The sequence below is a fragment of the Vipera ursinii genome, assembly GCF_947247035.1.
Source record: "Vipera ursinii genome assembly, chromosome: 9".
In the NCBI taxonomy this organism is placed as follows: Eukaryota; Metazoa; Chordata; class Lepidosauria; order Squamata; family Viperidae; genus Vipera; species Vipera ursinii.
Genome location: NC_139523.1, coordinates 16,985,049 through 17,098,734, shown reverse-complemented (window position 1 = coordinate 17,098,734; position 113,686 = coordinate 16,985,049). Strand labels below are relative to the sequence as shown.

General features: G+C 42.0%; 5 protein-coding genes across 10 annotated transcripts; 4 read left to right on the top strand and 1 right to left on the bottom strand.

Annotated features, from left to right (window-relative positions):
* The first annotated feature begins 441 nt into the window (after nt 1-441).
* On the top strand, nt 442-12,887 carry FBL (fibrillarin). Its single transcript, XM_083369366.1, has 9 exons — nt 442-1,430; nt 1,588-1,650; nt 3,949-4,131; nt 8,331-8,425; nt 9,507-9,677; nt 10,608-10,740; nt 11,412-11,524; nt 11,709-11,854; nt 12,691-12,887. The coding sequence occupies exons 1-9, from the start codon at nt 1,421-1,423 to the stop codon at nt 12,722-12,724; spliced, it is 948 nt and encodes a 315-aa protein (XP_083225492.1). The 5' UTR covers nt 442-1,420; the 3' UTR covers nt 12,725-12,887.
* Nucleotides 12,888-14,713: 1,826 nt separating this feature from the next.
* Nucleotides 14,714-52,035, top strand: LOC310644402 (dual specificity tyrosine-phosphorylation-regulated kinase 1B-like). Of its 2 annotated transcripts, XR_014493295.1 has the most exons (13): nt 14,714-15,201; nt 35,260-35,405; nt 35,902-36,021; nt 36,298-36,486; nt 38,105-38,252; nt 38,967-39,253; nt 39,525-39,671; nt 39,983-40,123; nt 40,708-41,011; nt 41,168-41,274; nt 41,415-42,044; nt 48,481-48,553; nt 51,521-52,035. XR_014493295.1 is itself a non-coding variant. In XM_083369333.1 (11 exons), exons 1-11 carry the CDS (start codon nt 27,248-27,250, stop codon nt 41,808-41,810), a joined length of 2,073 nt encoding a protein of 690 aa, XP_083225459.1. In that variant the 5' UTR covers nt 26,645-27,247; the 3' UTR covers nt 41,811-45,250. The 2 variants fall into 2 exon arrangements, 1 of the variants encoding a protein (XP_083225459.1); XM_083369333.1 differs by lacking the exons at nt 14,714-15,201; nt 48,481-48,553; nt 51,521-52,035 and adding an exon at nt 26,645-27,335 and having other exon boundaries at nt 41,415-45,250.
* On the bottom strand, nt 49,568-73,612 carry LOC310644413 (beta-1,4-galactosyltransferase 3-like). Of its 5 annotated transcripts, none has more exons than XM_083369360.1 (7): nt 73,450-73,612; nt 57,269-57,615; nt 56,017-56,252; nt 54,132-54,319; nt 52,500-52,622; nt 52,051-52,155; nt 49,568-50,118 (listed from the first exon to the last, which is right to left on the bottom strand). In XM_083369360.1, exons 2-7 carry the CDS (start codon nt 57,528-57,530, stop codon nt 49,968-49,970), a joined length of 1,065 nt encoding a protein of 354 aa, XP_083225486.1. In that variant the 5' UTR covers nt 57,531-57,615; nt 73,450-73,612; the 3' UTR covers nt 49,568-49,967. The 5 variants fall into 5 exon arrangements, with proteins under 5 accessions (XP_083225486.1, XP_083225490.1, XP_083225489.1 ...); XM_083369364.1 differs by having other exon boundaries at nt 56,017-56,222; XM_083369363.1 differs by lacking the exon at nt 73,450-73,612 and adding an exon at nt 69,311-69,563.
* Nucleotides 73,613-81,927: 8,315 nt separating this feature from the next.
* Nucleotides 81,928-86,382, top strand: CTU1 (cytosolic thiouridylase subunit 1). The gene is made up of 2 exons (XM_083369365.1): nt 81,928-82,467; nt 84,492-86,382. The coding sequence occupies exons 1-2, from the start codon at nt 81,963-81,965 to the stop codon at nt 85,046-85,048; spliced, it is 1,062 nt and encodes a 353-aa protein (XP_083225491.1). The 5' UTR covers nt 81,928-81,962; the 3' UTR covers nt 85,049-86,382.
* A 1,843-nt stretch (nt 86,383-88,225) lies between these two features.
* On the top strand, nt 88,226-108,064 carry RLF (RLF zinc finger). The gene is made up of 8 exons (XM_083369330.1): nt 88,226-89,324; nt 97,215-97,369; nt 98,132-98,213; nt 98,817-98,949; nt 100,207-100,409; nt 100,893-101,029; nt 101,727-101,868; nt 102,985-108,064. The coding sequence occupies exons 1-8, from the start codon at nt 89,169-89,171 to the stop codon at nt 107,638-107,640; spliced, it is 5,664 nt and encodes a 1,887-aa protein (XP_083225456.1). The 5' UTR covers nt 88,226-89,168; the 3' UTR covers nt 107,641-108,064.
* The last annotated feature ends 5,622 nt before the right edge of the window (nt 108,065-113,686 follow it).

Below are 113,686 nucleotides of genomic sequence, written 5' to 3'. Positions count from 1 at the left end.
GTATAATGTTGGTTTTAATTCCATTACCAGGAAGCAAGTCTTAACTGAATAAAATTTATTAAGTACAGATATAAAAAACTGAAGTGGCAACATTTAAAGTGGTATTGTCACACCTTCACATGTCTGAAATCAGATAAACTTCAATATTATCTCAATACTCAGATTGCTTTCCTGTTAAAAGTCTCAACTGTTAATGATCAAAAATACTTTCTGGAAAATCTTTGATTCAGTAGTTAAAACATTTTCCTGATAATATTTTTCTTCCTAGCGAGAAAAAAATAATTCAGTGAAGCTCACTAAGGTGAATCTCTTATATGTTTAGACCTCAAGCAAGTACAATTCATATCTAAAATTATAGGAATACAGAGATATTCAAAACAGGGCTAGAGGCAGGTATGAGCTACATGTGTTTATTCAGGAATGAAACAAAGGCATTTTGCTCAGAGATAATATATACATGTTTCAGCCATAATGTTAAATTGATTGGCTGTTCATCTTTATTCCATTACAAATATTAATTAAAGATTACTTCCAGCCAACCATGCAAACATTTGTAACCTAAAATTACATTTTTAAGAATAAATATATTAAATCTTGTAGAATTTGCAGGTATATACTTCTAAGTAAATACACAGATTACATCGTGGGACAATTTGATTTGCTAAAAGTGTTTCTGGTTGAATTGAGAAGCCAGAAGCGCTGTACATCGCCCTTTAAAGCAAAAGATTATTACAAACTGCAGTTGACAAGCCCCATTCATTCCGTGCAACCGAAAAAAAACAAACCCCAACCATCTCTTCAAAGCAAAGCCAGCGGCAACATAAAAGCCCTTTTCTTTTTGCTTCGGAACCTTTTTTTCCCAAAATCTTCCAATACAAATTCTTGAAACGATTGACCAAATTTTATTGGATCAGGTGACAATCCTAATTGTGATCTCAGGTGTCTGGAAAGGCAATAAATTACATTTTTGTTCTCTTAATGCATTTCAACTGACAAGAGAAGGATGGTTTTCCTAGCCAGCCAGGACTTTAAGGTCGCCATTTCCTATTCCTCCTTCCGCAATAAAATGCCTTTAGCGCCATCTAAGTAGTTCCACAGGGATCAGCAGCTCCTCTCTTAATCCAGCCATCGCTGGGGGAGGGGGAAAGAAGGGGGGGGGGAAGAAATCGTTTTAAATCTAAAGGAAAGAAGCGATAGAGACCGCGAGCCAAAAAAAAAGAAAAGAAAAGAAAAAAATCACTGCAGCAAACTGCATTCCCCAGAAAGCCCGGGGCGCGCCCGCGCATGCGCGCAAAATCCTTGCGTAGTTCCTGTGCGACGCGCGGCGTATGACGCAGAAGACCTGCGCACTTGGATTTCCGGTCCTGGAATTTTAGGCGCGTGGGGTAGGAGGTGCCTGGCGTGCTCTCTCTCTCCAAACATGCGGCCCGGTAAGGCGCGTGTGAGGAAACCTTTTCGGCGCGGTCGAGTTTATTTGTGGCGCTTGTGTGTGGCGACTACAGGGCCCAGCTGGTGGGAACGGAGGGATTGGGGCACGTGGTTGCTGTGACCATTTCTGATTCGGATTCTCTGCCTCTCTGCCTGCAGGTTTTAACTCTCGCGGAGGACGTGGGGACCGTGGAGGACGTGGAGGCTTCCGAGGAGGCCGAGGTTGGTTACTCTTTTCCCCCTCTCTCCCCATCTCAGTATTGGCTTGGAATGGCGCCTTGCTATTCCACCGGCACCTGATCTCGATTGCAGGGAATGGGGGGTGGGTGATGTTGTCAACCTTTAAGATTTCTGACAGTGGAAGCTTCCAGTAAAAGTCTCTAAAATTCCGGTTGTGTTTCTTGGCGTGGACTATCTCGGAAAGCTAACATCAGTCTTGTAAGTCTGAAAGTAATAATAATAATAAAGTTGGAAGGGACCTTGGAGGTCATCTAGTCCAACCCCCTGCTCAGGCAGGAAACCCTATACCATTTCAGACAAATGGCTGGGCAGTCTCTTCTTAAAAACTTCCAGTGTTGGAGCATTCACCGCTTCTGGAGGCAGGTTGTTCCACTGGTTAATTGTTCTAACTGTCAGGAAATTTCTCCTTAGTTCTAGGTTGCTTCTCTCCTTGATTAGTTTCCATCCGTTGCTTCTTGTCCTGCCCTCAGATGCTTTGGAGAATAGCTTGACTCCCTCTTCTTTGGGGCAGCCCCTGAAATATTGGAACACTGCTATCATGTTCCCCCTCGCCCTTCTCTTTATTAAACTAGACATACCCAATTCCAGCAGCCGTTCCTTATATGTTTTAGTCTCCAGTCCCCTAATCATCTTTGTTGCTCCCCCATGTCCTCATTTTGCTCTCCTGAAAACGAGGGAGGGTCTTTTCTGTGATGCTTCCTCCATTCTTCCTCTTTCGGACTCGAGTTTCGTCTATCAGGCCATTATCTAAGCTGCGGCTCTCTCCTGTCTCCCAAAGTCGTTCCCACATACCATTAAAGTAGGGGACACCAAAGGAACTGGTAGATTTTATTTATCAAAATTATATACTCCCCCCCCATTTCACTAACATGACTTTTTGAGTGGCATACAGTAAAGCAAACAATTAAATCTAAAACAACCTTCAAAGCAAAATAGAAATAAGATCATAGGAGAAACTGCCAAAATCTCACATTCACTGCTTCATGGATTCCTCTTTATCATTGCCATTTTGGTGAGCTGAAGTCATAATAATTGTGTGTTTTTTTTAACTTCAAAATTACGCTTAGTTGCATTTTCTGTTAATAGTTTGGTCAATATGTGACTAATGTACATCTGATGTATTAACTTTTTCCTGAGATTACACCTTGGCCCTTGCTACTGTGGTGCCTGAACCACCATCACCACGATAAGATGTTGTGATGCCATTACCACATCAACAGATATAATTATGGTAGACATTTCTGTTACTTAGAGCATACTTTGCCTGCTCTGTTTTTGAATCTAATGTAGGTTTCTAAACTAGTCATCACTAATGGAGCAATATGCTGAAGAATTAATGGGTTATAAAATGACATTGATTACTAGATAGCTGTTGCAAATAGTTGTAACAATAATTGTATACAGATAGTCCTTGCTTAAAGATCATAATTGGGACCAGCAATAGTTATTTGAAACATAGGGTAACTAATACTTGATATTTTAGTCTACTGATTCTGCTTGTCAGAAGACAGCTATAAAACATACAATAGGACTCTGCAAAGGACATACATGCAAGGACGAGATTGTAAAGTTATGTTTTCAGCACCATTGTAACTTCAAAGAGTTGCTAGACAGGGGATCCATTAAGTGAGGATTATCTGTAGGCTTTTACCTATTATGTTGCTTGTCAAAATGAGTAAGGTTTATGGTTCTTACTTAAATTTGCTTTAAAGGTGTTAATAGAAAAGAGTATCTGTGGCTTGGGGTTGAACTGTGGACTTCTTAGTGCTCTCTGAGCTTGGTTGTTTGCTGCCAGATTAGTTTCCTTCTGACGTTACCTGGTTGGCTAATGAAACATCTGCAAGCAAACAGCGAAACTTGAAAGATGTTTCTCTGAAAATTGTTTTGTTTTGTTTTTAAAATTGTGGTCCTGCAGGCCCTGGTTCAAATCTGTATTTATCAGTGGAACAAATAAAGGTCCAAATCTTATTGGGTTATACTAAGTTTGGATCTTTTCTGTTTAGTTACCATGGGTTTCTTTTCAAGAGAAATGATAAGACATTGCTGAGCATGTAATCTTGATTTTTATGAGGAAAGCTAGGTTGGAAGTACACTGTGAAAAAAGTCTCCTTTTCACAGAACTTGTGTTCTGAGGGGAACACATTGGGGATAAGTGTTGAGCTAATATCATCAATCTCAAACTTTGGCTGTACAGGTTTTATCTTGCGGTCAATTTTTGGGATGTTGTTTAATACTGACCAGGTGCTGTTTATGCCATCTGTTCCCCCTCATTGTTCATAGGAGGTGGATTTAAACCACCTGGAGGTGGACGAGGAGGTGGTGGAGGATTCCGAGGTGGAAGAGGAGGAGGTGGTAGCTTCCGAGGTGGACGAGGAGGTGGTGGACGAGGTGGTGGTGGACGAGGAGGACGGGGTGGCTTCAAAGGAGGCAGAAAGGTGACTATAGAACCCCACAGGCACGAAGGTAAGACTTGCCGAATATATCATATGTTGGCTCAAATGTAAGGATATAATTTTATTTTTTTAGCTTTCTCTGCTAAAAGGTTGATGGAGGAATAATGCCATAGATGTAGAAAAGGCACAGGCAGCCTGGAGCTCCACAGAGAATGCAATTCCAGAAGCTCTTTTTCGGCAGCGTGAATAGCTGTTGAAAACTCTCAATACAATTTCTTGTTGATTTGAAGCGAGAAAAACTAGGAAACTGCCCTGTAAATTTTCACAATGTTGACTTATGTCCTTGATGCTTCTTGGTTATAGAGCAGACTTGTCAAACCCGCGACGTCGTGTGACGTCGCACAACGTATCAGGACGGTTTTGCCATTGCCGGCAATGGGGTGGGTGTGGCTTCTGCATGATGCATCTAACCTGCGGGCCGGCAGTTTGACACCCCTGTATGTGGTTTCATGGGACTGGGGGGAAAATGATTGGCATTAACAGATGTTAGCATTAATAGACCCCCCTCACCTTATTATGTGAGCCCTACATTAGTTACCAATTGGTTTCTAGGGGCACTTTGAAGTATGGTTTTGGCCTAAAACACTCTGTGGTTTGAAATCTATCTTCAGGACCACCTCTTCTATTTGAATTGGCCCTTCCAGTATGATTTTCCTGGAGGATAGCTAGTGTTAAACTTTACTTTCTCCAAATAAGGAAGATGATAAGCAGAAGGTACTATTTCTCAGTGGCGTCTCCAGCCTTCTGAAATAGTTGGTTAAAATCTATTTTAGTCAGCTTGGCATCATAGTTTATGTAATTAGAATTCTTCCATTCCTTCTAGCAGAGTGGGAGATACATATGATGGAACTCTGCTGAAAAACATATGGTGCATAATTTGTCTTTCTTTTTCTTTGAATACATTTATATTGATCAAATGGTTTGGTATTTCATTTTAATACTTGGTTTTGTTAATAGTGTTCATTTTTCATTATTGTTGTATTGCAAACTTGATTAGCAATTGGTTATTTTTAATTTGATTGGTACTTACTGTGGACATTTTAACCATGTATAGATGTTTTCTATTGACTATTTTGTAAACCACCGCGGGTCTGTATTGATTTGGCAGTATACAAGTAGGAAAAGAAATAAATCGTAAACCAGACTTAACAGTGTTTTTAAAAGAAAAAAATTTCCTTCCTCAAATCTAAGAATTACTCCCTTCAAAAATTCTGGCATCACCATTTTGCATCGTGAAATTATTTCCTGTAAAGCTCTGACTGCCTCAAATAACGTTAGATGTGCCCTTAATTGTCAAAATATTGGCTGTGTTTGAGTTATTTTCCTCTTGCTCTCTTTCGGGACATAGTAACAATGTTATGTCCAAAATATTCACATACGTAATTTTAAAGTACTACAAACCGCTTTGTGTTTTAAAGGGCAGCATACATTTTTGAACACAAGCAGACAACATTCAGCAAATTACACTGCTTTATACTCTCAATGGAGAGCTAGTTTGGTTTAATGGTTAAGGCAACAGGCTTAAAGCTGTGGAAAGCTGTGAATTCTAGTCCCACTTTAGGCAACTGGGTGACATTGAGTCAGACGTTCACTTTTAGCCCTAGTAATGGGGCAATGGCAAAACATTTCTGAAAGATCTTGCCAAGAAAGCTGCAGGGATTTGTCCAGGGTAGTCACCAGGTGTCAAGGCCAACTCAAAAAATACTCATATTAGCTTATACCTCTTAATAAAGAACTCTATACAACTCATGAAAGCTTATACAGGCAGTCTTCAACTTATGGCCATAATTGAACCCAACATTTATGTTGTTAAGTGAGACATCTATTAAGTGAGTTTTGCCCCATTTTATAACCTTTCTTGCCACAGTTGTTAAATGAACCGTTGCAGTTGGTAAGTTAGTAACTCGGTTGTTAAATGAATTGACTTTGCTTGTCCAAAGGTCGCAAAAGGGGATCACATGGCCTTGGAACACAGTAACGGTCGTACATATGAACCAATTGCCGAGCATCTGAATTTTGATCACATGAACCTGGGGATAGTGCAAAGGTCTTAACTTTGAAAAAAATGGTCATAAGTCACATTTTTCAGTGCCGTTGTAACTTTGAACAGTCACTAAATGAACTGTTGTAAGTTGAGGACTACCTGAATCTTTGAATAAAATGTGTTAATCAGAAAAGGTATTACTAATACCAGATTCAGATTCTGGATACACATACATACATACACACACACACACACACACACACACACACACACACACACACTTGGGGGGGCGCCATAGACTAACATGGCTCTTCTCCAGTAATACCTTGCTGGCTGTGACCGAAATTATGGCCAGAATAGATGGCTTTAGCTAGTTGATGAATAACAAGGTTGTGTCAATTGTAGCATATTGGTTTATGGATGGAAAGCTGTTTTGTTTTGAACCCAAAGGCCATTTGCTCACAGTAGTTTGCTAGAGTGTGCTGGTGGTGAGCAAGGCTGCCTCCGCTACACATCTCCTTTAAACCATTTTTTAAAAGACCATCTTCTGAACACTCATTTGTTTCCAAGGAAGGAAAGTCTTATGTTATTTCCCTAATAAATGCTTAGAATCTTTGCAAGTACATGATTTTGTAGAGTGCTGGAAAGCCTGAGTTTTTATTCTACACATAGTCCTTTGCTTATGACCACAGTTGAGCCCAAAATTTCTGGTTGCTAAATGAAATATTTGTTAAATGAATTTTGCCCAATTTAATGAACTTTCTTGCCACAGTTGTTAAGTGAATCACTGCAGTTGTTAAATTAGTAACATGGTTGTTAAGTAAATCTGGCTTCCCCATTACTTTGCTTATCAGAAGGTGGTGAAAGGTGATCACATGATCCTGGGACACCAACGTCATAAATATGTGTCAATTGCCAAGTTTCTGAATTTTGATCATGTGGCCATGGGGATGCTGTAACAATCATAAGTGTAAAAAACGGTCATATGACATTTTTTTCAGTGGCGTAATTCAAACAGTAAGTGAACTGTTGTACATCAACTACCTGTTTTTACATGGGAAAAATGCATATTTGTGAAATGTGTTTTTCAAATGCTAAGGCCTAATTCTAGCATCTCATTGTGCATTAATCCCTTGATTAGCTCCAACTAGATTGGGCTACTTGATTGAAAAGAAGTCACATGTCCAGATACAGCCTAATTTGACTCATATTTTCCTTATAGTGGTCTTTTAATAAAATAAAATGCTTTAACTTAGAACGTTCATTTTAATAACATTAAATATATCTATCAATCTATCATTCATATGTATGTATGTATGTATGTATGTATGTATGCATGCATGTATGCATGTATTTATTTATTTTGTCTTTCCTTCCCCACTGGAAAATAATACATCTAATAAGATCTTGAAAAGAACCTGCTAAATCTGGAAATATTCTAGTTGTCACTGTTGTAAATAAGCCCTTTAAAGTTATTCGCTCTGTCCCTCTCAATGTTGAGCACGAGAGACAGGGTTTCATCCAGTTTAGTTTTCGTGCCAAGTATTGAGGGGAGAGAATGCTCCCCCATTTCGCCTCTGCCAGCCGGCTCGTTTGCCTGTATAAAATTCCATGCATGTGCCTGTGTGTAATCCCTTGTTACCAATGGCTACTGCATGAGTGTTTAAATTCCAAGCTATAATAAGCTTAATGCGTTACTCGGAATACAAATAAACACAAGCTGCATAGTACGTATATTACGAATTCTTGGAAAGAGAGTTCACGAGCTGTTGACATAGACATGTTTTAAAGAGTTGGTTGTTTTTCCTATTCTGTTATTTGAAATTTCCATTTGGCTTCTTGACAAACTTAGAAAGTGGCAGCAGCAGGCTGAAATAGGCACAAGGTACCCTTGCTGTTTGTCTGATATGACAACTGTAGTCTTATGCTTGCTTTTCTGAGAATAAACCTAGTTGAACCGAATAAGAGTTGTTTCTGAATAACCAACTATTGGGGCTATGTTATGGATCCATGATTAGGGTTTTATTTGTATACCACTGGTCCTTTTTTTTGGAAGAAGAATTGCCTGTGAATAACTGAAGGATGGGGAAATAGCAACTATATTTCCTCCCTCTGTGTCATATTCTACAAACTGTGATCTTAGAATGTTGACTAGAAACCAAGGCCTGGAACATTTAAATATCTATGACTACTATATGAATGAATCTTTTGTATACCATACTTAGGTGTCTTCATCTGCAGAGGAAAAGAAGATGCATTAGTCACACTAAATCTGGTACCTGGAGAATCTGTATATGGAGAGAAGAGAATATCTGTAGAGGTGAGTATCAGGGAATTCTTTGGAAAATTACAAAACAATAGAACACCTACAAGAAAGAGGAAACATAGACTAAGAGAATTGGAAGTGACCTTGGGGAACGAGGCTGCATCTGCGCAACTCGCACGAGCGACAGATGGGCCCGCTGCTTGCACAAGTTGAGCTGCAAGCATGTGCACCAGTCCGTGGCCCAGTTGTGAATAGGTCACAGGGGTTGCGGACTCCTGTTGTAGTCCAACCCCCCTCTCCTCAAGCAGAAGACCCTATAACATTCCAGACAAGTAGCTGTCCAGTCTCTTCTTAAAAGCCTCCAGTGATGGATCACCCGCTACTTCTGAGGGCAAACCGTTCCACTGGTCGTTTTAATTGATACGAATTTTCTCCTTAGTTCCAGGTTGCTTCTCTCCTTGTTGAGTTTCCATCTGTTATTTCTTGTCTTACCTCCTGGTATTTTGGTAAATAGGTTGACCCCCTCTTTTTTGTGACAGCTCCTCAAATATTGAAACACTACTATCATGTCTCCCCTAGTCCTTTTCACTAGACTAGTTGTAGGATTGTCTGTAAGTGCATTTGGGAATGTATGTAGTCCTTGATTTACAACCATTTGTTTAGCGACAGAAGTTACAGTGGCACTGAGAAAAGTGATTTACAACTGGTCCTCGCACTTATGTCTGTTGCAGCATCCCTAAAGTCACGTGACCAAAATTATGATTGCTTGGTAACCAGCATGTATTTACAACAGTTGCAGCATCCCAAGATCATGTGATCATCATTTATGACCTTCCCAGCCAGCTTCCTTCCTTCTTTCCTTCCTTCCCAACCAGCAAGCAAAATAAATGATGGAAGCCAGATTTGTTTAACAGCTGCACAATTCCCTCAACAACTGTAGTGATTTGGTTAACTGGCAAAAAAGGATGTAAAATCAGACACAACTGCTTAATCACCTTGCCTTGTAATGGAAATTCTGCTCTCAGTTGTGATCATAAGTTGAGAACTACCATAGTTAAGCTAGAAGCGTGTTCCAAGGATTCTTTCATTTTATGAAGGCTTTCTCAATCCAGGATGCTTTGCTTTTCAACTCCAGGAGGGTGAAACAAAAGTGGAATACCGTGCCTGGAACCCCTTTCGTTCCAAGTTGGCTGCTGCCATCCTTGGAGGCATTGATCAGATTCATATCAAACCGGGAGCAAAAGTGTTATACTTGGGAGCAGCATCAGGAACAACGGTGTCTCATGTCTCTGATATAGTGGGATCGGTAAGAAACTGCTCAGAAGCCAAGATTGCGACTGTAACCTGAATAAATGCCTTATCCTTGCCATAAGCTGCTGCTGCTGCAACAACAACTGTATTGCAGTTAATTCCTATTGAATCATTAGGCAAAACAATTTATCTAAGCCTTATTGCATTTCCATGGATTTTGACTGGCCTCAGTGGCCAGTTGAAAGTTGCATTGGACCTCATTTTTAGATTTCTGGTTGAGGGGAGACAATCTCTTGCTCAGCTGCATATCAGAGGAAAGGGAAGAGGAGAAATGGTTCCCAATTGGGGATCCACCATGGAAGGCCAGTTTGGTGTAGTGCTTTAAGGCAGGGGTCACCAACCTAGGCAACTTTTAAGACTGGTGGACTTCAACTTCCAGAATTCCCCAGCCAGCATGGCTGGCTGGGGAATTCTGGGAGTTGAAGTCCACCAACCTTAAAGTTGCCACGGTTGGAGACCCTGCTTTAAGGTACTGATCTAGAAACCATGAAAGCTGGCTGGGTGACTTTGGGCCAGTCCCTCTCTCTTGATCCAATTCACCTCGTAAAGTTGTGGGGAAAATAGAGCGGGAATATTAGATATGTTTGCTGCCTTGAGTTACAAAGTAATGCTGTAAAGGCAGGATAAAAAACTATTAAATAAATATAATTGTGAGGTTGAGGCATGCCTCTCTATTACAATAATACCTAGCTAAAGAAAAATCAAGGGAAGCAACACAGGGAAGGATTACTCGCATGGGATTGATCATTACTCTTCCAAATAATTAATTTTTTAAATAGTTTCATTTAACAGCACTCCCCAAGATATGAATATTTTGTCTGTTGGCCTCCATATGTGTGTGTGTGTGTGTGTGTGTATGGATGTAGATGTAGATGTAGCGAAGCAAGGCACCGATTCTCCTTCCTTCCTGTTTCTGGTTAAATAGGAAGGGCTTGTGTATGCTGTGGAGTTTTCCCATCGCTCAGGTCGTGATCTCATCAATGTAGCAAAAAAACGGACCAACATCATTCCTGTCATTGAGGATGCACGACATCCACACAAATATCGCATGTTGATTGGTAAGAGATGTAAAGCTATGATTCCTGCCCAAAGAGACCCATGTGTGCTAATTTAAGAGCTTCTTAGAGGGGAGTCCCTGTCTTATTGCTTTCTTCCTCTATTCCGGGGTGGGGGTGGGGTGGGAAGATGGAGCAACTACGGAAACTGACCTGTGGATTCCAACTTCCAGAATTCCTGAGCCATCGTTCTGGGAGTTGAAGTCCACACGTCGTTAAACTATTTTAGTTGCCCACCCCTGCTCTATCTTACTCCTTGAACAAAGGATTAGCAGAATTTAAAGAATATAAGAAAGCAGTAGGAATCTTCAAGTCCTGTTTTTCCTTAGAATAAGGTGTTCCAGAATGTTAAGTGCCCAAGCTATGTTTTGCAGATAAATAAAATTCTGTCATTGGCATCCATTTAGCTTAAATTGCTTACACTTTTCAAGGTTGACCTACAATTTCCCCAACCTGCATGGGCGTGATCAGTTCTTCTAACCCTCAGTAGCATGCTGTCTTGGGAATTCTGAGAGTTGGAAGTTCTGAGATTGTAAAGTTGCCAAGGCTGAGAAATACTGAGCTAGATTAATTATAAGGTATATGATTACATATTAATCGTAATATAAATATAAATTAATTAAAGGCTTTGCATACAGTCAGTAGATGTTCCGATATACACTTTCTCTTTGCAGGCATGGTGGATGTCATTTTTGCAGATGTGGCTCAGCCTGATCAGTCACGTATTGTTGCCTTAAATGCACACAACTTTTTGAAGAACAGTGGTCATTTTGTTATCTCCATCAAAGTAAGGCTTTAATCTTGATTGTTGTATTTTCTGGCTGTATAATGTTGGGCCAAATAGGGGAATGGTATGATCATTGTTAATGATCACTGCTTTGTATTCCTGTATTAGATGGAAGTGGTAAAGTGTCCCCTAATCTAGTTGGAGTTGAGGATTTGTTATGCTTATACGTTCCCCTGTCTTCCAGGCCAACTGTATTGATTCAACAGCGGCCCCGGAGGCAGTCTTTGCATCAGAAGTAAAGAAAATGCAGCAGGAAAACATGAAACCCCAGGAACAACTGACTTTGGAGCCCTATGAGCGAGATCATGCTGTGGTGGTTGGCATATACAGGTATGGTATATACAGGTATAAAACCAGAGGCCGCTGATGGAATTCTGTGTGCTTCCTGAGATTTGGGACAGTAGTATTTAATCCTCAGTAAAATATGATCTTTTCTTCCATCATTATCCACCCTTCAGCAATAGCAGCTACAATGCCCTTGCTTATCCAGAATCATTCAAAATATCCATTATCTCATTTAACCTTCAAACCTGTAAGCCCTATATCAACCTTATCCCCAATAATAGCATTTCTTGTCCATCTAATCTAGTATCTAGTGTGGATTGAAGAAAAATATCTCTCCAAGTGCCTTTTTTCGTCAGTTGCATTTCTCCTTTTCATTGGATGATGTCAAAAAGGCTTAATCTGGGACTCGGCATAGAGTACATGCGGTTATTCTTGAACCTGCGACATTGGGTGAATCAGGGACATGTCCTGGCCTACTAATCATTCAAACTTGAGATAAGCTTGGGCATTTTTAAAAAATTTTTTGGGGGTGGGGCTCACTATCTCCTGGAAAACCAGCCTACTGTTGCCGTTATATCTCTTGAGTTTTTGTTTGCAGCTATAGCAAAGTCTGATGCTGAGATAGAGCCTTTCTTGTTGTTCAGAGATTACCTCTTGAGTCTGTATAAAACTTTGGAATGCAGATAGATATTTTTATGAATGAAGACTCTATTAAAAAGTTCTGTAGGCAAAGCCTGAAAATATTGAATTGTACATTGGATCGTTTTGGCATGTACAAAGGATTGAGGTGTCCCTGCTTATTTCCAATTCAGGTAGCAGATTCTCCCCTATTTTGTTTATAAATGTAAAAAATTAATAATCTAATCTTCCTTCTCTTACAGGCCGCCGCCTAAGCCGAAGAAGCAAAACACATAAATAGTTGGTGCCCGTTGCAATAGGGGCAAAAGGACTTTTCTTACTTCTTTTTATGTCAGGATTCTTGCTACTGCCTGGGACTCAGCAATCTAAGATGCTGTACTGCATCTATGTTCCGAGGCATTCTGAAATGTGTACATTTTTTATTAAAATAAGTAATACAGATTGTTTGTAGTCTTGAGGGTGAGGCAAGACTTGGAAAACTTAAATCAGACTTAATCAAGGAACTCTAGCCCAACTCTTTCATCCATTAACTGTGCTGACTGCCTAGTATCTGCACCATTTTAAAATAACTGTATACGTGAAGTATTAAAACACCTCCCGTCCTAAAACAATGTTAAAGTAGATTAAGTGAAATGTGTATACAGTGTTGCCTGTCAGATGTTAAGGTGATTTATTTCCATTTTGATTTTTGACCATTTTCAGATTTGTTTTATTTTTGCCTCCAAGTCTGTCTTAACTCTTGGCAGCTGCATGGGCAAATCCCAGTGGTTCTCTTGGCAACATAGTTTAGAAATGGCTTGTCATTGTCTTTTTCCTAAGATTGAGAAAGACTGACTGGCCCAAAATCACCCAAGCTGCTTCATGTCCGATGCAGAATAATTCATGATCTCTTGGTTTCTAGCTGGGTGCTTTTAACACCAAACTGACTCTCATCTCCAATTAAAGCCTTACAGGAAAAAAAATTCCCCTGTGCCTTGGATTCAGGAACAGTTCAGATTGACATTCAAATTGATAAAAGGTGGGGAGGAAAGCCAAATTGGAATGTTGGAGGAACTGTTATACTGTAAAAGCCTTATAAAAGTAGCTACTACTTTTTCAAAAAATGACTTATATAGAATCTTTCTGGAAAACCCCAGAGTTATGGGAATTACAAATCATATCTGTTGGTACTTGCTGATTATTGTTAACTCTAACAGATTTTCAGGGTTGGTGAGGTAGATACTGTACTGTATGTGATAGCTGTTTGACAATGTATAATTCAAAATGTTTTACTATCTTAAGAGGGAAAGAAACCTGGGCACGCAGCTTAATTTCAGGAATAAAGAATGGTGCGAAGAGGGAGCTGTAATGAAAAATGTTCACACAAATTTTGGGGTTTCTGTAATAAAACTAGCAAAGTGAAGAGCTAAGCCTCAGAAGTAGAATCCCAGTTCTTTGTAAGTAGCCAAAGAACTGTAAAAAGAATTGCTCTTTTTCACTTTTTTTTTAAAAAAAACAACATCCTCTGGTCCAGATGCACTAGTTATTTCCAAAGCTTCCCTGACACACGACTACTGCATGTTGCAGTGGCACCATCCATAGGTAACGCCACCAGATTCTATGCTCCAGCATCTTTATGCCATTAAGGTAAGGTTTAGTCCAAGATTTCAGACCGGCAGATTGCAATAGTGGTGAATGTTCTTAGCATTCTCTACCGATGGCATTCAACGCCTCTTTAAAGTTGTTCAGCAGTAGCGATGTTGAAGGCTTGTCTTTCTTTTCTTTTTTTTTTCCCTTCTCCAAATTGCTTTTATTAAATACTGTCCAGAAAGGGTTGGGGTTCCCGTGCATTATTTCACGTTCGCGTTATGAAACCTGGACGTGTCGGTTTTTTTTAAAAAAAACGGCTTAATCTTCAGCAGCAACTGAGGGGGGGGGGTGTGGGGGTGGGAAAAAGAATGTCCCCCGCGCTGCTCCTTTTCAGGGGTGATGCCAAGGAGAGGAGGGATCCGGAGCTTGCGAAACTGAAACGTGCTAATCCTGCCCCATCGATTTGCCGATATCGTTAGGGCAGCGAAGAGCGCGCTGTTAACTCCAGCCCCCTCCCCCAACCAAACCTTGAAAATCAGCTCAAGGAAAAATCTTTTCTCTCTCCGACGCGGCAATGGATCCCTTTCTCCCGTTTCCACCCACACCTGGAAGACCATTGAGAAACCTAAAGGGAGTTTTCCTTCCTTTCCACCCCCCCCCCCCGCTCGCTCTTCAATGGTGCAGCCCATAACGCTACCCTTTCCTTCTATGTCACGTAGAAAATGTTCTAGGCTTCGTCGATGCCATTCTGCAAATGGGGCGGGGGGGGGGAAATGCCGAGATTGCATATACGCCCAGCTGCACGGGCTGCAGACTCCGACGCATGCGCACCCTCGGCAGGGAACACGCACCTTGGTAGCGGGCGGGCGTCCATTTCTCTTTTTGCTTCTCTCTCTCTCCCCATTCCCCCCCCCGTCGTTTCTCTGCTTCTCCCGGCCCGCCGCCTCACGTGGCTACGCCGACGGGGCGCATGCGCTTAGCGGCGACAGCGGAGGCGGTTTGTTGTGGTCGCCATTTTTTGTTGCATTACTGGGAAATCCCGGCGCCGGAGCAGCCGCCGGAGAACGCCCCTTGCGCTGGGGGTGGGGGCGCAAGACGCCCGCCTGCCGCGCCCCGCCCCCAGCGCGCTTCTCCTCCTCAGCCCCAGCTTTGAAACACGCCGCGGGCCGCAGCCGCCTCCTCAGGTAAGAGACCCGCCCGGCTGTAGCTCCCTCGCCTCCCGCCCTCCCGTTCACCTTAGGGCCCTTCCCAGCGCGAAGAAGGGAGCGGGAGCGGGGCAGGCGGGAGAGCCTCCGGGTCGCCTCAGCGAGCTCCCGCCCGCCTTCCCTCCACCTCACAGCCGGGCTGCGGCGGGCAGCTTCGCCCAGCGAGCCGGGTTGCCTCGTCAGGCCCCGCCCCTGTCCGGCTCTCCGGCTTCGCCTCGGGCGGAACCCCGCTCGGCCTCCCGTCCGTCCCGCCCCGCCCTCGTCCCCTCCCCGCCGCCCGACCCCACCCTGATTCCCCCGCCGCCGCCGCCGCCTTTTTCTCCCAATTCCTGACCCCCAAACTTCTGCCCGCCGCAACCTCCCGGCTGCTGCCTTCAGAATAGGCCCGGCCCGCTGGATCGCATTCGCCGCCGCCGCCTCCTTTTTTTCTTGCGCGCTGCTGCTGCTGCTTCTCTGGTGGTGGTGCATGGACGGCCCATCTCTCTTCTCCCTCTTTTTCCTTGCCTTCGTGATAGTCAGTTTCAACCAGGCGCTCTCTGCCTCCTTTCCTTTCTCGCGCCCCCCCTCCCCCTTTTGGTACCTTTTCCAAAAGGAATGAGATCTGTTCTGGCATTCATCCATTTCTCTTTCGGAGCTTTTTTTTTTAATGCCATTATGATTGCTGATGCTGTTACAGTTGCTAGAGTCATTGCTGCTCAAGATCAGCGATGTGCTAGTAAAATTGAGGTTCCAGTCAATTCGGTAGCCTTTAAGATACCACACGATTTGGTGGTGTTCTCTCTCCCCCCCCTCCCACTTTTATTTTTTCAGAATTTGTGATGGATAAATATCTCTGGGTGAGCTGATTGCTCTGTACTGTGCTTAAAAACACTAGCACAGATTGTGTCTCTGGTATGTGTGTGTTTTATAATCTTGTATTACAATAAAATCCATTTGCAATCCTTTAACCATTATTTCAATGTTTGGTATTCAGGATACACGAAGAGATAGTTAGCTCTCCTAACTTTGGACAAGTTAGGATCTAAAGGCCCTTGTTTTTCCAAAAGTGTAAATTGTGCCTCAGTGTGCCCCATTATTTTTAGGAGACTGTTGGTTGAAGATTTAAGTTGGATAAATCTGAACCTTAAAATTAAGTGTTATTATTGATCTTAATGGGATGAATTGATTTCTTTAGGATTTATCTTTAGGGAAGCCAAATTATGTTTCCCTCACATCATTTAAATATTGTGACATGTAGTATATTTGCTTCTGTTTCTGTCACTCTTCTTGAAATACATGATCTTCAAATGCTTTCCTTGTCCTAATATATATTGTATTTTCGCCATTGCCCCCAATCAAATGAAATTTTAAAAACTCAGTATTACTTATTCTAGTGTGGCCTGTTCCTTATCTCCTGTCTGAGTTTATTATGTTAAATATAAATGCCACCATAATTAATGCTAGCAACTGTAATGATATAATTCAGAATAGTTATGAATTGTAGGAGCAGAGAATGGAAAAGTTCCTTGATGCCAATAACTTTGAGGAGAAATTCATGGTGAACCTATTAGTGCTTCTCAGAAATAAATACCATTGTGTTCAGTCAGGCAATGCAAAGCTGCAATCCATTTTTGCCTGGATATAAACCATAAAAATACAATGAAACTTATTTTTGACTAAACATTAATAAAATTATGCAATGTAGATAATTCACAATAAAGCTAGGGAAATAAATTGCACTACATATGTGCCAACAGTAAGTGATGGAATTAACTTAATTCTCTAATCTGGACAGGTACTGGCATATATAAACACATGCTTTTATGACAAAAATGTTACAAAAAGTAATAAATCAATATGGTTTTTGACTATTATAAAATAAGCATTTAGCAAGTAACTCAGCTGCTGAGTTCCAAAAAATGCTGTATTGGTTTGTCAAACTGTAGTAGCACAGAGTGATTTTGTTTGTTTGGAAATATTGTGGATGTTGATGGTAGATTGGATTCCTGGAATTCTCAGCTGTTCCTGAGTTGAATCTGATGTTCATTGAGGTTAGGATTGGCTTATGTGGTGTTGTATACAGCCTTCACATTTCTCTGTTAGTATCCAATTTGTGCAAAAACATATCATGAAACTCTTCCAAAAGCATAAATAATTATGGTTTCAGACTGTTGTGCTTCTTGTTTAGTCTAACTCTTGTATGGTTTGATTTGTGAGGATTTAGTTTGATTTTTGTGGAACCCTGTTCTTGATCACATTTTGACCTGGATCATTAAAAACCTGGAAGCCTTTGTGACCAAAAGCTCATGCCCAAAAAATTGGAGGAGCTTTTGGTCACAAAGATTCAAACCTGAGTGATTTTGTGTGTGTGTGTGTCTGTGTTTGTGTGTATACAACCCAGATTTAAATTTCTTGTGAATGCTGCTCTAAGATCATAATACCCTATATAATAATACCCTATACCACTATATACTAGTGGTATTGGGTAGTGGAAACAAGTAATATAATTGTCTGCTTGGTTATTGGGAGGCAAAATAAAGAGCATCACTGATAAGTGAATTCTGTTATGCAAAAGTGAATGTAAACCAGGAAAGCTCAGAAAATTTAATGGATATGAGGCAATGGAAATCATTGGCAAAGGACCATGGGATGATAGGTTATACAGTCCATGAACTTTAGCAGGTAGAATAGGGAGTTGAAATTTTGTTAGGAGAGAAAAGCAGCCTTGGAAGTTTAAAGAATACATTGTGGACTTGGTTACTTCTGAAGATGAGGATGAGGGGACGGATACTTCATCTTGAAAATCCAAGTAGATAATTTCTGTAGCTTACTCTGCTGTTCAGGTATGTTTTGCTTATTTTTTGTAGTTATAGAACCTTTCATATTTGGGCTAAAGTTCAGGGTACTTTCTGCACTGAAAGAAATGAAATTGCCCCAGGGAACATATAAAGGTTACCACATTGGAGGCATTTCCTGTTGTTGCAAACTGATACTATGACATTTGCTGATATGTTGATAAACATAATAAAGATAAGTTCCAGTTATTTCTGTGACAGAGCTGAATGTTTTCATAAATCTGTATATAATGAAAGGTAACATACTTGAGAGTCTGTAGCCCAATATAAATGATTTTGAATAACAAGCCACTGTTTCATTGCCCCAAAACAAGAATTTGGATTTTTCATTTGGATATTGAGAGGCTAATACTTTTACATGTTATTAATGAGAAATATCTCTAGTGTATAAGAGACATCATTTTTGACAATCACAGAGCTGAAGGAACAGAAAATTTAATTACTCTGTTACAAAAGGGTTAATTCACATGTCAATTTAAAGTTAATTCTTGAATCCACAGAAGTACAATAAACCAAGAATGGGCATACTATAAAAAAGGTTCTGTAAGAACATCTAATTTGGTAATTCAACAAGCAAGTCAAGATACATACTTCAAATTCATAATGATTACATTTTCCCTTAAAGTGAAATAGTTTGTTCCATGGTTCATATTCAAGAATCTAATTCACTGGATGTAGCTTTCCCACCCAAATTTATCACTTTTGCACTGGTTGTCTAGAAACCAGTTCATGGAGGATGCCAAATCATAATTTCCTATAGGCAACCAAGGTAAACTGCTGTAGAGACTAAAATACAAGTGTCCTACAAAGACATTTATGGAGTATGGCTGAATTGCAGTCACCTGTATGACTAACCTAGAGTATCACTGTGTTATGTAGAAATAGCTTGGATGAAGTCTTAAACTTGGATGGAACATGGAGTCATGTTAGCCAACATTTTTTATTTCTAAAGAGAAACTAAAATGCCATAGGATATGTAAAATGCAAACTAATATTAACCTATATTTTATCATCTTGACAAATTATTTTCTGTTAAATGTAAGCATGGACAAGAATGTTGTAACCTGAAAGTTATAATTGAATCCATGACTTTTAAAAAGTAGTTTCTGTTTCTGTAAATAGAGAGTTTTCATTACTAGTCTGGTAGGCTGCTTTAATTTTTCTGAATACTATGAAAACACAAAACTCTTAGCTGCTTGATTATTCTAATACTGTATAGTTTTAAGACTTGGCTCAACACTGTATGTTAATTTAATAGGAGTTATAGGAGTTTTAGAATTCGGGAAATGTGTAAGGTTTGCATATAATTGCTGATAACCTATTCTTTATTCATATTTCAGGCAAGAGGTTGGATGTTATGGCAAATCTTATTTTACTAGCCATAGTATAATAGTGCATATATTAGGATCAATGTTTGTCTTTAATAGAGAAAAACTACAACCGTATTAAACTTTGAAAGAGTATAGCTTGGGAAAATCATACAGGTATTGTTGGTTGTACTTCCAAACCAACAATTCACATAAAGCAACATGAGAATATGGAGCTAGTAACATATATAACTCCAATAAACATTGTACATTGACAATCTTAGACATTTCAGATGCAGTCGTATAGGCCATTCGTGTTTCATTACTATTTGTCTAAATTCTAGTCTAATTCATTTCTCCAGCAGTTTAAACCACTAAAACTTGCTCCTAACCTACATAGCCTTCACTTTAGTATATTCTGACAATTCATGCAAATGGATGTTTTGGGGGTTCCTTTAGCTCCAAATTGGTGACATAGATTCAGATCTGCTATAAAGAATTTAGCAGAGAAGAATTACTGTCTTCTCCAAAAATCTAAACCTATTACATTTAGAGGTTATGATAGACTCTCAAATGTTCTTTTTTTCTACAATGTAACTTCATTGACCAACATTCCTATGATCTGTTCCTTACATGCTTAATTTTGGGGCCATAAATTCTTTGATATGGATTTTTTACCTTCTTTTCTGATGCCTTTTAATGTCTATTTGCTGGTATTTTTTGTATTTGATGCCTTTTATAGCTTATTAATAATAGTACATTTAATGTGAGAAACTTGTTTTGGTTCAAGAGGTTCAAAACTTGCAGTTAGGTAGGAAAAAGAGAATTTTCGAAAGAAAAAAGGATTTAAAGTGCAGGTATTTTTAAGTCTTATGAGTCCAAAAGAATATTTATGATATAGTAATCATTCAAATTCTTGTAATTTAAAATTAATTTTGTAATATTTCAGATGTACAATAGAAGTAAGAAGTATGTATGACTTTAACTCCAAGTGCCTTATGATTTATTTTACAATTAAGATGCTAAGAGCAGGTCATTTCTGATATTCTAAAAGGAATAGGTAAATTCAGGTGTTTGGTTTTGGTTATCCTGAATGTAATTAGGAAAAAGTCCTGAAGGTTATTCCTATAAATGTCAATTTGAGATATCCTGTATCAGAAGAGAGAAAATAAAATTTGAACTTTAAACTTAGGTAGAAAAGAATCCCTAAAAATAAACTTTAACATGACTCATATATGTATTCACATATTTTTACTGCGAACAATCTTGGCTCACTCACATCTAAAAATGCGATCAGTTTATCCATTTCAATAAGTGCTAAAAATGTTAGAACCCTTTTCCCTGAAAGTGCTAACAACTTGATTAAAAAGGTAAATTTGGAGTTTTGTTCATATGATAAAACTTTCAGAAAAGCTCAGTTTTGATGTAGCACCTATCTGTTAAATTCTGTTACATGAAGTGGTTTTAAAAGATTCACCTATAAATTTATGGAAAAGTAAGTAAAGGGCTGATATTTTAGCATTTTGAGCTATTAAAATATATTGGCTACTTTCCCCCATCTTCGCTGTATTTTCTTTAGCACACTAAGTCCAACTTATGTGTATCTCCAGTATACCTGTCTTCCCTCCTTCCTATGAAGTTATCCAGAAGTGTTTTTATTCCATTTTTGAACATTAGAGGTTGAGTTTAGTCAGAACTCAATGTACTACTTAATTTTAACTATGATTCAATTTAAACAATTCCGTCTTCAACATTTGAGATAATGAAGCTGGCTTGTGATTTATTATGCCATCTGAATGATGTCTTGTTAACACTCAAATGTAATTACTGTTGGCAATGAGTTACTTGGCTGATAAACTTTCAGTTTATCCCAGAATGGCTTGTCTGTTCAAGGTTTCTGCACCGAGGCAGGATCTTTCACACCCAAACATGGCTTGTAGGTTAATCATGTCATCTATGTTACTGCCAAGTATGGTGCACACACTTTTCCCGCTATAACTAAGCTCCATTCACTCGCTATTTGAGCTTTCCCTGTACCTTATTCAGTAGGAAAGCTGGCAGCAATTCTAGGTACTGTATTTTCATTTACAGTTTGTTTTCTGCTGTATGATATCTTCATACATTTTTGTGATGCACTGAAAATATTCTTTGGGCTTCTGTAGATCTTGAAGCTTGTGATGTGTGTCACAGTGCCCTGAGTCATCTCTGTAGAGTCTACCTTTTACTCAGAAGTGTATCTCATAAGACTTCCCAGTAAGTGTGCTTACTGTTTCAAAACATGCTGCTATCTTAAGCACATTTGGAAGTAACTTCTGTTAAAATCCAAGAGGTGAATTCAGATTTACAAACCTTTTTTAAAAAAAGATTTTCCTTTACCTAATCATTCCTATTTTATTTTAGGTATTTATGATATTATTTTTGAGTTTCTGATAAGGACAGGTTTAGGAATGACTTCCTTATGTTATATTTGGGTTCCATGTAGTTTAATAATTATGCAATTGATTTTTTGATGCCCCCCCAATAATTTGTAAATGAGGCTGATATGTCTGCTTTATTGTTATGAGTTCAATTGAAGGTGAGTAATTCAGGTGCTTTCGGAAAAAAATACTGTGACATATAAACTTGGTTTAAATATTGCAAAGTAATTACATACACTTTTAATAAATTTTTATACGATTTCCTGTATAAAAGCAGTTTACAAACTATATGCTATGTCTTATTGACAGGTTTCAATATATTTGAAATTATTAAACAGTGGGGAGTGAAACAGTTGTGGAGCATGGAATGAACTTTTCCTTAAAGAAGGAGATATTTCTCATCATGTGTTGTTTAAAATAAAAGGAAATCTGAAACCTTTCAAGCTGGGAATGATCTGTGTACCTTTTTGACATAAATTATAATCCATAGCTAAAAAAAAAATCCCAAAAGACTGTTTGGCATCCTTCCTCATGAGATCATATGCCCTTAAAATGTTCTGCAAGGATTTTGCTTATTTTAATTTTTCAATGTGTTTCTGAAACGCACATTTAGGACTGCAATTGCATGACCTTTTGGGGCTTTTCCTCACCTCCAGTGGGTTGCAGTAGGTTCCCAGGTGCATAATTCTCTCGCCAGGAAATAACTACACTATGTCAGGGGGGAAAACTGCTCTTTCTGGCTAATTAGGGCAGTCCTAGAGTAGAAAGACGTGGCTTGATCCAGACCTTGATTTATCTAAGGGAAAGGTTCACAGCTTACTCCAGTGGCCTTTGGCTACAGTCTGAAGTCTGGAGAATATACAGTCCTTCTTTTAACTGCCCAATATTATAGCACAGCTGTTTCCTGTTCGTAGGGCCATTCATTTTGGCCACCTATCTTCCTTAACTATATAAAACTCACATAAGCGTCTGATCTGGCACTGAGCCTCTTCTGAGAAAGATACTGGATGCTTTGTGGTTGGCACAAAAGGACGCAGGACCTGCTAGGGCATTGTGGCCAAACCAAGAAGCCCTTTATGATGGAGTTGCTTGTTACGCTGAAGATGGAGAAAGATACGAAATGTGATTCAAGCACCACTTGGGTTTTTTTTGGGGGGGGGGGGTTGGAGGGCTTCTGACCCAGCTTGGCTGTAAGAGTCACCACGCAAGAGAGATCACGGCTGCAGTGAGTGGCTATGGCGTTCTGCCAACACTGTGAACCCTGTTGTTGCTGGGTCTCCCTTTGCAGGTTATTTCTAGCCCCTGTTCCTGGAAGGAGAGCCAGTTCTTCACCGAGGTATTTTTGGAGACTCTCGCCTTCTCTTTCTTGCTTTGTTTGGGCATAATCAGCCCATTGCATCCCGGAGAACCTAGCAACACCGCCTGGCTTCTCATTGGCTCCTCGGCAGCTCTGATTCTCCAATGAGAAGCTTGTTGCCATGGCAGAGATAGCATTGCACAGAAGCAAATGAAGAGGCGGGGATTGAATTTGCTGCCTGGTGGAAATCTGCAGGGCAGAATAGGGACCAGGCAGAGGGTTAATGCGTAGCCTGTGGCCTGGAAGCAGAGTGCAGGCATGGCCCAGTGCCAGTGACGTACAATGCCAGGGTGGGCTGACAGACTGAAACTCCCCTAGGTAACCCTGCATACATGGCAGTTTGGTTCCTTGGCTAACATTTCCTCTGCTGCAAAGTGCCTGTAACATGCTTCTTTTTCCTTACCCCTCCTCACTCTCCTTTTCGTGGAAGCTCTCCTCTCTTCCTCCCTTCCCTCCCCTCCTCCCCCCCATCTACTCTGAACAGCAAGAGTGTTCTGACAAGAGACATATGCAGCCTCAAAAAGCTTGTTGTGCATTCTCCTTGTGTAGGGGCCATGCAATTGCACTAGCTACACAGTTCCATCAGAAGCCATTGCAGCAGCAGAGCTGGCAACGTTGATATGTATAGAACTCACCGGCAGCCATGAAAGTCTAAAATTTTAAATTTTTACTGGTATGCAGTGCAGTTTTTCAGCTTGTGCTGGCATCAAATTCTTATCTCTTTAGATGTGATTTGTTTAATGCAGCTGTTTCTAAACCAATCACTTTTTTACACTAGTGTATCTTTGCTCATTGATAAATGGAACACAATCCAAAATTGCATCAGAAGAGTCAAATTAGTAAATCTAATTTGTTAATTATCAGGTTGCTTGCATCCACTTCCTTCTGGGATTATATGGTGGCCCTAGCATAGGTGTAATTTTTAATTACCACTAGTTAGTGTTGGGCTATAGAACAAGTCTTAGTCAGGAGTCAGGATCCTCATTAGAACTGCTCTGATAAACTGCATACCTTTCATGGATTCAAGGAACTCAAATGATAAGCAGCTAGAGAATAGATAAATTGCCAGCTAAAGAAGAAAGATGGAAAATGTTGTGTTTTTGTTTCCAGTTGAGGGTGCCATGTATTATCTGGGCAAAAATCCAAATGACCACTAGATGGCAACTGAGACTTTTCTGTATCATTCTTCTGCTATCCAGCGGTCATTTGGATGTAACTATGATGTAGTAACCTTACTTTTTGCAAGAAAAGTAATGTAATCTTCCAATTTAAAGGAAGGAGTTTTCCATTTTTTCTTCTGTCAGTAATTGACCAGATTACATTGAGAAAATGTACAAAAATAAGGCTTTTAAAAAATACATTTTGATGAACACATGTCCTTGGCTCTCCAAGTTTTTGCCCCCAATGCTTCAAAACTTGGTGGAGATCAACATATGAAAAGGTAGAAAGCAAATAGAGATCTCCAGAAATGACAACTCTACTCATTTTGATTACATGTTTGGAATTCAATAGGCAGCTGGGAAAATTGTGGTATTTGCATACAGCTTCAAGTTCTTAGTTGAGTTCATCATATTGCCAGCTCAAATTGTATAAAATGCAAGTTTGATCTAGAAAGCATCTCTGAAACCATTTAGATGGCAAAATAATGTTATTTCAAATAAACATGAGGTTCCATCCTAGTATCTTTCCTAAACGCTATTCCTTACTGTTCAGGTGGAGCTTTTACTGTGCAGTATATATATATATATATTATCTCAGTGATTCCAGATAGTACTTGTTTGTGGCTTAGAAACCATTCCTCCAATCACTAGCAGAAGATGTGGCAAGTATATACATGGGCACAGCAAAAGTATGGACGACACAATTTTGAAAGCTGTCAGGAAAAACATAGTACCTTCTCAAGACTTACAGAAATGCCTTAAGGGACCCAGAAGTTAAGGGAAAAATCCTGCAAAAAAGAAGCAGAAAAGTCTTCATTCCTTCCAGGAATGTAACTGGGACCTTTTTCATTGGAAGTTCTCTAGACTTCTGTTTTCCCGATAGGCGAACGTGCTTCAGATACTTAGAGTGGCATTGAGTATTAGCTATAGAAGTTATTTCATTTTTCTTTGGTCTCTTCAGAGAATATATCAACATGTACTTTAATTTACTTAGCACTGGTAAGACCTTATTTGAGGTTCTGCATGCTAGATTTTTTAAAATAAACATGTTAATATACTAGAAGGAATTAATCAGAGGATAGAGAGGCAATGATATGAGGGATAATCAGGTGTCATTGGGGTAGAAAAAACTGCAGGACTTTCTTTCAATATTCAGATGGGGGGGCACATAATTTACCCCATGCATTAATGGTTGGATAGAAAATAAATTGTATTTGGTTTAACAGGGTTAAAACAGCATCAGCATCATCCCATCTTTAATGCCCATTAATAATGATATAATTTTACTGGCTTATTCTTCATCAGATGTTTCTAAGAAAGAGGGTTAATGTGACCTGGTGTTGATGTTAAAATTGTAGCAGGTTGCCAGAGGCAAGAAACTAAATTTCAAGGAATCCCTTCCAGATTTAGAATTGGATGTTTTATTATCACCAATGTTAGATTTGAACTAAATTTCACATTCTAAGTCTTTCAGATGTATACACAATGCCTCTCTTGTGATACCAAAATATAAAGAAGGGGACATTTGCCTTCGCCCAATGAGCTCTGCTTGGTCTTTCTTTCTTAGAAATTTCTTAGGAAAGGCAGTGGTATTGGACTATAGTCCAGGGGTAGGCAACCTCGGCTCTTTTATGACTCATGGACTTCAACTCCCAGAATTCCTGAGTCAGCTGACTCAGGAATTCTGGGAGTTGAAGTCCATGAGTCATAAAAGAGCCGAGGTTGCCTACCCCTGGACTATAGGATGGGGCCAATTTATTGAAGAGCAGAAAAATGAGAGATCAGACAATTCCAGGAAGATAGTATAATTTGGCCTACAGCTCCATTCTTTTTTCTTTTTGCTATTTATAAAGTTTCTTTTCAGTTTTATCTCCCTTTAAGAAGGTCCTAAGACAGACTATGTTTGGGAATTGTGTTTCACCAATGCTGTGGCCAGCAAACTTTACTTTGGGAATTTTCAAGACACAGCCTCTGTCATTTCTATGTGCCAGACTGTTCTTCAGAAGTTAGGTTATACGTGAATTGGTAACAATAGTATGTCTATACCAAAACATATACATTACAGTTTAATAAGGCCTTACGTCTCTGCAGATATTTTACACTAATTGTTTGAATACTGTTTTTACTCATCAGTGAGTCAGTCATTAAAATTTAGCACTGGAGAAGTCGAACAGTTGCTTAAGAGCAGCATTTGTCTTTTCATGGATAGTAAAACTACCAGCCTTGTTTTTATGGGAGGCAAAAGATTGGATGTGACCAATCAGATTAAACTTGAAGTTGCTGGAAAACTTTTTGGGTTTTTGTCAAAGTTGCAAGGTTTGTGCATTTGGATGCATCAGTTTGCTGCAAAATAATCGTGCAAAAGTGAGTGTGCCACTAATGCTCACTGTCTTGTTTAACCATGGTTTATTGAATAAAACATAAGCTGAACTTGCTCAATACATTGTCAAAATACATTGAAACAGCATGCTTTATTTTGGCAGAAAATAAATATTTATATACGTCTCCTAAAATCTTGTGGCTCAGGCCTTTACCAACATGTGAATACCAGGGGCAAGTGGCAGCCTAGAGGAAGCATTTGTTAGAGGAGTTGAGAATTGGCACATTTCAGCCCTCTCCTTAGTGGCTTCTCTGGGCTGCATTTAGAAATCTTTTGTCAGCTGTTCCTCTGATCAGTTTCCACTTGGCCATGGCATGCAACCAGCTGTTTGCTTTGATCCAGGCAAAAGAGCATTCCAAGCCCACTGACCTTCCATAGCCTTTGCAATGACAGCTGTGTAGCACTGCTTTCTGGGTTAGCTCACTGTGGCTTTAAGACTCACTCAGGGGCACAACCTGGGTGAGTACTGTCCAAAAAGCCTGGCTGTCAACTCAGTGGATTGTATGTGGTTGAACAGAAGTGGCCTTTCCCTATGGTGATCCTCTCCATCGCCAAGATCCGTCTTGTACAATGCTGCTGACATTGCAGACACATTGGGCCCGGCAAGAGCCTTCCTGTTTTCTGCCTTCCACTTGCTACAACAGAAAAATGGTCACAGGTAAGATCTGTTTGTGGTAGCAGAAGGATTCTGCGTAGCCATTTAATAATATCCTTCTCCTAAGCGGTCAATATGGAGATGGAGGATGAGGTATACAGTTGTCTATGATCATAGGGCAAAAAGACAGTGGATTATTTAGAGAAGGAAAAGGCATTTTGTTTTACAGTTGAAGGAGATGGGAGAGGAAGTTGTAATGTGAAAATATTTTTTAAGCCGTATAAAAGAGCAATATGAGAAACTGGAAGCATTCTGAGGAGGAAAGTCTAGCTCAGGGGTGTCAAACTCGCAATGTCCTTTGATGTCATGCGATGTATCGTGACTTTTTTCCCATTGCCGGCAATGGGGTGGGTGCGATTTCGGCATGACACATCTGGCCCATGGGCCGGTAGTTTGACACACACACACACCACCACCCCCGTCTAGCTGAAGTGTTAGGATTTTTTATTTGATTTATATCCTGCCTTTCTACTCTGACAAGTACTCAAGATAGTTAAGAAAAGTTAAAAATATAGAGAGGAAGTTTAAAACATAGATTAAAATTAACAGTAAAATTGATATTAAAAATTATTTAACAGTTAAAATCTAGGTTAGGATGCCTTTTTACTCCTAAGATGAAGTGACCTAGTTTCTTGAAATGCAAGGAATAGATTGTCTTCAGTGTAATGAGAATGAAAATCTTATGAAACCATAGCAGTACATCTTTAGGGTTTACATGCCTAAGTTAAGAGTAACATGGCTGAGTTTGAATGAATTTCTAAGACTTGACATGATGAATTCTACACCAATGCATCATAAAGATCATGCTTATAATTATTGCTATAGCAGAGGAATATTCCATATATGGAAGTTTTTGAATCTTATCACAGTTGCAGAATTTTACTTAGACTGAATGAGCAGTGAACTTAATGGGAGTTGCATATTATATTGCTGGTTATCTTTGTCACTTATCTGATGGAAACACTGTTTGATCTGCTTAGTTAAGGTGGTTGCAGTATTTTCTTAAAAATGGTATTGTATGAATAATTTTTTGTGAGAGGAAAAGTGCTGTAAAGAAACAAAATCTTTGTTTAAATGCATGAGTTCACATCCTCCTTTCAAAATATGGAAAGATACTTTGTTTTACTAAAGGGAAACACCTTGAGTAACTTTTATTTTACAAACACAAAAAGCCCTTAAACCATTGTAGGGCTACGAGACATAGGCTTCAACATGCAAGATAATGCATGTGGAATATGAAACTCAAGAAACCATTTGCGGTTGCGTTTAATAGCAGAACATTTGTTGGCTGGACCTAAAAATAAAATACTTCTAGGTCTAAATTATACTTAGATTTATTAATTTCATATTCAAGCCCCGGTTTGCTAGATAGAATCCAAGATACAGAAGTCTTAATAAACAGTACAAGTGCATCCAGAATTGTGTTTCTGAGAATTCACTTGTGACTATCCTTTTTTTTTTAAAGTAAAATTAAAGTGTGAAAGGTGAAGGGAGTGAGGTATCAGTGGGGAGAAAACAAGAGTACGGTCCATAGAGGTGATGCAACTCATAACTGGTAGAGACAGTGCCTCCATAGGCTTTAAAGGTTTTGATCGTCAGTTATTTAAGTCATAGAATCTGTACTGTTTGCAATGCCATATTCCATAGTACTTAATAAAGCCAATCATGGATGGTCATATTTGTACCATGAATAGCAATTAATAATATATTCATCCTAGAGGATCAAAATATGATTTCCATTTTAGCTTATTGTTGGAAAAGACTTGCAATTAACCCTAGGATTGGACTGAATTATAAATGATTTTCTGCATTATGTTTAGTAAAGAGTGCGTTGTCACCTACTTAACTGTGCTTTTGGTTGAGAAAAGAAATTAGCTGTCTTAGTTAAGCAAACTCTTCTGAGTTGGAATTTGGCTTTCTCTGCCTGACCAGAATTGTGAACTCAAGTTGTCTGCACAGGGCACAAGCGCAGTACCAAAGCCCTGTTGTTAAGTATGCAGCTGTAGCTAGCATAACGTTATAGAGATACTGTCCTGCTAAGAATTGCAGGTAGCTGGGCTGAACTTGCCAAGACAGTACTGGATTTTGTGCTTCAGTGGAGCAGAGCTAGGAATAGAAACAGCTAGCTCTCTAACATGTTCGCTACTGTAACCCATTCCAGCCACTCTTAAAACATCCCTTCCACATCTAAGAATAGCACTTAGTACTTTGAGTGTTGCTGGGGCACCATCCTTAGTAATAATAAATTCTATTTATTATTTATTTATCAAAGTTAACTGGCCACCGATCTTACAAGGAGTGATTCTGAGTGGCGAACAGCAAAAAAAAAGTATAAAAAAATAAACACAAGAAACACATTTTAAACTTTTTTTTAAAAAAAATAGCACACACAAGAGATTTGACCAGTAACGGCCATCTCAAGATCAAACCTCATAAATTTGCATTTTATATGCAAAGTGAACAGTTGCGCGGATCTAAATTATCTCTGTTTTGAGGAAAAGCAAAAAAAAAAAATTCAATGGAAAGAAATCACAAACATAACTGAGAGATAGCCTATAACTTCAGTGCTAATTTTGAAGGCTCCCTTAATATTAATTTAGTGCTGAGTGGGTTCTGCTGTTCCCTTGGTATCATATTATGTTAATATGGCATCTTGAGAGACATGGGAGCATTTGATTCAAATCCTTGTCCAATTTATTTAAACAACTATACATTTAAATGCATTGATTTAAATATATTGTAATTAATTGCATTATAATTAATTCCCCCACAGTGTAGAACCTACATGCTGTGTAGACATAGCCAGCTCCAGCCCACTGTTTTGACTACTGACTAATATGACATGTCACTGGCTTATGTTATTTGTGGGTACTCTTAAGGCAAGGCTGCATTTTAAACTAAACAGACAGCCTTGCCTCCTTGAATTGCAGCAGATGGTCTAGCCGCATACTTTTCATGGTGAGGTCAAGTCGGTAAAGGCTCAAATCCATGGTTGGGACACCACCAGGATGAATATATGCAATACATTAAAAATCCTTCACAACTTATGTGACATCAAGGCATTGGAAGGACGGTACTTGACAGAGTCTAAAAGTGTTCATTGAGATCCTTGTTCCTGCAGCATTGCTCCATGGAATCCATTCTTGGGCTATCCTCACTTCAAAGTAGCAGAAATTAACCATTAGTTTGTAACACTATATATCATTTGCAGACTATGCCCTGGGTTCAGTCCTAGCATCTCTAATATAAGGTCTTTGATTATAGGTCTGAAGAAAACATCTCCTGAAAGCCCAAGAGAATTGCCTTTGAGTCAGTGTAGAGTAGACAATGCTGGCTTAGAAGTGTTACAAATCTAGCTCAGCTTCCAAACAAACACTGTTCACATGGTAGCTAAATTACTTCCTGCCCCTGATGTGTCCTTATTTAGCTAATTTCTTTCTTAGCTGTGTCCCATGTCTTCTTACAGTGGTCCCTTGGAATGTATTGTGAATCATTAAGAATCAAATTTGAGCCTAGATTTACCGTTTTAGTCTAGAAAAGTTTCTTGTGAAGAGGGCAGGTCTTACAGTAAAGCAGAACTAATATACTGTTATGCCTTCTAAGGTCATGTTAGATTATATTGCTAGGAATTTTTGAATTCTGATAATATACAAATGTGACAGATAAATAAAACTATTTTCACCAGTATTGTGCATATCAAGGCTGTATATATTCCATTATAACAGAGTAACATGAAGAAAATGAAGTCAAAATCAGATTTCCAGTAGATATAAAACTAGAATTCTGTGACCTGCACTACCACTTCTCACAACTAGCAGAGAATTTGTGTGTGTGTGTGTGTGTGTGTGTGTGTGTGTGAGAGAGAGAGAGAGAGAGAGAGAGAGAGAGAGAGAACTTGCATGCACAAAATTCCACTTCTCTTGGCATATAATTAGATTAATACCTTATATTAGTAAATCCTTCATGTTTTATTTTTTCATAATTAGTAATGCTGGGAAGAAAAAAAGGTATCCTGTAAAATAGTTCTTCTTTGGGAAAAAAAAGAATTGATAATAGTAATCTGGTCTGGTCCTGCAGACGTTTTTCATCTAGAAGTTAAAAATTAGAGAAGTCCATTTATATATACTTACAGATTATTAGAAAACACCATGATTTCCTTATTAATATAACATGCAAATGGATGTAAGTTATTTGAGCAAAATTTAAGTTATTTCAAGTTTTGGGATTATTTGAATACTTTGAAAAAAGTGCTGTGATTAGTGTAAAATTGCAAGTAATTGCTGAGGGGGGTGGGAATCAGAACTGGCCTTCCTCAGTCAAATAAGCAAAGTGCTAGAATTCTTGCTAGATCACATGGGCTGACCAAGAACTAGTTGAGTGAAATTATCTATAATGTCATGTGGAGCAGGTAGCTAGTTCAGAACGAAATATTTGCCTATATTCTTAGTGCTAGTTGTAACTTACAGTGATTCTGCACCTTATTGCCTTTGAGGCATGAACCATGTGAAGATGTCCAGATCTTTTAGACTGATCTAGTGAAAATAAATGGTCAATTCTATCCAAGTCCCCTCACCACTGTGATTGGGGCTGAGGCTGATAGCTAGAATAGCCAGTGGCGTAGCGTGGGGGGTGCAGGGGGGGACGGCCGCACCGGGCGCAACATCTGGGGGGGCGCGCTCGCACTGAGCTCAGGGAGCCCCAAGGGCTGCACAGAGTTGGCTTGGCTCCGCTCTCGAGCTGCTCTTTCTTGCAAAGCGAAATGAGTCCGGCAGGTGAGATGGGCGGCCACATAAACTGAATAAAATAAATAGAAGCGGCCAACTCTCCACCCAGGCTCAGGCCAACCGCAAGCACCCCGCAGGCGCCCAGGCAGGTTTGGCCGAGCGAAGACGGACCCGCTGGCTGGCCGGCCTAGCTTCGTGCGCATGCGTGGCTTTATTTAGCGGGGCTCACGTGTGAGCTTGAATGCAGTGGCTCTTGCAGGTCGGAGCCCCGCCCAGCCGCCCTCGAGAGGGACCCGGAAGCATCTCGCATGCGCGCGACTCTTCTTGGAAAGTCTACGCCGCTGCGGGGCGCGTCTTTTCAGCAGTGCCGTGACGTCACCGCCCGCCCGCCCCTCTATTTCCGCTTCCGGTTGCCTTGCCCCGGGTGCTGACAACCCACGCTACGCCACTGAGAATAGCTCTTCCAGCTGAGGGGAGACATTGCCTCTTTGCACAGGGAATATGGGTGGCTTACCAGATCATAAACATCCTGCAACAGCTTCAGAATGAGTCCTTGGCCTTCATCTTTATATCAGTGTAATGGGGAAAATGCATCTGGGACATAAGGCAGCATATATATCATATGAGACATAGATTGAAATTAGAAGCAAGAAGGATGGACACTTGGCACTTCCAGATTATTCAATGAATTCTTGTTCATTACTTTTCTAGTAAAACTTGCTTCTTAAAATCATATTATGTGTTTTATCAGGACCTTGTCTGGACTGTTTGTAATATTTGTGTATTAGGAAAAGTGATTTCCACACATTCACATTGATAATGTTCTTTCATTGACAGTAAAAAGTTATTTCTTGGAGAAGATCAATAAACGATAGTCCAGAACCTCAAGGCAGTGCCAGAAATAGTTAAAACACTGATTACTCCATATACTCTTGGGAACTCTTTTATCTAACTATGTTCAAAATGTGATCTTATTTGTAGGGTTTATATTGCTATATGATTTAGATTTAATGATGTTAATGTCTATTAATTTTATATAGTTATTTATACTTTATCAGTTTTTCTGTTATTATTACATATAGATCATTTTAAATATTTTAAGATATTTAGGGGTTTTTTTCTTCACTGTGTAATCACTACATAATACTGATTCTTCTTTTGTATTTCATTGTTTTAATAAATAAAACTAATGTTAAAATGTGTAGGGGTGCATAAAACAACCAGAAAATGATACAAACTCAAGATTTAGTATTTGAAGATGGCAGGATTTGATTTTCATGTAAGATTCAGGATTTAGAAGCAACAAGATTAAAACTTGGAATTAAAACTTTTAGCTACTTTATTTGCAGAGTGGGATGAAAATAGCTGTGGTGATAGATCTTTTAGAGGACACCAACCTGCAAAATTTTGTCTAGCTACCTTACAGGGTTTAATTGCAATATATTTTTGAACTATTCCCCCTTCGCTTCTTTTAAAACAGTCTGCAAGGGATGAGAAAACAGACTATAAAGAATTTTCCTGAATTGGTTTAGAAATAAAAACATCAAAAACCTGTTTTTAAAAATGTTATTATCAAAGATCAATGGGTTCACCACTCTCAGACCACCTGTTTTGCTGGGACGTTTGTTGGCATAGTTCACTACCCAGCTATTCATGTCACCATCAGGGAATCCAGTCGCTTCTACTACTTTGCTCCTCAGCTTTGTCATTTTATGGAAGGAAAAATATATTTAAAACTAAAAAAGCCAGAAGCTGCAAAGAATCTTTAGATCATCATCAAATCACTCCAAAGCTATCTGAAGACACCTCAGATCATAGGCTTGATTTGAAAGGGTATTCAATTGAATCTCATTTGAAATAAGTCACCACCTGAACATTTTGCATGGCCCTAAGCAATTTGGTTTGGCTGCATGAAAAAATGTTGCTTCTTGCCTAAGGCCCACCGAATCATCTGTTTCAATCTGTTTCAATCCCTGTGGTCCCAGCCTACCAGAAAATGTATCCCAGAAGAGGTATTCACCAAAAATTAATGTAAATACCTTCTTCTATGCCTTCTTCTCGTTTTCTACTTGTTGCCCCTCCTATACGTGTTTCAAACTTGGCCCCACCTTAGTTTCTCCTCCTGCTTTTCTTGTCTGCACCTATGATCCTCTAATCCTCCCTTTCCAAAATCCCATCACAGTAGTGATAGGATGTCCTCAGGAATGTATCTTTGATGCTAACAGGTAAAGAGAAACTCATTTTCGAGGCCTAGAATTGATTAAATTTCTATCCTGACCTTCCTCTAAGACAGGGGTCTTCAAACGTGGTACTTTTATGACTTGTGGACTTCAACTCCCAGATTTCCTGAGCCAGCCATGCTGGCTGAGGAATTCTGGGAGTTGAAGTCCACAAGTCATAAAAGGGCCATAGTTCCCATAGTTCCCCACTTCTGCTCTAGGAGGATTAACTAAGTGACAGTTATTGTTCTGAAGGTCACCCAGTAACCTTCAGGACTGAGCATGGAGTTTGAACCCAAATCTTAATGGATAGAGTCTTAACACCATACCTGCCAGGCTGTATTGCTTGATAGTTAAAAGCCATCTTTGTACTGAATGAGGTACGGTACTAAAAATGTTCTGGGAGGTACCCATCGTTTTCTTTCTCTTTTCCTTTTTCTGTGGTTTTAAATCTCGGTGCCAACATTTCATTCATCTCGTATTTGTCCCTCAGTTTCCCATTTGGTGCTGTTCAGTAGTTACTTCTAGAAGTCTGAAAAATAAAAGACATGTAATTTATTTCTTAATGCAATACCTTGAAGCCGCACAAATAAATTCTTTTTGTTTGGCAAATATAAAGAGAAGTCAAGGTAAATAAAGAAAATGCTAGGGAATAATGAGCATTAAAATAGTGAATTGTATGTGCTGGACCCTCACTTTGTGGTTTTCAGTATTACTAAAAATGTACTTAATAGATAACGATTTGATGTACTTCTATTGTCATTCTGGGCTATTTTAGGAAATTAGATCCATTGGCACCCCTCCTTCTTTCCTACAGAAAAGCTAGGAATAGAACCAAATATCTTCACTCTAAATTGTAATGGAGATAATCTGACTCTCTTCTTAAACTGTAGTTCATTTTGCGGTCAAGGCATAATGTTATTTTGGGGCAGTACAACCATGTTTTGCAATATTTTTCATCTAGGCTTTTTTTTTGTCCTCTAGGTGGCAGCAGCACCCCACAATGCCAGCTGCCTCCCTGCAGCCAGGTTGCCTCTCTGGGCCGCTCTCTTCCTACTGAGACAATCATGTCGAGCCAGCACAGCCATGCTCCCTTCTCCAGCATCCAGACCATGGCTGAGCATCAGCAGGTAGTTCCCTGGAAAATCCTTACTCTGCCTTCCTTAGACATCTCCCATTCAGCTTCTCGTCAGAAAGCATGCAGTTAAACTTAGTATTTTTCCTGCTTTCGACCTGTGGCTATTCCAACCAAAATCTGCATGCATATCTTGCAGTTTTGAAGCCCTGGTTTTTAGCACCTGCCATTATAATCCAGGCACTAGTTCAGTCTGTAAACCAAGGAACATGGATGGAAATTCCAGAGGAAGTAAATGGCTTCTATAGTATCAGCCATAACTTCCAACTGAAAGAAAAAAATTGGTCAAGCCCCTGGAAGAAGCTGAAATTTGGTGACAGGCTCTATATTCCAAAATCAAAATTCGGTCATCTTAACATCATTACTGCACACTCTTTCCCTTGTGAATCTTTTTTCTCCTAAGGAAACTGCATGGTAAGGGGTTGCAATTCCATTAGAATTATACCTACAGCATATCTAACTGTTGTCTTTTCATTATTTCTCTTCCATAGATCATGCCAGACCTGGCCATTCTGCAGAGAAGGATCCCACTTACATTTCGGGACTCTGCCACAGCCCCACTGCGCAAGCTCTCTGTGGACCTCATCAAAACATACAAGCATATCAATGAGGTAAGTTCTTTTGAGGACAGCTTTGCTTAATATATGAAATGAGGAAGAGCAGTAATGTCATAAATTCCAGACTCATTTTTCCTTCATGTTATACGTTGATGGTAACCGTTCCATGTTCTCTCAGTAGACAACCTGAGACCTTCAGTCATTGCCCTGAGAAAAAGTAACTTTCATCTTTTAAGAAGCACAGCGTACACATGCATACACACTTTTTCCTGTTTAATTGGGTGGTTGATTGGTTTTTAGTTACACCCTGATCTTTGCTATAATTGACAGGTCTATTATGCTAAGAAAAAACGCCGAGCCTTGCAGGTGGCACCTGAGGACACAAGTACCAAAAAGGAACGGAAAGTGCACAACGAAGGCTATGATGATGACAACTATGATTACATTGTCCGCAATGGCGAGCGCTGGCTAGAACGTTATGAGATAGACTCACTCATTGGCAAAGGATCATTTGGACAGGTCAGAGGATGTGGGCAGCAAAGAAAATAATTTTATATCTGAACTGTAACCCTATGTGGAGCTGTACTCATTTCCATTGTGAACAGGGGCTTGAAAACCCCCTTTGCTGCAGGTAGCGTCTTCCATCAGATTGAAGACAGTATAGAAATGGCAGCAAATTACCTTCAATCTGGCCAGAAAGAAAGAGCCACTGGCCAGTGGTAGAGCACGTGGTTTGAATGCTACGTAACGCCACTTTGCATTCCAAAGGAGGGTGTGTAGGCATTCTGCTTGAAATCCCACAGAATTTTTGCCTGTCACAAAACAGTATTATGTGGACTGGTTATTTGTCTCTGTAAGGCTGTAGATCCTGTCTCCTGTAAGTGACTAGGATTTGTACTTCCACCTCATCCTAAGCTATGCTTCCTTTTCCAATTCCCAAATTTGTTGTTGGAAAATTAAGAGTTAACTACTAACATGGTACATGGTGGAATTGTGGCTTTAGACCTTAGTGACAAGCTAGGGATATTCACACGGCATTAGACTCCCTGTCACCAGCTTTATTCCTACCTAAGTGTGTTGGTACTGGAATTTTAGTTTTCCTTCATTGGGAGATGGGGATGCAGCTTTTGAATTCATGACCACTATGACATTCATGGACTTGTTCAAGATTGTGGCCCTGATACATATGGGTGGCTACATGTTCAGATTTTTTATTTGATTTTTGGTTTTGAAGCAGCTAAGATGCAGCTTAGGGATAGAATCACTCTCTGGTTACTATGGAATTGTTTGGCTCCCCACACTTATTTGAGGAAAGACTTGTTTGACTGGCCCATCCCAAGTGCCTAATGGTTCTTGTTGGTTTCCAGTGGACAGCACTACTGAATATTTGCTAAACCCGGGGGAACAGAGTGCAGCTGCAAGGGTTGACAGAATTGCTTCTGAGTAAACTCACCTTAAGAGAGCTTATTGGAACTTTGAGAAGCTCTGGGAGATTATATGATTTAAGAGTCACATAGAGCAACTGTGGTGTAAAGCGAAAAACATGTGACTGAACCTAGGTAAAGTCTCAAGTTCCAGCCTACACTTGGATTGTAAGAGCAGTGAAGGATATTTTCCACTGTTACTGAATCCGTGAAACACCATACAGCAGTAGCCCTGTTAGGGGAAAAACCAAGCCAGGTTGTCTGCTGGGCTTCATGTAGCATTTAAAGGATCCAATCAGCCTACTTCACTCAGAGTTAGTGAAGTCTGGGCAGGGCCATCTGAGTTGATCGAGGCCTCATCTTGCAATACCGTATGAGTTAGGTTTGTGCCAGTGAATCCTAAGGAGTTTCAACAGGATGTGCACTCATGCTGGTTGCGGAATTCTGGGAGTTGAAGTCCACCCCTATTAAAATTTTTGAGGTTGAGAAATACTGCTCTAGGAGGAGCTTTTGGGGATCCCTGGAGATTTTGCGATCCAAATGATGACACTTCAAGGTCCTTTTCATTCTGATACTGATTGGTTGTGCTTTAATTTTACACTGTTATTTGTAAGCTACTTGGGGTCTTCAGAAATGGAGGCATATACCAAAGTAATAAAGAATAAGATTAAATGCAAGGTAATTTTATTATGGTTTTTTTTCTGCCCCTGCAGGTAGTGAAGGCCTACGATCAACAGGCTCAGGAATGGGTAGCCATCAAGATTATCAAGAACAAGAAAGCATTTCTAAGTCAGGCTCAGATTGAACTGCGGCTGCTGGAGCTCATGAACCAGCATGACACGGAGATGAAATACTACATTGGTGAGACTTTGTGGGAGAGAGATTCTGGAATTGGTTGAGAAACATTAAATAAGATGTAGCCGAGATTGGAGGTTGATGAGAAGTTTCCATGCATTGGAGGACTTAATTAAAAACAGGGTGGAGAGAAGTGGCCAACAGCATACCTTTTGATAAGAAGACAAGATTTCACTGACATGATCCTCTAGACTAGAGCAGGGATAGGCAACCTCGGCTCTTTTATGACTCGTGGACTTCAACTCCCAGAATTCCCGAGCCAGTGCTGGCTCAGGAATTCTGGGAGTTGAAGTCCATGAGTCATAAGAGAGCCAAGGTTGCCTACCCCTACTCTAGAGTAGCAGTGCCCAATCTTTTGGCCCCGGGAGCCAGTTTTGTGAAAGACAATTTTTCCAAGGACCGGAGGGAAGGAGAAGTGTGCAACCTAGATCCCTCGCATGCACAATTTACAGTATGGTTCGCGCTCCTATGAGACGGAGACGTCCTCGGACAAGCGCTGGCTCTTCGGCTTTGAAACGGAGATGAGCACCGGCCCCTAGAGTCGGAAACGACTAGGACGCATGTGCGGGGGAACCTTTACCTTTACCTTAGGGTACTTATTACTGAACACAGTATTTTATGAACTGGGTTCTTTCAGTGGGATCCCGTCAAAAGAATTAACCGAGAGTCGTAGCAGGCTAGCAGTATTGTCATACCAGTTTGCTCTCTTTACGTCCTCAGTGCACTTGAAGCGTCATTTCATGTTCCGGAGCCATTTGTGCCTGGTGTTTGAGTTGCTGTCCTACAACCTCTATGACCTGCTCCGTAACACCAACTTCCGTGGCGTCTCTCTCAATCTCACTCGCAAGTTTGCTCAGCAGCTATGTACTGCACTGCTCTTCCTGGCGACACCTGAACTCAGCATCATCCACTGTGATCTTAAGCCTGAAAACATCCTGCTCTGCAACCCCAAACGCAGCGCCATTAAAATCGTGGACTTTGGCAGCTCCTGTCAGCTGGGCCAGCGTGTAAGTGACTCTCGCGCTCTAACCTGCCCCCTGAAACTCTCTCCCGGGGCCTGATCCTACACACCTCTCTGTCGGCTCACCTTGGCCCTTTCTGAGCTCGAAGAGGCCCCCTGGTTCTCAGATCTTCAGCATTTTGGTCTTGCCCAGTTGGGAGTTCATTTGATTCGGCCACCGTTTGACAAGAGAACCACAGAGAGGAATCCCGTCTGCCTTGGCTTTCTGATACTCTCAGCACAGACGTTTGACCATCTCTTTATCTTTGGCCTTGCAGATCTATCAGTACATCCAGAGCCGCTTTTACCGCTCGCCCGAAGTGCTGCTAGGCATGCCTTACGACCTGGCAATCGACATGTGGTCCTTAGGCTGTATTCTAGTGGAGATGCATACAGGAGAGCCCCTCTTCAGTGGGGCCAATGAGGTAAAGTGGTCTTTACATTTCAAAGAACAACTCCCAGCCACCGGAATTGAAACTCTGTCGGGAGTCCTAGTCAGAGAGCTTGGCCAAGCGTGGCGAAACCTGGGTGGTTCTGAGTGGAAAATGGTGGGTGTGTCCGAGCGCCCTGACCAGTTTTCTCAGTCAGTAAGCCTATAGAATAGATGGATTCCAGAGGTCACTGAAGAAATAAGGACATCAGAAATGCATATCGGGGGAGAAGGTCTGCAAGGTTGTGGCTGTCATCGGCTGCCTCTGATCCTGTGACACCCCCCCCCCCCTTTCCTCTCTTGCAGGCGGATCAAATGAGCCGGATTGTGGAGGTGCTGGGACTGCCACCACCTCACATGTTGGAGCAGGCTCCCAAGGCTCGGAAATACTTTGAGAAGCTGCCCGAGGGGGGCTGGGTCCTCCGGCGGGGCAAAGATGGCAGGAAGGTAATAACTCTGCATGACTCTTGGCTCTTGGGGTTTCTTCTGATTCCTAGTTCTGCTGCCCTTCAAGAAAAAGTAGACAACTGTGCTAAAGGTCTACCTGCTGTATTATATCCGTGCCCGAAAATGCATCTGAAGTGAGGAGGAGGAGGAGAATATTTGTAAGGCTGCTCTAATACACCCTCTTAAAGGTGGACACTGGAAGAAAATGGGTTTTCATGATGAAATTCTTCATTCTAGCATGTTTCCTGTGGAGTACTTTGTTAAAGTAATGAGATGAAAATACACGGACAGTTAGTTGCTGATTAAATCCTCTTTTCTCTTTCTGCTCATATTCTGGTCTTTTTTTTCCCCCCTTCAGACTTCTTGCCTGCAAAAGTGGGTGTGGGAAACAACTTCAAACAGCCATCCTGCTGTTCTTTGGGTTGGCTTTTAGGGTCACATTAAGCCTTTTGCTTGAAGGAGACGAGGGCATTATTTCTGGTGGAACTTACAATAAAAGAAAACATTTTGATTCTGTACAGTAGTGAATAACGCACATTCTCTCCAACCTCCATTTAATTTTCCTGCTTCTTGATGTTTTTTAGGACTACAAGGTTCCAGGGACACGGCGGCTGCATGAAGTATTAGGGGTAGAGAGTGGGGGCCCAGGTGGACGCCGTGCAGGAGAGCAGGGCCATTCGCCTTCCGACTACCTGAAGTTCAAGGATTTAGTGCTGCGCATGCTGGACTATGAACCCCGTAGCCGCATCACTCCCTTCTATGCCCTGCAGCATAACTTTTTCAAGAAAACTGCTGATGAGGGCACCAATACGAGTGCCAGCACCTCGCCAAGCCTGGGAACAGAACATAGCCACTCCACCAGCACCACCAGTTCTGTGTCCAGTTCGGGTATGTATCCCTCATTCCCTTCCCCTCCCCTTCTTTCTAGCTCTCCCTCCCCTCCTTACGTTCCCAGCAGTCCGGTTCCCAGCATCTTCAGCTCGGAGAGTTCATACTACTCCATCTGACGAGTATTCTTTTCTCCTCTCTTCTGTCTTCCCACAGGTGGTTCCAGTGGTTCTTCCAATGACAACCGTGGTTACCGCTACAGCAATCGTTACTACAGCAACATGGGCACAGTGCATGCTGACTGTGAGATGCAGAGTCCCCAGGTATGTTTAGATATCAAGCCCCAGCCATTTAGGGTTGCGGGTCTTCTCTGAAACCCTAGCCCTAAAAGTAACGACGCTACCCCCTTCCTGTGTCTCCATCCATTCTGTAATTATCCCTGTTTTCTCTTGTTTTCCTGTAGGCGCTTCCTCAGCAGCAGATGCGTCTCTGGGCCAGCGGTGACAACGAGGGTATTCCTCACATCTTACCTCATAAGCCCACACCTAGTCAGGCCATGCCATGTTTCCCCCCGAGCGGGCATCCTCCATACCAGCGCCCTCCTCTCCCGCTATCTCCTCCACTCCCGGAGGCCATGGAGGTGTCTCTGGGCCCTCGCCATCTGGACTGCAACCCCACCGGGCTGGGCTCCTCCGGCTTGCACTTGGGCGCCTCGGCCTTCCGGACTAGGACTGCTGGCGGCTCACGCCCTGAGGGACTTGGCCTCAACTACCCACTTCGTGGCCGTGGGCACCGAGACACTGACGAGACTGCACTGATGGGCGTCTGTGTGCCCCAGGGCACCGCTGCCAGCTCCTGATGATGGACTGGCCCGGCAGGCTAGGAGCCGGTGCCCAGCGAGAGCACTCCTTTGTTGCACCAGAGCCTGGACGGGCCGGGACTAACTGTAGGGCAGGGAACTAGTGCCCATAGAGCACTTCTCCACATGCGAGAATCTGAGTGGGCCAGGACTTGGGGTGGGATGGGTCGGTTGCCTGGCTATGGCCAGCCTGGAGACCAGGTCCTGCTACTACCCAGGACTCTGCTGCCAGTGGTAAGCATAACTGGGTGGGAACAAGGGAGGGAGGGGGGGGTTGAGAGGGGGAAGCATGTGGAGCCAGCATCCTGCCGCCCTTGCAAACTGGATGCTGCCTTCCCCCTTTTCAGTCAGTGCTTTCTCTGACATGCGGTCCTTCCTGGCCACAGCCCCTCTTGATTCACTCAGCGACATGTGGCCTGCCAGCCATTCCCTTCCCTGGTGCGAGAGATTTCAACATTCTGTGCTTGGACGGACAGACAGACTCCTGTGCACTACATGGACTGATGGGCTTGGTGGCCTGTGTGGTCCCATGGGAATTGCTGCTAAAACTCCCTCCCTGCTTGGAAATAAAAGGGTTGCCCCAACCAGCGAATGTTTATGCTGACTCATGCACAGCCATCTTGGACCTGCCTCTTGTTATGTGTATGCCAGGGGATAGTGCCTAGGTCTGTGCTCTGACATCCTTGGGTGGAACCACACGTGCCAGGCTACCTTAGGAAAGGTGGCAAAGTGGGACCTGAGCTGGACCATGGCTGTGAACTGTTAACTCTGCCTTACTTGAGCTCTTGCATCTTTGCACAGTCGTCTGATTCTGCTTTCTTGAATAGGAAGTTTGGAAGCTGTGCAGAGAATGAGGGATGTGACCCGATATCACTATTCATTGTCACTTGAGATTGGTCCTTAACCTTAGCACCCAAGCATGCACCAATATATTAACTTCATATGGGTATTCCCCCCTCCCCCTCCCATTCCCTCCCTTTCCCTGTTGGATAGGCAAGAAACCGATGCACCAAGGCCAAAGGTCTCTTGGAGAACATATCTCCACTTTCCACTTGCTTCTTGTTACTCACCAGGTGCTTAGTGCTATCATACTATGCAGTCAAGAAAAGTGCTAGTGTCTGACCAGAGTTAGAGATGTTTTGTGTTAGTATTGTAGCACCAGCAGATTGCTCTGGAACGAGATGTTCTCTTTGTTCTCTAGTGCAGGACACGTAGTTCCAGGCCTGGCTAAAGTCAGACCAAAGGTGATGCCTCAGTGGAAATATCAAGTGGTTGAATGTGGCTTTTGTCTATGGCGCACAGCCTTTTTTAGTCTAGAAACTCATTCCAGTGGATCAGGGTTAAGAAACTTGTGACGTTCCCATCCCGTGGGCTTCAGCCATTATGTCCAGAGATAATGACAGTTCTAATTTAGCAATATCCGGAGAGCTACAGGTTTCACACACTGTGTTAATATTAGCCTTGCGCTTAGCTGTCATTACACATACACACAGGTACGTTGTAGCTTGACATTTGATATTAGGATCCAGTTTCCTGAAAATCCGCCATAAAGGCTAGCTTTGGAAGTGCAAACAGACCTGGTGAAGTGAGGAGAGGCAGCTCATTAGATTTTAGATGGTTGGAATGAGGACACTGCAGTTTTTCTCTAGTGTCCATTGCCACCTAGAGAAAGCTGAAATAAAGCATACTTCACAGCCTACGCAGGTTTATGGTATTTTACGTTTTCTCACTGGTAAGGCTTTGTTGTGTTATTTACAACAAGGTATGTACCTTGCACAGGTTGCTGCTACTTAAAGAAATTTGAAAGACGTGTTACCGCAGAGAAGGAGTGGCGTAGATACCCAGTTAGGGAGGAGAACTATGGAGACATCAATAGCTATAGGCAGTCTAACTGGAAAGAAAGTCGCAACCGTACTCAAGAACAATTCCACAATGGATTAAAAAAATTAAATTGTCACTCATTGATACTTGTACGAAGAACTTTCTATTGGAAACGGAACCCTCAGGCACTGCCACTCAGCAACAAGCATCACAAAAGTTGCACGCCCTGCAGTTTTGGGTGCTGATTCTGAGCTGAAGTTAGTTAGAATTAATCTAAACTTGGGAATGTATTGTTAGCTAGCAAGCCCGCCCTCCTTAAACGATAAATGTTTAGAAATGAGCATCAAAGGATTCTGTGTTCTTGCTTGCCTACCTGTTGTCTCTCCCTCCCCACCATGGAGTTCACATTTTCACGCCTTGTCATTCATCCCTCTATATTCTTCAGAATGAATTCACACAATTCACAAAGGAAGGAACTAGTTTTCATCTTCGGCAACTTGCCTCATGTGTGATTATCTTGGTACCAATGAATTGAAATGCTAGTTACCACAGGATAGCTGTAACTGCAAACACAGCTCTTGCTGTGTTTTAACGAATATTTTACAAGCTTGAAATGAGGAACCACAATAGTATGTAGTCCGTGCAGGTGCACAAGGGAAGGAAATGATTTCTCAGTTCTGTAGAATTTTAACTTTCTTGAATTTTAACTTGCCCCACCCAAGGAAAGGTTGTCATTGCAAAGAGTCACTGTTAATTTCCGTTAGATACAGATCTAAGAAAAAGTGTGGAAACTAAAGGAAACGTTGACTTTCCTGTTTCAGTGGTTCATTTGCAAATTACCTGGATTAGGCCTGAGTGTTTATGCCCGAGTTTTAATTGGGGGGACTTTAAAAATGACCATGGAGATTGGTTTTAAACAAGTTCAAATTAGAGTGGTGGGGGATAAAAGCTGCTGTAAATACAATCCCTAACACTATAAAGTTAATTTGGGTAAGCAAGAAGACTTGTAGCATAAACTTGACATGGGTATTTAAAAACCATTTGGATTTAAAAAGCGATAGGGCTGTTTCTTCTCCTGGGCTGATGTGGTTAAAGGCAAGGACTTACTAAAAGCATAGGAGAGGTTCACACATTGTACTAAGTCATAATTTGATTTGTTTAGATTTGGATTAAGGGTAGCATGTTGGGTTAACCAGTTATACACCATCTACCTGTCAGTCTTTCACTGTAGATCCCCACTGGGTTTATGCCATGAGACCTGTATTTTTGCTTTGGTGGATAGGAAACAAAAACAATAGCGTATTTTTGGTTCTTGAGGAGAGCTATTTTACCATCTTGTACCTCAAAGTGACAAATAGGGAAGAAAATGGAAATTTGCAATTTGCCTAGCTTGTACAAATCATAGCCTATATATAGGGTTGCTGAGGATATTAATGTCTAATCTGCTCAAGTCCCTTCATTTTTAATTCACCATTTTGACTAATGGGTGACATCCCCGGTGTTTCAGGGTGTGTGTTTGAGATAATTACTGTTTTGATTGGGTTAGCTTGATTTTCTCTTTCCAACTTCTAGTCTTGTCTGATTATATACAGTGAAAATACAGAATTCCACATGTTGGACTCCGCTATCGTTACTCTTGATGTATTGCTGTGGTCGCTAATGTAATGGTTCTTTTCATTGCGAGGATATTACATGAAAATGTAATTAGTTTAATCACAAACAGGTTTTTCATGGCAAAAACAGAAGCTACACGCACGCACACACACACACACACAAACACACACATCCCAATGTTTTTGACCATATTCCTTTTCCAGTTAATAATTCCTACACAATATGTGCTACATTTTTCTAGTTCAATCTAATGTCTTGACAATAGGTCCATAAGAACAACTGTCACATATCCTTATAGGCCAGGAGTAGGCAACCTTGGCTCTTTTATGACTCGTGGACTTCAACTCCCAGAATTGCTCAGGAATTCTGGGAGTTGAAGTCCACAAGTCATAAAAGAGCCAAGGTTGCCCACCCCTGTTATAGGTTCACCCTGATGTGCGATACCGCTTCCTCTCACCTTTCCCTCCTTTTAAGTAAGTTCATTAAGCTCAGCCATGAACTCTACAATTTGTTTCCTGAGCCAAATCAGCTCAAATGTGGTAATCTTTAATATATATTTCACACCAGTTCTACCTGTACATCTGGAGGTTGAGAAAATGGATTATGTACATTACTAAAGGAACACAGAAAAAATATCTGAATAGTTAATAATGAGCTAGCTGGATTAATAACCTCAATGTAGCCTAACGGCTATTAATTTATCCAGCTCAATACAGCATAGCCATAGCTCGGACAGTTTGGAAGGCTGTGTTCCCAGTTGACACTCCATCATCGCCCAGTTTCTTCTGCAAGTCAGTGGAAAAGCCAACACACATTGCTAGGTGAGGGAAATCTGACTTGCCAAATGACTTTCCTTCACACACACCCCTTATCAGTTTTTAGCAGAGATCAATCCCTGCTGCCAAATTAATGGTGCTATTTAACGGAGGGAGAACTCCCTTCAAATCAATTTCTTTCCCTTCCCCTATTCTGGTGATAGTAGGGTGGATTGGGCTTGCTTGGGATAGGGAGATGGCTTTTCTTGGTGGGATATGAACGAAAATAGTCAAGGTTGCCCCTAATGGGGACACCCGATTTGTATAGACACAAAGCAGCCTAACAGATCCTTGTGATAACTTCCTTGTTCTTTAAATGTGTGTCATTTCTGGCCCTTTTTCAGTTTCTTCTCCAATACATAGACACTATTTTTATCTGACGTACTCACAACAACACAGAGATCTTTGATTAATCAACAGTGAAGTTACAAGTTGATGTGCAAGTAGTCCTTGACTTACAACCACAAACTGGTCACCTTAGCGAATTTCTGTCGCTAAGTGAGGCGTGCCTGATTTTACAACCATTTTTGCCAGGGTGGGGAAAAAACAACAACTGCAGTCGTTAAACGAATTGTGGTAATTAAGCTTACCTGGCTTCACACCCTTTATTTTGCTTGTTGAAAGCTGGCTGGGAAGGTTACAAATGGATGATCCCGTGACCTCTGCGATGCTGCAAGCTGGTTGCCAAGTGCCTGAATTTTGATCACACGACTGTCGGGATGCTACGATGGTTTTTAAGTGCAAGGATCCCCAAGTCACTTTTTTCAATGTTGCTGTAACTTTTGGAACGGTTGCTAAATGAATGGTTGTAAGTCGAGGATTACGTGTACATATGTATTGGGAATGATGCATTGGTATGAAAAAACAGCACAGCAGGAGTTTTAAGTGGCATGGCTACCTCATCCCTCTGATTTCAAACTTTGCAATGTGTTACCCGAACAGTGACAGTTGCAGGTTTCCCTTGTTTATTTCTGCTGCTGCTTGTAAACACCTTAGGAGCGCCATCATTTTGTCCCAGGAGCAGCATTTCCACAGGAGCTTTAAATCTTCTGAACCACATGCTTGTTTCATATGCTCAAAATATTTCGAGGCAAAAACAATAGCAAGGGATAAACTGTCTTTGCAGAATTGACAATATTTAGCAAAACTTCTCATGTTAATTTCAACATGCCATTTCCTATTTAAGGAATCATTGGTAAACCGTTGGTTACGTTCCAATTTCCATCTGCAATAACTGATAATAGCAGCAGCAGCAGCAGCAGCACAAATATTTAGGCTCGATGTTTTGTTTTGTTAAAGATCAGTACATATTAACACATCTCTACCTTTATTTAGGGATGCGGTGGCTCAGTGGGTTAGGAAGCTGAGCTTGTCGATCAGAAGGTCGGCAGTTTGGTGGGTCGAATCCCGAGTGCCGCGTAACAGAGTGAGCGCCTGTTACTCGTCCCAGCTTCTGCCAACCTAGCAGTTCGAAAGCACGTAAAAATACAAGTAGAAAAATAGGGACCACTACGGTGGGAAGGTAACAGCGTTCCGTGCGCCTTTGGCGTCTAGTCATGCCGGCCACATGACCACGGAGACATCCTCAGACAAGTGCTGGCTCTTCAGCTTTGAAACGGAGATGAGCACCGGCCCCTAGAGTTGGAAACGACTAGGACGCATGTGCGGGGGAACCTTTACCTTGACCTTTATTTAGCTCCTATTTTTGAAACTCCATCTTGAAAAGGCCTAATGAGAAACGGGTGTTTTACAGTGGTTTTTAACAGCGAAAAGAGTTGAGGAATTCTGTTCCTCGACAGCCTGTCTAGCTTGCCATTTAGAAGCCTAACTGAATCTCTGGCTATATTTTTAAAGGACATTTGTAAACACACATAATAGGTGTGTTTATAAAACCCTCTAAACCAAAGCAAAGCATTTGGCTCAGTCCAGGATTCAAACCATAATTTCCTGTTACATCTTTATGCTGGCAATATTCACCAGAGATTTTCCCCATTTCCCTAGCCACCAAATTTACATTTCTTGCACCAGATTATTCCCTCCTTCCCTCAATTGGAGTCATACTGTTTTCTCGGAAGTTTTTCTTAAGTTTTATTGCTTCCTTGATGAGCTTATTAATCACACTGGTATCCTTTCAAACTTCCCTATTTTGAAGTACAGATTATATCCAAGTTTCTATTTTGATTTCCTGACTTGTTCAGCTTCCTTTTAAGCTGTCTGTTCATTTTAAAAAAAACCTTTCCTTTTTGAAAATAAATATGTGAACATCACGAAAATCACTTAGCAGGATAGCGAAGTTGCTGCTGTTATGCTATAGAGCTGACAGAATTCAGACCGCTTCTCCAGTCACAACTACTCTGCTGCTTCAACTACGACAGGAAAAAAACATGCCTTTGTCTTCGCTCTCTCTGTATTTACATCAGGACCTGGATGCTATATAGTCCTTGCGCCTCGGCTGATGTATCTGCTGGTTTTAATCCATCTTTGGTCTTCTGAGTAAGTACAAGCTCCTCTTGTCAAAACTGGCCTGCAGAGTTTTTGCATAACTGAAAAATGCTAAAAATACAAACTATTCATAAAGGTCACTGCTATATTCATTGCAAGACAGTTTTTTTTTTTGGGGGGGGAAAGGAAAAACCCGTAATCTCTGGGCAGCAGAAGAGAGAAAAAATTAAAGGTGGCTACAAAATGGTAACAGATGGAAGTCTGTAGTGCAAGATTATCGCCGCCCACTCCCTCGGGAAGTGCAAACTGGCCTATTAGCTCGTTTTCAAGGGTGACAGAACAAACTGAGTTAACTCATAAATGACAAAAGCTAGAAATTGATTTTTTTAAAAAAAAAATAGCCGGGTATCCATTTGCAGTTAGGAACTGTAGATATCCTGCATGTTTGATCAGACCTAGTGTGATGGTGGGAATCACCTGGCATTTATGTGTACTTAGAACTGGCCAGATTCCTTTGAAAGTTAGTCTGAAATGGGCAAAAAACCGCCAAACCAGAGTGCCATGTGCAACACAGGTAACAGATGAATGAAAAATGGAGGTATTTGCTGAACCACAGAGTTTGCAACAAAAAAAACCAAGAAGCTGAAGCTGGTGTAATTTTTGTCATGCTCACCTAGGCTAGTATTTTTCAACCTTAGCCATTTTAAAAATGGGTGGACCTCAACTCCCAGAATTCCCCAGCCAGCATGGCTGGCTGGGGAATTCTGGAAATTGAGGCCCACATAAAGTTGCCGAGGTTGAGAAACACTCATCTAGACCCTACTGAAGATACACAAGCAAACCTACTCTTCCTAGAGCACCACTTAGCCCTCGCTTCAGCAGAACCTACGCCTACGTTAACGTGTCGACTTGCATCCGCTCCACAAATTGAGCCACTAGCGCTGCCTCTCATCCAGAAACGCAGCCCAGCTTCTCTCCTTGCTCCCAACCATTTCCTTCTAAAACCAGACTCGCGGAGGGGGGGGGAGATGGGAGGGGGGAAAAAAACTGCCACTTGGCCACACCTTTAAAATAAATTGCACTTTAATAAGAAAAAAAAGAAGAAGCCAAATCTGGCAGAACAGCTCTGAAAGTTCAGATTGCTAACGGGAGCCCCACGTGATGCTCCTCCAGCCAAGGTTCAAAAGGCATCCCAGGAAAAGTCAGAACCCACCTCAATCCCCAGGGTGAAAAGGCCCAAAACTGGGGTAAAAGGTTATGTTGGGTTGGGTTGGCTGTGTAAAATCCTCATCCGGTCACTGCAATGCTGTTGCACACAGCAGCCTGACTGGACTCTGCAGGCAGAATATGATACAGCCAGCCAACTCTGGGCAAGATAATCCCTCGGTGGAATCTTTGGTTTCGTTCATCCAGAAGCAGTGGCAGGGTGGGGCTCCTGTCCCCGTGCCACTCCGTAGGATATGCATCATGTGGTGTGCTGCATGCCCTTCTCAGTCCCAATGAACACAGTGATGTTGGTGTAGAGAGGGTGGAGTTCCTTGGAGAGCAGCTGATACTCCAGGGTGTTCATACCGTCTTGTTTCCATGTCCTCCTCGTCTTGGCCAGCAAGTTAAATCTGCAGGAGACATGGGGAAGAAGTGATGCCTTAGCTTCTCCTTCTCTCTCCTCTTCCCTCCCCAAGAAGGCTTGACGTAAGGTCTCCCGTCTTGAGCAGAGGGTTGGACTAGAAGACCTCCAAGGTCCCTTCCAGCCTAGGATTCTATGACTTGTAAGATCACCAGCATCCCGTATTTACAAATCAAGAGAAGCTTTACGCACCCTCTTAATCACAAATTTCGAATGCCTTTTTAACAGTTTGCAACAAAATTCATTTTAAGCAATAAATCCAGAAACAGTCATCTTAGTATTCCCCCCCCCCCAAAGACAACTGCTTGGGATCTGAAAAAAGATTGCAACTGAAGTTCAGGAACAAGTCATGGAAGGAGTGAGGGATACAGGAATCAATGGGTAGGAAACGAGAGAATTGGTACAGGTAGTCACTTGTTAAGTGACCATAATTGGGACTGGGAACTCAGTCATTAACTGAAACCATGACTGTGTTATCTTCCTTCAGCTTTGCTTTTTTTTTTAGACCCACAAAGATTGTAAATGTGAAGATTAGCCATAAAGTTACTATTTTCTTACCAGTATTACTATGTCATTGTGTTATCACTGAGCTGCGAAGACGCAGTGGTTAGAATACAGTATTGCAAGCTAACTCTGCATTCCACAGCCAGGAATCAGGTCAAGGTTGACTCAGCCTTCCATCCTTCCGAGGTCGGTAAAATGGAGACTCAAGATCAGGGGTCTTCAAACTCGGCCCTTTTATGACTCATGGACTTCAACTCCCAGAATTCCTCAGCCAGGCATACTGGCTGAGGAATTCTGGGAGTTGAAGTCCATGAGTCATAAAAGGGCTGAGTTTGAAGACCACTGCTCAAGATTGATGGGGGCAATAGGCTGACTATGTAAACTACTTAGAGAGGGCTGTAAAGCACTGCGGAGAAGGGTATGTAAGTCGTGAGTGCTATTGCTATATTGCTATAACTGAACAATCACTAGACAAGGTAGTCACTAAACAAGGACCACCTGTACTGATAAAAGACACAAGAATTGAAGGGGGAAAGAAACTGGGCTGAAACAACAAGCTAGACCTATAGATAGAGGGGATTATGCCATATTGCAAAAAAAGCAGAAAGATGGCTATACGGTTACTGCTTTTAGAACCTGACAGATGATTATTACCAATTATGGCTTCTATTACTATAGACAAAACAGACAAGGGAGGACAAAGTTTAAAATTTGCTTAATTTGCTGTTCTAATGACTATAGGTTTCTAGTCCATATTATTTTGCACAAGAAACTATTCTGACAAGATCTGCTGTGCAAGGAATATATTAACAATCAAGGGAGACTGAAAAAACTCTGTCTGTCCGTCTGACTACACTCTGCTTTCTTGTCCTTCCATTTTTCTGCAGATCTTTTCGTGGTGTCAGTTTATCCTTATGCAATATTTCAATCCTCGACAAACTGACAACTTTCTATCAGAGAGTACGGACTTAAGATAAATATTCGGTGCTACCTGACCGAACTGCTGCATCTACACCAGAGGTCCCCAACCTTTTACGCACCAGGGACCGGTTCTGTAGAAAGAGGTTTTTCCGCAGACCAGAGACTGTGTGGTTTTGTGTGCTGCCTGCATCCCATGGATGGGGCTTTGCTTGTTTGTGCGGACCAGTTGCTGGCATGCCGCGGCCCGGTACTGGTCCGCAGACCGGGAGGTTGGGGACCCCTGATCTACACAACAAAATTGTTATTCACGGTGGTACCTATTGTGGGTCTATACCCAGGCCCAGAGAATTCTGCAAATGTCATGGCTTTTATGAACAGAAGAATTACAGAAAAAGAAGAAAGAGAAGGAATTGTACTGAACGGGTGAACTGCAGTTGATCTTAGGTGGGAGCAGTTTCTGTCTACAAATTCTTCTTAAATATTTCTTTCTACTCACCTCTTGGGATTCTGTTCATTGCCCTTGTCATGTCCATGTTTGATCATGCGGTAACGGCCATACTGAATAGACGGGCGAGAGATTACCATCCCACTTAGGGCTACCCTACAGGAGAGGAATGATCAGCATTAGCAGAAGCCAACGAGTGATCGCAACTGAGTCAAAGAGTTACCCAGGCATTGCCCCACTACCCCACCCCAGATGGAAACGGGCTTGTTAATCTCCTGCATAGGAAGAGAGGGAGCAAACAGACAAAACATTTGCTGCCTTAACTGCCTACGTGAAAGGGTTATCACACGAAAGCAGGACCCCCGCTGGAATACACCTCTTATTAAACGTTTACTGACTTCTTAATACAGACAGTTAAATTAATAGCTTTGGGGTTTCTCCTTCCTTGGGCTAACTGCTTCCAGCCCAGATTGCAACAGCCCTGTCAGTAAGAGTCTTACCTGACAGCAATGTCATCATCTTCACCACCCCAGCCCCAGTAGCTGTTAGGAAATCCATTCATCTTCATATATTGCTCTGGACTAAGTGCTGAAACTCCTCCAAAATATGTCTTGTAGGGAAGCCTGCCAGAAGAACATGAAGGATGTTGTGTCAACGTTCATCCAGACTAGTATTTCTCAACCTTAGCCATTTTAAAATGGGTGGACTTCAACTCCCAGAATTCCCCAGCCAGCGTGGCTGGCTGGGGAATTCTGGGAATTGAGGTCCACACAACGAGAACATTGGCTTACAAGAGGCAGCGTCTGTGCAGCAAGGAGGACCTTTATGAAATCTTAAAACCGGCACAGAAACCTATGGGCTGACATTCCTACCCCCAACTCACAAGTGTTAAAAGTTTCACTGACAGCTGATTCCCACCAAACGCATAAAAGGAAAGGCCTTGCATTTGTACCCCGGGCTCTTTCAAGGCAGCCTCATCATAACACTGCCAATCCTAGGCACCACCTGCTTACAACTGTCTCCCCGTCTTGAGATGGATCGTAAAATGGGACAGTCTTGACATTCATAGTCCAGGATATCTAAAAGTCCCTCCTCCCACTCGTTTGACGGAAAGCATCGGCCTTTCCTCTCTGCTAGTCAGACAAGCCAATAGAGCCAGTAAGATTTTTCCCATCTAACGAGGCATCGTTTTGTTAATCAGTTTTCCTCTAAGAGTTCAAGGCTATGCTGATGGTTCCTATGCCACCAATTTTAACAATCCAGAAACTGCGGCTGGTTCAAAATATGGTAGCGTAGGCAGCCTCCGCGTGTCACACCTCTGCTCTGCAAGCTGCACTGGTCGCTGGTATTTTTCTGGGTGCGACGGGAGGAGTTGCGGGTGTGAGACTGCCTGTCAAAGAGGCCCTTTGCAGATCCAGCAGTTAAGGAATATGATCTGGCGGGACCAGGAGAGGAGACTTTGCTGCTGCTGTACCTGCCCTGTGGAACATCCTCCTTGTGGGGATCAGCTTGACCTTAACTCAGGCATGTCAAACTGCCGGCCCGTGGGCCGGATGTGTCACGTCGAAATCGCGCCCACCCCATTGCGGGCAACGGGGGAGGGAAAAAGTCGCGATACGTCGTGAGTTTGACATGCCTGCCCTAAGTCTACTGGTGTTTTTGCAAGGCCCCGAGTTCATGGCCGTGTTCCTGGATTTGGGGGCTGGACTGCCAGATTCCATCTACGTGGGAATCCATATAAAGTAAAAAGAATAAAGAAATAACAAATAAGCTGGGAAACAGCCAGCAAGTAAATTTTATGGTTGAGCAAGGATTTAAACCCAGGGTTTCCTGATCTTAGTCACTCAAATTGCACCCTATTTCCAAGGCAGAGACTGAAAGATTTTTTTTAAAAAAAGAAAGAAGCTGAGGAACAATGAATTCCAGCCACTAAGTTCTATGGCTGAGGAAGGAATTAAACCCAGAATTTCCTGGTCTTAATCTTTCAAATTGCACCTTATTTCTAGATAGGAGTTGAAAGAAAGCTCCCTTCCTGAATATGGTTTTGTTTCCGAAAAGAGTATTAGAATAGGGAAGGGGAAGCAATTACATATTTAAAAAAGAAATACCACTACCCTTAACCTTAAACTTACTTGTAGCCAAACTTATCCATGGCAACAGCCACATGTTTAGGAAATTGATCGCACGTATAAATATTTCGATCATCCTCTGGAATGAGATCCACGTCATGGAAGAATATGCAGTCCCAATCCTCATCTTTCATAGCTTCCTTGAAGCCCACGTTCAAAAGCTTGGCCCGATTAAAAGTATAACTTTCCGTCTGAGAAAGAAATGACGACAAAATAATTTACATGGACAAGCCATTGATATTAACGGGGTTTCCTTACGAGTGGTTTAATCTGGCATCTAGTCCAAAAGCCATTAGGCATTGCATCAGATCAGTCACATACCCATCGGCCGTATTTCCACAAGAACCAGGCCATTTTAGATCAACTGCACGTTTACAGTATTCCACTTTACAGCCTGACTCTATTGTCTGTAGCCAAGATTATCTGGTTCATCTCTCCCTACTTCAAGGTAACTACAGTGGCACCTGGGTGCTCAACTGCTTTGAAACTCATCGAATTTGGTACTCAACACATTCTGATGTGAACAGTTTGTGCCAGTACTCACTGTTTGGTACGGTACTCAACGCACAAGCTAGAACTTGTCGTTGTCAATTGCCTTGTGACTCACTTATGGGAAAATTTGTTCGGAACTCATTGTGCCTCCCGGAACCAATGAACATTGAGTACCGAGGTCCCATCGTACTAGATACTGGTCAAATCTTTATTTTCAGCTCCTGGTCCCAGTCCTCCTCTATTTAAAATTTGGATGTGTAATCTTAATTCTGATTCTTGGTTTCCCTTGGAGTCCTTGCTTAGACAAATGGCTGTCCAGTCTCTTCTTAAAAACCTCCAGTGTTGGAGCATTCACCACCTCTGGAGGCAGGTTGTTCCACTGCTTAATTGTTCTGTCAGGAAATTTCTCCTTAGTTCTAGGTTGCTTCTCTCCTTGACTAGTTTCCATCCGTTGCTTCTTGTCCTGCCTTCAGGTGCTTTGGAGAAGAGCTTGACTACCTCTTCTTTGGGGCAGCCCCTGAGATACTGGAACACTGCTATCATGTCACCCCGCCCCCCTCGTCCCTCTCTTCATTAGACTAGATATACTCAATTCCAGCAACCGTTCCTTGTTAAGTTTTAGCCTCCAGTCCCCTGATCATCTTTGTTGCTCTTCTCTGTGCTCTTTCTAGAGTCTCAACTTTCTTTAACAACTAAGTTATTAAAGTTCTGCACAGCAGCAAAGCAGGACTCGCTTTGGGGTTTGAGGAGTTAACTCCTGCAATTTTCTGCTATTACCTCTCATTGCGGCCTAATTTTGGCAGCAGCTTTGTGTGAATGCTTCTTTCCAACTGTCAAGTCCTTGAAGGCTGAAAACTCAGGAAACAGTTGGATTTCTAGAACAATCTTTATGGTTAGTAGGAGGGAAAGCCTGCCAAAGCAATTTTCCAGATCAACTTATACCTAGCACGGTGTTTCTCAACCGCGGCAGCTTTAAGATGTATGTATGGACTTCAACTCCCAGAATTCCCCAGCTAACTTTTTAAAGCTGCCAACGTTGAGAAACACTGACCTAGCAAAATTAAGGGTCAGTTGCGAATCCCCTTTTCACACTTCCTCTCTGCCCAGCACGAAGGAATCTTCTTGGGAATGGTCTGCCTCCTCCTTATTACCTGGTGGACATTCCATCAGAACAGCCTCCTTCCCATTGACTGAGACACAGAATCTTGGGCCACAGGGGTAGACTACACATCCAACTGGAGATTGAGACTGCCAATTTTCCACAATGGGAAAAATGGGGAGGAAGGACCCAGTCTCCTGCAACCCTGCCCTCCACTTCCTTGCTTTCATCCCAAGCACCTTTCAAAGAAATGTAGGAGAGTTTGTTCCCAGCTTCACCACTGAATCAATGCCGTACCTGATGGATGATATAGATGCCATAACTTAGCTGCTGTCGTTGCAGGAAGGGGTGCAAATAGTACAGCAAGTACTTAAGGTGTTGCTCCCGATTCCGGTGGGGAATGATGACAGCTGTTTTGTGAATGGCGTCACAGTCGGGGGGACGGTAACGCCCCCCTTTGGTCACATAGGGATTCCTCCGTAAGACGTCTTCCAGCGTCAGTCCTAAGGGAAGTGTGACTCGAATGGGCCCTCCTGCACACGAGCAGAGATGTTATTAGTCCATTTCTTTCCTGCTACCCCACAGATCAGCGAATTAGAGCAGGGTTTTCCGAGCTCGGCAACTTTAAAGATGTGTGGACTTCAACTCCAAGAATTCCTACCCAACACATCAAGGAAGGAAATGGGTCAGGCTGCAGGAGTTTGAGGCTTGCCTATCCTCTTTTTGAACCAGCAGATTCATTGCGTGGCCAAGCCTCAACGTATCAATCTCTGGGCATTTTTTTTCTTCTAAGTAAGGCTTTCCAATATTCTATCCTGTGTCTAAAAAATGACCTGGGTTCCAGGCAGACCGCATAGAGGGGTAGGGGAATCTGTTTATGCAGACCTTGGTAAGAGTAACTCCAGCAAGGCATTTCCTGGGCAGGCTTCTCTTATTGGTTGTAATGCCTGCCTCTCCCTCTCCCATCGCCCGGTTTGCTTCCACAGAGTCCGCCTCCTCAGGGTGCCGTTGGCCAGGCAATGCCGGCTGGCAACCCCCAGGGGGAGAGCCTTCTCTGTGGGCGCACCGACCCTCTGGAACGAACCGCCCCCAGAGCTGCGGACGGCCCCTGACCTTCGGTCCTTCCGCCGTGACCTGAAGACCTGGTTGTTCTAACAAGCGGGCCTGGACTGACTACGTTTTTTAATTAGGCTTTTTACCTGGTTAAATTGTCTCGTCATTTTCCATTTATTATTTAATTCTTTTTTAAAAAAAATATTCTATGTTTTTTAAAAATTTTATTGTTGTGAGCCGCCCTGAGTCCTCAGGGAGAAGGGCGGCATATAAATTTAATAAAAGCAAATCAATCAAATCAAATCTTCCCCAACCCCACCACACCTGCCCTTTCGACGTTTAAATTTAGCCGCCCATGAGTCTAGTCAGGAGCTATGGCTTATTTTCAAGAAAGCTGGCCTTCTCCCTTTTGCCACGCACCCCAGCCTTGAAACAAAACTCAAATTCTATGTCGAAAGGAATGAGAACGGATTATCAAGAGTTCTGCTTCACTTACCGAGGAAAGGCGAGACTTCAGGGCAATAGGGAAGTTCCTCGGGGGGCAGAGGAGGCCGAGCGATCAGGCTGAGGTTGGCGTAGACATCCCCTGGCAGTGACGCGTTGGGGAAGCCACCCAGCATAGTCAATGTGCCCCCTTTGCAAAAAATGCCTAAGAAATAAGCAACCCGCTTCCGGTAGCCCTCGCGGTACAGCAGGGCCATCACCACCAGCTGCACCCCCAGGAAGAGCAGCAGGTAGCGGCCACGCATCTGTAGCATGGCGGCGCAGAGCCAAGATCATCTGTCCATGGTGTCCCTGGGCTGAAATGGCCGGCAGCAATTAGGAGGGTGGAAGAAAACCAACCTGTTGGGAGTTGAAAAGAGTGAATTAGAGAGCTCGCCTTCAGACTCGCCCATTAAAAATGCAACCCTTGAAAGAAACTAAAGGTTGGTCCCTACTGAAGCCCTCTCAGTCTCTCTCTCTCTCTCTCTCTCTCTCTATGTCTATATATAAATCTGTCTGTGTTTATCTACATCTGTCTGTCTATCAATCTATCTACATCTATCTATATATCTATATATACCTGTCTTTCTGTCTCTATCTACATCTGTCTATATATCTATATATGTCTGTCTGTCTATATATATCTATATACCTGTCTGTCTATCTACATCTGTCTATATATCTATATATGTCTGTCTGTCTCTCTATCTATCTACATCTGTCTGTCTGTCTCTCTCCCTATCTACATCTGTCTATATATATGTCTGTCTGTCTGTCTTTATCTATCTATCTATCTATCTATCTATCTATCTATCTATCTATCTATCTATTTATCTATCTCTATCTATCTTGTAATTCTTCTCTCAGGGCTTTGATGAGGCAAAGGGGCTTGTGTGGGTAAATGAGGCATTCAGCAAGCTAAGCATAATTTTCAAGAACAATGTTCCCCCCCCCCCCATGCCTAAAGAGAAAAGTTTTCAATCAGCATGTGCTACCTGCTCTAACCTATGCCGGAGAAAAATGGACACCAACCTCACAACTGACACAAAAGCTACGAGTGCCACAAAGAGCCATGGAAAAATACATGCTTGGCATCACAAGATAGAAAGACCTCCACGTGGATTAGAGAACAAACCAAAGTATACGACATCATCAAGAGATTAAAAGAATGGAAATGGAAACAGGCTGGTCACGAAGCAAGAAGAACTGAGGGCGGGTAGACCAAGGCAGCAATGGAATGGATCCCACTTCGAAAGAGACCTCAAACAAGACGGATCAACGACATGAGCAAGTATGGCGGGCCCAATTGGCAAAAGAAAGCTCAGGACTCTATCGGTTGGAAACATGCAGAAGAGACCTTCATCCTGCAGTGGAGAGACCGTGGCTAAAATGATGATGATGATGATGACATACTGTAACTAAACCTCTGTTATGAGAGGCATCCTCTCCTCGAAGAATGGAAAGCCTCAGTCAGAAGGTACGACAGCAGCACATGCTCGCATCACACAAAAACAGATTCCCTCCTCTGACTTATAAATTAATTTTTCTTAGGAGAAAATTTAGGGAGATTTGATCGTTTCATTGTCTTCTTTAAATCGGCCCTAGTTAAAGTGCTGGATTCGTATCAGATAACTACTCCAGTTTGGACTTCAACAATAAAATGTGCTTCATTCTGAGGTTCCTATCCTTGGGGTTCATGCTGCAATATTAGTCCATTCTTAGAACAGCAGTAGTATGTTACTGGCGAAATCTCCTGAGAGAGACAGCTCAAGGGAAGAAGCGGGCGCATGGCTGAAGTGTCTTCCTGCTTTGTCAAAGGCAAAATGCCCAAAGGAAAAAGAGAGGAGTGTGAAAATGGGTACGCAAACGCGTGATTGCAAATATGTGCACCAAGAGGGGAAAGGATGCTAAACGGCAGATGAACAGAAAACAACTGGGTCTTTTTTTTTGGGGGGGGGGGTGTTGTCATATTTCCTGGCACCTCATTTTATGCATTCTAAACTGCTTTGCTTCTGGATTGTCCCAGGTTGCAGTTCGGGTTCTTTAGGATGAACGGCTTCCACCCGAAACTCTTCCCTTTCAATCCTTGCTGACCCAGTAGGTCAGGGACACCAGGAGAAGGCTTCTGCTCAAAGGACTGGATTGCAACACAGAAGGAGGGCAAATTCCTTGGCTGCAAGCAAGCATCGGTGTTACTTCCCTGTTCAGCTCGAAGAGACCCACTAGGATTGCATGGGTACACCTACCCTACTGAACACAATAGGTGTCTTGACATCATGCCAGTTTGCAACAACTAAGGAGGAACAAGGAAATGGCAGGAAAGATTTCTGAGTTAAGACGTCACCGGCTTATTTTGGGGGGAGTGGGGGGCGAGAGGAATGAGTATGTCTAAAGGGCTTCTTCCCCCAGGACAGGGGTAGGCAACCTCGGCTGTTTTATGACTCATGGACTTCAACTCCCAGAATTCCATGGCTGGCTCAGGAATTCTGGGAGTTGAAGTCCATGAGTCATAAAAGAGCCAAGGTTGCCTACCCCTGCCCCTGGAGAATATTATATTTGGAAAGAGTTTGCTATAGAAAAGTTGTCAGCTGTTTTGAAATCTCTCACACAATGCCCGACTCTCTACCTCTATTAAGAAGGCAGCTGTGTTCCAAAACTTAGGAAGGGACTCTTAGTATACTAAGAAGCTTCTTTAATTCCAGTGAGATCCTTTTTCATCTTCAAAAATTGCTATGCTATCCTAAGCTAGACTTTTATAGAATGTTTCTTTTGTCTGCTTTCAGGTTTTGTTGTTGTTTTTTTAAATAAAAAAATAATAATGTTCCGGCATTAATATGCAAATACATGATTTGCTTCATAACCGTCAAAAAAAGCATAAACTGATTTTACAGTTGGCACGCAAAGACGGAAAACAATTTGCTTCTATTTAAGGACATGTGTTGTGTGTGTATTACATAACAGCTTTTCAGCTTATTTCCTATTAGGAAACAATAGCGTTTCATTCATTAGCTATTTATCAACTCTCTAGATAAGCTTTAGCCTTCTTGCGTCATGTATGTCAAGTCATTTGGAACATGAATGCCAAATAAATTCCACTTTGACAGACATCCTTTTTGGAAACTGCCACTCCGCTATCTGAAGTGGTGGAGTTAATGAGTAATTTTTGGAGCCTAAACGCTGTCAAGTATGTTGGGAATTACTTAGCTGGAAAAGAACACAATTGATCCTGAAGGGATGTGGATCTCTCTCTCTCGCTCTCTTCTCTCTCTCTTTCTTCTACAAATAATCTTGCTTCATGCCCCACAAAAAGGAATGGTGGGGTTGTAGCTGTGTACTGAAATGCAAAATGTTGAGCATCCAGGATTTTTGCGCACACCATGCAACTTTGCAATGTGCCCTGACATAGCTTCCTGCCTACAGCAGAGTGAAATCCCCAGTTCACACTTTCAAGGCAAAGAGAGGAAAAGAAAAGCATGCAAGGAAGGGTAGAGCTGATCAGCAAAGCCAGTAAAGAAGAGATGAAAAATCAAATAATGCTATCTTGCTGCTTCTAATACAGCTCCGGGCTGCTAAAAAAGAAGAGATAAAAGCTGTTCTTGAGTCAATTAAAACTGATCAATGTTCGATAGAGATGATCTCGGCGCTATTGCTGAAATAAACACACCTCAGAGAAAGCCTGAGATTCAGAAAAAGAGACACGGGAGAAACCCTCCAAGTTTGGAAAAAGCATCTTCTTCCCCTTTCAGAACAGAACGAAAAATTTTGATTTTGAAGATTTTGTCCCTTTGGCTTATGGAGGCAATGAACTGCATTCCCTTCCTTCCCCTGGAGGGATAAAATCCAATACTTGTGGCATTTAGTTCCTCAATTATGCCAAGCTCCCTGCAAATTCCTCGGTCCTATAATATCACACCCTAAACCAATTAGTGTCTTTTATTAGGCATTTATTGCAAGCTCGTGTTGGACTTTGGTGTGAAGTTTACAGTGTCATTATACGGTAAAATTGAGGAAACGTGTTGATGCTTCTGAAATAAAACTGATCAATTCGTGCAATAGAACAAGATGTAGACAGCTCATTAGCTGGTAATAAAGTCCCAACGGGCTGCTGCCCAAGTTAAGACCAAGGCGTGAGAAAATACTGTTTATGTCTAACTTCCTGATCTGCATTTATCTCAACCTTCCTCCTCTGCCCTCCAAAGATGCAGCCACCAGATAGAACTGTTGCAACATCTTCTAAAGCTCCTTGAAAATCCCCAAAGCCACCCACCCCCCTTTTCGCTTTCTATTGCTCCTCTTCCTCTCCTTCACCATACTTTGCCAGCTTCCTCCACAAGCACATCAATCCAAGCAGCACCCAAAGAGTGTCCAGAACATTGGCCAGCCATGTTAAAGAGACCTTATTCCTTGAACTTACATTCTGAGTCTCCAAGTTGAGGTAATATTGGACAAAGACGTGTGTGTGTGTGTGTGTGTGTGTGTGTGTGTGTGTGTGTGTGTGTGTGTGTCTTCAAGGTTAAATTTCCCCTCTAGGGAAAGAACAGTGATTGCCCAACCCTGACAGCCTTCTTCAATCAGTGACTAAGAAAGAATTGCACTCAAAAGTGTAAAACCAAAACTATTTGGCAAATAGTCCTTCCCAGCTCTTTCATATTTCTTCATCTCAAACACATCATCACTGAGGAATGCAAAGGGCATAACAAGAGATTTTTCACTTGCTGGGTCAACGCCTGATCCATCCCCTTTCCACCTCCAGCGAAAAACAGTTTCGAAGGACCCAGCTCCCAAAGACTGGGCCAAGACCACCCTTCTTACAATTTTCTTAATGATCATGTTTCATTGACAGTATGCAGTTCGATCGGATTCTTATGGAAAAAGCCGGTTCTGCTTGGGATTTGGCTAATCCCCCACAGGAATGTTTGAAGGTTACTCTTTCACTACGAAAGGCCTTTATTTCTGTTTGGCAACGCTTCCTGAAGCATTGGGAGCAGGAGAAGGCCGGGACATCAACTAAGTGTGATGTGTGGTAGCTGGGAAGTAACCTATACATATACACCTCAGGGTTTGTATGTGGATCATATCTCCAGCAGCTTTGTAGGGGCACATAGACGTTTTGACTATGGTAGTCAAAAACCAGAAGGAATCTTGTGGCAGCTTTTCAAATTACTGTAATAGAGTTTATTAAAAGGAATAAGCTTTTGTGAGCTTATTTGTGGGTGCGCCTGCCCTATGGAACCAACTACCCACAGAACTTAGGACTGCCCCCGACCTTCACTCATTTCGCTGGGACCTGAAAACTTGGCTCTTCAATCTGTTTGGTCCAGACTGTGTGGTTTTAGATTTACTCTTGGGGCTTGAATTTAATTTGTTTTATTTGTTTTTAATTTTTTGTATTCATGGTTTTAACTGCCCTGTAAACCACCCTGAGTCCCACGGGAATAGGGCGGTATACAAATCCAATAAAATAAATAAAAAATAAATAAATACTGTTCCATGGCCACTCCCTAAAACTTATGAAGTGAGCTGTAGTTTACAAACCAGTATGGCTTTTAATAAAAACTTCTTAACTCTGAAAAGATGGAGGCCAGACTCCTTCTGATTTCTGTATAAGCTGATGTATATTAATAGCTGGTTCACTCTTTACCCACTGGATGCCAGTTTGAGTTGGCTGGTCATACAACTCTGGTTTTATAAAAAAAAATACTGATAATGCTAACTGCCAACAAAGTTGCAACAATGGTCAGTTGGAACCTCTGCATGAAATAACAACTGTCTACTTTAGAATTGAAACAGATAGGCACCTGCCACTTAAGACCCCAGACTTAATAACTGTTGATCAGAAAGGCAAAAATGTCTGAATAGTGGTGTGACAGCACCCGGAGACAGCAGAACAGAAGAGAACATCACAAAATTCAAAGACCTGCAAACAGAAGTAGAATGACTGTGGCAAAAGACAGCAAAGATAATACCAATAGTGATACATGACTTGGGTGCAGTCCTTAAAACATCTGGCGCACCACTTGAATACCTTTGGCATTGATAAAATCATCAGTCAATTGCAAAAGGCAATTTTACTTGGAACAGCTTACATCCTGCAATGACCCCTTTTACCACCATCAAACAATATCTCCCTATCTCTGATCTTTGGAAAGGACTTGATAAGGTGGTCCCAAAGGGTTTCGGAAAGAATGCAAACAACCAGACTGCAACGAATATAAATCCTTCCATTCCCCACCATTCACTCAGAACCGAAGAAGCTTTGCAAAACATCTTCAAGGAAAAACAAAGTCCAGTTGCCTCTTGGAAAAAATCACCTTTGGAGCAACCATGACTTGGACTGAGAATCTCCATAGACTTGACTTGATAGGTAGATAAAAATGCCAAGTCCAGTCTGAACATTTGGCTGTCTATGCAACTAGCAATAATAATGCTTTTGCAAAGCCGAATGCTGCCCTCCAGTTCTTAAACAACATATTCTCTAAAGCAGGGGCCCCCAACCTGTGGGCTGTGGCCAAGTAATGGGCCATGGCCTACTGGCCACTGGGCCATGGGACAGGCTGGCCAATGCGCGTACGTGTGTGCGCAACCCCCCCCACTCATTTTAGTGCCACAACTGCGCGGTGCAAAAACGGGATGCCACCATGCCTTGGCGTGCAAAAACAGGCTGACACCGTGCCTCAGGGCACCAAAACAGGACACTGCCCTGCCCTTGCCAAGGAGCCACTTCATACATCCAGCAGGAGAGAATGAAACCATTCAATCTGCCAAGAAACAAGAAAGCGAAAGACAGGAAGCATTGTATAAATGTGCCTTAAATCCATATATAAACATATGGGAAATAACAACATGCCAGAGTTGTAATAAGAAAATGTAAAGATGTGTAAATAATGTTTTTGTTTAATCAACCCGTCCACCTCTGTTTACAAATAACGGAGAGGAATAAAAAGCATATAATTAATCCCTTGGAAAGTAGGTACATCAATATCTGCACAATTTGTAAGAATAACAGCTATACTGGCGGATGCCTTCATCTACTGTAGGTGAATTTTTCATCTGCAATGAAGAAAACGGCTTCTACAAATAAAGAGCAACGTAGCTACTTTTAAGAGATGGGCAAATTATCCCTGAAATCTTAGTAAAAATTATGGGGGATTACCAAAGACCTGACCACCTGGGTTTTCATTGAGCTAGATACTGGACAGCTATTTCTATCAATCCTTTCACGTAATGCTATTTATCTAGTAAAGCATTTCCTTCAGAACATGCAGAAATATCCATATATCTACGTACTTCTTCAACTTAAATAGCTTCCATATTTTGTAAAGGAGGTACAAATATCATCAACAATATAAAGGAGGAAATCTAGGAATGCAAAGAACCCATCCGAATTGTCTGATGAATGCTCAAAATATGAAAAAATCATGAGGTAAGAGGGTTTTTTTAACACCATATCCTCCAATGCCAACAGAATAACAGACCTGGAAGCGACTTTGGAGGTCTTCTAGTCCAAACCTCTGCTCAAGCAGGAAGCTCAAATGGTTGTCCAATCTCTTCTTTAAAAAGCCCACTGTTGGAGCATTCACAACTTCTGAAGGCAAGCTGTTCCACTGATTGTTCTCACTGTCAGGAAATTCCTCTTTAGTTCCAGGTTGCTTCTCTCCTTGATTAGTTCCCATCTGTTGCTTCTTCTTCTGCCTTGTGCTTTGGAGAATAGGTTGGCCCGCTCTTCTCTGATTTTTAAGGTCAGAAGACAAAACTATACATAGACCCAAAATGTACTCTAAGCCAGGGGTCTCCAACCTTGGCAACTTTAAGACTTGTGGACTTCAACTCCCAGAATTCCTCAGCCAGCTTAAAGTTGCCAAGGTTGGGGACCTCTGCTCTAAGCAGTCCCCATTTCACAGCTGAGTTGACTCCCAAGGAAACTCTCTGCATTGATAAGACTGAGGTCCCCCCCCACCTCTAACAATTAATATGCACCACAAGCTGCCTTACTCATCATCATTGGACAAAAATCAACCTGGCCTTTTTTTAGCCAACCTTATCAGCTGCATCCCAGCTAAAGGTTGCAAAACCTGAAAGTTGTACCCTTGGGGCTCCTTACTGCTGAATCAGAAGGGTCCAATTCTTAACTTACAGCTCTGCATTCGTGTTGAAAATTATGTACCTTCTGTGACACAGAGCAAAACTTCCTGGAGTCCATACCGGGCAGAGACACAGTCATGAATCAACCTTTCTGTTCACATCTGAAGAAGCAGCCTGGCTCTTTAATCTGGGGACAGCACTTTTCCAAGTCTTCCATCAGCTCATTCAGAAATAAGAAGTGCTTCATATTAAGGATAAAGCAGTACTGTACCCAAAAAAAAACCCCTGAAACTGCTGCTCTTCAGAGAGAAATGGAGGCTATCCAGCTTGTCAACTCCTTAGCTACATGGCCATCTGACAAATCTTTTAAAAAATACTGTGCCAACATACATTAAAAATTTTTTTTATTAAGCACATGTATATCGCCACCCAACTCACATTAAGGTAGCTTTGTTTATTCAGCAGAAATATGTTAAATCCTTGCTTCCTGGAGTGCAGGATTTGCCTGATTCCAATTTCAATAGAATTTCTGCAATGAATCAGACACTAAAAAGATGTGATAACTTAGAACCGGGGCACGCAGCCAGGCCAACCAGCCCTAAGGCAGACGAGCAAAACCTGGCATTTACTCAGAGTAATATATATAGTCATTTCGAGCCAATAGCATTCAGCCAATTTAAACAGGAAGTGGAAAGCTGCTGGTGCAAAGCAAAATCAGGAAACTGGAGGGGGTGGGTGGAGGGGTGGGGGTAATAGGTCCAGAATGTGTAGTGCATTCAGAACAAGGACAGAACTTAGTCGATACCAGATGTCACTTCTTCAACAGACAACAGCTCTCTGAACTAGCTCGTGTCATTTGCTAAACATTCCCAATTTTTTTTTCTCAAGATGAGCCCAGCATTCGCCATAATGGAATGGATGGAATGATACAATAATTCCAATTCAAACAACAAAACAAGAGAATCCTTCTCAAGAATCAAACCATTACTTGGGTGTTTTTCCCCGTACCTCCGGCCTAGACTATTTTCTTGGCTGCCTATTTTACTTATTATTCTCTAGGGGAAGCCACACCAGAGTTAAGCCATGGTACATTAACTCCAATCCTCAGAGCAGACTTTGCATTCTGTTGCTCAGACAACGATAGGTTACCAAGACTTCACCCTTGGATCTAGTCTTTCTTAAAGGGCTATCTGATCTAGAAGAAGGCTGCGTTGTTGTTGTTGTTGTTTAAAAGAAACGAGCCCCAGCTTGCACACAATATCCAATCCATTTTGACAACTTACGTTCAAGGGCACGAGTAATGCACTTTTTTTTTCTGAAGTCCACAGATCTTGATTTTAATGCATTCAAAACATAATCCAGTGGGTTTATCTCAATCCATGAATTTTTCTAGGAACTTTTTCAGGACTCTCAGAGATGAGTAAGCAGCATGTGCAACTCTAAAAGCCTTCAGCGCGATTCCTACTCTCTAAAAGTTGCTGCTGTGTAATTTTTCATTTGCCTGTTGTTGTTTTTTCATATAAAAGTTTTACAGAAGAGCTATAAACTATAACATGAAAAAAAATGGCAAAGAGAATTTTACAAGGCAAATATACGGGAGGTAAATATACAGGAGACTTAAAAACCTGTGATTATAATTTTTCCGTACATTTATTAATTATGAATAATTGGATAGGTTACATTAAGGAACCCCAAAAAATCAAAACTTCAAGCTAGGATAAACAAGAACTATAGTCAACACAGTATAAATCACCAAATCATTTGCTGAGACACACTGGACTGTAATTTTTCATGTAACAGGAGAAAGTATAAAAATATGATTACAGAGTAAATAACGGATTTGCTGCAATTTCAACCAAAATAAATTAAATCCAGGCTTTTTCTCGTTTCATCCACTCCTTTTTAGGATGCAGCCCCCACCCAACACAGCCCTCAAAAGGCATGTACTATACCCATAGAAAGTGACCCTAAATTCTAAATATAATCTAGAAAAGGCTGCTCCAAAGCCCCTTTGAGTTTTCCAGAGACCGTTTTTAAAGTCATCCAATCCTTAAAATCTACATGGTCAGTAGGAGTCAAAAAGGACTTGATGGGACAACGCTCAATAACCAATCTTTACAAGCAAGGGTGACACCACCCTCAGGAGATTACTTCTTACAATTATTTCTGAACAGGCTAACTCAAGACAACATTGCTTGTGGGCCATTCATTCAAAATAGGAAGTTGCCATAGTAAATATGGACAATATGCAACAGAGTCTTACCGGTCACATTTTCTTCTTATTTGTATTTGATTTGACCATAAGTGTTGAATCCTACCACTTCAAACACCACATGCCCTCAAGTACACTCTATTCGTTCTCTTAAAACAGTCACGGTGGCAATATTGGGTACATTTAATATTTATTGTACAACATAATTCATTTCACCTTTCATTCTGCCAAGCTGTTTAGATCACCAATAAGAAGATATCTTAGAGGTCATCTAATCTAGCCTCCATTTTAATGCAGGAACTGAATGCAGTGGTGTTCCAGCTTTTATTTAAATAGCTCTAAATAAAGGAACATCCCTGCCAAATTTTCAGAGATAATCTCATGTCAACCATTCCTGTTAGGTTTTTTCCCCCCCTTAAAATTGTTAAAAAATGCTTTCCTTCAATTTCTGTCTCCTGGGCTCTAGTAGTCTTAAGGAGCGAAATACAAGCACTAATGAGACACAGTCTTGTTTGTGTACCTGGAGGAAGAATGGCTGCAACCTGAACAGGACAGAAAAAAAACATAAATCTGAGCTAGCTATTAAAAGGTCTATGTGTGGACCTGCACATACTCACAAGAACAAAGGGGCTTCGCAAGAGAACCCAAATTTTGTCTATCCTGGTTCAGAGATGGGAAGCCACCGAGAAAATGATTAACCAACCTGATCCAAGCGTTGAAATATATTTTATATGGGGGACACTTAAAACATTTCTTTTAAAAAAAGGAATAAGATAGTGGCTTACAAAAACTACGGTATTCATCATTGGAGGCAGTTAGAGAGAACCTCTTGTTACTTCAATAACCATTCAGAATCACCCAATGAAAGTGGTCGATTATAGCTGCAAATCAAACTACAAATTTATTTCTTTGTGTAATGCAAAAGCTATCCAACGCAATTTGCTACCATCAGGAGTGGCAACGGCCCCGCACTTAGGTAACTTCAAAAGGTAATCAGACAAATGAACAGAAGAAAGACTGAAATTAATGGAGCAAAACTCATCTGCTGCCATGGACACCATCAAGTTTATGTTCGGGGTTTATTTTTTTTAATTAATTACTGAATTTACACCCTGCTTTTCTGCTCAAAATAAACCTTAAGGCAGTTTGCCGTCATTAAAAACATGCAGAGAATAAAACTATTCCAATAAAATCAGTCATTCAAATACAACCGTTGGGAGAAAACAACAGGAGAAAAAACAACATGGGCGTCTTGCTTCTGAACTCCAGAATAGCGAACTTGTAAGCCTTAGCTTTTGAAAAGTTAAAGCATAATAGTTCTTAAACCTTCATGGACCCCCTGTGACAACACTGCGCCCTCCCCAGGGTCCGCAGACCAGAGCTTCAGTGGGTTAGGACACTGAACTTGTAGATCAGAAGGTCGGCAGTTTGGCAGGTCGAATCCCGAGTGCTGCGTAACAGAGTGAGCGCCTGTTGCTCATCCCAGCTTCTGCCAACCTAGCAGTTCGAAAGCACGTAAAAATGCAAGTAGAAAAATAGGGACCACTACGGTGGGAAGGTAACAGCGTTCCCTGCGCCTTTGGCGTCTAGTCATGTCAGCCACATGACCACGGAGACGTCCTCAGACAAGCGCTGGCTCTTCGGCTTTGAAACGGAGATGAGCACCGGCCCCTAGAGTTGGAAACGACTAGCACTCATGTGCGGGGGAACCTTTACCTTTACCTGAAGTAATCAATTAAGCCCAATTCATAAAAAGTTTACCTTTTTCTGGATTTGAGGTCACTCTTAACAGGATACTTTAGATAGAAAGAAAGCAGGGAAATTACTTCCAAGAGAAGATAAGAAAAAAAGAATATTATTCCCTCCCCACCTCCGACATTTTATTTTTGCTGGTTTTTTCATCACTTTTTTATCACTCTAGCTGGGTTGAAGGTTAGGAAGCCTGATGGATCAGACAAAAAAGTCTACCAAGCCCAACAGCTGAAGCCATCACCCTATTTTATTTATAAAGCATCTAAAATTATGAGGTGCTGAACAGTAAAATGGAGAGTGATAGTTCTCTGCCCACAGACTCAAGTCTAAAATTAGCCAACATTTTTCCTTCTTACAATGAAACAAATCTGGGAGGAAAATGTAGAGAAACAAAAGAAAAGACTGAACAATCTTTGCAAAGACAGCCTCTTTTCTCACTTCTAGAAAAGTCCATTTCTCGATACCCATAAACTGTTCACTGGGATATAAGTATTTTTTGACCTAGGGTCACAACTGAGACCAGAAAATTCATCGGTAAGCATTGAGGTTGTTAAGCAAGGCATCAAAATGACTGGACCCAATTTTAACAATATTTTTTTGCTCTGTTCATTATGCAAGATATCACAGGATAGCAATTTACGACCTTCCCTGCCCAGTTTCCCCTTCCAACTTTAGCAGCCGACTAGGAGGGTCACAAATGGCAATCACGTGATCCCAGGATGCTGCAATTGTCACGAATGGGACCATTTGCCAAGTGCCTGGATTGCAATCAAATTACTTCAGGGACTCTTGTAAGTGGGAAGACTGGTCATACGTCACAACGTTTTTCAGCACCGCTGTAATTTCGAAAGGTTTAGCTGCTAAGTGAATGGTCGTAAGTCACAGATTATCTGTATTTACAAACATCAGCATGACAACAAACAATTTATCTGCAAGAGTAACTCGCAGCTGACATGGAAGCCCTACTCCAGCACATACACACTTCCAGTTAGAATTATAAAATAAACTGCTATAGTGCAAAGCATGATCCAATGGGAATATCACTGCCTTTGGGATGTTGGATCTATATGGTTTGTGTTAGGTGAGAGTCCTAGGCAGGGACTGCACTCGTGGTAGACAAAAATTAGTCAGGTCTCTGAGAAATTACTGTGTATGTTGTTCAGAAAAGCTACGTCCAAAAGCCAATATTTAGAATTGGCAGACAAAAAGAAGATAACTGAGCATTATAGGATGCATGTAAATAAGGGTGTACCTTGCAAACCACCAACTGTTAGGACTGCAGAAAAAACAACTGCAACCAGCCTGCCTCGCACTGAGGACTTATGCACTGCATGAGCCAAAAGAGGGCTGAGAAAATGTTTACAGACCCCTCACATCCTGAACATAAACCATTTCAACTCCTCCCCCACCAGGATGCTGCTACAGGGCAAAGCATGTCAAAAACAAACAGACACACAGTTTTTCCCCTATGCCATCACTCTGATTTCCCACAGTAGTCTCATGCCTAAGGATATTTACCCATGTAGTAAGGCTGTAATCCTATTCTCATCTTTCTTATTACCTTCTCCTATTGGTATCTTATGATTATATTACTTTATTGTTTGTATATACTCTGAGAGCTTATCTACCAGAGATAAATTCCGTGTGTGTCCAATTATACTTGGTCAATAAAGAATTATGTTCTTATTCTTATTAGCCATGATGATGCAGTGGTTAGAATGCAATATTGCAGGCCAAGTCTGCCGACTGCTAGCAGTTCAGTCCTGACCAGCTTAATATAGCCTTCCATCCTTCTGAGGTCAGTAAAACGAGGACCCAGATTGTTGGGCGCAATAGGCTGACTCTGTAAACTGCTTAGAGTGCTATGATGCATTATATAAATCTAAGTGCTATTCTATTCTATTCTGTTCTGTTCTGTTCTGTTCCATTCCGTTCTCAAATAATATACAAATGAAAGCTCAAAGGGGAAAAAATCTATTTTCTTTTACCTTAGAGCACAGGATTTCCGTCTTGAAAAGTACTAAATGTTCAAGTTAGAAACATACTGTAAGAAAAAATCAAGGCTGTCTTTGTTGAGAACTCCAAGATAAAACAAGAAAAAGATACATTCATCTAAGGAGGATTTGAATGAGCCAAAAAAGCTCTTCAATTATGAAAAACATTTATATAATCTGGAAACCTTGGATGCTTAGGTAGAAAATAAAAGGTTACAATCTATCCTATATTGAGAATTCCCAACAAGGCGCAGAAACTGGATGTCTCATTATGCAGTTTTGTGAATTACCTATAATTGTGGAATAAGCAACAATTGGCTTGATTATCAAACACATAAAATCCAAAACTAGCAACCCATATTATGATTCTGCATGATATATAAATGCTTCCAAACTTGCCAGACTTGCCAACCTAGAGGGGCTTCAATTTCCATAGCCAACAGCCAGTAAGGAAAGGCTGTTCTGTCTGATGTGGTTTCAGAACTACCTGTCCACAGCAAACATACTTCCAGTGGATGGAAGAGGTACCCTGAAAGATGAGTCCCATCCATGGAATAGATAAGATGCAAGCATTGCATAATATTTGAGGTAAGAGCCACTGATTTCCCTTGAATGGAGAGGGAAATCCAGATCTTAGAGATCCCCAGATCCAGCTTTCAGGTTTATAAACTGGTTGGATTCACAAGTTAAAATATGACTTGTCAGTTTGTGGCATGTATTAATGCTGCCAGCAAATACAGTTTAGTATCTGTTTAATATGTAATTTAATACTTTTAAAAAATTCTTAAATAAATCTTGCATACATCTAGTCACTTAAGTTAAATCAATAGGGTGGTCTTCTACTACCTGGGAAGCCTTCAAATATATGGCATTAATTAATTAGATTAGCCTGCCTTTATTACTTTACCTTCTTCTTCCTATTTTCCCCCAGGACAATCCTGGGAGGTGGGCCGGACCAAGAGTGACTGGACCAATATCACTAAACCAGACTTCATGCTTAAGACAGGACTAGAACTCACCATCTCCTGGTTTCTAGGCCAGCATTTTAAGCACAACACCAATCTGGCTTTCTTTTTAATTCCCCGTCCATCACAACCACAGCAAAAAAATTCTGAGCGATGAAATCTATACAACGAAAAGGCGCCAGGTGTAGGGAAAGCTGGGCGAATATATTGTGTGAATGCAGATTATTAACCCCCAAAGGAAGATCACACCACTCTCTTCTCTTCTTTCCTATCCGTGCCATTTTATCAAAGGTGTCAAATTGTGCCTTCCCTTTTTATTTTCTCTAAATTTACAAGTAGAGAAGAAGAAAGGACAAGGCCACCACTGCTACCCACCCACCCCCCTCCACTGTACAGGAATTTTCAGGCTTCCCCATCCCCATATAAACAAGAGAGAAACTTGCCAAGTTTGACCAGGCTTCCAATTTCTTCCTCTTAGCATTGCCAGCAACATTTTTTCTTCATTATTTTTCCTCTACTGGTACCAATTTTGTCTTTCATTTTAAAAAGGAAGTGGAGAACTCACATGTCCCCACAACCCTAGATATCCCCATTCTACATTTTTTTGTATTATTTCTCTCTCTTCCTTAAACTGGGAAAATAGCATTTCTTCCTCTGGCCGAAACATCTGATATACGTTTGCTTAAGGGAGAAGGTCGGGAAGAAAGAGGGCAGGAAACGAATACTTGCGAGGGGGGGTCAACCCCACCCTTCGATTCCCATTACCAAAGAGGCGGAGAGGTTCCTCTCCCTTCTCCCCTGACCTCCGGGTTGGGAGACGGAGGGCGCCCGGACGTACAACTCTTCGGGGGACGCGGGTTGAGGAAGGCGGAGAGAAGCCGAAAGGAACCAAACACGCAGGCTGGCGGGTTCTCACAACACGCCAAGCCGACACGCGGTCTGGAGCTGCTGCTGCTGCTCGTGGGAACCCAGCGCCGAGACGGGCGGGCTGCGACTTCTCTCCAGCCTGTTGCACCGGCGCGGCCAATCGGGGGTGAAAATCCCGAGGTTGGAGGCGGCGAGGAAAGTCGCCGCCGCCGCCGCTACCCAGCCATCGCCTTCCGAAGATTCGGCGCCGCGGCCGCCCCAGCGGACAGACCAGCCCCTTCCGACGCCCCGGGGGTTTCCTTGCGAGGAAGCCCGCACTTACTGCCGCGGCGCTGCCTCCCCTCGGGAAGATCCGGCGCTCGCTGCCGCCTCCTCCTCCTCCTGCTCCCCGCGCGCCTCCGCGTCGTCGCTCCCCGCCGGCCGCCCCGCGATCGTCGACGGACCCGAGGGACGCCCTGCCGAGAACGGTCCGAGGCGACGCGCCGAAGCCAAGAGAAGGCGAGGCGGCGCTGGAGCAACGGCGCGCCTCACGCCCCGCCCCCCCGAGCGCCGCCGGGGCCAGAGTCGAAGGCCTCGGCCAATCGCCTTCCGAGGCGAGCGAAAGGGGCGGGCCAGGCGAGAGAGGGGCGGAGGCGCGCCAAGGCCGGCCAATCGGGGCCCGATCGCTCTCGACGTCGTTGGGCGCAGAGCGGTGGCAAATTCACAAAAACCCGGGAAAGAGGGCGGGGCCGCGGGCTTAGGGGCCGGCAAAGCCTCACCGCTTTTGTGGCTGCGGGAGCCAAAGCGGCTCGGTGGCTGCCTCCGTCGCTCCGCCGCGGTGAGTTTAACTATGGTTTATTGACCGAGCCGCGGGCCGAAGGAAATCGAGCCTCACGCTTTTGCCAGAAATCTTGGTTTACCAACTTCAGCCAATGACTTCGTCCGTCTCTTCAAACGGGCAGCGTGGAGTCCCGGGTTCTCGTCGAGGTTTGTTGTTTGTTTGCAGACTTTTCCTTCCCTGGCTAGGTGACCTCACTGATGCTCCCTCGCAAAGGTGCTTCTTCACGAAGCAACTGGACTTTCTTGTTTTTCTTGGAAGACGTTTCGCTTCTCATCCAAGGAGAAGCTTCTTCGGGGATGACTTATGACCTGGATGAGTGAGAATTTCCAAAGACATTTAGGTGTCACTGATGCTGTTACCTAGACTGGTAATAAAAGGTCTGTAACCTTTTACAGACACCAAGCGCTCTGCAGTTCAATCCTGAGTAGTGTATATTCTTTTTTTTATTAGTCTGCACATTCTCTGAACAAACCCAGCAGGAAGTTAGTTTATGGCTTAGCATGTTGCTCAAACCCAGGAAAATAGATTAATAGACCAAACAGTGGTTAACATGTGTGAGTATGTTGTGCCATGGCAGCCTATGTATGAGTTGGGGGCTCTCAAGATTCCAATATTAATCAAAGCAGTTTCTGCACCAGCTGGAAATTTTTTACACCGATCTAAAGGAAAAGCAATACAGGTAGTCCTCCACTTATGAACACAGTTGAGCCCAAAATTTCTGTTGTCCAGTGAGACATTTGTTAAGTGAATTTTGCCCCATTTTACGATGAATTTGGCTTCCCTATTGACTTTGCTTGTCAGGTCACAGAAGGTGATCACGTAACCCTGGGACACTGCAACTATACACACTGGGAATGTAAGAAATGGATAATTGTAGGTAAATTGCTTCAAATGTTAGGGGAATTCATTGGCTGCTTCTGAATTTATTTTTATCCCACTTTTATTACTTTTTATAAATAACACAAGGTGGCAAACATACCTAATATGCCTTCCTCTTCCTATTTTTTCCCACAACAAAAATCCTGTGCGTTGGGCAGGGCTGAGAGAAAGGGACTGGCCCAAAGTCACACAGCTGACTTTCATTTAATCTTTATTTGTTTGAGAAAGAGAGCTTATCCCAATTCTAACCCACTTATTAAACTAAACAATCAATGCATAACATTTCCCAAGATATCAACATCTTTTGCCTTTTGGTTTCTTAACTATCGGCAGATGCCACAGCAGAAAAATGACTCTTGCTATCGGTTTGGCTTTGGATCTGAATAACAGATGCTTCCTACTTTTTTTGCTGAAGCCAAGTTTGCCCACAAAGATCACTTGGAATGGGGAGTGACAGAAGCCCCCAGAACACCTTAAGAGGTCATTTAAGATGGCACATTGAATGCAGAATCATTTTATTTAGTTAATCCCATTATTTCTCTGGGGGAGGGGGACCTAGAACTCATTATCTCCTAGTTTCTGGGCCAGCACCTTCACCATTTCACCAAACTGCCTTAAGCTTCATTAAAACTCAACCTACCAAATTAGGGAGACAAGGTATGTTATGGGTCTCTCCGTCTAGTCTAGTCCATCTTACTGGCTCAAGAATTCTGGGACTTGAAGTCCACAAGCCATAAGGGGGCCATGGTTCCCCACCTCTGATCTAGTGGGAGCAAGAAGAAGCACCTTTTCTGTCATGGCTCCCTCCCTGTGGAACATCAACCCTGTGGAGATAAGATTGGCCTCTACATTGCTGGTCTTCCAAAAGGTCATGAAGACATGGTTTTGCCAGCAGGCCTGGGGGATCCCAGGCAGTGGTGGGATTCAGCCAATTCGCACCACTTCGACAGAACCGGTAGCTAATTTTTTGTTGCCCAGGCCCAGAATGGACTTCCGGAAGTGGCATCCACACAGAGAACCGGTTGTTCACATATTTGAATCACGCCACTGATCCCAGGTGGATATGGAGCCCATCAAATGGTTTGTTTGAATGTTTGAATTTTCTAGTGGTTCAAGTTTGAAGAAAGATTTTTTTTTCAGGGGCAGAGCACACACTTGTAGTACAAAATGTATTATTCACACACAAACTTGGGTGTGGGTGCCTCCCCCGGTAGATCCTGAGAAGTTATTATAGCCTAGAAAGTGCTCAAATATAAACAGGAAATATTTATTTTATTTTATTTTATTTTGCTTCAAGTGACGTGTGATCAGGATGTGACAAGGCAAACCTTTATAAAACCTAATTTGTACTTTTAACAGTTGGATTGGTGCAAACAGTCTTCGATATTACCAAGATTTATTTCTGTGTAAACATTTTTATGTTTGCACCATAAAAGGTGAGGTGAAACTTGACAATGGACTTGATTAAACTGGAATGTTCCTTTCTGCACTATTTAATGTTTAATTAGAGATCCGGGATTACCTTGAAGTTGAGTCACTTAAGGTCACTTTTTCCACTACTATAATTCCAGATGAGCCATATCAACCATAAGAAGCATGAGAGATTGCACACAGCATTCAAAGCAATAGGGCTGAATTCACATAACACATTTAACCCGCTTGCAGAATAACCAAGCACAGAACTAACCAATGTTAAGGTAGCAAATCACAGATTTGTAGCTGATCAGGTTAAACATATCAAGATATGCTGCAAAGTGCATACTTCATAGTTGTAAAATTGTAATTTGCATAGTTTTACTATGGTAATTATTTTTCATTTTATCTTTTATCTGTAAGTTACCCAGAGTCACCTTAAAGGAGAGATGGGTGGCATAAAAATTTAATAACTAAATAAAACCCTCAAATTGTATTTTGAATTCTAAGATATAGTTCAGTTTATTATAGGTGCTAGAAATCATACTGTCCTCCTTCATCTATGCCAAAAAACTCAACCTCACCTTGAAAGAAGGAAAATAAAAGCATTATATCAAGACTTCCCATCATCATGTGATCAAAGGAATGTTGCGAAACTAGGTGTACAACTTTTAAGAACATTGCCACAAAACTGCTGATCTGGAAGGCATGTAGCTCAGTATAATGAACTAATGAACTAAAACAAACCCACAGCATTAGTGACAACAAAACTCGTGAAATCATTTGGGGGAAAATGCTGTATTAAGAAAGAGCATATCAGATACTGAGATATAGGAACCTTGAATAAGCCAAGATAGTGATTGTTCCCTGGTTGGACGGTTGTTAATTTAGCCCAGTGTTGTCTGTTGAATTTCTGCTACATAACTCTTCCATCAGAGGACCTCAGAGCTTTTAATTCTCAGATATTCTTAAGGACTGCATAGGTTTGGGATAGTATGTTCATAACTGCCTTCCGGAACTGGAAAAGAGAATTTGAAGAATTTTAAAGGGTGTATATTTTAGAACAGAACAGAATAGAGCTGGAAGGGATCTTGGAGGTCTTCTAGTCCAGCCCCCTGCTTAAGCAGGAGAACCTATACCATCTCAGACAAATGACTAAGAATAGGCTACTATTCTTAAAAATCTCCAGGGATGGAGAGTCCACAGTTTCTGGAGGCAAGCTGTTAGGAAGTTTCTCCTTAATTCCAGGTTGCTTCTCTCTCTGATCAGTTTCCTTCCATTGTTTCTTGTCCTGCCCTCTGGTGCTTTGGAGAATAATTTGACCCCCTCTTCTTTGTGGCAGCCTCTCAAATACTGGAATACTGCTATCATGTCGCCCCCGTTTCTTCTTTTCTTTAGTCTAGCGGCTAGCTAGCCAAACCCTGCAGCTGTTCTTCGTATGTTTTAGTCCCCAGGTATAGGTAGACCTCAATTTACAACCATTCATTTAATGACCATTCAAAGTTGCAACAGCACTAAAAAAGTGACTTAGGAACATTTTTCATACTTATGACCATTGCAGCATCCCCATGGTTATCTGATCAAAATTTGGATGCTTGGCAACTGGTTCATACTTAATGTTGGTTGAAATGTCCCGGGATTATGTGATCACCTTTTGGGAACTTCTGACAAGTAAAGTCAATAGGGAAGCGAGGTTTACTTAACAAACGTGTTACAACTGCGGCAAGAAAGGTTGTTAAGTGATTCACTTAACAACTGCCTTGCTTAGGGGTCAACTGGTCATAAGTTGAGGACTATCTGCAGTGGCAGGGTTATTATGCTTATGTACGATGCTTAAAGAATAGATTTCCTTTTTAAGATTCCCCAGAATGCATCCTTTCCCAAATTCTGCGGAAGCTCTGGAAAACAATTTTGTTGTTGTTGTTGTTTCCTTCATTCAGAGTCAAAGCCACGGGAACTTTTCCTGAAGTATCTAAAGCACAATGATTGTTAGAGGTGAAAAGCTCTCCTGAAGTTAGAATATGAGACATATTTCCCAGGCCAGAAACCCAGAGGAAATGGAATAAGAAATCAGTATAAGGAAAGATTAGAATCAAAATTTTATTTTACTTAAGGGACTGTACAAACACTTAACAGACTTATGCCAAATTTGGAGGGTACTTGCAGTACCTGTCATTTTAAATTTTAAAATTGATAAAATAAAAACAGGAAATATGCTATATATATATATATATATAATCAGCCCAGGTTCGAATCTCAGATAAAGGGTATGACTAACTGATGAGAACATAAAGAGTTCAAAATGATCATCTTAGCCTCCCAAATTCTTTATTAGCAATTTGAATAATTTGCACAAATAATGAGCTGTCATAAGTTGACTATGTCCTGTGGATAAGCCCTGAGTCGGGCCAAAACAGGAATGAAAGAGTTAATTAGCAAGGTCCACTCAAAAAGCCTTGACAAATACTTAAACATTATATATATATATATATATATATATATATATATATATATATATATATATATATATATGAGAGTTATGTTCATGTGACACCTTCTGTACAATGCTGACTATTGCAGAACATCGGAGAGAGGGAAATGCTCATGTTTTACCAACAAGGATCTATTGTCCACCAGATTATCCTGAACTGAAACACCAGGCAAACATGGCTAATGCCAGGAGCGTTAGTTAAGCAATATCATATCTATATGTTGTCAGCAGCAAGAATGCTTTATGCACAAAAATGGAAAGATATTTTAATTCCCACAATGGATGAAAAACTGATGGAATCAGCAGAGATAGTTAAATTGACTGCTTTAATCAAAGACAAGAACACATCCAATTTTGTTTCTGCTTGGCAACTTTGTACTTGAGATGGAAAAAAATGAAGCTTGACTTTGGTTTTTGGCTGATTAGATAAACTTGTTGAAATGGTTAGTATATATTAGTATGTAAAAGTAAAAAGTTGAGGCTGCAATGTTAACTATCTTAATGAAATTAACCATCTTAATTATTTTCTCTAGCTTTGTTTCTACATGGAAACCGTTTTTGGACTTTTTGCTCGACACCGAAAAAAATTCTATATTAATTTTGGGATCTGATGATTAGAATTGTTTGATTATAGAAATACTGTACAATACTGAATTTTAAATCAAAAGATTGTTTTATATCGGTAACTGTTTTGAAGAAAGTTGGAAGTTACCTTTTTTCTACTTTTTTTCTTATCCCTTTGTATTTTCCCCCTCCCATTTATTCCTTATTAATTCTGTTTCCTTGTTTTATTATATTTTAACTTTTCCAGAAATTGAATAAACTATATTTTAAAAATTATCTTTGCTCTGATCTATAGCTCTCCTTTTCCAATACCATAGTACTTGAAAAAAATAGAAAAGTTATTTTGATCAAAAACTTTCTCCCTGGGCCTCTTCCGGAATGCAGTTGCAGAGAAGACAGGAAATTAAATTCTTTTCATCCCAGGCAAAGAATGATGGAAAAATAACAGGAAGCAGCTTTTGGAGCAGAGCCCTTCTAACTTTCATACATAATGCATTTCTATAAGTTAGGCGAAGCTGAACCATGACTGGGCAAGTTGTTGAGTGCAAAATAGAGCATAACATAGGGTGTCACAGGGGTCCCTGGAACTTGCCCACTATCACCCAATATGTTGTTGGGTCATCAGAGTCATGCAGTGTTCAGGAAAGGTTAAGAGGACCTAGGATCTTCTGAAAAGTGGTCCATGCTCCAGAAGATGCTTAAGATGACGTTGCCCCCTAGTGGCAGTGTCTTACTCTTCATCCGAATGAAACATTCAGTGGGCAAGAGATTTTGGCTGAGATTCAGAATCTAATGTTATCACTCAGTTTATTTTATTTATACTTATCTAGCTTTCATTTTAACCAATAATTCAAGGTGGGCAAATGTATCTTAATATTCCTTCATCCTATTTTTCCCCACAATAACAATCCTGCAAGGTGAATTGGGCTGAAAGAAATTGACAGCCGGCTTTCATCCTTAAGGCGGGACTAGAACTCACAGTCTCCTAGCTTCTAGCCTGGTGCCTTAACTACTAGACCAAACTGACACTTTTCCTTTTGATGATCCTTGTCTTCCTTACTGTTAAATCACGACAATACTGTAGTTAAGCAGTGCTGTGAGAGTCCAGAAATCACTAGGGAGGAAATTAGAAGCATTTTACAATTTGCTTTTAAGAACAAAAGTCATAACTCTACCATAATTATTGCAGAAGCCACCACAAGTAGCTGAATGAGCTGTTTTCAGGGTGCAGTTTTCCAAAAAAACAGAGTCCCATGTGCTTCAGAAATCTTTTAAGACTGTTTCCTGGTCTGGGGTTATTGTTTACGGAGCTCCTGTCAACTCTTGTAATATTGTCTTGTTTTTTTATTATGTTCCTAACCATGTTTTTAAATGATGTGTAGCGTTACCCCCTCAAGGGCCACCAAAGCCCAGGGCTCCCTACCCCCTCCCCCTTCGGTCTCGCTCCCAAACGTTGGCAACAACGTCCATTTGGTGGGAGCTCACGGGGAGTGATGACCAGCCCCCAACCATAGCAGTCAGTGCACGACGGGACTTAGCATCCCAGGACAGTCGTGGCAATAATAGTCAGTAGTATATAGTAGCCGTTTGGGATGCAAAAGGGGTGGGGGATCCTCCGGCTCCAGGCAGCAGCGGGGACGGTCAGCGCTCCGCAGAGGCAGCTCCCACAGCGTCTACACTTACACCGGTGATAATAAGCAAAGAAGTGGTTTGCTCTTGCCTTCCTAGGACCGAGACAGGGTGCCTGGTCCAAAGTTACCCAGCTGGCTTTATGCCTAAGGCAGTTTTAGAACTCACAGCCTCCTGGTTTATAACCAACTGCCGGTGGAGCTCCGGATGGCATCAGACCTCCGAACTTTCCGTCGTGGCCTGAAGACCCATTTATTTGAATTAGCTGGTCTGGCCTGACGGGGGAGTTGGGTTTTAAATTGTTGTTTTAGAATAGTATTATTGTTTTTAACTGGGCACTGATTTCATCTTTTTTTTAACTTTTGTATTGTATTGTATTGTTATTTATATGCCCTGTGAACCGCCCTGAGTCCCTAGGGAGAAGGGCGGTATACAAATTAAATAAAACGTAAACGTAAACCCGATGCCTTTTAGCTGCTACACCAAACTGGTTCTTATATTAACTTTACACCTCGAACTACACTTTAATTAACCTACTCTAATGCAGCGTTTCCCAACCTTAGGAACTTGAAGATGCGTGGACTTCAACTCCCAGAATTCCCCAGCCAGCATAGCTGGCTGGGGAATTCTGGGAGTTGAAGTCCACGCATCTTCAAGTTCCTAAGGTTGGGAAACGCTGCTCTAATGGACCAGCGGTTCCTAGGAGGCAGGTAGTGCTCGGTTTACCATTCCACTAAACCCCGATCGATTTATCCCTGGTTTATGAGAAAAACAACAACCCCACAGCGACCCGGCTTGCCAGCCACGAGGCCAGCCCCCCACAATCATGCTGCACGAACGGCAGCAGCCGGGACGGCGCAACAATTCAGCCACCCAACGCTGTGCGGCGTGCGGAACTCAGCGCCGAGCGCCGCGCAGCTCGGGTGCCGCGAAAGGAAAGGGCACCGAGCCAAAGCGGAGCATGCCGGGAATCGTAGTCCTTCCTGCCTCGCGGGCGTCACCAGCTGGGGCGGCCGGAGCCATTCTCCCGGCTTGCGGGATGCCGCCGGCGCCCGTGCTTTGCGCGAGCTGCGGGACTCAGCGCGCCGCACTCCGGCGCCCCAAGACCGGCCAAGCGCTGTGCCGGAGCTGCTTCGCGGCCGCCTTCGAGGCGGAGGTGCACGACACCGTCGTGACGGCGCGGCTTTTCCAGCCGGGCGAGACGGTGGCCATCGGGGCGTCGGGCGGGAAGGATTCCACGGTGCTGGCGCACGTGCTGCGCCTGCTGAACGAGCGCCACGGCTACGGCCTGCGCCTCTTGCTGCTCTCCGTGGACGAGGGCATCGCGGGCTACCGGGACGACTCGCTAGCCGCCGTCCAGCGCAACCGGGGCCGCCTGGGCCTGCCCCTGCACGTGGTCTCCTACCAGGAGCTTTACGGCTGGAGCATGGACCGCATCGTCCAGCACACCGGCTCCAGGAACAATTGCACCTTCTGCGGCGTCTTCCGGAGGCAGGCGCTGGACCGGGGCGCCGTCTTGTTAGGGGCGGACAAGATCGCCACAGGTAAATTTTTATCTTAATTTCTGTACTTATTATGTGTTTTGTTGTTAGTCGCCCTGAGTCCTTCGGGAGATAGGGCGGGATATAAATCCCATCAATCAATCAATAATAGATAGATAGATAGAATAGATAGATAGATAGATAGATAGATAGATAGATAGATAGATAGATAGATAGATAGATAGATAGATAGATAGATAGATAGATAGATAGATAGATAGATTGATTAGATAGATAGATAGATAGATAGATAGATAGATAGATAGATAGATAGGCAGGCTGCGCCCGGGGATGGGATGGTGGAAAGGGTGCGAAATGCCTGTATAAATCAGTATGTCTTGGAGCAGGAGTCTTCAAACTCGGCCCTTTTATGACTCATGGACTTCAACTCCCAGAATTCCTCAGCCAGCATGCCTGGCTGAGGAATTCTGGGAGTTGAAGTCCATGAGTCATAAAAAGGCCGAGTTTGAAGACCCCTGTCTTGGAGCGTGTGCAGAACGCCGGGGTGGGGGTGGGGAGAGGGAGAGAAAAGACCAGCCCGTTCACCAATCGGACGATGCAATTCATAAATTGATTACTGGTATGTTTGATTCAATAGAACAGAATATATGTAACTCGTATGTTGAACTGTGGAGTCCTTCGTGCTCTTTGAGGGCTGTAATTTACTTGCAGCAGCTTCATTATTGAACTAGGCCAGGGGTTGGCAACCTTGGCTCTTTTATGACTGGTAGACTTCAACTCCCAGAATTCTGGGAGTTGAAGTCCGTGAGTCATAAAAGAGCCAAGGTTACCTACCCCTGAACTAGGCGCACTGATCTTGTTCCCTAGTTGGGTAATGAAATGTCTGCAAGCAAATGACCAAGGACTCCACCTATCTGGTTATTGGAAAGGCCGCCGAGATTTTAGGGAAGGGTGCCAATGTTCAACCCGTTTTGAGTTTCTGCTTACTTTTCAACAGAAGTAAGTCCTCTTGGTTTTAACATAACAACAACAACTTTATTGATTAGCCCTTGGGCCATATCAAAGTACAAAGTTCCAGCAACAAACCGTCCCTCTTGGTTTTACTGCTCCCAAGTAAGAGAATGCAATACGTGCATATGTTTCATACTTCAACCCCCATAAGCTGCAGCCAAAATGGCCAATGGCGGGGATTGTGGGAGCTGTATTCAGAACATCTGGAAGGCACCGGGGTTGCTTCAATTAGTAGATGTAATGCTGGGTTTGGACAATGTGCTAACTATATTGTGATATGAGTTTACTTTGGGCTTACTTCATTGTGTGAGCCCAGCCATTTATGATTTATTAAATCATAGTTAAACAAATGGGGGTTAGTATGTTGTTTGTAATTATAAGATTAACTCCTTTAAAACGTAGTAATGTCCTAAAGCTTTTGGAATAATGGGGAACATTAACTTTGTTAGCATGATGGATAAGTACAGACATCACATTGAGTAGTAGGGCAGTGTTTCTTAAGCTCAGCAATTTTAGGATGTGTGGATTTCAACTCCCAGAATTCCCTAGCAGGCCTGCTGGCTGAGGAATTTTGGGAGTTGAAGTCCACCCACCTTAGAAAAGCTGAGGTTGAGAAATACTGTAGTAAAGTATCTAGTTTGGTTTGGATTGAGCATATTATGCGAATGGACCTTGATGTCTAGCTGAGGAGTTTGTGAGCCTGACCAATTGTATCTCAGTGAACAAAGTGTGATGCCGAGCACTTGTAGAGTCAGGATTTTTATTTTATTTTCAGCTTCAGAACCATGCCGAGCTTGCTTATTAAAAGACTTGGAGTTCCTTCTTTCTCAGTGTTGCGCCTTAATTTTGAAAATCTTCTAAAAGTCTTTGAGTTGCTAAAATTACTGCTCCCGTGTGTATTATTGATCCGTCAAGGATTTGCTAGTAAACCCAGACCAACTTTCTGGCAGCTTCAGAGGAAGAGGGTTGAGTTTCCAGCTGACTCCTGTAAAAGAAAACCCAAAAGCCTTTTGGTCCATTTCACCCACCCTGTCTCACTTCTCTTTGCTTCCTAGGCCATAATGCCGATGACGTGGCCGAGACAATCCTGATGAATTTCCTGCGGGGTGACGTTGGCCGGCTTCAACGCTGCGCTGAAATCCTGACGGGCGGCGAGGGAACCCTGCCTCGCTGCAAGCCGCTGAAGCACGCTTATGAAAAAGAGATTGTGCTTTATGCCTACTTCCAGGGCTTGGACTACTTCAGCACCGAGTGCGTGTACGCCCCAAATGCCTACCGGGGCCACGTCCGTGCCCTGCTGAAAGACTTGGAAGCTATCCGACCCAGCTCAGTGGCTGACCTGGTGCACTCGGGGGAGTGTCTGGCTGTCCGCAAGGACATTCGCTTGCCCGTCCAGGGCACCTGCCGGCGGTGCGGCTACTTCTCCAGCCAGCCCCTTTGCAAAGCTTGTGTGCTGCTGGAAGGGCTCAACCGGGGACTCCCTAAGCTGGCCATTGGCAAAACCAACCGCCTGCAGAAGGCTTTGTTGGAGGGGGAAAAGCCAGAGGCTGGTTTAGAAACAGAGGAGAACTCAAGGAAAGCAAACCGAATGGGAAGGACAATAGATTTCTGAATGCCCTTTTTTAATGCCCTCATTTCCTGGTTAGGTTTGCTAAGGTGGGATGGGATTTTTTTTTGAAAAAAAGATTCTTAACAATTAATTGCATAGATCAGGGAGTATGTTTCTACTGCACTTTGGCAAATGCAGTTGTCCTTATCAAGGTTCAAACGGCTGTGTGGTCTTTAAAATAGCAGAGTTTTTTTGGCTTCCTTAAAAAAATTGCTTTGAATATAAATTGTCACGAATTTGCTGCATCTCCCTTTTGAGCCACCTGGCTACTGGCTATCTTGCACACCTAGAAATACCCAGCCAATCGCTCGCTCGGTGTCACAATTCTCCCATTTGCAATTTTGGATGGCAGTTATTGAACAGTAGCCATATCTGACAGGCTGTGTCTCCGTGATTGTGAAGTAGTGAAAACCACAGAAAATGGATTTGTTGCTTTTTGTAGACATTTGAACGAGGTTTGTCCTCCTCCTGGCTATTAGATACCTTAATTTCTCACCCTCAGCCTATGGCCAGGTTCTCCTTAGAGATGAACTACCAAATATTATTACATCCTGTTGTACTATCATTTCTACTTGAAACTTCAGCCCCTTATAAAGGAATTCCTAGGAAGAGACATCCACAGGAAACTACCATGACTGTGGTTTTAGGACATCTGGGGATCCTCCAAGACCATTTGAGAGGTTTGCAAAATCAAAATTATTTGCCAGATATTGAAGATATTTAGGAAAATTTAAAACAATGTCACTCTTCTCATTATTTTTCATTTGCTAAAAAATACTATTTTTCCCCCGTGAACAATATTTTATTTACACTAATATCTAGTAAAGGGGTATTCAACCTTGACAACTTTAAGACTTTGGACTTCACTCCCAGAATTTCCATAAATATAATCATACAAAAGCTCATCCATCATTTTTAAGTGAGAAGGAAGTCTGACGGTAAAAAATGTAAACACTTTTAGCAGAAAAGACCACTCTCACCCATAATGTAGCCGTATTTTGTCTTGCTGCTACAAGAATGAGGCCGTAAGCATCATCTAATAAAATTGTGTTTCTATGACATTTTAAATTTCCTATTCATTTCCTTTTCTTCTTTAAACCCTAAATGGCTACTTTTTCCATGTAGAATGTTTATATACATGTATAAATATATACACTGGCCAAGGACTGCAATAAAGTTTATAGGGCTACCATAGCACACACAGATTTTGCACAGCAGTGTGTAAAATCCATCGGATTTTGACAGCTCAAGTACCTTCTATATATTATGTAACTCTAGCTATCACATTTTATGTAATTTTAGGTAGTGGCTCAGTGGGTTAGGACACTGAGCTTGTCTATCAGAAAGTCGGCAGTTTGGCGGGTTGAATCCCGAGTGCCGCGTAACAGAGTGAGCGCCTGTTACTCGTCCCAGCTTCTGCCAACCTAGCAGTTCAAAAGCACATAAAAATACAAGTAGAAAAATAGGGACCACTATGGTGGGAAGGTAACAGCGCTCCGTGCACCTTTGGCGTCTAGTCATGCCGGCCACATGACCACAGAGATGTCCTCGGACAAGCGCTGGCTCTTCGGCTTTGAAATGGAGATGAGCACCGGCCCCTAGAGTTGAAAACGACTAGCACGCATGTACGGGGGAACCTTTACTTTTACCTTACCTCTTATAGCCAGGCATAGTACACTTACGGGTCCAAGTCCGGCTGTTTTACAGATGCATTTTAATTTGGTTTTAATTTTTTATTTAATGGTTTCTTCAGCTAGACCATTTTATAGGTGTTTACAGATCACTTACTATTACGTTTCCTGCATTGGTCTGAGATTACAATAAAACGACTGACATACACCTGTACCAATGTTAGCTACAGCATCCTTTCCTGTGGAGGTCAGGAACAAGACTGCATTCAGGAACTGTTCCATGATAACATGGCAAGCAAATCAACAAGGGAAATTTAATGTAATGCCAACTGCTATAGTTTGAAGTGCATAGTTAACAAAGGAATGAATACCTCTTTATATTCACTATCCTGAACCTAAAGCTTTCAATTTTCCTGTTGGTTTTCATTGAACCAATAGTACAAGGCCTGGGTGTAAAGCAAGCACTTTAGTGAGTCAGAATGTAAGAGTGGATTGATTGGGCGGGGTCCTGGATTCAGAATAAAAATATGGGAATGGAATACACAGTTTAAGAGATTGCTTCAAGAGTAGCTTGGAATCAGCCTGGAGTCTGTCTTCTCATTTTACACACCATGTTGAATCTGCATAAGTAGGAAAAAATGGGGAAATTATCATAAATAAGGTCACAGCAAAATTGTACCTGGAGAAATTCACTCTTTGCCTCCCCCTCCAGGCTGTTGCATTTAGGAAAAGGATTCTGATAAGAGAGATCCTCTCGTTGCATGAATCAGCTTCAGGATCTCAACACAGGAAGTGTTAGCCCTTCAATCTGGCTTTAATTGAGATAATTATGATTTCTTCTGCCTTAATGGAGATACTATCAGCATTATTTTTTTAAAAAAAAATCCTACAAATTTGATAAAAAATTCATTTATGGTCACCTCTGTCCACAAGATTTTCAGTAGTTGATTCATACAATAAGCTAAAGCTATCACCCAAGTTAACAAACATCCTATGTTCCCTCCCTCCTGCAATAAAATAAATATCATGGCTTAACATATGCTTCTAGACTTGCTGCCAAAAATAAATTCCAGAACTATGAAATGAACATGTATATTTTTAATTTGTTCAGGAATACTATGTAGGAATAGTTTAATTTTGAATATTGGTTTAATAATAGTTTTGCTAGTGTTTGTTATGCACTATTAATGTGGAATCATCTCCCTTCTGAAATTTGAAAGGTGTTTGCTATAGAATTTTTTAGTCACCTGTTAAAAATTCAAGTCTTCCTGTTATAAATATTTTAAGACCATTTGCCTTTATTAAAACACGGTGTTTTAAATATTTAATTTGCTAAATTTTGTTTCATATCATTTTAATGTAGTTTATTTTACTGTTTTAATTGTAAATCATTATGAAATAGGAAGCACCATATAAATACATTAAATACATTTGATATTTTATTTTCTCCTTAAGGTTAGCATTTTGAAAAGATTTTATAATTACTTTTGCTTCTGTTACCTAGAATAATATAGTAGCAGGATAGTTTAGTGGTTACAGCGCCTTTCTTTGATGTAAGAGATTAGGGCTCCAATTCTGGCTGGTACCTACTCCAACAGACCTATAGAAATCTTGTCATGGTTCCGATAGATGAAACCAAACCAATTAAAAGAACTTCAAGGCAAAAAAATTTTTTTTCTAATCAGTGAGTAACAAAGATTTTCAGAAATCAGCAAAAAAAGTCTTTTCTCCTGAAAACTTAAAATAAACAATACAATTAGTAGTAGAAAAAGGGAAAAATTAAGGCCATAGTAGTCAGGGAAATAAATCAATAATTCCCTATCAGAGGGCGATGAACCGTGGTTCATTTGACACATGGTAAACATCAGGTAAAAATAAAGAAACCCGAGGTACTTAAAAAACAAACACTTAAAAAAAACGCAGTGACAGTAGCTAAAGCCTGCAGTCAGTTAAACATTTAAAATATTTTAATTGAAAAGGAAAATATTCTCGTATAGCTCCAATAAGAAATATATACGCAATTATTTCCAATCAGTCCAGATCAGAAATCACAGCCTAGCTAACCTATTCAAAACGGTTAAAAAAATAAAAAAAAACCTCACAAACATTTTTTTAAAAAAAAAAAAGATAAAATGGGGGGATCGCATTAGAGCTTTCCGCTGCAGCACCACGGCCCAGGCTTCCCGAGCCATCGCCCTGAAGCGGGAGCTCCGCCCCCTCCGCCCCATTGGCTCGCTCGGGGGGAAGAGGGCGCCCGGCGCGAGGTGTTTGCGTCACGGTTCCGAGAGAGAGAGCAGCGGCCAATGGGACCTACCCGCTCGCGGGTTACCCCCCGACGGGCGGGCAGCATGCGCAGGAGGAGAAAGTGGGCGGGGCCTCCCCCCCGAGGAGGGCGGGGCCGGCAAAGTCACGTGACGCGTCCCCGGCCGATGTGGTCAGCGACGGCTGGGGTCACGTGACTCGTTGCCTACGCGCAGCGGGGCCGGGTGCAGATGGCGGACGCCGAGGCTGACGCGGCCCTGCCGCCGGAGATGCAGCGGCTGGCCGCTGGCCTCCGCTCCCGGCTGGGGCAGATGCAGGCGGAGCTGCGCGAGCAGGGGGCGGCGGAGGCGGCCTCTTCCAGCGCCTATTGCCGAGAGTTCTGTCAAGTAAGCGGGCGGGGGGGGGAGGGGAGGGGAGAGGGACGTCCCGGGGCGGGCCTGGGGTGGAGCGGCTTTGGGCGGACGAGAACGAGGAGATCGGACCGGACCTGGCTGCCTCTCGGCCCGGGAACGGCAGGGCCTGGCGGGGCTGCGCGGAGGGGCGAAAGGTGGCCGCGAGCCGTTGCCTGGCGCTGGGAGGCGGGGCTGGGATAGCGCGCAGAGATCGCCGCCGACGCTTCCCTCTGCCCGTGGCCCTTCGCAGGCTGGGCTGGGAATCCCCTCCTCTGCCCGCCTCTTATTTATTTATTTATTTTATTTATTTATTTTAATTCCATTTATTTCCCGCCCTTCTCCGAAGACTCAGGGCGGCTTACAAGCTTAGCAGTAGCCTTCATTCTATGTATATGCCTGCTTATTAGGGCTTTCACACACACACCCCAAGCGGCATTATTACAAAGTCAGCTTATTGCCCCCAACAATCTGGGTCCTCATTTTACCTACCTGGGAAGGATGGAAGGCTGAGTCAACCTTGAGCCTGGTGGGACTCGAACCTGCACTAATTGCAGGCAGCTGGGGTTACTTAAGGAGGCATCAGCCCACTGCTCCACCAAGGCTCTTATTCGGGGGGGGGGGGTTCCCCTTCGTGTCCCACCCCCGCCCCGCTTTCCCAAGGCAGCCGCGGGTCCAGGGCTCTGCTTTCGGTGGGGGTCCGTCCCCGATCCGCCGCCGCCGCCTCCTTTAATCGCGGGGCGGGAGCGGTCCTGATTTCTTGGAAGAAAGCTCCGACGTTTGTGATGGGATCCGGCTCTCGCACCCCCGGGGAAAGGGGGTCTCCCTCCCACCCCCGGCTGGCACCCATTCCTGCCCCCGCAGCCGCTGCTCTCCCAAAGCCGACCCTAGCGGGGACCGATTTGTAGCGCCCCGCGTGCAGGTTGGCGCAACCGCCCGTTTGAACTGCCCCGCGTGTCTCTCGCGGGTTGGCCTCCGAGAAGCGGGAGGTCCTGAGAAGCCAGCGGGGTTGGAGGGGGGGCGGGCTGGGGGCTCAGAAGCTTCTGTCATTCCTGCCCTCGATTCGGCTGCAGCGTCGCTGCTCTTGTAGGGCTCGATGGGGACTTCTTGGAGGCAGGAAGATGAATATTTTTTTTCTTTTTTGGGGGGGGGGTGTCTCAAGAGAAAATAATGTAAGCCAGTTCACAGTTCAGCTGTCTTTGATGTTGTCCCAGCCTTGCAGACGTTTCATTACCCAGCTGAGTTACAACATCATTGACAATGAACACTTTACACCAGGGGTCTTCAAACTTGGCCCTTTTATGACTTGTGGACTTCAATTCCCAGAATTCCTCAGCCAGCTTTGCTGGCTGAGGAATTCTGGGAGTTGAAGTCCACAAGTCATAAAAGGGCCAAGTTTGAAGACCCCTGCTTTACACGAATAGGTAATGAAAGCGTCTTGCAAGCAAACAACCAGGGCTTTTTTTCTCATAGAACGCTCAGAACGGAGTTCCGGCACCTTTTTTGGATGGAACCTTGTAGGGTAGGCAAGGCGGGTTGTATGACATGTGTGAGTTCCGGCACCTTGTTTCTTTTACAAAAAAAAGTACTGCAAACAACCAAGCTCACAGAGAACCCGGGACTTCCAAATGTAGTCTGTTAAGTTTGGGCAGCTTTTTGCTCAGGAAGGATGAAAGGACTAGGTTGGGTGATTCGCATCACGACCTTTCTTGCCACAGTTGTTAAAGGGAATCAATGCAGTTGTTGTTGAGTGAATCTGGCTTCCCTATTGACTTTGCTTGTAAGGTCACCAAGGGTGGTCACATGACCCCAGGACACTGCGACTGTCGTAAATATGAATCAGTTGCCAGGTGTGTGAACTTCAATCATAGGGATGCTGCAACGGTAATAAGTGAAAAATGGTCATGGGTCACATTTTTCAGTGCCAGTGTAACTTCAGAGAGTCGCTAAATGAACTCTTGTAAGTCGTGACTCGTATTTTTGACAGTCGCAGTGTCCCAGGATCATGTGACCACCTTTTGTGATGTTACATGCAAACTCAGTAGGGAAGCCAGATTCACTTAACGGCTGTATTATTACTTAACAACTGTCCTGCTTAGCAACATAAATTTTGGGCTCCATTGTGGTCATAAGTCAAGGACGACCTGTTTGGGTAGTGTTTCAGCTTTGCTTCTGAGGTCTGTGTCCTCACCTTGATGGCCACCACCTTAGAGATCTTTTCCAATTCTTTAATTGAGTAAAAGGGGAAAATGTATCTTGAAGGATGCTTGAATCCAATCTCCATGTAAGGAAATCTGTGATTTATTTTCTTTCTCTATTTCATATGAAGCAAAATATCTATTGATTTTGGGCCGCTTTAGGAGCTATCTGAAGTCTCTCCAGAACTGAATAAGTATGCTGGAATCTTGCCTTTGGGGTTAGATAGATGCTTGTTTGTGGTAGTTCCTTAACTGGGATATCTTCTTAAAAGCATATTTACTGGATAATTACTTTGCGTTCCTTTCAATTTCACATGGCTGCCGTGCATTTTTAAAATGAATGTTGTAGGTGTATTAGAGAGCAGTTGGCTTAATTTGTGTTTGTTATAGATGCTTTGTATTTTAATCAGGGCTTTTTATGATTTGAGTTGTGTTTTTATGCTTTGGAAACTTTGTTGACTAGAAGCTGGCACTTATAAGAAAAAAAACTAGTGGAACGATAATGGAATCTGGGTTCAATTATATGTTTGTCAATGATTTGGAAACTAATCTTTGTGTGGTATTCTTCTGGAGAATATAATTTTTTTTTAATAAGAAAAAATGGGTTTGCCATTCTTTCTCTTCATGCTAATTTTGGTAGTCTATGTATGATCTGAAAGGGACGCGGTGGCTCAGTGGGTTAGGACGCTGAGCTTGTCGATCAGAAGGTCGGCAGTTTGGCGGGTTGAATCCCGAGTGCCGCGTAACAGAGTGAGCACCTGTTACTCGTCCCAGCTTCTGCTAACCTAGCAGTTCGAAAGCACGTAAAAATGCAAGTAGAAAAATAGGGACCACTCCGGTGGGAAGGTAACAGCGTTCTGTGCGCCTCTGGCGTCTAGTCATGCCGGCCACATGACCACGGAGATGTCCTTGGACAAGCGCTGGCTCTTCTGCTTTGAAACGACTAGCACGTATGTGCGGGGGAACCTTTACCTTATGTATGATCTATGTGCCTTACAAAAAATAGTTTGATGCAGGAAATGGGAACAGTTTATGTATGCAAAAATACAAACAAATGTTTCTTTGTTGCCAAATAATTTCAAAGTTAATATTCCAATGGATCCTACAAGTGCAACCCCAAAATTTGGCTGCTTATTTGTAAAATTTACTGACAATCCATATCATGCATGCAAATTCATTGGAGAAGTCAGTGATGCTAAGAATGGTTAGTGGATCAAGATTAAAAGGGGCAGCAAAGAACTTGCTGGCATCACAGCTGATAGAAAGATCAGATCCAGCAACTGAAAGATCCAGCAACTGAAAAAAGCTGTGCTTGATCAGGTAACATGTAGAGCACTTGCATATAAAGTTACTAGGAGTCAGACAAGGCTGAATGGTTAAAACTACTATATTTGTAAAATTATCTGCTAAAAGGAGAGAAACCTAAACTTCTGGATGTTTAGGAACAGGTAGTAGCAATTAAATTAAAAGTTGTGAAATACAGCTCCCAATGGTAATGCTGACACACTATACCAAGCCAATCAATTATAAACTAATTGCTTTTAAATGGCATTCTGATTTATTTTAATATTGGTGAAACATGAACTTAATCCCTTCCATTAGATTCTGATTCAAAATATTGTCCAAGTAGTTGACTCAGCTAGGTTAAGCAGCTGAATTCTTCACATTTGCAATTTTGACAAGTACTTTGAATAACTTTCATATTTATTTTATTAACAGATCACCTGCTTATTATTTATATACCAGCTTATTATTATTTATATATCTATTCCAAAGAGATTAGTCTTAAAGTGGATGTAAGGAAGGAAGTGAAAGATAACCAAGAGAAGAATTTATAACTACGGTAATCATCTTCATAATAGGAAGGGACCATGGAGGTCTTTTAGTCCAACCCCTTGCTGAGGCAGGAAACCCTGTACAATTTCAAATAAATGGTTGTCCAGTCTCTTTCTGGAGGCAGGTTGTTCCACTGATTAATTGCTCTGTCAGGAAATTTCTTACTTACGCCTATTTACTTTTTTGTAGAGGTTATTTATTCTAAAGGCTTTAGTACTTGGCATATGACTCATTCCAGTTGTAATTAATTAGGCTGGCTTCATATTTAATAATAATAATAATAATAATAAGAAGAAGAAGAAGAAGAAGAAGAAGAAGAAGAAGAAGAAGAAGAAGAAGAAGAAGAAGAAGAAGAAGTAGTTCTAAGGGACCTTGGAGGTCATCTAGTCCAACCCCCTGCTCAGGCAGGAAACCCTATACCATTTCAGGCAAATGGCTGTCCAGTCTCTTCTTAAAAACTTCCAGTGTTGGAGCATTCACAGCTTCTGGAGGCAGGTTGTTCCACTGGTTAATTGCTCTGTCAGGAAGTTTCTCCTTAGTTCTAGGTTGCTTCTCTCTTTGGTTAGTTTCCGTGCATTGCTTCTTGTCCTGCCTTCAGGTGCTTTGGAGAATAGCTTGACTCCCTCTTCCTTGTGGCAGCCCCTGGGATATTGGAAGACTGCTATCATGTCACCCCCTCATCCTTCTCTTCATTAGACTAGACTAGACATTCCCAATTCCAGCAACCGCTCTTTATGTGTTTTGGCCTCCAGTCCCCTGATCATCTTTGTTCCTCTTTGTACTCTTTCTAGAGTCTCAGCATCTTTTTTTTTTTTTTACATTGTGGTGACCATAACTCTTTGCGTGGATCCTGCATGGTCACTATGCTTGCCCAGTCTCTTTCCTAAATCTCCTTTGTGTCCAGGAAAAGCCAGAACACAGTCAATAAGTTGATGGTGCTTCTAGGTTTGGGGTTGACCATTAGCTGTTCACTAGAGCTGTAATTTAAAGCTACAAGCTAGGAGTCTGCTAAATTGAACTCAGACTCTGGTTTATTCCTTCTCCAGTTCTGCAGGAGGAGGAGAGAGAGAAGGAAAGCTAGAAGATTCCTTTCTACATATGTATAGGCAGATTGTGTGGTGGGAGTAGATGTAATTTGCTTTACCAAACCTGTGAGACTCTGGCATTACCCACAAGGTCTATAGGGAGGCTAGGCAAAGTGCACACTGCAAGGGTGAAGAGCTTTAGAACAGATCTCTTCAAGCTTATATTTGATTTTGTATGTTGACAGGGCTTTAGTAAGTAATTTCTGGACAAATGTTGTAAAATGGACCTCTGTTTTCACTAGCTTCCTATTTGGGGAAGACATTGACCTTCAAAGCATCCTAGCATATTTACAATAAATAAAATAAATTTCTAGATTAAAAAAATGTGATTGAATTGGGTTGGCTTACAGAAGTGTTGGTGTTGTGTCCGAGATTCAGCAGACAAACTCTTTTGACTGTCTTTGGAGTGCAGATTAGATATATCATTCTCCTTGTGCGATTAAGTGTTGTACAACTTTTAAAACATAATTTTAGATTTTTGCCTCTTACACAATACCTATTAGATTTACAGATGAGGGTATCATAGGTGCCTCGTATAGTCAGATTCTCTGTTCTCAATTAACATTAACTCTCAAATGGCTTGGTGAAGTTAGAGCTTTCTTTTATGGAGCATGCTATTTCTCTGGATTCAACATAATTTGGTATTTAAACCATGAGATTGAGTTTCTTCAGCCATTATATTACTTGCATTTTATGCACCTCAGCTATTTCTGCGTATTCAGGCTTTGACATTTGAGGATTTGTGGAAAAGTGCTTTGGTTTAAAAAGGCAAGAAAAGGGCAAACGTGAGCACCTCTCTTTACTTAAGCTTCATTTAACTTACCCTTCCAGCTAATCAAGCAAAGAATACAACTTTTAAATTAAGTATCCATAAGAAATTGCAGTAACTTCTATAATCTGTGATGCTCATTGTGGTGAAAGGCACTATATTATGTGTAGCTTCAGTTTTCTTAGATGGCTTGACATACCTGGAAATTCCTGAATTTTCCAAGCTCATTACATCATAGTCCTTGGGCAAATATAATCACTCTTGGGTCCATGATCTGAAGTAACTACTTCAAGTGAATTTCAGGTGTCTGCACTTTGGGGTTTTTGATCACAGATTCTCGCATTCTTAATAACATTGCGACTGTTTTTCACCTCTGACTGCTTTACTGTTTGGCACAAGTCACTTGAGGAAAAAGAAGTCCCAGATCCCTTTAGCTACGGCAAACTGGCATTTTTAAGAATACATATATTCCCAGTGCAGGGTACAATATATAAAGCATGCCATTTAAATTCTGTTTACAGAACATGCTTACTAAGAACAACTGAGTGGTATTGCTTTCCAAAGTTTGATGGATTCATGTAGTGTGTGTCAAATATACCGATGTATCTTGCAGAGTAATGTAAGAGTTAGCAGGAGAACATAAGTAGGACAGGTTGAGCACTCAAAGCAATGTAGAAAGGCTGATTAATGTTTTCCATTCATAAGGCAGCTGTAATTTGGTGTGCAATTCCACCACCTGTCTTTGCATTGAATTCGCAGTCTTATTCCTCCTCATAGGCAGACTGAGGCAATGATATATGTCATGAGAGGTAGCAGAACTTGTATTCTTGTTGGGAAGGTCCTCCAAAACATGATCTTTGTAGGTGATACAATCTGAAATGGAAATGGAAACCCAACCAATTGATATTTTCCCCCTTCCTACCCAGATATGTTATTGGGAAAACAGCTCCCATGAATAGGTCAAGGCAAGGTCCTTAAACATTGGCATCTTCAGGTGGTTGTTTGGTTGTGGAAGTTTCCAACATAATCATGACTTTGATTAAAGTTTGAGTAAAAGGACTAAAGTTGGGTTTTGAGCAAGCTGTAGAGGTCTGCTTTGCACAAAATACTAAACCATGATGAATGAATTCACACATTGTACAAAGCCAAAACCAAGCTATTTAGCATGATATGAAAACAAGCCCTAGATGAGATGATTTAAAACATTTAAAACAGTTTCTTGATATGATATACCGGTATGTTGGTAAAAAGCAACCATGTTACTGAGAAGGATTTGGACTAAGGTTTCTCTATATATTCTATATTGCTTTCACTATCGTTCTAGCCTAGTGATTATGTTAGAGTGAGATATGGATTATTTTTAAGCAAGGAAAAAAACTTCAGGAAATTTGATCTTGGATTTCTCATATTTAGATTAAACGTTTAGATTACAAATTCAAGTTCACGCATCTCATTGATGTGTACTGTGGTTTGTCTGTTTTTGGCATATTGTGATTTGTGAAATCTAGCCATCACAGCTTGTTCCGTAAGCTGTAGATAAGAGAAACCATTGTTTTGTATGGTTTGTGACATGGACTAGTATGTTGGGAAGAAATATTGTTTATTTTGTGTCAGCAGATGTGACTGTACATGTGAAATATATATATTAAGCAAGCTAATACCATTTCTGAAAATACAGTTGTAATGTTATAGTCATATTACTTCACATTATCATATGGATTCAGAAAGCAGATCCTATTATTCCAGTAGGCTACAAAGATTTTCTAGTTCATAAGCTGCTTCTGCTTCCACTCTTTCAAGAGTTACATTTTCAAAAGATAAACAACAACAACTACAAGTTTTAGGAGTGCAGCAGAAAGAAATGCCATCTCCTTTTTTCCCTTTTAAAACAACTTAAAATGTCTAATTCCCTCAGTGTGTTACTATAGAATCCAGTATTGCTTGGCAGCCAATTTCCAACTGATAACCAAAAAAATTTTGATCTTGTTTTTGTTTTCAGACCCTGCTACAATATGCTGGCAATCAGGGTACATCGGAGCAAGTTTTGCCTTTTTTGGAAGTTTATCGAGTAGCCATTCAGAGTTTTGCCAGTGCCCGACCTTACTTGACTACAGAATGTGAAGATGTTCTTCTGGTACTTGGCAGGCTAGTATTGTACGTTTGGTTTCAGGAATTCTGTTTTAATTGAATTTTTGCGCTCTGGTAAAATCCTTCTCTCATATATATAGATATAGATATAGATATATAGATATACCTGTGGTCTATTTTATTTCTAGACAGTCTGGCACCCTCCAACTTTTCGGGCCCCAGCTAGGTGTCTGTTGTAGGAATTGTAGTCCAAAACATCTGAAAGGCACCAAGTTACATATCCTATGTGGAATAAAAAACTATGCATGGTGTCCGTGTACAGGGATTCTAAAAACCATAGGAGGAGGACTTGTGGAAAGTCATAATCAGGAGAACCCTACATTGATGCTAATATATAAGAATAGTTACCAAGAATCTGTTGATATGGTGTGTTTCTGTGTATTAATAGATGTTATGCTGAAACCTCAACTTAATGAAGCTCAGCATTGTGGACCTTTCATGCAACAGGCCATATTTCCACAGTGATTTACACCATGCAATAATGCCATCGCCCAAATGATATTGTTCACAAACGTAGTAGATTGTGCAGCGTCATTCTTTACTATTGAATAGGCATTTTTGAAGAAAGAACATGCCTCTCCACAATTATAGTCTATTAAAACAAAGTTTCAGTGTGTCTGATTATATTTTCACTAAGTGAAAAGTCCTCAGATTCTTAGCTTGCTTGTATATCCTTCTGGCTTGGAATGACCAGAAGACAAAAGTATAAAATGAGTCGACAACAACAGTCGCTGCTTTTCTGCCTTTCTAATAACCTGCTTATTTCAGGAGCTGTTTTGAACAATTGCTGTCTGTGCCTGAAAGTGAAGAGCTGTCTGAACCATTTTTAAGATTGTGTCAGTCCATACAGGCAAGTTTATTGACTTATTTTATCTACAAAGAGCATTGTTTCAACCTCCATCATTTATAATCAAACAGTCTTAGGTCTGTGTGTGATTATTTGAATAATATCCAGGCCTGATTGGCATATTTGCAGGAAACCACAATGTTTAATCCTCAGTAGTTAAATGAACAGGGTAGGTAAGGTCTGTAGAATTCCCTGAGCTATGAACTGTGCTTTTAGAAAGTAAACTGGAAACATCCACCTGTTAAACCAAAACCAAGCTGACCACATTATGCTAAGCAAAACATGTCAATCTAGCCTAAGTATATAATCTTTGTGTCTTATTAATTCAGAGATGAAATCCAAGGACACATTTTTGTGCTGTATTTATTTGCCTCTGTCCTGCAGTGTTCTCTGTCTTTGGATCAGTTGATAAAAGAAACAGAGGATAGGTGGATACGGATTTGAAGATAGCAGCGTGCAGCCTTGAAAAACATACAGATGTGTAGTGTAAAATGCATGCGACGTGTTTATACATTTTGCCCTTTTAAAATTCAGATTGAGTTGCCACAATCAGCAATGATTCCAAGTTAAACATAACAATTTAAAAGGGGTTTTTTTTTCTTGTAGGATTCCCATAATGCTTTGCTTGAGTTTGGAGATAATAGCCTTGAAATTCTAGCTGATATCTCAAAAGAAGGTGTGTGGAAGAATCCAGTTCTTTTGAAGATCCTTTCACAGCAGCCAGTGGAAACAGAAGAAAGTAAGCCATTAAGTTTACACCCCAGTGTAAACCAAATCTACCTTTTCACTCTGGATTTTATTTTATTTTGCCTCTGAGGAACCAAGCAAGAAGATAGGTGTTAAAAAACTGCTGTGTGTAATAGCACAGTGGTTCTCAACATTTTCTTCACCACAGACCCCTTTTGTGGCCACAGACCCTGAAGACTTAAGATTTAAATCATGCCATTTCTTCAAGCCTTCGTGGACCCCCTGTGTTGACATTGCAGCCCCCCAGGGGTCCGCAAACCACAGGTTGAGATCCACTACAATAACAAACTTGCATTTATAGCTGAGCTCTCATTTTAAGTCTTTTAACTCACTTTATTCACCATTTTTATTTAGATTGACACCTTCCACTATCGTAGTAAAAGAAGTCTCCTTTTAAAAAAGTTCTGCTGGTGATCTTTTCACCTTTCCAGAGCATTTTTAAACAGTCTGCAAAATGTCAAGTATTAGTCCTTGAGCATCTACAATAATCTGATCATTTTTCTGTTTATGGTTATTGCAAATTAGCCACCGCCTTTATTTACTTTTTAATCTACTGTTAAAATACGGTAAGTTATACTGGAAATAGATGTTCCATACTGTCTTGCATTTCATTTGCTTGTGGTGGCAGAGACAGATTAAATCCCATGGGGTAGTTTGTTTTGCAACTTTCCAGAAAAATCACTGTGGAGATGATCAACCATTATGCCCCAATGTAGGGCTACTCTAGATATGTGAATTTTGACTTTTCAAAAACAAAACAAAACACAGGAATGGGGGAATGGGGAAGTCATCTGAAAGACCCCCAAGAAGACTCAGGGAGACTAATGTGGCCCCAGTGCATTAATCATACATATGGTCATTGCAAAGCCATGGGACTTGGGTAATGTAACTTTAAAACACATGGCATTATGGTCTATGCTCAAAGATAGCTCAGTTGAAAGAAAGCGTTATCAGTCTTCCGTATCACAAGACGTATGAGCAAATTTGTAGAAGAGATTTGGTGGATCATGCAGTCTCACTCCAGTGCCACAAATATTTAAGTTGCATTTGTCTAGTTGTAGCAAGGAAGGGCCTGCTGTGCGCCATTTTTCTAGCGAATTTCAAAATACACTGAAACTTCTGTGTGTAACATTCAGGAATTCTTGGAAGCGGTCACTGTCAAAGATCTTTCCCTTCATCTTCTAAGCTTTCATAATAAAACTAGTACTTAATACTAGTACTTAATAACATTTTATTGCCTTTTTTCTAGTGAATCAATTGATTAAACGTGAAGGGCTGACATTTCTGCAAATGAGAATAAAACATTTGATGAAGACAAACCGCCTCCCTCAAGCCGCTTCCTTGTCCAAATTGTGTAAAGAGTCTACAGAAGTCCCAGATGTCTCTCCTTTTCTTCAGGCCTATATCACGTGCTTGTGCTCCATGCCTCCAAATGAAGAATCTATCAAGGAGGTGAATGGCCAATCACTATGGCTTGTTACTGTTAAGACAACTTATACTAATTTTTAGTATCTGAATTAACGGAATCAAATTTGGGAGGGGATGGGAGAATTGGCTCCCATCTCAGCAATGGCTAAACCCTCTTTCTACGCTTCAGAAGGTTTGAGGAGACAAGACGATTCCATTGTGTGAGATAATCCTGTGCTATTTCTCTTTGTCCTTATCAGAAATAAAATTAAATGTACCTTCTTGTTTGGCATCAGAAATCTCAACTTTTGCAGTATTTTTTAAGCTACTGCATGTAGGAATCCACATTAAATTATTCTTAATTGGGATTATCCCCAATGGACTTTAAACAAGTTACTAAATGATCTCTCGGTATTTAGAACAGAATGCAGAGGTTCTCCTGGGGCATAGCTTATTTTGTTTTGCAAGGAAAGAGGTTTTGTCTTAAACTACTTATGATGTATTTTTTCCCCTCTCTTTTTCAAAAAGATTGCAAAAGTGGACTGCAAAGAGGTCCTAGATATGATATGCAATTTGGAAGCTGAAGGCCAGGACAGCACTGCTTTTATTCTCTGTACAACGTATTTCACTCAGCAGCTTCAAACAGCAAGCGTGTACTGCTCCTGGTAAGTGGCATGTCCAAAAACCGGCTTTCAGAATTTCCCATCCTGACCAAAACAGCTTCTAAAAGTTTCTAATTCACAAAAATACGCTATGGTGCATTCTGGTTTGTTGATGAGAAGCATTAAAATAAAAGAGAAAGCAAGTATTTAAAAAAGTTAAAGCCTGCTATATTTGCTGCTACATTTCAAGGAGTGAAAAGGGTATTGATAACAAAAGCCCTGTCCTACTCCACATGGTAAAATTAGCTATATGCAACAGGTGTGCAGGTCCCTTTCTTGCAACTTTGTGAGCCCCCTTACTCCACCTGCATCATTAAAATTCAAGAACAAATTTCTAGGTTGTTTTAAGTATAAATAAGTGGATGAAATGTGTTAAATCCTTGATAGCTGTATCATTTTCGGTTTTTTACTTAAACATAAAGGAGACCGCATGTTTTGGGGTAACATCATTACATGAACTTTTAGTTTATTCTAAAATAATCTGTGGGTGGCATTAAAAGGAAGTGAAATGGACTTAGATGGTAAAATTGACTCGGATATTTCCCTAGATCCTATTTTCCAAGTTTGGCACTACATAAATGCATTGGGCTATATTTTCTCAGCAAGTTTGTCTTGGGTTGCTTGGCAGTTGTGGAAGTTGTGAGAATTGTCTTGCGTTCCCTCTTGATTTCTTGTTTTCTTTCCCAAACCTCTCATGCAGGGAACTAACTCTGTTTTGGAGCAAATTACAAAGAAGAATCGACCCATCCTTAGATTCCTTTCTGGAGCGATGTCGGCAATTTGGCATCATTGCTAGAACATTGCAACACTTGTTCTTCCTCATACGAGTCATACAAGCTGAAGTACGTATCCATTTGCGTTTTACTAACATTTGCTGTTTGATTATGTGAAAATGTATCACATAATGGAAACTCTAGAGATTATGAAATATATATGTATGTAAGGAACTTGGAGGTGCGTTCTTTCCTTGGCTTCAGAAAGCAGGGTGATTGATTGATTGCACTATGGTGTGGCTAGATTCCATAGATTGAAGATTCCACTGAGAATTTGTATATTTATACATAACACATCAAAGTTTACATGTATTTTTGCCACTTCAAATTATAGCTTGCTGCCTTCTAGTTTGCACACTTTTCCTTTCTATTCTCGTTCAACCTGGGACTCTAAAGTTTTCTTTACTCTTGCTAGCCCTGTGCTTCAGGCTGCCTTTCAGACAGTTCTTGCACGGTGGAATTTCCTATCTTTCAAGGCCTCTTTATCCTAGTCTACAAATGACAGTGGAGCACAATAAATTTTAGCCTAGTTCCTGCAGCCTTCTGCTCTGGTTATGTTGCTCTTCTGCTGATTTTGCACAGTGTCTCTGTCTGAAAAGATAAAGAGAAACAATTCAACAGCATAAAGGTCTGGAGCTGAAGCAGGAAGTGATAAGGAATTTGCAGAGAAATTGAGAGACTTTTCTTGTCTTGCATCAGAAGAGAATCTAGCATTAGATGCCCGGCCACTAACATCTTTGGCCATTTTCAAACTTTCAAATGAATCCTCTACAAATGTAAGCGTCCTTTACTAAGTATACTTAATCCATGAGAAAGCTAAAATCCCCCCAAAAAATTAGCTTTAGCTTAATAAGTGATGCTTTGACTTGCAACTTTTCAGACCGCTTTCAGTTTGGGAGAATGTTCTTGCTTGTTTCAAAGGCAGAATAAATTTAGAACACCCTATTAATTTTTCCTCTTAGCTTTTGATTTACTTTTCATCCACAACCTCTCACTCTGGATCAGGTTTTATTTATTTCTCATGGTACAGTAAGAATGGCTTTATTGTTGGAGACTGAATGTTGCAGTTTGAGAAAAGTATAGATTTAGCTTTCTCCCAACTTGTTGGCCCTCCAGAGTTTTTCAGAGAAAATTCAGAGAAAAACAGTGTCATTGATTTGTCTCCTTTTTTTTTCATTTTACTAGGCAGAAGAAGCTGGTCTTGCTGTATCCGTCTTGCTGTGTGTGAGAGCGTTGCAGCTCCGGTCCAATGAAAAGGACGATATGAAAAGCTCTGTTTGCAAAACAATTGCATGCCTGCTGCCAGAAGACCTTGAGGTCAGAAGAGCTTGCCAGCTGACCGAATACTTGCTGGAGCCAAGTGAAGAGGGATACAACCTCCTGGAAGAACTGTACCTACAACCAGATCAGAAATTTGATGAGGAAAATGCACCAGTTCCAAATTCACTCCGTTGTGAGCTTCTGCTAGCTTTGAAAGCATACTGGCCCTTTGATCCAGAATTTTGGGACTGGAAAACCTTGAAGCGGCATTGTCTCAAATTGTTGGGGAAAGAAGTGTCCGAGTCTGAGGACGACCTGAGTTGCAATGAGATGTCCCTCAATGAAACGGAGCTGTTAGATAGTCTCCCCAGCGACTGTGAAGAAAGCAGGGAAGAGAATCATTTTGAAAGACATTATTTAAACCAGCCCAAAGAGAGAGCGAGAGTCAAAAAGCCCATTGGCTCCTCGGAGAGATACCAGCGGTGGCTTCAGTACAAGTTCTTCTGTGTCATTTGCAAGCGGGAGTGTATCGAGGCACGAATCCTCCACCATTCTAAGATGCACATGGAGGATGGCATTTTTACCTGCCCGGTGTGTACCAAAAAGTTTAAAAGGAAGGACATCTTTGTGACCCACGTGATGGAACATGTGAAGATGCCCCCCAGTAGAAAATGCCGGGCAGAGAAGAAGTTGCTGCTGAAGAAGCAGAGGCTGGCCCGGAGAAACATCTCGGGCATTGCTTCTGTAGCCCTTGATGAAAATCACCCTCTCGAAATCATGGGTTGTGAAAAGCCCCAAAGTGACCCACAGGACTATGTAACGTTTAGCAAGCTAGAAAACTGTCACCTGCAAGACAGAGACCTCTACCCTTGCCCGGGCACGGATTGCTCCAGAGTATTCAAGCAGTTCAAGTACTTAAGCGTTCACCTCAAAGCCGAACACCAGAACAATGATGAGAACGCCATGCATTACTTGGACATGAAAAACCGCCGTGAGAAGTGCGCCTACTGCCGGCGGCATTTCATGTCTGCCTTCCACCTGCAGGAGCACGAGCAGGTCCACAACGGCCCTCAGCCTTACATGTGTGTCTCTGTGGGCTGCTACGCTCGGTTTGGCTCGGTGAACGAGCTGCTGCATCACAAACAGGGGCACGACGATCTGCGTTACAAGTGTGAGCTGAACGGCTGCAACATAGTTTTCAGCGACTTGGGGCAGCTCTACCATCACGAAGCCCAGCATTTTCGAGACGCTTCTTACACCTGTAATTTCCGCGGTTGTAAGAAGTTCTACTACTCCAAAACAGAGTTAACAAATCATCTTTCTGTGCATCTGTCGAACGGCGAAATGAAGGAGGTGCCCGTGAAGCAAGAAGGTCCCGTGTCTCAGGACGGGCTTGCCTGCCTTTCGGATTCAGGGTTGTTAGAAAGCAAAGCGTCTTCTGACCAGCAGGAAAATCTTAGCTTGCCTTCTGGATCCATCAAGAGAGAAGAAATGTTGGACGTGAAACAAGAACCCCTTTCTGATGGAGAAGAGGGTGGCAAAAACAATGGCAGCTTGGAAAGCCATACTTCATCCCTGGCCAATGAGAATCAGATGACCTCAGGGACTGAGACTGTGGATCAGGGCCAGGCCTTTTCAGGGGCTGCGCTACCTCAGGAGAAAGCCCGCCTGCCTTCCAATTTGAAAGAGCGCTACTCTAACGTGGCTGTCTATTTTGATGGGAAAAAGTTTACCTGTGGTTTTGAAGGCTGTGGATCAACGTACAAAAATTCAAAGGGGATGCAGAAACATCTGCGAAGGGCCCATCCCTACCATTTCAAGCCCAGAAGGAAAGAGAAAGAGATCGGTCAGCTTGAAGGCCCTGCGGGAGAGATTAGCTCAGACTCCCAGGACGTTGAGGATTTTAGTGATGTCTATAAAAGCAAAAACTATTTTAAGGAAGAACTGTACCCTTCTTCCCCAGACAGCTCGTTCTATGTACATTCAAAAATGTCAAATACCGAAAACAACATGTTAGAACTTCTCCTGGGCTTGAAACACTTAAGTTTAAAGAATTCTAGTGGTCATACTTCTTCCAGGTTGCTGCAGTCCTGTTCCTCCAATTGCCCCAACTCTGAAGACGAATCTACCTCTGACCATTTTACCGAAGAACAGAGGGGCAAGCTTCCAACCCAATATCTTACCCAGTTGGCTGCCAAGCCATTTTTCTGCGAGCGTCAAGGCTGCACGTGTGAATTTGTGACCAGGGAGGCGTTGCTGACACATTATGTTAGAAAGCATAACTATTCAAAAGAGATGGTGCTTCAGCTGAACATGTTCCAACATCGGTATTCACCTTTCAAATGTCACATTTGCCAAAGATCCTTTACAAGAAAAACACATCTAAGGGTTCATTACAGGAACAAGCATAAGCTTGGCAGTGTTTCAGTTGCCCAGAAACTATTTGCAAATGAAAGCTTTGAGGATATGAATGAATGTGCTGAGGACAGGCTGAACAGCACAGAAGATTCAATGTCTGCTTTCTACGCCAGCACAGATGGAGAACTTGACAGCAAAATGAAGCTCGCTGTGGATCAGCACCGTCATTCCAAAAAGGAGGACTTCAGTTCTGAAACCGATTTGGAATCGAGCGAAGAGGCAGAAAGCTGCATCACTGGAAAGCAGGCTAAATTATCATCGCTGGACAGCCATCGGAAGGAATTGGAAGCCAATGAAGGGAGAGGAAGTAAAAGAACTGTGGCCAAAGGAAACCTGTGCTACATTTTGCATAAGTACCACAAACCGTTCCATTGCATCCACAAGAACTGCAATTCCGCATTCACCAATCAGAAAGGGTTGATCCGCCACTACAGAACTGTGCATCGCTATAACAAAGAGCAGCTCTGCCTTGAAAAAGACAAAGAAAGAACCAAGAGGGAACTTGCCAAATGTAAAAAGCTCTTTGTTTGCAAACACAAGGCCTGCAGCAAGCGTTTCCTGTGTTCCAAGTCGCTCGCTAAGCATTGCATTGATTCCCACACCTTTGATCACGAAGACGATTCCAAAGTGCTTTCTGAAACAATGAGGTTTCCTTGCCATCACCCTCACTGTCCGGCTGCGTTTTATTCTTTCCACAAGTTAAATCACCACCTGATGGAAGAGCATGACAAGGAGGAGGACCTGAACAAAGACATTGTGATCCGTTGTGATCTGAATGGCTGCAATAGAGTGTTCACAACTTACAGCAGCTATTCCCAGCACGTGTATTTCCGGCACAGTGATTACGATGGTGTCTTGCAAGGAGCCAAAGACAAGGGGAACGATCTTAAAGACCAAGCGGAGCAAAGGTGCTTAAAATATCGGTGTCTCAGGCAAGATGGGAGTGAGAAGAAGAGGCAGAACAGCGAAAAAGGTGAAAGGGGTAGCAGCCGAAATAAAGGAAAGCAATTATATGCCTTCAGAACAAAGGTGGAAGCCCTGCAGATGTGCAGAGACAATTGCAACCAGACGCAGTACCCTTGTATGATTCGGGGATGTCCCTCGGTGGTCAAACTGGAAAGCAGCATTGTGAGACACTATAAGCGCACCCATCAGATGGCGGGTGCTTATATCGAGCAGCAGTATGACGAGCTTGTTCTGTGTGTCGACTGTGGCACAGCACTGAATGACCTCTGCGTGGAAGCAAATTTGGAGCCAGAGAGCAACTCTGACTTCAGTCAAGACGTTACAGGGCACCCTGCAAGCGAGCACAAAAGGGAGAGGCCTCTTCCGAACTCCAATTGCGGTGAGAAAGGCAGCCAACAGGAGCGGTATTCTGATGGGGAGGAATCCCGGGAGGCTGACGTCCTTGTGTATTCAGGCACTTTAAAACATATTCATCATCCCAAAACCAGATGTTCAGAAGATTGTAATCTAGTAGGGTCTCCTGAACAGTCTGAGGCAGGGAATATCCTGAGAAGTCATGGACAAGAGAATGCCTCTTACTGTGCGAAATCAAACCCGCCGTTATCGAGAGAAAAAGATGCTAGTGACTGGCAGTCCTCCTCGCAGGAGACGAGGAAGCTTCCGTTTCCTGCTCCAAAAGAGAAAGCTCAGAAGCCCTTTGATCTAAAGTCTTTCAAGCCCATGGGCTTTGAATCTTCATTTTTGAAGTTCATTCAGGAAAGCCGGGAGCGAGAAGACGACGATGATGATGATGATGATGACGACCTGCTTGGGAATGAGTGGCAGCCAGCTGGACCCTATGGAATGGGTGGTGGGCTAGAGAAGGCGAAAGACTCCAAACGGGATGTGTCGCAGGGCAGGGGCTTGTATGCGAATGTCCCCCCTGCAGCCATGCCCAAGAAGAACAGTGGCACCAAAGCTCATGGGCAGCTGAGAGGAATGCAGCCCCTTCTATCCACGGACCCTTCTTCCCTCCCATCTGTGGAGAACCTGAGGGCCATTTTGGGCAAGGCATTAACAGACTGTGGGGACCACGCCTTAAAACAACTTCATTACTTGCGGCCGGTGGTGGTTCTCGAAAGATCTAAATTTTCCCCCTCCCTCATAGACTTTTTTCCCACAAAAAAAACAGATCACCTTTGTGTGGGAAGTTCATAAATAGTTGTGTTTATTTAAAAAGAAAAAAAAAGGAAGGAAGGAAGGAAGAAGGATGAAAGAAGAGACTTGGGGAAATGGTAAAATTGATTCCGTGCACATGTTGTTGAGGTTAGATCATTAGACTGTTCAGTTCCATGAATGTATGACATCTGTCTACAGTATTGGCTAATACAGCTCCCCGACTAAATTAAGAGAGGAGAGATAACTGATATTTTGGTGCTAATTGACAGAATATCAAACGGGGGGGGGGCTTCCTCTTGCAAATTTAATGTGCATGATTGTATATGGAACAAGTACTTGGGGGGTACCAAGGTGGGGTGGGAGAGGGTGGGGAGATGGTGATCTTACTTGACTTGAATGTGCACCTCAGGGTGCTTTGTGTAACATATTGTACACTACAGCATCTTATATTTTTTGAGTTATGAGTTTCAATAAAAGGAATTTTTTCACCCACTTTGGTTGACTACAGCCAGCTGTTGGCAGCATAAAAACCTTTGAATTGAGTGTAGTGTGCAGCAATTCTGGACAATGTGTTTTATGTCTTAATAGCGATTGGAGGAAACTCAGATCAAGGTGGGATAACACGTGGAGAAAAAACATGCTGGGGAACTGTGGTGAATTTAAATGTAAGGAGGTTTTTATAAGGTATGTCGAGAACTGAGCAGTTCACTAAAGATACGGACATTACCATGACAGAACTGGAAGCCAACTCCACTCTAGGGAGCCTTGTCCATAAGAAAACCCAAATATAAATAAAAATCAAGATTGTTCCTGGAAGTAAAATTTGCACTTCAGGTGGAAAAAAATGAAACTGATTTAAGAAGTTTAATTGGCAGAATGTATTCTGAGCATTCGTTCTCCCCCTTTCACTTTTTAAAAAAACATTAAGGAATTTTTTTCCAGTAAAGCCAGAATATAGTTTTCTTTACTGAAACTATCAAATTAAGTCGATAAGTTACTAGTACTATATGAGTACAGTAGCATAAAGGGGATACATTTCATTTATAAACCCTAAACCTACTCTGATAAGTAAACTAATTTTTATAACTTATATTTTCTAACTCAAATGGCTGTTCTCAAATGTTCTGTATTGTAAAATTTCAGGGTTTTGGCAAACGCTCCCCCCTGTCCCCTTTCTAGTTTTCCCTGTCCCCTTTCTAGTTTTATTTTTGTTGTTAATCACTAAATGCAGTATGTGTGAAATAGGTGACAAGAATTGCTTTCTAGAATCAGACCAAACAGCTTTCACATCCTTTGTGAACAGCTGCAAGCAGATACCCACAGTTACCTAACTCTGAAGAAGGAACTTGAAAAGCTGCCAGTGTATATTTGCCCTAGCTGGTAGTAGCCAATCATAACTTTTGAAGACAAATATTGACTCTTCTTCAGGGAATTCTAATGACTAAACTGCTTTCTTAATCCAAATCTGTTCATCGTATTTCTCAAATTCTATGGAGTTTCCAGGTCCAATCCATTCATCAGGATTTACCAGCTTTAGTGTTGGGTCACCATTAGTTAATATTTGGGCAACATTCTGCTTTAAAGAGGGACACGGTGGCTCAGTGGGTTAGGACACTGAGCTTGTCGATCAGAAGATTGGCAGTTTGGCAGGTCGAATCCCAAGTGCCGCATAACAGAGTGAGTGCCTGTTACTTATCCCAGCTTCTGCCAACCTAGCAGTTCGAAAGCACGTAAAAATGCAAGTAGAAAAATAGGGACCACTACGGTGGGAAGGTTCCGTGCGCCTTTGGCGTCTAGTCATGCCGGCCACATGACCACGGAGACGTCCTCAGACAAGCGCTGGCTCTTCGGCTTTGAAATGGAGATGAGCACTGGCCCCTAGAGTTGGAAACGACTAGCACGCATATGCGGGAGAACCTTTACCTTTACCTATCTGCTTTAAAAATTATATTTTACTTAATGTTTGTACATAATACTTTTCTTTTACGAAATACTCCTCTCTACCAAATTATAGGTCATAAGACTGAAAAATGATCTTTTGATCATTTTGCCCCCACCCCTTATGAAAAACTAGTGCCCAGAATTGTCGCTGGGAATGTCATTTTGTGGTGCTTTGATTCTATAGAGCTGATGGGACAGTGGGCTGACCACTTTTACTTTAAAATATTAAAATCCCTATGCCAGTCATTCACCACACAATTCAAGATACCAACTAAGATAATAGTTACCAGCAACTGGACTAGCAAAATAAGTAGGCCAGTAATTATTTTCTCTTGGTCTTGTTTCCTTAAACTTGCTGCTTTGACTTATAAAAATGGTTCTATGCTTGTGGCTTATTTGGTATATATTTTCATACTGATGTACCAAGGTTGGAAGAAGGATATTCTATGGCAAAATATGTCCGTTATCACCTTAATTGTTGTCCATCCCTCAAGCTCCATTGAACTGAAGATACTTTTCACAGCTTCATACTTAACTATGACTCTTGCTTTCTACTTTAATCTCTTTTAATACTCAAGGAAACAGTGCCCCTTTCCTCTGATGCAAAAATCCTGAAATTTTATAGTTGATGTAGTAGTAAAAGTGCATGATGCCTCTCATTGTCAAAGTAGAACAGTCTTTGAATGGTGATACTGAAAAACTCTTAAAAGAACCTTAGTTTTAAAAACAAATAGAAAATCACTGAGGTACAGGAGATCCTGGATCATTAGGGAATTTTTGTCCATATCAAAAATTGCCTTGTTCCTACATTTCCAAATAAATTGGTACTCCCCGACTTTAAAAAAGTAAACCATTTTAATTGAGTCAATTGTTTTAGCTATAGTTTTTCTTTTGGGGATATTTCAAAGGGTAAACTTTGTGATGTATTTATGAAATGATTAAGTGCCCTCAAGTTGTTGAATTTTAGCAACCATATAGATCAGGGGTCTTTAAACTTGGCGACTTTAAGGCTTGTGGACTTCAACTCCCAGAATTCCTGAGCCAGCCAGGGCCAGCTGAGGAATTCTGGGAATTGAAGTCCATAAGTCTTAAAAGTTTGAAGACCCCGAATATAGATTTTCTCTGTGACGATCTGTATCTAGCCTGGTCCTTCAGCATTTCCAACAGTGCCCCCATTGGCACTGTAGCTGAATTCCTCCCTTGCTGCCAGTCGTTTTTTTCCTTCCATCTTTCTCAGCGTTAGAGGCTTCCACATAATGTGTCTGAAATGAGATAAATTTTTTTCTATCATTTTTTTTCTTTTTTTATTAAAGAGTTTTACCCAAAAAAAGTTTACAATACATATCCCCAAAACCCACCCACCCCAAACCAGCCCCCTTCCCCCCCCCCCGCTTCCCAGAGCTAAATACAGGGTTATAGATATAATAATCATATTCTAACTAAAAATTATCCATGACATAAAATTAACCAAATTCATAATGTGCTTTAACTCCCCTTTAACATAGATACATACAAAGTACTAACACTAAAATTAATAACAATATCCCTCTAAAATCTACTCATAAGCTAAATGGAACTTTTTAGTCCCATATTTATTCTGAATATAATCTATCCATCTCCTCCAGACTGAAATATATCTTTCTTGTGAATGATCCTTCAAATAAGCAGAAATCTTAGACATTTCTGCAACATTCGATACTTTAAACACCCATTATTCTATGGTAGGCAAACTATCCTTCTTCCAGTATTGTCCCACCAGTATGAAATAAGATAATTTGAACCTTTTTATTTGCACTTTGCATGACAACTCTGAAGTGATTTGTTCAATGGTTTAAAATAACTGTGCAACTCACAAAGCCATACATCAAAATCAGAATAGTTCACATGAACCAAGTGAACTACATAATATCTGATTCGGTCGTATACATCATGCAATTTATTTAACGTATGGCTGGTCACACACAGAATCATATATCATGATGAGTTTTGTATTAAGTGAATAGAGTTACATTATTTGTTTTCCATGGCATGAGTTAAGCAATTGCTGAATATACTGAATGGCGGGGGGGGGGGGTTATGCTATCTCCCCCCCTGCCCCCGCGCAGATATTCTCCAGAGGCTTTGAGGTTGTGAATTGTGCCTCTTATCATTCTGTTCAGTACTACCAAGTTTGTCATAATTTTGTTCAGGATAAATATGCTGATTTCAGTGGAAACATATCCTGATGAATAAATAACCTCTGTCTGGATAGGATGAACCAGATCCCATTCAACACCTCCCTTCTGCTCATGCACATCCTGTTTGGGCTTAAATATAATTTAGAAATATGAAAGTAAGAAATACTTCCATTTTCTTGAAGGTTCCCCACTTCACATGTGGACTGAAAATGTCAGGTGGGGAAAAAAGGTGATGGTCAGGGACTCTGCTCTGTCTTTCTGCAGTTAAAGCCAAGGCTTTCCCCAAGAGGAAGTGACATTGGGGTAGAAGGCAAGATGCAAAAATAGCAAACTCCTGTGCTGTAAACTAGCGGAGGAAATGTGGCTCAAAATAACAACAGAAGCTAGATTTTCTGGTCTGGAAATTATTTATTATACTTCTACCACACCAAGAATAACTCTTGGTAGCTTGTAAACTATTGAGGCTTTTTTTTGCTCTGCTATTTCCCTTTATAATTATGAAAGCTACTCAGAGTTCTTAGGAGGTTAGCAATCTTCTAAGTTTTTTTTTAAAAATACATCTACCCAGATAATCCATCCTCTCAAAACCCCAGAACCTTGGCAGGTTGAAACCGTTTAGTTTCAAGACTGTCATGAACTTAATATAGGTAGTCCTCACTTAATAAGGGTAATTGGAACTGGCAACCATTACTAGGTAATATGATTGTAATGAGTGTTGTCACACCCTTGCTCTGATGACAGCAATTGGGACAGTTTCTAGTTGCTATTGTTAATTTAATCCCATGCAATGAGTGACCAGCAGTTACTCAACTGGTGCAGAATGCAGCCGCGCGAGGTGTGTTGGGGGTCTCCCGATACTCCCATGTTACACCTCTGCTGCGTGAGCTGCATTGGCTTCCAGTTGCCCTCCAGGTGAGATTCAAGGTGCTGGTGATGACCTATAAAGCCCTACATGGCATGGGTCCGGATTACCTACGGCAACACCTGCTGCCGGCGTCAACCTCCCTCCGTCCAGTGTGCTCCCACAGAGAGAGCCTCCTCAGGGTGCCACCGGTCAGAGAATGTCGACTGGTGGCCCCCAGGGGGAGGGCGTTCTCTGTGGGCGCGCCAGACCTGTGGAACCGCTTACCGATTGAGCTCCGGATGGCCCCCGACCTTCGTTCCTTCCGACGTGATCTAAAAACTTATTTATTTGAACAAGCCAGCCTGGTCTGATGGGTTTGGGGTTTTAACATGGATTTTAACTAATGTATTATATCGGGCATAATTATTTAATGTTTTTAACTTTTGTATTATCGTATTTTAATATTTATTGCCCTGTACACTGCCCTGAATCCTTCGGGAGAAGGGCGGTATAAAAATTTAATAAATAAATAAATAAAATAAATAAATGATCCATCGCTACTTGCAACCATCTGCTGACTTCCCCGCTGACTTTGTTGGAAGCCAGCAGTAAAGGTTGCAAATGATGGACTCTTGTGACTGCGGAATGCTGCAATGTCATAATTATCACCTAGATGCCAATCGCAGTCACGTGACCGGGAATGTTGTGACACACACCCCTCCTCCACAACTACAAGAATCTGTTGCAAGTTTCTCTTATTCAGCGCCCTGATAACTTCGAACCGTCTATTGCTGTTTGGGGAATTCTGGGAGTGGAAATCTGCACATCTTACAGTTGTTAGGTTTTGGTAAGGAACCAGTTTGGTGTAATGCAGGGGTAGGCAACCTTGGCTCTTTTATGACTCCTGGACTTGCAACTCCCAGAATTCCTGAGCCAGCCATGCTGGCTCAGGAATTCTGGGAGTTGAAGTCCAGGAGTCATAAAAGAGCCAAGGTTGCCTACCCTTGGTGTAGTGGTTAAAGCACCAGGCTGAAAGACTGTGAATTCTAGATCTGCCTTAGGCATGAGGCCAACTGGGTGACCTTGGGTCAGCCACAGACTCTCCGCCCTAGGAAGGCAAACG

Coding starts and splice junctions, on each gene's coding strand:
- FBL (XM_083369366.1), top strand. Junction 8,426..9,506: donor AGAAGAGAATATCTGTAGAG/GTGAGTATCAGG, acceptor TTTCAACTCCAG/GAGGGTGAAACAAAAGTGGA. Junction 10,741..11,411: donor CAAATATCGCATGTTGATTG/GTAAGAGATGTA, acceptor TTCTCTTTGCAG/GCATGGTGGATGTCATTTTT.
- LOC310644402 (XM_083369333.1), top strand. CDS start 27,248: ATGCTGCTGACATTGCAGACACATTGGGCCCGGCAAGAGCCTTCCTGT. Junction 39,254..39,524: donor CCTGTCAGCTGGGCCAGCGT/GTAAGTGACTCT, acceptor TTGGCCTTGCAG/ATCTATCAGTACATCCAGAG. Junction 41,275..41,414: donor GTGAGATGCAGAGTCCCCAG/GTATGTTTAGAT, acceptor GTTTTCCTGTAG/GCGCTTCCTCAGCAGCAGAT.
- LOC310644413 (XM_083369360.1), bottom strand. CDS start 57,530: ATGCTACAGATGCGTGGCCGCTACCTGCTGCTCTTCCTGGGGGTGCAG. Junction 56,253..57,268: donor TGAAGTCTCGCCTTTCCTCG/GTAAGTGAAGCA, acceptor GCTCGTGTGCAG/GAGGGCCCATTCGAGTCACA. Junction 52,156..52,499: donor GATGATGACATTGCTGTCAG/GTAAGACTCTTA, acceptor CCTCTCCTGTAG/GGTAGCCCTAAGTGGGATGG.
- CTU1 (XM_083369365.1), top strand. CDS start 81,963: ATGCCGCCGGCGCCCGTGCTTTGCGCGAGCTGCGGGACTCAGCGCGCC. Junction 82,468..84,491: donor GGCGGACAAGATCGCCACAG/GTAAATTTTTAT, acceptor TTTGCTTCCTAG/GCCATAATGCCGATGACGTG.
- RLF (XM_083369330.1), top strand. CDS start 89,169: ATGGCGGACGCCGAGGCTGACGCGGCCCTGCCGCCGGAGATGCAGCGG. Junction 97,370..98,131: donor GTACTTGGCAGGCTAGTATT/GTACGTTTGGTT, acceptor TGCTTATTTCAG/GAGCTGTTTTGAACAATTGC. Junction 101,030..101,726: donor GCAAGCGTGTACTGCTCCTG/GTAAGTGGCATG, acceptor CCTCTCATGCAG/GGAACTAACTCTGTTTTGGA.